At 38.5% G+C, this 133522-nt stretch overlaps 1 protein-coding gene across 1 annotated transcript; it reads left to right on the top strand.

Annotated features, from left to right (window-relative positions):
• The first annotated feature begins 42360 nt into the window (after positions 1 to 42360).
• GABRA2 (gamma-aminobutyric acid type A receptor subunit alpha2) lies at positions 42361 to 106731 on the top strand. The gene is made up of 9 exons (XM_049793682.1): positions 42361 to 42695; positions 45258 to 45373; positions 69648 to 69715; positions 80620 to 80840; positions 83127 to 83209; positions 86135 to 86278; positions 87064 to 87216; positions 95328 to 95530; positions 99591 to 106731. Exons 1-9 carry the CDS (start codon positions 42625 to 42627, stop codon positions 99897 to 99899), a joined length of 1368 nt encoding a protein of 455 aa, XP_049649639.1. The 5' UTR covers positions 42361 to 42624; the 3' UTR covers positions 99900 to 106731.
• The last annotated feature ends 26791 nt before the right edge of the window (positions 106732 to 133522 follow it).

Raw genomic sequence — 133522 nt, forward strand, 5'->3', positions numbered from 1 at the left:
ATTTTCATGGGTAGGAAATTATATCTCTCGCCCATCATTAACCAGCAAACAGCCGCTCCCGTTCAGTATTCTAATCACCGCTGAATAGTTTGACACATCTTTAAACAGCCGTTTTAGCATGTTGGGTTTAAAAGACTCTGTGTTGCTGACAGAGCAATTGCACAGCTGGCTGGCTGTACTTTGAGCACTAACGTAGTTGGAGCACAGCTGTGGTGAAGTAAATCATGCAAAAATACTGACTTTTAAGATTAGTCTGGTTTGTGATAGAACGAAGAACATGTTCCCATAAATTTAGGAAGACAGAGATTTGTATTGCTGCAATAGTAAAACAGTACTAGAGTTCATGGAAGATCTACAAAAATTTTCTGTGATGAATGCTTTCAAACAATCTGTTCTGAATGTTGCTGATTTACACTACTGAAAAGAACAAATTTAGAGGTGTCTTGTGTATACACTATCCATAGCACATTCGAGTACTGCATATGCTGAGTACCAAATTGCACCAAAGACAACAGTGCATTGCTTTCTTGGTGAGATGCTTTGCATTAAGGTTAACACACACTGCTGAGAGAAGGATTATGGTTGTTGGGAGGAAACGGTGTGGACAAATTGGATGGGGAAGAATAGATTTTTAGCCCAGGGCTTATTGTAAAGAAAAAAAGGAGCCACCTGTTTCTTAATGTACTATGTTGTAATAGAATACACAGTATGTTTCAGGCTTAAATAACTTTATATTTTCCAAAGCATGTAATAGGTTTGATGATTTTAATGTGTTCCCAGTGTTTTAGCTAACTAAATTGGTATAATCTTTTCAAATCCCTCAGGGCTGTTCCATCAACTTAGTGACTATCCCATGAATCAGTCAGGGAATGTGTGAAAATATATCCAGATTTTGGAACAGAGAGAAGCTCCAACTGCAATTTCAGAAATGCCCTTCGGATCTTGGGAACTGTTCTTGAGTCTAAACGAAGTCCTTCTGGTTTTTTTGCAGTCTCATGTCATATTTGGATTTATTTCTTTTTATTGTGTTGTAGATGACCTAAAAGGAATAGAAATGCGAGGAAGTCTGTTATAGGATGACGTATGCCTCATTGTGCTGAGGATGGCATGCCACTGAAGTCTGGTTAGAAAGCAGAAGAGTGCCCCGGTGGGCTCTAAACAGGTAATAAAATAAATATTTTTAAAGTGGAGAAAAAGCAAAAGTTTGTGTTGCTCTTTTAAGCTTCTATACGAGTACTTCAGTTGTAGAAAAAAAAATGTCTCAGTTTCTGTGGTTATTAGCCCACAGAGAGCTGTCAATCAGCTTGACTCCTGCGAACTACACACTGCAGACCCAATTACAGTAGTTGCCAGTGTTGTTGCCTATACTCTGGGGACACAAAAGGGCTTTGGCTTAAAGTTAATGTATAGAGTTTTGCAAATTTTTTCAGAAATATTCCCTACTTCCGATTTGGGGTTGGTTGAGAGGAAAGAGGAAAACACTGTGTGCATACAAATACTGGCGTGCAAAGGCCTCCACAAAACCATGCCCAGCAAATGCTTCTGTAGCTTTCCATCTGGGACATTGTCTCTCCTAGATGTACCAATATAAAATGAAATTATCTTCCACAAATGGAGCAACTGGTTACTGTGAGAGGTTTGGTGAGAGAGCAGACAGCAGAGGAGAAAGGGAAGTTTCAGGAGGGTCAGGAAAGGGGTTCAAAGTAAGGATAAAAAAAAGAGTACCACCAGGGCTGGAATACGTTTTAGCTAGTTGACTAAACATTTGGCTTCCTGCTGTTTGATTTCTCACCAATAACACAAAATCCCATGCTCCTGTTGAAGACTGCAGACTCTTACTCAGCCTGTTCAGGCACCCATCCTTCTGCCCGTGGCCTGAAACGCAGCAGGCTTGGAAATGCTCCTCTTGCCATGGGGGTACCGGACACGTGGCTCCGGATCCCACTTTTGAAACCTGCTCAAAGAGAAATCCAAGAGAGAGGCAGGAGACTTGTTTTACTAACTAGCAGTGCAGAAGGCATGGTCATTTATCATTAGCTATTGTAACTACAAAAATTAACTGTAAGAGTCACCAAAACTCTGTCCTTCTGGCTAGAGCAGAAGAAAGCCCTTCTTGGCCTTTTGTAAGAGAACCCCTGTGTGAGATATTGATGGATTTGGCTCATTTGTCCATACCTTCATGCCTTAACAAAGCACTGTGCTATGTTCAGTACTGTTTATAAAGCACTGGGATCCTGGGATGAATGTAGCTGAATAAACATTAAAGGTATTTCTGAAAAAGCCAAGTGTTTCCATTTGAAATGGATGGTGTTTGGTGTTTTGAAGTCCCTTGAGAACACGACCGCGATAAATATTGGCATCATTAGAGTGTGAGGCACCTTTGACGAGTGAGGCAAGCAACCACCCTAAAAATAACTAAGATTTTCTGAGCTCACGTGGTGAAGATATCAGAAGGTGGGATGACATTGACAGTACAGCACCTCTCTGTCTGACTTTGCAGGAGAGATGGTAACCAAAGTGTAGCGAGTGCCTGTATTTACATTCAAATACAAATATTTTTACTTTATTTGTCTTACTTGCTAGTACTTACTAAAAAAAGATGTATGTATTTAATGAACTTGCTCCATGATTTGTTTCTGTTGATCATCTGTAGGCAAATAAGTCTTCTTTGTAGATGTATGAGATTAAATAATAAAATCCACAGCATTGAACAGTACCTGATGCCAGACAATTTCACTGTTGGAGTTATATATGTATATTAGTGCTGATAGTTTGGTGCTATTTGCTTTACTTGCATAAAGAGTCGTTTGTACTAAGTAGTAATAATTACAGTATTCAAAGCCTCAATTATTTTTATTAGGAGAGGAGCAGGAAAATGTATCATTAATGTAGATGCTGAGAAGTTAATGCTTGTAGTAGGGCAAGTCTGCACATCTTGCTGGAAAGAGAGGGAAAATTTGTCCCTAGAGATGGAAAACTCCCTAATAAATCCATTCTTTAAATTTGCCATTGTCTATGCAAAGTAAATGAAGTAAATCAGGAAGAATTTTCCTGCTATTCAGATGAAATAATGCTCATAACAAAATAAGTGCTTGACACATTGCTGGCTGAAAAATGTCCAAGAGATTTAGACCCATCTTCCTGCATGTAGTAGGACTGAATATCTTGTTCCTAAGTATCTTTTTTCTAGTTCATTATTTCATAAAAACACTCTATTCAACAACAACAACAAAAAGGTATTTGAGCTTAAAACTCTAAGGAGTATTTGTTTTTCATAAAGACATAATTTTAAAAGACCTATTTTTCTTACAGCATTTAATACTCATTCCAGGCATATGAGACTCTCTTTACAAACAAATGCTTAAAAAGCCTTAGTTAATTATATACACTTGAGTTTTATAATATAAACCCTACTAAAATATATATGCTTTTTTCTAGTTTGAAATTCATGAATGTATCTAAGTGGTCACCTATTTTAAACTAAGGCAACTTGTGCTTTAATACTCTCAGAAACCTAATTAGTTGACTATGTCAAACTATTGAACGAATTGGCAGAATAAGTGGAGGTAATGATCCCTGTAAATGACCTTGAATTGTGAAGCCATAAATAGACCATAAATGCCATTTCCAAAATATGACATGAAGTTTTATTCTCATTATACAGCATGCATCTAACTCCCAGAAGAAGTGGTTCAAGCAGAGATGATACATCCCCAGCCTGTACCAGCTTTACCATGAGAACAGGATGGGAAATGAATTATAGTTTCTTCACCTATAATATCTTAACTAGATATATGTGATGAACTGATTTATATGTGGAAAACTTAAAATGCTGACTTGTTCCACTTATCACTTGAACTGCCAACACTTCATATTTTCACATTTAATGTTTTCACATAAACTAGTAAGATTTTCAGTAATCCCTACTGAATCTCTTTAATTGCTCTATGGAAGAAAAATAAAAATGTTACTTCAGAAAGAGCTGATAAAGCACTACTGTTCCGTTCGGGTTTGAATTTTTCCATCTAGGAACAACAAAATTTGTTTAACGACCATGTAATTGGACTTTGTTCTGGTAACAAACAGTACTTGGCAGGAAAATGCTACCATTATCCTAGCAATGTGTGGTACACAAAGGCTGTCCCTTCTTGGCTGCTTTTTGAAGCTCTCAGAAGAGCCCTAAGTAGTAACTTTTTTCCTTTTGGTTTTGCTGCCAGGTCTATACAGCCTCAGGCCAGTGGATATTTCCATCCCCTTTTCTTGTCTTGTCCTAAAATATAAGGTGAAATGAGGTGCTGAATTAGTTGCAACGACTGCACAAAACTCGAGGGACCTCAACACAAGGCTGCAAGGAAGGCTGCATGAGTATGACATGAACAAGAACAGGAGGAAGGGGAGTTTCAGTTGTTTTCTTTCTGGACAGCAAACGTGGTAAGGCAGCCTGCTCATGAGATAATTCAAGTGCAGTCTATAGCAGTAATATCATGGAAACCAAGAAAAAGTGCTGGATTTTGGTGTCTTGGTTCCTCAAAAATTACTGAAAGTTTTGGGAGACAAGGTATTGCAATTTTATGTGCTTGATTTTTTGTACAGGAATGTGCACACATTCCTCAGCAATTTATTTCTTATATCCTTTCTTGAGTTCAACACTACTGGAATAACTTAAGTTTCCTTCAAATATATTAGCTCAATTAATGATTTCCTGCTCTATGTAGATACAAATAAAGACTCATTAAGTATGAATTGCCTCAAATCTTAATATAATTCTATTTTAAAATGTGGATTTCAGCACCCAATAACTTGTTTCCTTACCAACAGTGACTGGGATCTCTCCCTTACAGCTTGTGCGTCTGTGTATAGAAAGACAATATAAGTCTTCAGTAACAAAGCAATGAAGAAATCAAAATGCGGAGAGATGGCTTGAATCATACTCCACTCTGAACATAGCTGCAGCAGTCTGCTCTTATGCAGCGGGCTTTGATTATAACTGTAATTCCATCTTCATAGTCTCCATCCTATATTAATGTGTCAATTCAAGTACTCTTTACTCTTGTCCTACATTTGATTAAAAAAGAAAAGAAAAGAAAAAAAAAGAAACCCAACATCTGGGCTACATAATTTTAGAATCGGCTCCATTAGTAATGGTGACCTTGGTTGACCTTATTTTTTGTTTTAGAAATGTGCATGCCACGTAGTTGAGTGAGCTAAAGACCTATTTTCTGAGAGAACCTAGAAATGAGAACCTAATATTAGTGAAGAGTGAGCCTAATCTGAAATCAGTGTGTAACATGCAGTCACAGAAGAGGGCAGGGAGAACAGGAGGCATGTGTAATCCAGCAGTTGTGCCTACTGACATGCAATATTCAAAAACTTCTTTGCAAGTAGTATGGATAGATTATCTTCACTTACCCACGTTTCCCCTCACCTTGCAATATATTGCCCACGCAAAGTGACGTGTAGCTCAGTGTAATGATGGGGCTGTATAGGGGAGAATTCAGATGGGAATTGGCTGATATAGTTGCCAAGCCACTCTCCATGATATTTGAAAAGTCATGGCAGTAATGTGATGTCCCCCATGACTGGAGAAAGGGAAACATCGCACCCATTTTTAAAAAGGGTATAAAGGAGGACCCTGGGAACTACTGACCTGCCAGCCTCACCTCTGTGCCTGAGAAGATCACGGAACAGATCCTCTTAGAATCTATGCTAAGGCACATGGAGGACAGCGAGGTGATTTGAGACAGCCAGCATGGCTTCACCAAGGGCAAATCCTGCCTGACAAACCTAGTGGCCTTCTAGGATGGAGCTACTACATCAGTAGACGAGGGAAGAGCTACAGATGTCATCTATCTGGACTTCTGTAAGCCTTTGACATGGTCCCCCACAACATCCTTCTCTCTAAATTGAAGAAAGATGGTTTTGACAGATGGGCTGTTCTGTGGATGAGGAATTGGTTGGATGGTCGCATCCAGAGGGTAATGGTCAACAGCACAATGTCCAGATGGAGATGGGTGACAAGTGGTGTCCCTCAGGGGTCAGTACTGGGACCAGTACTGTTTAATATCTTCATCAATGACATAGACAGTAGGATCGAGTGCACCCTCAGCAAGTTTGCAGATGGCACCAAGCTGAGTGGTGCGGTTGATGTGTCTGAGGGATGGGATGCCATCCAGGGGGACCCAGACAAGTTTGAGAAGTGGGCCCATGTGAAACTCATGAGGTTCAACAAGGCCAAGTGCAGGGTCCTGCACACGGGTTGGGGCAACCCCTGGTATCAGTACAGGCTGGGGGATGAAGGGATTGAGAGCAGCCCTGTGGAGAAGGACTTGAGTATACTGGTGGATGAAAAAACTGGACGGGAGCCAGCAATGTGTGCTTGTAGCCCAGAAAGCCAACCATATCCTGGGCTGCATCAAAAGAAGCGTGGCCAGCAGTTTGAGGGAGGTGATTCTGTCCCTCTACTCCGCTCTGGTGAGACCCCACCTGGAGTACTGCATCCAGCTCTGGGGTGCTCAGCACAGGAAAGACATGGACCTGTTGGAGCAAGTCCAGAGGCGGGCCACAAAAATGATCAGAGGGCTGGAGCACCTCTTCTATGAGGAAAGGCTGAGAGAGTTGGGGTTGTTCAGCCTGGAGAAGAGAAGGCTCCAGAGAAACCTTACTGCAGCCTTCCAGTACCTAAAGGGGGCTTATAAGAAAGATGGGGACAGACTTTTTAGTAGGGCCTGATGCGATAGGACAAGGGGTAATGGTTTTAAACTACAAGAGGGTAAATTCAGACTAGATATAAGGAAGAATTTTTTTGTGATGAGGGTGGTGAAACACTGGAACACGTTGCCCAAAGAAGTGGTAGATGGCCCATCCCTGGAAACATTCAAGGGATCTAGTTGAAGATGTCCCTACTTATTGCAGGGAGGTTGGACTAGATAACCTTTAAAGGTTCCTTCCAACCCAAACTATTCTATGATTCTATATGTAAAGTGTGAGCCAAACCTGCACAACTGTGCTGCTGCAACATGGGAAAAATTGCACTGGGGCATACAGTCTGCTCTGCATTTTTGTAATTCCTGAATTAGATCCCTGAAATCCTGAGCTTCTCGTTCCAGGATGCTAACGATCATAAAAGGTATTTTGTATTCAAATGCAAATGATGGCTTTCCGGGTCCTCAGAAAAGAAACACTGTCCCCAGATGTGAAAGTGGGAGGCACATCTTCAGAGGCTGTGAAACAGATTTTCTCTGGGGATGATTACAGAGGAATGGTTGAGGGTTTTGTTTTTATTTTCCTCCTCTAACGGGTCTAATCAGACTTACAGGGCTTGGAAATAAGAGGCAAACACAAAATCCAAAACAAATGCCAGGTCCCAACCTTCCTAAATGTGCAGCTATTGTTTGTGGTCTCTTCTAGGCAGCAGGCCACCAAAACAGGCTTCTTTACTGATGTGCGGGAGACCTTCATGCACTGAAAAAGTTCTGCCTTTTTCCCTTTTGAGTAACTTTAACCTTAGCAAGAAATTAGTTCATTAATAAATGAAGAGGAGTGAATTAATTATGAATTGAAAATGGCAAAGATTGAGATTCCCTGCAAAATTTCTGTCATATGTGCACACACAAATTAGAAAGAAGGTAAGGTCATACAGAAATGATTTCAGTGGAGACAAGGGAGCAAGTGAGGAAACACTTGAAGTAGCAGAGCCTGGGGGAGTTGCTGTTCTGGAGAATTTATGGCATGCAATTTTGGGGGGAACACTTAACCAAATATATGTATCATGAGCTATTTTTGAGGAGCCCTCAGGGACAACTTAAGATGTGGACTGGGCATGAACTGCTCACTTTGATCTCTTCCTCTGCCTCAGTACCTGTGTCTCTTGCATCCTGCTGCAGGAGGAGTGTGCACACCAGACATTGCCTGCATGTGGCACTGGAGCCAGGAGAAGGTGCAGCAGCCCCTCGCACTCAGTTAAAATGGGAGAAAAGACATCTAGCTGTACTGATTCGTGAGCTGGGAGTAGAGAGGAAAGGGCAGCGGGGAAAGATAGTCACTGGACTTTCTTACATTTAACTTCTGCTTTTAGAAGCATAATAGAATAGTAGGGAAAAATGTTTCTCTAAACATATAAAAACACTTTGAGCAGGAAGTATCATGATTCTTATAAAAGTTGGGTTTTTTTTAACAGGCATGTTTTTAATTGTTCTTTTATATCGAAAGTACAGTAGAAAATCAGTGGCTGTACAGACTGCAGCAGATGAAATGCCTTTGGATTTAATTTCAGAGTTTTATCTCACCCTGTGAAATCAGCTGACAAGAATTAATTCACATTTACTTGAACAAAAGTAGTACCACTTGTTCCAAAAAAAGGGCTGAAAGACTACCAGTTGTATTAAAAATAACAATATGTCAAACAAGGTAGGAGATGAGCTATCTTAGGGACTAATAATTTAGCAGCTAATGTAACATATTTCTTATGGAAAAGGTAAAGCACATCCATGAGTTTCAAACAGGCAAAGTAAGTAGCAGAGAAAACATTGATTTAGGGTCAAAAGACTGGATGCACAGGCAAAAAAATATGAGAGTGCCAATGTGGAGAGATGTCTGTTAAAATGGGTGAAATAATTCTGTTGTTACTGTAGACATGGTAAAATATATCTTACTTCTCTCAAGAGTGTCTTTAAAAAGGAATAAAGTGCACAGGAGAATATTGCATGAAAGAAAACCTGTCCAGAAACAGGCTTCTCTACATGCAATTTTGGCAGTAGGGATTGTATATTTATTACATTAATTCCACAGGATTTAGAGAGCTTTTTCCTAGAAGTGGAATGCTTTGGAAAAATATCTTTAGGGGAAACTGTGAAGTTTTCCTTCTCCGAACTGTCTCGCCTAAAGACTTCATCATGGAATCTGTCCTTACGCGGTTACAGATGAATCAGACTTTACCGGAGAGCAAATTACCAGATATATAATTGGCTTACAGGTGAAGAAGAGCAACAGAAATAGAAGGACTGACATATGGAAAAAGAGAAAATGGCGTTAAAAAATGCATAGCTTGGCTTCAGAAATGACTTTGGCTGTGATGGGCTTTGACGATAGTTTGCAGCTATTGAAAAAGTGTGAAATAAAAAGGAGGAAAAGAAATTGTGTGATACTTAGAGTATTTTTGTTTACACCAAGATTGAATTCAGCCATATGTTTTCTGTAGAGGTGGCTGTACATTCCTTTCAGCCTATATCCACTAGATCTCTAGCCAAACAGCTTGCGCTCTGTGAATAAAGAGGATATACAGACTTAATATTTCACTAGTTCTTTGCTATCCATATCTCTGTCCAGACCACATCTTTATAGGACATGGAAGATAGTTATCTTCATTTCACAGATAGGAGGGCTTCTAGTGTGACTGCAGGAGCATGTACGTCTCCCAGGGCAGGCTTGCACATCACCTGCAGAGCCCAGTGGAAAGCCACGCCAAGGCTCTCTGAACCAGGGTCTACTGGAAGGAGCAGACTTGCCTGAAGCAGCTTATAAAAGTTTACTCCAGGAGTGGCAGGGCAGGTAATTGAACCTGCTTGGCTTCTCACATTCCATGCTAATGATATTGTGCCATCCTTCTTTCCTCCTCCTCTTTAGTTAGACATGTGGTTCTATTTGGGGCTTGGTATGACCAAATGGAAATACTGCCATGGTGTGAAAGGAATCCTATCCTATGAACAGAAATATCACTCAAATAAGCATTTTTACAAACAGAAGTGGGTAAGCGGTTAGTCAAAGGTGGTAAGTATCCTGTTCCTATGATGATATCTCATGTTGTCCAGTAGGAACACAGATTTTTCAGCAGCTGGAAATCAGTCCATTTCACTGTGAAAGCTGCATGGCAAATACATGAGGCTGTAGTCAAAATTGAATTAGTTTCAAATAATGTCTGCAGTGTGGCCAAGACCTTCCTGCAGCTTTACCTTCAGGCTTCCTCTCTTGCTGCTTTTTCCACTCAATAATTCTAGCAATTTTGCTGGTATGTGCAACTGGATGTTGTTTTCTTTTCAGTGGTGCCAGGCGGTCATCTTTCCTTTGTGGTAGTTTTATTCCAAGCAGTTGGCTTCCTGATAGCTGGATGTCTTTTCCCATTAGCTGGCTGTTGCTTTTTAATGATTGAGCTGCTGCTTCTTGTTTACCATTTTCTTTTCACAGCTCTCAGCTTGTTGCTTCAGTTGACATGTCAGTAGACTCCCTGACAACATCAAGTATCTCCTTGTGTTACCTCTCTTCCTCCTGCTGCTTCTCCTTTTTGCTGTACTTGGCATTCTTGTTCTTGTTCATCAAGACTGTTGTTTGGAATAAGGATCAGCATTTCCTTGCTGATTTTATTTCTGAGTTTTTGCTGATCTATTACTTTATTTCCCATTGTATTGTTAGCCTCAAGCTCTAGAATTTTACTCAAGACAGTTGGGTTATTTTGAATTCTTGTATTGCATATTTATTGTAGGTACTAAGGCAACAGATAATTCTGGGTAGGCCACAGTGGCTGACTTCTGCAAGTTTTATTTGTGCAAATGCTTTGGTCATTTCTAGAGTTTCTGTTCCTAAGCGGCTCTCTGTGAATCATATTGGTTAGTGGCGCTAACAAAGACTTAAATCTGAGACTGGACTTTATCACCTATTTCAGAAATGCAATATAGGTAACATAATTAAGGTTCTTGTTAAGGAGCCACAATCTGTTTTTAATTGAAAGATATAGGTTAATTAGCATGGAATGTGGATCAGACACTGAACAGCAAGACCTTTGTTTTTCAAACTCTGTTCTTCAGAAGTCAATGTGTGCTTTTCTATTGACTATGCCAATGAATGGATGGATGGGGTGTTTTTCAAAACCAGACTTTAAAGTAGCCTGTTAGCAGTGTTGAATCATTTAGAAAAAAAATTGAACCCAGAGTATTTACCTCAGTGTAGAGCATTAGTTATGCATTAATGGACTTCTCTGAATTTTTGTACCTGTGTCACACAGTTCCATTTTTGTCAAAAAGGGCTCAGACTGAGCACTCTGACTACCCTCTGTGAGAAAGAAGTCACAAAACTATGGCTGCTTCATTTTTTTTATAACTATTTCTGTTCAAAGAAGCACATAACAAACATTCTTAGGCCACTAAACATTTTTTGTGTTTACGTGCTTTGACCATGTTTGTGAAATGAAATAATTTACAAATAGTAGCACAAGAGAAAATGCTCTGGGGTATAGTGATACCTATTTTTTTTATTTATTTGAATTTCTTTAGTATTGTATGTGTGCTTCATTGTATTGCCACTATTTTTTAGTCATGATATGCCAGCAATGGCTGATACTAAGTTATTACAAACCCCAGGTTTACAAGTGGATCTGCAATAGCAGGTTGATACGGAAGACAGTACAGTCTCCGTTGCCCCTTGCTTTCCCATCACCGTCACCTGACTAAAAGGTTTAAGAGCATTAATCATGTGACACACAACATTCCCAGCCAGTGCAGCTGGTGGGACCTGGGTGACAAAGTCATCTTTGAATGACTGAGCCTCAGTCTTCAATTAGCCACTAAGTCAGAATCAATCTTGTGACTTACGGTGGAAGCCAGAGTGTTTTTTTATCTTGAGTTGGTGGGTACCAGGCCATGACTTGGGCATTGGATGGTTGTGTCCCTCTCACCTTTTTGTGTTCCTTCTCATGCTTCAGACTGCTTGGCTCTTCCTGTCCTATGAAAAGTAAAATATCAGCTATTCTTTTGTGCTGTTCCAGAGCTTTACCAGGACGCAGGAGCTGTCAGAGTGGTCTGCAGTCATTTGTGTGGGAGGTGTGTGAGGGGACTTACGCATTAACTGTGCTGAAATAATTACTGTATTTGACTTGACTAACAATCAAGTGGTATTTGTTGCCAAAAAAAAAAAAAATCCTGGACAGGGGATAGAGGAGTATTTTACTCATTAATATCTGTACTCAATAATTCCACAAAGATGAAAATATAAAATGCTTTGATGAAAAGAAGCAATTACTTCTAAAAGGCGTAGGAAGCACTATTTATGAAATAGGCACCATTTGTTATGATTTTTTTGTTCAAAATTTAAACTCAGAATACCAAAGACTTTGGGGAATAAAATGTTAAGTAATTCTGCGGTCTTAATTTTTTTTAGATGCTGCAGTTTCCCTGTGTTGCCATGGTAACATACTTTCTGTATAATTGCCAGGCAGCCTTACAGTGATGCAAATAAGTAAAGAAGTGGTCATATGGCATGACCCAGGCTTATATTTGAGTGGGGATTTATTGCGCACAGAGCAGCAATAACACCAAAGGTATCTGTCACCTGCAGGATACGGAATTACTTGTCGCTGAAGTGCTGCAGAAACAAATGGCAGCGAATGGGAAGCGCCGGGGCTAGGTGTTATTCAGGAGGACTAGAAGCCCACCCCCAAGCCTGCTCCTGCTGAGCTTATTTTTACTCATGCTTTACAGGAGTGTAGGATCTGAACTTCTACAGCTAACACCAGCCCTGAGCACGTTCTTTAGGAATTTCATTTGTCTTGGAGGTACAAGAAGTCTGGAGGAAACAGATTTGCAAAGAAAGAGAGTCATAGCTCTGACACTTACCAGCAAAATCTGGCCCCTTCTCCAAGAGGAATTAGTGCTGGGATGCAAAGAACCCCTCTCTCAAAAAAAAAAAAAAAAAAAAAAAGTGAAAAAAGGGGGAAAAAATGGGGGAGAAAGGGGGAAAAAGGTAAGAGAGACATTAAAGTTTTCCTTAGTTGCTGTTTAATGAAGGCAGCTCTTACATCTTGCACAATTCTTCAGGATATTTTTGATGTGAACCACATCGTGGTTGGCCATGCTTTCTCCCCTCAGTCCTCACTGTATTTTGATGTGTTGCTCCATAAGGAAGAAAGCACCTGGGGTCATTTTTTAGTGATAAGCCCTGGCCATTTCTGATGAGCAACCTGTGAGTGCTCATCAGCACATTCAGTTCAGGCTGAAAATGAGGTAAGTTTGTTGAAATACAAATTTTAGACATAAAAGTCAGAAAAGAAAAAAAAAAAAACGGAACCAATAGCCCCCCAAATGCAGTTTTGTGTCAGTCTTGGCACTGCAAGGTTTTCCTAGTTGTTCTAAATTACCCAGTGTGGGGACACAGCAACTAGCTCAGCTGTTGTGTATACGACTTGCTCGGAGGTCTTCCTCTCTTACAGGTCCTCTTTGTCCCTTTGTAAGGATGGATTCTACTAAAGCTCCCTCTTTCACTGCCTCAGTATTTCAGCTAGGATGAGTGCTGGGGATTACCCCATTCTTCCCCATAACACAGTTTTGTTTTTTTTTTTTTTTTTAGCAGCTCTTTCTCTAAGACCTTTTTTGGTCTTTGTTAAAACTATAGTGCCCCTAGACTGAGTTTCTCTCTGCTCTTGGTAGACTTTCCTTCTTGTTTTTTTAAAATATGGCTGTGAAGTTACTTCCTCCCTTGTCAGGCTACTTGGACGCTTGTAGTAAGCTGGATGGTTTCTCATCCCTTGCTACGAGGAGTTAGGTTTCTTTCTCCTTCCCTCCAAAATGCGCCTCTAATTAACTAGAATTGAGGTAACCTCACACAGATATTTCCACTGTGTTCCTTAACTAGTTTTTCTGGCTTCTGGCTCTTTCTGCAAATTATTTTAAGACTACAACAGACCTTTATCTTCCTAGATTAGGAGGAGGATTCATTGCTCATGCACAACAGAGCGCTTATGACTTGCAGCTTACCATTAGCTTCTTTCTCAGAGATCACACGCGACAAAATAGTAAAAATAAAAAAAATCTGACATTCAGAGTCTTGTTTCTCCAAAGTTACTCTCTCCTGCTTTCTGTCTGCCAGGGAAAGTTCTTGTCATTGCAATATGTAGCACTGTAGATTGTGAGTTAGTATGGACAAATCATGACTGGTTTCTCCGTATGAGAAGCATTGTAGAATAAAATAATAAAAGCATAAATTAGGGGAGCTGCTATCCATAAAACTAGAGAATAGATTCAAATTGCATATAGCCCATAGCCTCACAGGAACCATAATAAACTTCTTTTTACTTTTTTTTTTGTTTGTTTGGTTGGTTGATTTGGTTTTTGGGGTTTGTTTTTGTTTTTAGAGGAGAAAAGTGTGGTAAGTGAGTGGCCATATTTCAAATCATGACTGGATTTCAAGAGTGACTTATTGCCTTCACAGTATGATTGGTCTTTTTTCTGCCTTTTTTGCAGGAATGGATTATCAGCTGGAATCGCAGGATACAAAAAGCAATGTCTGAGCATATCTGATAGAGAATATTACCCAAGAAAAACTGTTATCCATCACTCCTGTGCAGGAACAGTGAAAGCATCACTGTAAACATCCTGAGCATGCAAGCTGAAGTCCATAGACTTATGCCACTGATACTCATGGCAGGATAATTTAATTTTTAATATTTGGGACACTCAGCTGTATCAAAATCAGATTCTTTCTTTTTACTTGTCCTAGAAATCTCATGCTTACAAAAATGTTACTAATTGCCACTAAATAAAAATTACTATGTCCATATTAATTCTCTACTAAGCTTGCTTTAAAATTCTAGTTATTTTAGATGTAAGAATTAGAAGAAAAAAATTGTCATTGAAGTACGTGCCATCATTCAGTCAGGAAAATGACTGCAATTCAGAATGGTTCTCATTATAACATTTTACATATCCCATTAAAAAGAGCATGTAAGTTGTTTGAAAGAGGAATGATTTTGTTGTTGTCTTTATAATGGCATGTTGGTCTATTACTCCCACCCAATGCTAGTAATAAAAATAATAGTCTATAATTGGGATGTCCAATAAAATGCTTTTAAATGGGAGCACATAAAATTATTGTGTGAAGGCAATAACCTTGATAAGGTAGATGAAGACTTGCTTATATGAGTCTGTTGGGGAAAAAAAGGAGAGTATTTTGAATATATGTGATACAAGAATTTGAAATTACAAGCTAAGTTCCTTTTCTCCCTTTTCTGATTATATTCTGCTTTGTCCCTTTTCACAGTCTATTTTGTTTTCCATCCTCTGTTGCTCAAATGAACCACTGATACTTAAAAGCCCAAGGGAAAATATGAGACATTTTCAATTCATGCCAACTCTTGTCTCATCCTCAAAACATAAGCAAACAAATACTCTTCTACTATTTCTGAAAATAAAATAATTTGTAACTTATTTTTTTACTTTGTGAAATCAGCCTACATTTCCATTGGTCATAACATTGAAAATCATGAAGGAAAACTATGGATTTCCAGCCTAACAATTACACCAATATTTTTTTAGGTATCTTTCCATGGGACTTCGCTGTATGTGATCCACCCTTAGGCAACGGAACGCCCAGACACACACTGAAAGTGTATGTGCTTATCTCCCATGTCACTCTGGTTCTGCCACTTTTGACAACGTGAATGCAGAACAGAAATCCAGAACCTCAGGAGTTCTTGCCCTGCTGCTCCTATCAAAGTGCTATTTAGTCTTGGGCATATTACAATGACAGCTTGTTTCCAGAATTGTAACCCCTTCTGTAAACCAAATAGGAGACTATTTCTTACCAAGTCATCTCCCTGGGGTGTCCTAAGGATTAATTGCTGTAAGTGCAGTTCCTGGAACACATAAAGTTCCCTATAAGTATCCATTATTAAATGTTATATCCCCTCAAGTACTTATTCACATTAGTTTTTCTTACTTAAGTAGCCCCAGTGATATCTGTTTCTATTAATTATTTTTGCTGTTTACCACCCTTCTTAAGAACAAGCTAAATGGCTTTGGCTGTGGGAAAGCAAATTCACCAGACAGCTGCTTTCTTCTTTATTTAAAGTATACATAGCACTGTCTTTTTCCATTACTTTATTCACTTATGTTTACCTTTGTCAACAAATTTTTTACTCCAGTGTTTTTCTGACTCTTATTTTCCCTATTAGGGGAATTGCTTAAGAGTATTGGAAGTAAAAAAATGCACAACCCAATAGCAGAGAAATAAAGTAGGAGAGAATCAAGAAGCATCATACATCCTTGCAACTTGCAGAGGTCTCACAATTTCTGAAAAGAAGAAGTGGCAATGAAGATTTCAGAAAGCTATGACTTGAGCTGGCATGCAAAAATAGGTATGTTTTTAAAACCAGTTCTGTTAACTTCTAATTAGTTTGGAATCCAGTTAAAAAAATTGTTCAGAAGGCTGTTCTTAAAACTCACATTCCTTATCTGTAATTTTTCTGCTCCTTCCGTTCACTGAAGCTGCCTCCTCTCTCCCTGTGTAGTCTTACATATACAGACATAGAAGATGTCTGTCCTGGAGCCCTGTAGGGGCTGTATTTTCCTGATTTCCTAGTAGCATCCCTAGTGTATTTATGGAAGTGTCTAAACATAATTAATACATCTGACAAAAACAAGTCAACCCATCCTCTTCTCGCCACCACCTTTCCACTGAACAAATGTAGTGACTCCCTCCATTAAGTAAACAGAATTTAAACTGCTCATGCAGTTTAATTTGCAAGAAGAAATAGGTGGAGAGACCTAATGTGATGACTTAAATGAATTCTTCACCAGCAGGGAAGTTGCTGCTTCTTTCTGGTGATGTGGCTGAATTCCTCTTAGGGGTTTTCTTTGTTTCATTTTCCTTACCAACTTATTTTGTAGCATTAGTAGTATCAGGGTAACTCCAAATTTAGGAGTCTTGTTCCTCTTCTTATTTAAAATAAATAGGTACATAAATAAGTGTCATCATGAAGCTGGTTAATTACTCAATACATTCATGGCTAGGCCAAGATAACCCTGGCTGCTGCTGAGTTTGAAACTTTTGAACCAAAGTGCACTCAATATCTTCCTTGCCTTAAAAAGTGCTTAGCAGTATTAGAAACTAATTAAGGCTGAATTCGTCATTATGCCTAAGCATGTTCCTTAGCTGGGGGACACAAGCAGTTCTCTTGACTCCACGTTCTTATTCATAGGCTTAAATTTGAGTACCTTGCTGAATCAGAACAAATTACAAAGGTGGTAAATGGGAAAAAAAATTCATTTGCTCTAAGTGAAAGAATATACAACACATTTTGATTTCAGAAAAAATATGCAGTCCTTTCCCACTCCGCTGAAAAAAACCCAACATATTCCACTTGCCAAGCACCAAAGTGATACTAAGGCCTTACTACTTTCAAATTTAAAATCTATCTTTGATTCATCTTAGTTCAAAACCTTGGAACTGTAATAAATTGTTGAATGCTCTTATCTGGCTTCTGGTATGTCCTTGGCAAGGACATATATAGCAGGGAAATTAAAATCTTGGACTTTTCATAGGAGAACTCTTATGCTGGGGTTCTGTAAATAAGAATCTTGTCTAGGAATTTAAACTAGGCTAAACTTATTTATCAACCTGTTCATGTGCCAGGTCTGACAAACGTTGACCATATGAAGCTGCCCAGAAACTAGCTGAAATTACGAGTGTTTGGTACACCAGTGATCACAACCCACAGCTTTCTGTTCAAACAGTGATACATAACTATGCAGCCAATGCCCAAAGTTCAATATTATAAAGCAGAAGGACAACCTCCCCATCCCAAAAAATCACACAAAATAATCAGATGATTTCAGCAGTTTTCTCCACACTCCATGAGCTGCTTAAGACTGTTTTTTACCTGCATTCCCTCCTTTTTTTCCATTTAAGAGTATCCCATATTGTAGCAAGGGCAGTCATCATCTGGTTCCCAGTAGTAAAGAATGCAAAGCAGATGGAAACCAGCAAGTTACCAAGGTCAGCAAGCGTTGTCCTGGGTGAAAATAGGCACCATGTCTTGTTTATGGCATGGTAAGATGTCTGTGCCAAGAAAGTACTAATTACAGATGTGCAAGATGGAAAAAACTGTGTCCTTCGTGCCTTCTGGAAATCTTATCTTTGCCTTGAGCTGACCATTCTCCTCCCAGACCCACAGCCTTAATGACTCACACAAGACCCTGAAATTAACCTTTAAAATTCATCTGTAGTTCTTCCATGAAAGCTTTAAAATTGCCCTATATGTACAATTTTACTGCTCTCAGATCACCTTGTTCGAGCGTGGGTGTGGTTCTCTTGTGGCAGGCTAGAGGTTGATCAAAAGGGCATGCAATTCACAGTTCTTCAATAAAATTTTAAGCTACAGGTTTAGTGGCAACTCTGGGATCTCTGGCTAAATTAGATTTTCCAGTAGGAACCTCTATGCCTTCCAAATATGTTCATAAATATTAGCAGAGGTGAAAGATGTTGGGTAAATATTTTAGCATCGTGAATTAGAATTGCTACATTATTTTTGAGTTTACTGTTTAAGCCTGTGCTCTTATGCAAATTTGTTAAAGATATTCTATTGATTTTGAAGAGCACTGTAATAGGGTGATCTGTTCTCTGTACATCTAATGCCATCTGGGACCAGCCAAACTTGTCCAAGACCCACCATTTCTAAGCAAGTGAATTCTGGGAAGGATCAGCAGTCTAGGCTGGGTTGGTGGAAGAAAGAGAATACACGTTTCTTAACGGTGTGATTATCTGGCCATAAAAGACATGTTTTTACAGCAGAAGGTACTTTAAGATCAGGAGAAAACTTGTGATGAGTTTCCTTTTAAAGTACTTCATGCATAAGCCACAGCAAAGTTGGATTCATAGATGATGAATTATCTGTATTCTGCATAATGTACCTTTCTTTTTTTTTTTTTAAAGTTTTACAAGTTTTGGTATTAGAAACTTCTTTTCCTCTCAGTCTTTATGACTTACTCATCATAGTGGTTCACTAACTGATGACAATGATTGTATGTCACCCTTCAGGCACTGAGCCACTCTGGAAATGTGGATTTCCTGGCTTCTTCTCAAGAGAAAAATGTATTAAAAAGGCCAAACAGAGAAGATGGGGTAACGGCTCTTAACAGTATATTTCTTAGGATATCAAGAGGAGACAAATTATGATTGTGATGCTTAAGGTTGGCATTCCAAATAACTTTGTCCTTGCAAAGTATTAACTCAGTCTCTGAACATCTGCCTCTGGGGCAGAAAGGACTTGCGTTAGGAGTCTTAGATACTTCCATCGACAGCCTGATAGCCTTAACAAGCCCAGTGAACTCAATTGTTGGCATTAACAAGGAAGTACAGACAGATTACACATGATTACCCATTAGGCTAAAAATTCCTAAAAGCAAGCAAAAAACCCCAGGTGGCTGATGCTTCTGAATAAATAATAAAGAAAGACTGTGGACAATGGTGGTCTGGCTATGGTCCAATTATTTACTAAGTCTACAAAAAGTGGATGTCCTGCTACCCTTGGGGCACACAATCCCTCCTGGAGAATGGAATTTTTGCTCTCGGGTGCACTGGAAGGCGTTCTATCCTGTGGCTATTCCTGTGGCAATAGATTAAATAAGCCCTTACTATTTATGGGTTTTTTCCCTGGCTTTTGTGTAAGAGTGGATATGCTGCCTGTATCTTGATATACAGCTTTCCTCAGTCTTGGACTCCATTCACAAATGCGTTCCCTGGGCCCAATAAAGCAAACATAGGATAAACAAAACCAGCAATGCACACATTCAGATTATGAATGAATCCCGTTTCTGCAAGGTATGGAGTCCTTTCCTCAAGCTGCCAGAAGTACATGAGTCAGTGGAAATGCAGGATCTTCCTAGGTGAGGTTCTGTCCTGCTACCAGGCTCTCACCTATCATTCTTAAGAGAAAGTTCACTGTGGCTAGCAATCGGTTAACGAGAAACAAATCCTCCAGATAAAAAGTAAAAAATACGACTTGGTAGGTATGTTCCTTTTTACACAACAGTTTGTGAACACATAATTAAACACTTACTCAACTGTGGGCTTGATTTATGGCAGACCAACTCAGGGATATATAATCAAGTTCCAGTCTTGCCTATTTAATTGATCGATGGGAAAATAACTTGCTGTAATTTAATAAAACTGAAAGCATCAAACGTTTTCAGAGTGTTGTTATTTATCTTGGGAGATTGATCACAAAATATGCAAGATGACCCTCACTACTTGCTGGATCCAAAGGTCCAAGCTGCCTTTTATACTTGACTTTTTTTTTTTTTTTTTTTTCCCCATAGCACATCTAAAAGCCTTGTCTTTCTATTTTTTTCAACATAAAGGCTTAACATTTTCAGGCCTGAAGTCTTATACATTGTGAGCACTCAAACTGCTTTACTGTATTTTTTTCCCCAAGATTCCCATCACTTTCTCCCTTTCTCCAGAAAAATATGGCTGCTAGTGTCATCTCCCTGCTCTGCCTCTATGAATCTATTGCTATTACTCTTTCCTGGAATCCCTATATCCACTGATCTCCATATCACCATCCATAGCAATTTTTTAATGGAAAAAGTAGCAAGGAGAAAAATCATTACTGTTGTTCATTTCTTAAGATATTTGTAAATATTAACTTAAATCCTTCGTGCAAGTATTTTACTATTTCTGTATATAAGTAAGGCTATGATGAATGAAGAAGTCATTCAGTCAAAAGAAGCCTGAGAGCAGAAACCATATATCCTCTGGTGACACAAAACTCATTGTGTTTTTTAAGTGAACATAGCACAGTATCATTAGGGCTTTATTGCAATATGTTGCTGTATGTTCAGTTATAGAGAAGGAATATAAATATTGTATCTAGAGAGAAGTAGCTGAAGAACATACTCTACTTATTCTTGCTCTTACAGAAAGGTACAGAGAAATATGTTTGCCACTGTTATTGCCTTTTGAAAGGGATTTGGTGCTGAGCTATTATTTTTACTTTTCAAATTTTAGAACAAATTTCATTGTTAAAAAAACCACGGTGGTAGAGGACAGCCCTTGTGCTGGCAGCTTTCTCAAATCAGAATGGCTGAGTGTGCCTCATATGTCTTGGCAGTGAGGATACCCAGCAATAGATGCTAGCGCGCAATGGAAAATTAGCAGCAGCAGCATCTATGGTGGGAGGTGGTAGGAGTGGGAAGGCATGACTAGGGAAATGCAACAACCCAATTTCCAGACGAACTTAAAAAGCCTTTTTAGGGAAAGATCCAAACAAGAGTGACAATAAAATCTCCACCGTGACGGTTGCAAGGATTAGCGTTGCCTAACAGCTATTTGTTTTGGCACTATAGAGATATAGGAATTATAGCTGCGTGGTAAACCATGCACAGAAAGCAATTAGTCCTAAAGGATAAAAATAACATAAATCCAAGAAAGGTGGTTGGAATCCAATCTTCCTTTAAAAAAGTGTTCTTCCTCTAACTAGCTAAATTGAATAAGCTGTTAATAATGCAGTGACCTTCTGAGAGATTCAGCCCATAGATGTGATTTACTCTCGATGTGCCCAGAAAGCAGTGTTCTAAAAGGCTACACAAAAGTTTCAGACTACAGAGTTTTTTGCTGCTTATGTACTTGTGGATCCTTCACTGGAAGGGGAGCAGCAGGTATATGCTGGGATCTTACTTTGATATGAGGTTCAACATAACCCTGGATATACATCAGATCCTGAGAAGCAGAAAGTGCTCCTGTTTCAAATTGATCCATTTGCCTAAGTCTATTTATTAATCATATTTTCAGGTATTAAGGAATTAATACTGCTCCCCCCTACGGGGCGGGGCGGGGGGCGGGGGGGAGGAATATCTGTTCCTGCTTGTATCATGATGTATGTAATAGTAGACCTTGTTAGGTCCAACAAAACTGTTGAATAAAAATCTTCTTGGCTGCGAGTATGGCTGGAAGTACAGCTGAGCATGTCAAATAGCTTCTGGCTAATACAAAGGCCAGTCCTGCTCTACTTTCTCCCTCTCAGTTAAGCACTTTGCTTTTTGGTTCCAGCACAGGCTCATCATAATGGGGTCCTGTTCAATGGTGAATTTTTTCAGGGAGCTGAGCCAATGGAAGTTAGGGTGCAGTTGTGCTAGTTTAGTGTTTGGGACTGGTTCACTGCAAGTGAGACGAATGATAAGGAAATAGCATAAGGGAAATGGTGGGAGTACTTGACTGCACCTAGGGGTTAGTTTTCCTTAGCTGCAGTATGAAACTGCATCTCAATTGCATATAAACATATATGCATATACAAAGATACAAATCTACTAACAGACTTTAAGGAAACGGCTGTATCAGTAGAACTGGACATTAGATGGACATAGCTTCTCTACCTTTATATTTACTGACATCCGCTGTCATTTCACTTTTGCTGTTTTCTTCCTCTTCTCCCCTGTGACTGGCACATTTCCCAGCAGTATGACCCAAACATTAGATTGATGCCCTAAGCCAACTGATCTCTGAAGAGTCTGGGGAAAAAGAGGGAGTCCTGTGCCATCCGCAGCAGAGGTGGCTGTTGCAGAAAGGCAGGCATTTGAAGACAGTGACTTTAGTCATGGTCCTGTGCAGTGAGTGTACTCAAGCAGTCCTATCATGCCTCTGTTTTGCTAAAAAAGAGGTCCAGAGACAGAGATCAAATACTGGTCTCCTGACTATCTGCATTACTTAACAGCTAGCTAGCTGGCCCTGTTTTGGACCATCTGATCTCACTTTCCGAGGCTATGTCAAAGTGTCCTTAGTCATGTGGACATATGCCTGTCTGGCTTTTATTTAGCAATATAGACACAGCTTGTGTAATTCAGAGAAAAATCTCCAGGGAAAATTGCTCTGCATATCCCACAGCCATAATTTAACCCCAGCCCTTTTAAACAATAATCACCTTTCGTACTCCCTCTGATGAGTCAAGTACTTTGTTCAGTGTGCAGGACTTGGGTGAAGACTCCCTTCCCCACGTCTTGCAACTGATGTGAGTAGGTCTTGCCCCTGCAGGCACGAGGTCTCACCTTTCCATCCATGAAGAGGCTGGGTTCTTGGATGAGGACTCAAGTCACAGCCAAGCCCAATTTATACATGCAGAGAAAGGGAATGTTGCTCAGCAATTAGTTAATACTCCTGATCTTGGCATTCAAATTACATTTACTATCAGGTCTGTGAATCTGGCTGAAGTTTGGGATCAGATCATGGAGTGTGTTTCCATGCTTATTTTTCTTCAGGCGAATCAGCTACTGAAAGAAAAGGGAATTTTATCTGAGTCATTGCTAAATAAACCCTCAGGTCACGTTCTGGAACCCCTGCATATTAGGCACCTCTGTCCTTGTCCAGCAATCCTACTGCAGTTAGATTAGTAATGAGGACATGACCTCAGGAGAAATAAAACCATCTGGGTCCTCATGAGTCTTTGGAAGTGCAGTTCTCTGAGGTAAAGGAGCCACTAAATAGTGAAAGTGCTAAAAACTTTGAAACAGTATTAAAGGTAGTATATTGTCTCTTGTTCCTTTTGTAAACCTCCTGGACAGGATTGAGTGAAGAAGCTAACTTTGGTTTGAGTATTAGCAGAAGGCAGTGTTCCTCTGATGTTACTTTAATTACAGCAGAACGAAAAATAGGAATAGCAGAAAGTACTTGAGTAGTAATTTCAGCAGGTGCATCGGCAGTAATAAGAAATCTCATTCTTGCTTATCACTGTCAACAGGGGGGACATTGTTCCTTCAGCCCTTTGCAGCGAATCACCAGATTATCACAAATCAGTCCCTAAGTGGTATTTCAATAGCATGAATTTGGGAGACCAGCAATTTTCTGATGTACTTTCTATCTGTTCATTTAAAAATGGTTCTTTCCAGTGGATAATATGGGAAATTAACTTCTTATTTCCTCCTGGTGCCACCATAGACACATTATTTGTGGGGAGCAATATCTCCCTGACATACACAGTGCAGTGCTGTTCAACCACTACATGTCACCATGAAGACTATAATGCTAGCCATACTAATTCCTGTGCAATAGTGAATGGGAAACAAGAAACTTGAGATGAATTTAGAGGTTAGAACTGTTTATTAATTGTCCACGTTAAAAGGATGATGATTTAGAATGGATAGTAATTGGACCTGATTGATAGACACATGATAGGACAGTATTTCCTTAAAATTTATTTGTTTATCCATTTTCTTTAAGATGCCAAAGCACATATCCCTGATGAGAAGGAGCTCAGACTGGTCACCAGAGCTGAGCATTAAATAATGAGGGCATGCTCCAGGTTGGTACAGGCTTTAACAGCAGCCAAGCACAACAAAGATACAGGCTCAAAATATCTTAGGTGCCTCTTCAGATTCTTTTAAGACTTGAAACTGAAATTTCAAAGGATTGAAGTAATCTTCAAGCTCTAAAAAATTGATAAATCTTCTTGCATGAGGGGAAAAAAAAAGCTTTTCTATCCTTAAGGGTATTGTTGCAAAACATATAGGGTGTAAACTGCTTCAGCCATACACTTACACTTCTGCATAGCATTCCCTATGTCAGAGCTGTCTAAAATATATTTGAAGAAACAATGTTAACAGTTAGAGAGCCCTAATTTTTTTAAAGTTTTTTTTTAACAACTGCAGTGTTTAGTATGATCTCTAAGCACTGGGATCCACTGAAATGAAATGTTTTATCAGAAGTTTCTTTCCTTCTTTTTGAGATAAAGCACTTTCAAGATGAAAAATGATAACTGATGTCAATAATTCAACATTCCTATGTTCCCATCTCTTTTCTGGTGTTGAAGCTAAAATCATATTTTACAGAAAAGGTAGTGCCTTTTGAGTAGGACAATGACAGTAAGCAAGCTGTTGATGTATTTCATAGAGCAGCTGATATTGCTGAAAAAGACAAACTCCTGCTCATACAAATGAATTCCCCTTCCTCCCCTGTCCTGGTGCCCAAACTTTTAATAGACTCAGCTGTAGCTATTGTGAAGTGTCAATCAAAAATGTTAAAATGAGATTATTGCAAATGTTCTTTTAAATCTCTTGAATAGCAGTGAGCAAAATAACCCAGGCTATGCTTTTATAACATAGCTTAGTATTAAAATTGGATTACATGTAACTCAGACTTCTCTAACCTGTATAACTAGTGTCATCTCTGCACAAAAAGCAGTGATTTATTTGTTCAGTGGTGTCCATGAGATGGAAAGAAATATTACATACCAGGGCTGAAATGTGCAGTCCGTATCACAAGGGTTCACTGGTGAAGATACGCATGAGGTGGAATCGCTGTCATTTCTCCTGAAATCAAAGAGAGAAAGATTCCTGTTGGGCCATGATGACTGAATTTACTAAATGACTTTTGAGTCTACTTAAATAAATTAATACTACAGTGACCTTTAAATATTAAGAAGGTCCCTAAATGAACACAATTTGCTAATGTAGCTGGTTTCAAATAAAATCTGACATATTTGTGTCCCTGGCTTGATGAAATTTAAGAGTTGTTTAAAATCTAGCTGTCTGTTTAAGCCTTCATTTGGATTGGAATACTTATTTAAAAGTTTTTATTTCTTTTTCCCTGCCTTAAACATTCTATATCACAAATACATCACAAAAAACTTAGAGGTTAATAGCAGAACTATATATATAAAGTCAGAGCAAAAGGAACACAGCAATTGCTTAGTTTGTCTCTTCCCACACTTATTTTAAAGACTGATTATTTAACACACTAGTTTAACGTTATTAGGCATATTAAAATTTTACATAAAATCATATGCACAGCATCTTAATGTATTAAAATAACAAGGGATAAAATCTGTTTGAAATGGCTGGGGAGACATTTGCTTTATATTCTAAAATGAGTTATTATGAAACTCCTACACGGGAATGAGAAGTTGGGTTAACAGCTCTTTTAAGTACTCTAGTGAACTAGTTTTAAAAACTAGTGCTTACTTTGCAATCACCTCTGCATAGCACAGCTTGCATTTTCATGCAACACCTTCCTGGGTCATGTTGCATAAGCCACTGGATTTTAAACTTTTTCTCCAAAAAATGGTTTGTGTGACTTGGGTATGATGCACCTTTGGCAATAGGAAGAGAATAGTATTTCCCTGCAGCACAAGAAATTCAAATACAATTGCCTTTATTTTATAGTGTATATTAATTTGAGGTAATGCATTGACTAAAAGGATCTGCATCAATGGGGAATGGAGTCTGTCACATATAGGCAGAAGCTTGGAGGTTAAGTTCAAGTAAGCATTTACAGATTTTGCTGTTTCTACTTTGCTAGCTACTTACACACTTTCTTCTCTGTCAAAAATGGAATAGATGCCGAGCTTTTATGTACAATTGGAGCAACTGTCCTTGAAAATCCACAAAAAACACCCACCACCCTTCATCCAAATTAGACAATTCTGAAGCATATGGGGAAAAAGAAACAGTAACTTAACTATTCTCATAATTTTTTTCTTTTTTTTTTTTTTTTAAAAAAAGCAATTTCTTCAGGAATGTGGGTGAGAATTGCAGAGAATAAAAACTCTTCTTTTTTTTTTTTTTTTTTTTCTTTTTTTTTTTTCCCTCTCCAGAACACATAGCGTCTGGAAATAACCTGTACAAAGTTTCTGCAGGCTGACATCCGAACCTGTCTTGTTCACAATGCTCAGGAACCTTCTCATGATCTCCATCCCTGCTTGGCCATTCCTTTTGTTTCTACATAATAGTATGGGGTCCTGTAATTGCAGTGGGGTTTGTTCTGTGGTTGTATAGTGATAGACAAGTTTCGCTGGTGTCACACGGAAATAGGACAGTAACTGGGGTCCCATCATGGGAGAGGTGGGTCAGAATGTCTTTGTCAGATAAATATCTGCTTAGAATATAAGAACCAAGAGCCTTGGTATTTTCTAAAAATAGATTCCAGCTTGATTCTTAAAGTAGTTGTAAGCTCAGGAGAAGATGTGTGTAACTACCAGGTGGCTGTTCTGGACCTTGTTTGAGCTCTGTCTTTCTGCATGCCCTATGTATTGAGCTATCTAACACAAGGTCTAGATTCTGCTTAAGTCCTGTTTTGGATAGAGCCTCAACTGCCTGTCTCGGGACAGAGCGCCTAGGACCTGATGACTGTGCACACACCAATAGCAGGAATAATGAGGGACAAGTTGTCGGACCACGACAAGTCCATTTTCCTCCTGGGTGACATATCTGAGGTGACAATTGCACATGCAGAGGGGGAGTTTGCTCTCCAGAATACTACTCCTCTGTCCTTAAAGAACATGGATAGAGTTAAATTGATTTCTTGAGTTTGTTGATACGTTTTCCCTTTCCAGACAGGAATAAAGAGACTCTAGCTGACTGAAGGAAGAATTCTAAAAGGTATATCCCTTTAACATGAATCACCATTGGCAAAGCTCTGATGATGAAATACACAATTCTATTCAATATATGTAAGCCAATTTTCACCAATTTAACGCTGTTTAAATGGGAGTTATATCCTTCTGCCTCCAGGCAGACCTGTTAAAACAAATAGTACAATTAGAGCTACAGGACACATTTGCTGGTTGGTTGCAATCAAGAAATGCTTGGACACTATGGTAGTTTTTAATTTGCAAAGTCTATGGATTCCTCCCCTAAGGGTCTGAGAAATGGAACCATGAAAAGTATTTTGTTAGTAGGCTTAAATTCACTATACATCTCCACTGGGAGGTTTTTAGAGGTCTGCAAATTGAAAAAAAGGTTGAAAGCAAACTGCATTAGGTCATTATATAAAAGGAAGGACAGCAGGATGATAAGAATATGTATTTCAAAGCTTTATTTGGAAATCTCAGCCCTTTATTGGAAGCATAAAAGTGTAGAAGTTAGAAAGATGATCACTGTGTTTTCATAGGTATCAGAAAAACTAGTGGTCCAGTCTGCACTTGTTAAATGAAACAGAGAATGCTTAGAAAGGGCCAAAGGCTTGCCTGGCGGGTAAGGGAGGTAGAGGAAGTAAGAGGAAGGCTGGCCACTGGCTGATTACTGGTGTCAGCCTACCTACAAACAACCTGATTACTGCTGAGATTTAACTGTATTGTAATTACTGTATAATTAATCAATTTAAGCCTTGGAGAAGTGCCTCTGTAATTTTAAATCTAAAGAAATCCCCTCATCCATTAGGGGAAAATGCAGTATTTTGGGGGTGTGTGTGTGCATTTTTTGAAGGTGAATCTCCAGGTGGACAGCTTTCGTGCTGCAGTTTAGTATCAAAAGCAAAACTCTCTACCTGGCAGCAGCACTGCCCTGGAGGTGCCTTTTCTGTATAACTAACGCAGCTTCTGCTGGGCAGAGAATGACTCAGACTTCAGCAGTCCCTCTCCTGGCCGAGTGTGTGAACAACTATTCCTTGAGCTCCAGGAGACACTTTTATTTTATCCTGAGGCTTAATTGCTTTTTGCTGTGGAAAGGCGTATATTCTAGCTTCAAGCTTTATACATGCCCTACTACATTTATCACCATATTTTCATCTTTAAAATAAGGGTATTGTGTTTTATAAATAAGAGAATAACATTTTGCACAAAATTTTCTGTATTTCTGGTATTTAATTGTGGATAAGGAAGTGGAAGTGAGTTGATAGTGGTTGCAAGCTACTCTGTTAACAGCATCCCATGTAAATAACAGCCCAAGGTCATTGCAAACTGTTTTGTTCTCTGCATTTAGTCTTACTTAGTTATCTTATTTTAACTAATCAAGCTTGAAAAGAAGGCTGTAGTCTTCTTTGGGGAATACATCCCTTTGTAAGAAAAGAAAGGAGGGGGGATTCCTGACTGTTGAGAATGGCTTTGTCAGATGATCGATCACACATTAGGAAATCTGCAAATGTTAAATCCGGCTTTAATATAGCAAAACAACAATATCCAGCACAGCTAGTAAAGATGCTTTTTAAATGAAGTAAGTACTTCTGTCCCTTTTCCACCTTTGTAAACTGACTTGTCTCTACTAAAAAGCATTTGTGTTCTACATTTTCTTGTTTCAATGACATACAATTCAATGTCCAGGTATCTCCGAACCTCTGGTTTCTACTTTTAGCCTTAGATATCGAAGTTCCTAATTGAATTTGTGAGATAATTTTCTTTCCTTATTATGGTCTTCCATTAACCTTTCTCATTTCTCTGAGATTTATTATCTATTCTTTCCTTCCCAGTGGCTGGAATATATTTGCCATTTGCTCTTGAAAGGTCTGCGTATAGGAAGAGGGATATGGATTCTAATCACATTAATTCTTAAATGACTTTGCTAACCTTTTTCATTCATTTTTACTTTCATAATCCCTTTTGGGATGGAAATGAACAATGAATATCTGCTTAATCAAAATCTGGCCTAATCAATCAGTTTTGTAGAGTGTGTATATGTATGTGTGTATATATATATGTATAAAAACCATGGCCGCTCTGATGGAGAAAGAATAAATTTGAGGGAGTAGTATTTAAAAGAAATTAAAGTGATGTTGTAGGACCTGTAATTCTTACTATACAGTAAAATTATAATAACATGCTATATTATTTAAAAAAATGTTTTAAAAATGCTTTGGCAGTTTCATAAAAATACTCTCCCATTTGGCAGAAAAGCTCCACACTTGACCTTCACCAGTGCATACATTTTCAGGAAACTTGAGAAACTTCATTTACTTCTGATTCATGTAAGCACTTCTTTTACCCTTCCAAGGTTTTCAGAATATATATTGTTAGAAAAAGTACAAGTGTGTTTTGTCACTGAATCCATACTGAGCATTAAGGGGAAAATCCTAAGCTTATTAAACAAGGGAATAAGTTGTAGTCTGTTCTCTATGTCTTTTGAGAGAAGTTAGAATTTGTCCCAACCAGCTAAGAAATCTTAAACAAAAAAAAAAAGAGTCATTCTACATTTGAAAACTCTAGAGTAGACATGGTAAACATTTAGCATAATAAAAATGCTTACCCGACATATTTTAATACTACATCTTTTCCTGAACCATAACCACTGACAGAGTGAGATTGCATGGAGAAGAGCAGGTTTCATATGTATGTTTGAGATGGAATCAATATACATTATTTGTTCTACTAAAATACAATTGTCTGCAAAGACAGCTCTGCCCAAAAACTGGACAGAGGTGGTATTTAAATACCTGTTCAATAGAAGTTATCATTGTTGGCAGAATGACATTCATCAAAAGTTTCTATAGGGTCTTATGATAAAGTGTGCTCCTCAGTTTTGTACCATGTTACTGCTGTCATTAACTAGTTTTTATTTTTCTTCTACCATCAAGCAATAGTGCTGAAACATTTAAGCTGTATAGAGGTAAAACACTTTGCTCCTGCTTAAAGCTTCGCCAGTCCACTCTCTCTTTCAGTAGACCATACCGGTGAAGATGATGAAAGAGGGGTTTCCAGTCAATACTTTCAAAGTTTAAACAAAGAATGAGAAACATGTCACAAAATAGCAAACATCCAGGAAAGGGAGATCTCTGTTCAAACTGCTGTTTTGCTCCCTTTTGCTTACCAACTATTGTGTTTGTCCCTCTTCAGTCTTCTGTTGCAGCTGTTCCACTTTGCTAGCAACCCTCTAATTTCTTGGGTACATCTATTCAGGACCTGTGGATACTCACTCCTTTTGTCCTTTAGTGGCAATATCTCTTTTCTGGTGTTCTCTAGAGACACGTTCTCAGAGTTTCTTTTCTCTCTGTGCCACTCCTTCTTCAGCCTTTGCTATAGTAGGCACAAGAAGACAACTCTCAACTTTCTTCCGCAATACAAGTAGCCCTGTCATTTCAGTGGCCTTTTTGGACACATGTTCCAAGTTTCAATTCCTCCTTCTGAAACACCAACTTAAAAGCTGATCCTTATTATTCCTGACAGGGTCACACAAGCACCTTATACAGAGGTACCAAAGCTCTATTTCTCCTGCAGAAAATGTCCTCCTGTGTCCTAGGATCACATTTGCTTGACGGTGCCACTTTACATCAGTGATTCAGAACCAACTTTCTTCTCTGTTTCTGATTAATGAACACAGAATTTAGCAACACTATAAAAGGAGCTACTTAACAGACGTGGGGCTTGCTGTACACTGAAGACCCTGCCACAGTGGAGCAGACATCAGGCACACCACCTAAGGCGAATACAGAATGCCTGGACCCCTGCACATGTTCCTTCGACAATCTCACTGCATCCATGGCCCTATTCACAGTGCAGTAGTAGTGGTCACTATGCTGAGTAGACTTTGAGGATCTTGAGGAATCTGGCCCTTCTACGAATACAATGAGAGCTCTTCCTTTCTCTTTCCTATCACTTTGTACACACAGATTTATTCCTATTCCTCTTGCCTTTGATGTTTCATGCCTTCTGAAAAGAATACAGTAAATCACAAGGTCTTAACTACTCAAGGCCATAAATGCTGCATTTTAAACTGTTACCCTTAAAGTCTTTGAACTACCCCCAATTCAACATTAATTTTCCTGGGTTACTTGCCTTGAGTTAATTAGTTCTCTGTACTGTCTGCCCACATCTTTGATTTGTTTTAGAGGTTTCCTTACTTGCACAGAAAAAGATTTCTTCTTTCTGCATGTGAGTGAAGTGAAATAATGGTCTTCAGTATTCTGCAAGATTATTAATTCAGGAAGTTGAAAATCATATTGTCATTCTCTATGGGGAAACCTATTATTATATCACCATTAAGTACTGATTAAATATACATTGTCCTTGTATAAATATATTATGCTAATAGTCCTTCCATGATCTTATAACACTTCAGGATTATTCCAAAACCAATATATGTAGAAAATCCTACTTTTGTAATTGATAATGTATTAATTTTCCTCTACATAGTCCATCAGACAACAGGTATAGAAGACAGATTGCGGAGCATAGGCAAAACTTTGGAATTGCAGTATGTTTCATAAAAACTGTATGAGCATCATGAAGTTTTTAAGGGGACTCATCTTGATACAGCCAGTATAGAGTAATCTGCAGACAAACCCGAATTAATAGCACTAAAGCCATGGTTAGCTTAAGTTACCTCCCAACATGCCATCGCAAAAGTGCTAATTTTATTAAGCAACTTTCGTTGCTCATGCTGCCAAATTCTACACTGTTAACAGAATCTGAGCTACTTCAAAGCTTCTTCACATTTCTCTCCCAAATAACTGCAGTATAGGGATGCTCTCACTCAAGCATAACTTCACTCAAATAAATAGGGCACAGGTATTTGGGTGGAATAATGTGCTAGTCCTTGCCATTCTTCTGTGAAATATATCCAAATGACTCACCTTCAAATCAGTCTCTGAAGTGAAAAGTCTTGGAAAGAATTATGGGCCCTGTGGAAGTCAAGACCGTTGGTTGGGATTTTAACACTACAGCTTGGTTTGCTGGATGACTGGAATGCACAGATACATAAGAACTTGAGGAGACATAGTAACGATGTGCAGTTGGATGCATATGATTAAGAGTAACTTTTTACAAAGTGCATTTATGAGAGGGTTGAAGTATAAAACATATAGAGTCATGAAAATTGCAAACAAGCAAGAGTTTGTTTAAATAATGCGTTGGAATAGTATCCAGGATCAACTTACATTTACTTTTTCATTTTCAGCCAAATTAAACCATGTTGTGTCATTTGAGGAGAATTACATGGCTTTACAAGTAGTGTTCACGCGTTTTGAGACATGTTTTCAACACTGTTGGTGTATTATTTAAGTACAAAATTCTTCATTGCCAGAACATTTTTTCAGTTTCTTTTAAGTGATGGAACACCAAGGACTAAGTATTGAATAACATTTAACTTTGAAATATTCATTTTTCCAATGTATTTATGATGTAACAGAGGAGCAACTTGAAGCCTGTGATTTCTTTTTTAAGATGGAACAGGCTGGTAGAAGATGCAGGAAGCTGAGAAGAAAATCACCCTGAAGAAGGAAGGCAGTTGGGTAAGAGAGACGTATTTAAAGAAAAAATTCTTTATGGTCTCTCTGAATAGCTCAATGAATCAGATTTTTGTTTTGCAGGGGTTTCGTTTGTTTGTTTGTTTTTTTATACAGGATAAGAATGAATTTGAGGAAACACTCTGTTAATACCTGAATTAAAGTTAGGCCTGCTGCTGTGCAGAAAAAATGAATTTAATATCCCCCATTTCCTGAATGTACTCGTCAGGGGCTGGATTAAGCAACATAAAACCAGGGAAGAAAGCTGTTCTCTGCAATCCAAACTACTCCAGTAAAAATGTGTGAAAGCTACAAGTCTGCCAAATTGAGTTGCAGGTACGTCTCTAACAGAGTCATATAAACAGTGCACGAAGACTACTTTGCATATTTTCTTCAATTTTTTTGCATGTAGTCTGTTGCTGGTTTTTGGTAGACTGATCTCTTAGTTGAATACTTATTATAATGTAGTCTTTAGGCTCAGAGCAATAGAAAGGTCCTTATGCAAACAGACCTCCCTGCTAGTCCTTTAAAATTTCAAAAATTAAATAAGACTCCATTCAGCTACAATTTTTTCTTCGAAGAGGAACTGCGGTTGGGAATCGTAAGAGCCATCCACGCTTCTCTGTAGAAGTAATCCTGTTGGGCAAATGCATAAATCAAAAAAGCCACAAATAGTCAAGGATATGATGATATGAGGTTCCTGATGAACTGTTCCCTGTAATAAATGGGAAGCAAAACAGAGGAGTGGGAATTCTGTGAAGAGTGTGGAGTTGGAGGTTGGAGATATGAGACTTGGCAAATTAGATTAAAAAAAGACTTTTTTTCTCTGTGTCTCTCTGGTCTCTTGCATCCCAGATCACTGCCCCTCTGTCTCTGGTGTTTGTGAGAACAGATTTGGGCTTTTAGGGAGGGCCAGCACCGGGAAGGATCTCGCCCTGGCTAACAGGTGTGTTTGTGACTTCTGGCCGTGCTCATGCCTGCTTTTCCATACCGTGGCAATTCAGGGTTAGCTGAAAGCTTCCTTCATCAGATGTGGTACTGCATTCCCCAGGAAGGGGAAAGGGGGGAGGAGCTGCCTCTATGTCCTCACAGCATTCCTCAGAGCTTCCCAGGGAAAAAAGGGACTTGGAATGCACGAGATCAAGCCCCTGAAGCCAGATGGCGCAGTGAGAAAATTGCACGGAGGGCCACCAGGGAAGAGGGGAGACCCTGTCGCCACGTTCCCAAAATGCGGCACACAACTTTGTCCACCCATGCCAGGGAGTGGCCAGGCCAAGGTGAGGACCTGTCCAAGTTCTCAGTTAGACAGTAGGGGCCATCAGCAAGAGCTCAGAGCACAAAGCCAGTACCACACGATCAATTAGAAAGGACATAACAAGTTCCCTCTTCTCAAAAAATCTTGGTGATGTTTAATAAACTCTTGCCCTGGGCACCCCTTTTTGTGTGGCAGATTTGAATAGCACCATCCAGAGCTTTTGGGTAACACAGGACTTACTTTGTAGACAGCAGCATAATATTTTCCTAGCAGCTGCTCAGCTGCTCTCTTGTATCAGGCAGTTGCTACCCAGATGCTCACAAGTACAATACTGTGTTGACACAAACTATCTGCCATGTGCAGCTATTTATACATTCTCACTATGTTAGTGAGATATGAGGGCAGTTCTGTTTTTCCTTAAGAATCCCTTTGCACTTACAGGCAGTTTTGACTCAATGTCGTGGAAATGGATATTAAAATGCAGCCTAGTTTTCTCCCCCTTTAGAGCATGAACGGCTACTGCAGACTCACATGTGAAAGAGAAAGAATGCTTTGGATTCCCTCGGTGAGTCACCTCTATTTCACTGGTGATTCCTTGCTTGAAAGGAGAGGAAGGCAAACCAGGCCTGCTTACACCAAGTGTCATCCATTATCTGGTTATTTATTTCTTTTAGCCCGGAGCATACTCAAAGCAATGGAATGCGGCTGGACTGACAGCTGCCAAAGTCTGATGCTTTTTCTCAGGCCCTGGGCTGTGCTTGGCACCTGCATGTATGGAATTGAGTAGAGATGAAGTGGAGAACCCTCATTCACCTAAAGATCTTGCACTGAAGCATGGAAGAGTGCCAGCTTAGGTGCATGCTAGGAGCGTTTTGGATTTGTGCATCCTCGGTTACTTCAGCCTCCTCCGGGAGGGCTGGCTGCGAATCCATCTAACCAGCTCCTCAAGAGCTGGGGTGGTTCTCATCTGCCTGGCTAGGGACTTCCTGATCTCTCTATCTGTTGGTGCAGCAAGGGACAATTTAGGAAACAGCAATACAGACAGCAGGTACTGAAATCTAGCAGTTTGTTTATACAAATGTCTTTACTATGATTTAATTGTCATCCTGCATAATATGTCACCTGCAGCATGCAGAAAAGCTAAATTCTTCTTTTAAATGTATAAAAATACTATAATGACAATTATTTAACCAGATATGCTTATAAATAGCTCAATGTTTTTGCAAAATGGGAGCAAATTGTCACAGGCTACAACTACATCATAAGCAATTGTGTGGTTTATGTTTTTTTCTAACAAACATTGGACACAGCACAACGCTCTTCCTCCTAAATTTTACTATCTAGACTCCATAGACAAAGAAGCTAGATTTGTGTTGACTCAGTATGAAGCAATGTGATTATTTTGTTGTTCTTGTTGAATCTAGGCAAGACATTTCATGTTAGAACTGTCTTTGGATTATTTGTTGTTAGTGATAGAAGAACACCTTCGTGTGTCTTTCAGCTAACATTAGTCACAGACAGGAGGAAACTCTTTGATGTCTTGGGAGGCAGAATCATTTTTAAAATGCAGATATTTTGCCACCCAAGATAAGGTAATCTTGGATCAGCAACAAAAGCTTTCCTGACTAGGAGCAGTTATTGAGCAGACTGCTAAATGAATTCTGGCCATTCTTTTAAGCAGCACTGAAATTAGGGCAAAGGCTGAAATTTTTTTATCAGGACTTCAGAAAAACATCCATTTTTTTTAAATTCAAAATTTCAATGCCCTCTTAGTAGGAATAAAAAAAACCCATGATTTTTTCTGCTCAAACCTGTCAGCAGCTAATTTCAGCAGTTTTTAGGCAATCTGAAGGTCTGTATCATGCTTTTTATTCTAGAGTGACCTGTGCTTGTTCACAAAAGACAGTACCTTTTAAACCAGTTTGTCTGGGAAACGCATCCCTTGGTAATCCCCTTGTTTGTCACACCATATTCCATTTAACTTTCTGCTTGTTTTTACTAATTGTTCATACTACTGAGTCTCCAGAAGCAGATTTTAATTAATTAATTAAATATTTTAGACACAGAAATATTCACTGCTCTGTTGCGTCATCTGCCTACAGATTGCATTATGGTGGGGGGAAAAGATGTGCAGAAGCATATTCTCTCAGCATCTGTCTGGGGCCTTGAGGCTTAGGCAAATGCATTGGTCATTGATAAATTCCTGTGCACTGAACATCACTTAGTGTGGCCAATATTAGCTAGTGAGGAGGGGAGATGAGGCCTTTGCAGAAGCAAAGACAGCTGTTGACAAATGATTCCTGGTATTTCCAGATTCCAAAGTCAGCACATGGCAATTCTGTGGGCAACACAAGGTGGCAGAAGTCTAGCGTCTCTCCTTTCTTTGTATTCCTGAAAAAAAGGTCAATCGTAAGTGGCCCTATGTCTGTAAAATTTTCTCTGAATATCAATCTCATTGTAGCAGTAGAAGAGAACGTCTTTGAACTTCAAAGTATATTCAAACAAAATGAATCTCAAAGTAGTTCTGTGTTGTGATGCTGATTTTCAGAAATCCTGTATATTTCTATCCCTCTAATAAACAAGCTCTACTTGCTCCAAGCTGGACACCTGGAACATGAAACATCACAGATCTGTGTTGCTTTACGTGAAAAACATCTTCAGAGTCCAAGGAATACTTGAGTGAACAGCTGAAAGATAAAATAGACTGTATTTGTACAAGTAACACAAATGTAAAGATATTTATGAAATCATTTAGCATATATTTGCATTTTCTGCATTCTGTCTTGTGTCCCCAGATCAAAGGTCTTGTTTTGCTGTAAACCGACTTTCAGCCTGCTGTGATATGTGAACTCCCCATAGATGTGAAAAGAAAACAGGAATTTGCAGCTGAAGCAAACTGTTGCATTTATAAAAGCAGATCTGCCCGTCCTCTCACTCAAACCAAGAGTTATGAGCCAATTCTATTTATCTGAGCTTTCCTGTCTCAGCTGGTGCATGCGTTGCATTGCCCTCTGCTGCTTGCTTTATGTTTGTCCTGTCAAGGAAGACCTACTCTAAAAGGATAATGATGCAAGACTGCAAAGACTCTCCGCTCATTCTTTCTGTAGATCTCGGTGTATCTGGAGAAGACTAAAAATCCTCATATGGTTTTTAAGGTTCAAATCTGGGAGAAGTATAATCCTGGGAAAGAAAAAACACTCATCAACATGTAAGATGGGAAAGCTCATTTTAATTTCCTGTTCTGCTGAACTTCCCAGTGCACTTCAGAAAGTAACTTAAAGCTGATTACACACAGTTGAAATAAAGGTGGCACTGGCCATTTACTTCTGCTCTTCAATCAGGAAGCCTGTATGATAGTTAAAGCTTTTGAAGAAGCACAGCAACTCTTCCCAATCTGGGAGTGACACAGCTAGATGGAAAACACTAAAGATTAAAAGTTGCTCAGGCACTTATAACAATGGGTACCGCCTAAGGCTGTAAGATTTCCCTTGCTTTCTTGTTTATTATACCAGCATCTGTTGTTGAATGGTGCATTTCAAAATAATTTCACCTCTTTGAGGGATTCGGGGTGCAATCTTGCAGAAAGTCAGTGACTAGAGGAGTTTTGGAGACCCGAGTCTTCTTTTCTTACAGAAATCTTATTTCCATCATCATTCAGTGGGGCATAATGTGGAGCTGTTCCTGAAAGGAGCCAGTTCTTCCCTTCTTTTTGCTCAGATTAGCATCCATGTAGCAGCATGATGAATCAGTCTAGGAACTGACTGGGTCAAAAATTAATTCCCCCCTTCAATTATTTATTTTGTCATTATTCACAAAAATAAAATAAAATAACATAGGTGTTTAAAATTACATAGACATTGCATCTTGGTTACATATCTCTAACACTTGCATTTATACATGGGTGGTTAACTATTTCATTAATATAAATAGAAATTTTAAAAGGATAAATAAAATAGACTTTCCAATAATTAACATCATATGGATTGAAATGTACTTTATGCCTTTTTAGAGATTAAAACATTTATAAAAAGCATTGTTTATACTAAAAAAAAAATCTACTGTTATATCATATATAAAAATTTCTGATATATCACTTCGATTTTCACATATATGCATCACTTCACTGAACTCCAATGATTATTGTTTTTATGGTTACAGCCAAGAGTGTTGCTGGCCTAGATATAAGGGTGAGGATTATTCTCAAGCAGCACAAAGTATATGATGATTACCTCAATCTGCCAAAAATTTTTGTCTGGAACTGGTATACTGCAGAACGTACCCTACATCGGCATTCTGCATTAAGTTCTGCTTGGCATTACTTGATTACATCCATGACACAAACATGTTTACTGCCACCTCCCTAGTGGCTACAAATCGGAGGTACCGTTTTTAAGTAATTTATTCTGCCTGAAGGATGCTGTAACTTTGTCATCTAAATGATTCTTTTAAGCAAAATGTTAAAGGAAGCATTCAATTTAGTGTTTTGCAGTATGGACAGTGACTAGTCTGGGCTTAACCTCTCCTGTGATTCCATTACCTCTAAACTGGAAGAAGTGCATAAGCAATGTCCCATACCTGCCCCGCTATTCAATTTGTCCTCACAGAGGAAGTCATTCCAATCTCACAGAGGTATTGTGAAACACCATTTATCAGCATGTGCAGAGCTTTGAGATCCCTGGCAAGGGGTAATAATAGGATTGTAGGGTCCTTTTTTTAAAGATATTTTTAAATACCAAAAAAAAGGGATTGAATTCTATTCATATATTTTGGCAAATATAGCAGAAAAGAAATAAAACCTTTTGAGTAAAATAATTTGGTTATACTTTGAAAGTAACAATTTGTAGACCTGCTGCCTTCCAGTGGACTGTTTCAAGTCCTATTCAAAGCAACGGCATGACTCCCCACCTTCCAGGGCACTTGCATCAGGACTCAGGAGAGTCTCACAAACCCAGGTGACATGTTGGACGCCGCATATGACTCAGAGCTAACTGAAATTCAATAATGAATGACAGCATTCAATACCAATCCGCAAATTATAACGCAGAAGGGAAGAGAGAATTCACTGTTGACTATGCACCTGGGGGGGGGGGGGCTCAAGCGCGCCGTTTCTAACCAACAAGAGCTAACACATCCAGCGTTTGCGAGCCATGCATGTACGTAACCCAACTAAACAATAAAACCCCAGCAGTAGCACGCTTTTCTCCTCAAATGCCTTCCAGTTAATCAGCAGCGTGGGTTATAAGCGTATGGGACTAGCTTAAAGACCTTTCTCTCCGGTAGTAATTATATTGCCTCTGATCTCTCACAGCCTCAGTAGTCTGTCCCTGTACTCTGCTTCCCTGTGATTTGGGATGCCCCATAGGGCGGTCCAACTTGTCTGAAATGGGAATGAGGGGTTATTTTCAAGTTTCTGATACTTTTAAGGTATGTGGTTTATCTGAAGTGTGACTTCAATGCATGAAGCTATGGTAAATCTCAAAGAACATCACAGGTAATAATTGTGATTAGAGCCTAAAACCCAGCACATTTTTCTGGGGGAAGGCTTTGAGCACAAGCTCATTATAAATACATACCTACCCCATGTGGCTTTTGAAGAATGACAATATGCTATCACATAGCTCCTTGTGGAGCTACTGTGACTGCTTTCCTTAACAGATGTGTTTTTCTATTTTTTTGATGCAACTCACATACAAAGACTAGATTCTAGTTTGGTATTACAGTTACTTGAAGTGTCTTTTTGGGAAGGAATGCCACGAATACCTGTGGAAAAAAAATTTTCTGTTTCTATTATGTAACGTACTTCACATTAGAATACATCATGAAGGCTCTTCACTTTTAGTGAATTTTTTTCTGCATATTGGTACTTGTGAAGTCAGTCTATCTTAGGACAAGTAGTTAAAACTAGTTTTCTTTACTGTGAGTGTTGATTCTGCCTTTAGTATCAGTTGTCAGTTCTGCAGCTGTTAATTCCTAATACGTGGGGACTTGCAGGTAGATCCAAAGATGACTTTAGCTTGACCATAGATGCTTAACTGATCAGATAATGAAGAACTGTAAGCAGAGGAATATTTCACATCTGGAAAGGGAAAGAGAAGGGCCTTGTACCTTAGGCACGTCCAGAGTCAGATGGCTGCTGAATGAGTGTTTTGGCACTTCTGTCCTTACCATTGTCATTTCCCACGGTTTAGGCTGTCGTGTTACTCGCTATTTAAAAACAAAGAAATCCAGCTTGCTCCATCTCTCTTCCCAGTCTTACTGCAAGTTATGATATATCTCAAAGTTGGAAGTAGCAGATCATGCTGACAGCCCAAGCACTTTTCTTCCTTCTTTTGCCTCTCATGCTCTGCTGTGGAATCATTAGGCCACTAGAGAAGGAAAACAAGGGGACCTCCAGTTGCAAGCAGCAACAATTAGGAAGCAGGCAACAGAGGAAAAACAGCAGGAAGGAGAGCAGGAAAAAGAATCCTCCAATTTTTGTAGTTGATTCTATAGTTAACTGAAGAAACTATTTTTTTTTTTCCCTTCTTTTTTTTTACCCACTACGTCTGTGCATGCAACTTCACATGTTCATTTTGGAACCGGTCATGATTCAGAGGCAAACTTCAGCAAAACAACTTCAGTCAAAACGCAGTAAGCAGGTAGGCCAGTGATGTTAAGAGGATAATTGAGAGCTGCGTTTTCTGCAATTAACAGATTGAAGGGAAAGGAGATGGATGCAGATTGGTTAAAAAAAAAAAAAAAAGAAGAAGCTGCAATATTATTGCCGGTGTTATTTAATTATTTCCGAGTTAACAATGCAAAATGAGGGTACACTAAATATAAACCCTTATCTTTAATTGCCAAGCCTGTCCTGATCTACTTGCGCTGGAAAACCTAAAATCGACGGGAATGAATCCCAGCAGCGGTCCAGTTCCTACCAAAGAAGGACTGCGTCTAGGAAAGGAGGGCGACGTGCTTTAAAAGACAATACAACAAGAAAGTAATGCAATCTGAGCAGAAAAGCAAGGTTTGTTTTCTTGGCCGCCTGCTTCCCGAGCTCACTTTAAATGACAGACTTTTCTTCTCTCTGCATTTCAATTAGGCTGTGCCAATGGGCAAGTGGGGAAAGGAATATTAATGAGGCAGCCCCGGAGCGAGGGTGGGAGCCGGGTGCCGGCGGCTGCTCCCGCGGCAGACCGAAACGCGCGCAGGGTGCTCCTTGGGGTGATGCCCCGTGGAACGCGCGCTTCGCCAGAGGTGACCGAAAGGCTGAGAAGGGCCACGGAAAACGTGCTGCGTCGGCCCGGCCGTCGCTCGTCGCCCGCGTTACCGTCCGCGCACCGGCCAAGTTACCGCGCCCGCCCGCCCGCTCCCTCCTGTCCGCGCAGGCTGCCTGCCTGTCTGTCAGGCCCCGCGGGAGCCCCCTCGCGCGGGAGCCGCCGTTCAGCAGGGTGACTTGCATCTTCCCCGCCCCGCACACCGGCCCGGGGGCACTGGGCGCCGCGCCGTGACGCCCCCCCCCGCCCACCCCGCGCCGAACCGCGCCCCGCGGGGCACCCGCGCGCCCGCCGGCACGCGCGGCTCCCCGCGCCGCCCCCCCCCCCCCCCCCCCCACCACCACCTTCCCGGCCCGCCCGCCCGCCTCCGCGCAGCGGCACGCGCGCTGCCCGCCGCCCCCCGCGCGCCCAGGCACGCGCGCGCCCGCCCGCCGCTGGGGAGCCGCTCCGTCCTGCCCGCGCTCGCCGCCGCCGCCGCCGCCGCCCCGCGCTCCCCGCCGCCCGCCGCCTCCTGCCCCCCGCTCGCTGTCAGCGCCCTCCCGCCCGTCCCCCCCACCTCCCCTCCCCCCCCCATCCCGGTCCCCGTCCCCGTCCGTGTCCCCCCCCCCCCCCCCCCCCGCCCCTTCCCGCCCCGGCTGCCCGCTCGCTGCTCCCAGGTAGGGTCCCCGGGGGTCCCCGCCCGCCGCGGGCAGCGCGGGGGCCGGCGGCGTGGCCCCTGACGGCCGCGGGCAGTGCTCGCCCGTGGCGGGCGGGCAGGGCTCCGCTGCGGTCCGCAACTTGTCGCCCTGCGGGGGCTAGCAGCCCCCGCCGCCCCCGCCCCGCGCCCCCGGCGGCGGCGGCTGTCGCCGGTGTTTTGCCGAGCAGCTGTCAAACGTGTTGGGCGCTCGGCGGCGGCGGCGGCGGCGGCGGCGGGGGGCGGCTCGCCCGCGGTCCCCGCACCGAGCCCCTGCGAATGGCACGACGCTCCCTCGCCGCCCGCCCGCCGCCCCCCCCGGCTGCGGTGTGCCGTAGCGAGGCGAGGAATGCTTAAACCCCGGTCTTTTTATATATACGGTTTTTTTGGTGGTTGGTTTTTTGTTTGGTTTTTTTTTGTGGTTTTTTTTGTTTTGTTTTGTTTTTTTTTAAAAAAAAAAATTTTTTTGTTCCTTTTCGTCTTGGGGCTTTCAGCTTACGGAAAAGGGAAGCATCTGATGCGTCTGCTCACATGCCACTTTTGATCATGCGTTGCCTCTTTGCACAGAGCAGGATCGTTGGGGAAGATGGAGATACAATAAGTTGCTAGTAGTGAAAAGTGCTGCAGAAATCCAGTGGTTTCCTTTCTCCGCCGAAGTGACATATTTTTCCTCGGGTTAAGTTGAAAGCACTGCTTGGCGGAGACTGGCTGTAGCTGAGAGTGGGTTTGTGTTTTTCTTGCACGGTTAGGTTTTGCAAAGAGCAGCGATGAAGAGGAAGCTGGCACTCTCCGAGATGCAGTTGGTTCTTCTCGTTTTATTGGTGTGGCTACCAACAAGGTGAGAGGATGTTTAATTTTGTTGTTCAGTACAAACATGTATGTTACGATCTGCTGAGGGTAAGCTTGTGTGAGGGGTTATAAAAGTATAGTATGTAGTAATGTACTAAAAAAACCCCCAACCAATCTTTCTTAGCTGTTTGAATGCAGTATTACATAGTTTCCAGAGCAAATGCAGTAGAAGGTGGTCTAGGGACCATATAAGCCTAATCTCTTGTCCTTAAACAGTTTGTGAAATGATGCTTTGCTTCACCATTAAAAAAAAATAATTCCTTTAAATGCCTTACTGGATCCCTTAAAGATTTATTGGAGTTAGTTACTGTATCACTGTGATTCTGTACTGTACGGAACAGCTAACATGGAGAGATAGATTATCGTGAAGTCAAATAGCAAATCACAGTCTCTAAAATACTGCTTGCATATTTTTTAATACGGGCATGCCTTTTTTTTTTTTTTTTGGTCTTTTTTTTTGGTCGACATAACAGAATTCAAAATGATACTTAAGCTTTAAACCTCTAGGTGGAGATAGCATACAACTTCACAGTCACATACAATAAAACAATAGCCTCGTTTATTAATCAACTTTTCTCATGTTGTTTAAAGTTCCCCATTTCTAAAGTGACAGCATAAGATAAAGTAATTTTAATCACATAATAGTTTTGTGTTGCTCACGGTCCCTAAACATGCAATTAATTGTAGTTTGTAACTTCGTTTTACTTATTTTGGGTCTGACTGCAGTAGGTCTTGTCCTAATATGGTAAGGGTCGTAAGCTAAATAATGCAAGTTTCCTAATGATTTAAGAAGTCTGCATTTATTTTTGTCTGTTTCCTAGTGAACAAAATATTTCCTGAAACTATGTTTCCCATTTCACTTTATGCCTAACTGTGGTGCAGTATTAGTTGAGTCACAGTGGGCCTGATCCTGCACACCCTACTCAAGTGAGTAATCTCACTGACGTCAAAGAGACTACATGCGTAATTAAGGAGTTTATGCCCGAGTAAAGTTTGCAGGATTTGACCCTAATTTGATCTAATTGTGTGATCTAATTTTTAAGTGGTATCTAGAGTTCAAAAATCTGTTGTATCTCAGAAGGAAGCTTAAAAAATGGCAGAGACTTACAGTACAGAAATAGATTTTAAAAATGCAAAATGAGCCATCCAGTAATATAAATTAAGAAAAAACTCTCACATCAGTAAAATCACACATGAAATTCTGGTTATCTGATTTTGGTTGATTCGGTGGTTTTTGTGATGGAGAGCACGGACCTGCAATGATTTACATTTAAATACTTCCTCCATGCTGTTGAATTGGGGACCAACATAAAGCCCTGTCTTTAATCATTTTCTAGCTTGCTTTAGAGAGAATGTCACCCAAACCTACTTTTGGTTTGGAGGAGGAAGGAAAGATGCTTGTTTTTATGGCATTCGCAATGCCTTGATCAGTGGTTCGTTTAGAGATGATAAATACTCAAACATTTCAGGTTAAAAATTTAGGTGCCCGAAAAAGGTATAAACGATAATGCGTCTAACATACGAGGCTTACTTCCTTGGTACTAATATTGCGGTATTAAGTAGGTAAGGCTGATGAGCTCACGCATTTCACACGCACGGTGCTTAAAATTGTTGGCACAGTAACACTTGCATGTGTAAGGCTTTCTGCATGGGAGTGTTTCCCTGGTATACGAAACCTTTGGTCTGGGTGTCCAGGTCCCAGAGGACTGTTCAGCACCACGGCTGGCTGGGCAGCAGATCCGTGTTTAGTGTTTTCCACAGAGGTATGACCCGTAAAGGCTGTAACATCTCTTTCTTTATCGGGGAAGTTTGAAACGATCGATGATCTAGAGATTCTTCTTGACACCTCATTTATGATTTTTTTTTCTAGCCAACTTTTATAGCGTTTGTCTGCATCTAGTGGAACATCAGAGAGTGCTTTTTATAACAAAATAGCATCTTAGAAACGTGAAGGCTATGCACAGCTATCCTGCAGCTTGCTCGTCAGCATTGTTGTTCCCACCCACCAAGTACTGACATCAGAGGACTCCCTGAGCATGATCGCTGGAGTTTTCCCTCATGTTAGTTCTTCTGGTCATGTACGTTACATGACCATTGGGTGGAAGCATATCCACAGGATTTACCCAGAGATTGAGTATACTTAGGTGAGGACAGAGCTGGGTAGAGCTGGCAGGAGACGGTTTTGTGCGTGGGAACCCGGGTTGTCAGTCCGGGAGTGACGCGCCGCCGAGGCCCGGGAAGCTCTTCTAGGCTTTTGCACCTGCACAGCTAAATATGTTAGTGGAGCCTGAAGTAGCGCTCACGGGGATGCAGTGTTGGGTAGAAGTAGAGGCTACTGGAAAATGACTTCCTGGAAATTTTAAATAGTATATTGTCGACTCTTATGTTTCTGAACATGTTACATATAAATTGTGTATTCATATACTCTTAACTACACCCTTCCTGTTGGAGGGCAGCAAGTTAAATATTCAAGGCCAGCCTGCAAAAACTGCATGTTGAATGTACTTTAAAACATATCTAGCACTTTCTAAAATGTAAAATGTCCATTTAGATCAGTGCTGGCTGACTCCCTGGAAGATGAAGCTAAGAATAACATCACCATCTTTACAAGAATTCTAGACAGACTTCTGGATGGTTATGATAATCGTCTCAGACCTGGATTAGGAGGTAATAAAAACAATTAAAGATTGATTTTTAAAAAATCAGTTTTAATGTTCAGATTTTATGCAGTGATATTCTTCCCTCAGTTTTTTTTTTTCTCCTAACAACTGGTATGTATCTTGATAAATTATTTATAACTCTATATTCACCCAGCTGAATCATTTGAAGTTTGAGGAAGATAACATCTATGAATGGAAAGGAGGCACTTTCACACATTTATCTTAAGTAAAAAGAAAAACAATCTGGTGATTTAACATAGTAAAACAGAACGAGAACAAAAATAACATCTAAAGCTGTTATTCCAGTCAGGGAATATTGGTTGAGCAAGGAATGCAGGCTTGATTCCCTGCAATGCGATGAGTGTATGTTTTCAGAAATCTGCACAAGTGTTTTGTGTGGTGTGTGTAAAATCCACATTTTGGATTCATTCCTTGTCCCAGTGAATTCAATGGGAATGTGGTACTTTTGACTTCCTTGGAATTAGGGTTTCACTGGTAATTAGCATTTTATTTCTGTGTGCCTTGCATGTATTTGGGCATTTGGGAAAAAAAAAAGAAAAAAGGGAATATTGGAGGATAGAGGTCACTGCATTCTTGTGCCATGACTGTCAGTTATTTTTCAAAATGTCAGTTCACATTTTCATTTTAAAGCTGTATGCCAGCTCATGTAAGAATGTAAGCAAGTAATTTAAATAATTTGTTTGGTGTTGGAAGTATTACTGTATAAAAAAGATCTCCATGGTATGGGGAGGGGCAGAATATCTTGTTTTTGATAGTATTTTATCTACTATTTTTTTTAATCTGCTATTTATGCTATCTAACATAAATATTTATGTATCGAATATATCACTGCTACTATTATTATTCGTAACAGTTTCAGTAACTGTAGTTTTCAACCTGGAGACTGTTTCAGCTTGCTAAAACTAATTCTAGTGCAAAATTCCTGGGAGCCATTCCTGTTCCTGTTGATTTCAGTAAGATCAGGCCCAAAGCTAGAGACCTGCTCTAACTTCCATGGAAATTACTCTAGCAAGTCCATTTGATCAAATTAGGAATTAGTTAAAGCTCATAGTTTTTAGCCAACACTCTTCCATCCTGACCTGTGGCTCTGCTGCTGTTCTGGTTCTGGAGAATCTTGTCTTGCATCTGACACAGCATAAAGTGGGAGCTGGTTCTGGCTGGAAACAGCTTTCTCATTATACATTAATCTTAACCTAGGATACCTTTTCATTTCCACTTCTGGCCTCTGACAGTGGAGACTTGTGAAATATTTTATATTTAAGGACTTTTTAATTTAGATGATCCATAAAATGAGACATACAGCACTGCTGATGTGAGAATTTATATAGTGATGTTTTACATGGAGATTCGGTTTCTTTGCAAAATACCCAGATTTAAGAATTTAGGCACACTAAAAACATACAATGCCTTGCAGGTGACTTCCAGAAACATTTCATATCACAAAGCTTGTGTTTAATTGGTAGGACTTTTAAAATCATGGTTTTTATTAGAAAAATAATGAAAAATTCTTTTCTTGTTTACAAAAAGGAACGTGCCATTTAATGAGAGCAGTCTGCAGTTCCTTTGCATATCATGTGTTCTTTTTCATACTAAAATTTATATTGCTGAAAACATGAATTTTAAAAATTATTTTTCTAATGGATTTTTATTTTAGATTTACCATTAAATCTACTTCAAAATACCTCCCTCTTTTTCTTTGCCAAGCCTCCTAGGTCATTAAAATATACTTTGGGAGCATAAAAATGAAAGAATTAACATCTGTTTGATATTGGCATACATGGCAATCAACCCATGCAGAACATGTGTGAAATGAAACCGTGTCATGCATATTAAACCGTGATGATTCATGATACATTAATCTTAATCTTCAAGAACACTTCAGTTGTAGATGGATGGATTCTCATAGTTTAAAAGAACTCTTATAAAAGCCAGTTGTGATAATCCATGATGTGAAATATACCAAAAAATGCTTTTGTACATAAAGCTTAGTGATAGTGGAGTTTCATATTTCAGGAATTTTGTGGCACTTTATTCCTCTTTCTCTATTGACCTGTACTCATAAAAGAAAAACTGAAATAATTAATCTTTTTTTTTTTAAAATACTATGTGCCTAGTGAGTACTGATAGTTTTAAAAAATGTTTTTTTATAGACTATTGCATATTGACCATGCCACATGTCATTAATTTAATATACTTAGTCTCAATTCTGTTCTACGTGCATTTATATGAATCTGAAATAATTCAGTTGAAACCAGTAGAGCATTTACTTTAGCATAGCAGCTTGCATTATCCTGCTGCACTACTATGACTGAGATCACAATCTGGCCTAACATGTGCTACAACAGAAATAGTCCAGGGTCTGAGATGGATTCTTTTAAAGTCTTCTGAAAGCAAGAGCTGTTCACCAGCCCACTTTCACCTGTTGTGAAAGACATTTTCAGAGATGTCTTACAGCAAAAATTAAGCTCGTTGTAAATAATTATGCATCTCAAAAATGTTTTTAATAATGAAAAGTGTTAGCTTAACACTGGCATTTTAGCTAGCTATTGACCAACAAAATGGAAACGTATAGGCTCTTTCAAAGACTGTATATAAATCCAACTAAGTAATTGTCTGTCTGGGAATTCGTTCTTGAATTTACGGATAGATCTATGATTAATTTTACTGGGAGACACGGTGTGAGTACTTACAGTATGTAACTTGATGCTTTGCTGATACATCAATACACTTCAGAACTGAGTACTATTTTCTATAGGCTGTTAAGGCAGCTTTAACTTTCACTGGTGATGCAGCTCTGTTGTATAAACAGGTTTTGGCTGTTGGCTAATGGCTGTCCTAGCAGCTGGGATCCTTGAATGATGTTTGAACACTATAGTGATGAAATAGCCTGCAAAATGGGTGTGGGTAGGGAAAAGAAGACACTGCACTGTCCCCTGAAGCCGGAGACATCTCGTATGACTTAGATAATACCCCGACCTACTGTGTTGATACCAATAGGCATGAAGGTATTCAAGGGGAGATAAATTTTGCTCTGTACTCATTTTATGCTAAGCACAGGACTGCAGCTGGAACACTTTTGACAGCACTTTCAGTTCTGACATGAACTGTTTTACCCAAACATTGGATGTCATTTCTGTTTAGACATAAAAATAAATTACAAGTTTGGTTTTAAAACAAATTCCCTGTGTCATTAGCACTAATTTGTATGAAATACAGCCATGCAAATGACAAGTCATAAAGGGTTTGATTGTTTCTGATTTTCTTCAAAATCATGAAGGTATTTTCTTCTATTTATTTCCTGTAATGTTTGCAAGACACAGGGTAGCACTTTTCCATAAATCCTTTCATTTTTATTAGCATATAGAAAAAGAAATCCACAAAACAATGGACACTAGAACTAAGTAAGGGACCAAAAGAGAACTTAGATCTTCAAATAATGAGACAACAGAATGTTGAAGCTGAGATACAGGAGTATTCAAACCTGGAAGTGATTGAATGACCTGTCTGCTCTTTCTGCTTTCCTCTGCCCCATGCACAGACATTTCCTTTTCTTAAGGGAAAAAGGGACATAGATTAAGGCAATCCCCTCTTTTAATATGTTGATGTTCTTCTGTATTAGGTGCATCAGCAAAAACATACGTATTTTTTAAAATGGTAGCTTCCTTTTAAAGATGAAAAAGAGGAAGGAAGGGAGAAGGAATGGAGATGGTGCTAGGATTTTGATACAACGTTGGATGCTTCAGTAGTCTTACCATCTCCATAAGCTATTCAGCCTCCTTCCTCACATTTGAAGTTGGTCATTTCCAGCAGCTACGGAATTTCTGTCAGTTCTACTCTCCCAAATTTATAAAATATAATTGAATAGAAGACTTAGAAAATATAAAATTTAAATCTTGAAAAAACCCACAAAGGGAAGTTACAAGGACAGAGGACTGGACTTCATAGCCTGAAGGCCAGATTTTCAGCTGCCAAATTAACATTGAAAAGAGCTGTGCAAATTTATACAATTTGAGGATCTTTCTACAAACGGTGGTCAGTCTCACCAGCTTCAGGAACAGCATTCTCACTGTAACCAAAGAAGTGAATGCTGGTTATTAAAAAACTGAGGAAGATCAGACAGTAGGTAGGTGAAAACTAAATGCTGCTGTGGCTCCATTTTGAAGGATCTGTCTCTGCTGCAGGGTGACATTTAGATGTTCTGATTGCTTTAAACAAGAATCTCCATTGCGTTTCACTTGTAGAGATACCAAACCCCTTTTTTCCCAACATTTTGTAAGTAAAATTGAACTGAGAAGGATTATCGCTGATTATTGCTATCAGAGAGATGATGAACAGTGAGCGCTTGCAGGTATGATCATTCATCTTTGCAGCCCTGGATATATTGTTGCATAGAATCGGTGTAGTAATGTCGAGTGATTAGAAGTTGTATGATGTGCTCACCAATATGAGCTAAAAGAGAAAAAGCGCCATTTTTTCACAGAAAACTCTATTCCCCCTCCCCCCCAAGATCAGGACAGATACATATGTATGTATGTATGTATGTATGTGTGTGTGTGTGTTTATCAAAGACTTGTGTGTCTTCAGTTGCCAGGAAACAAGGCCATGATCATATGCTGATAATCTGGAATATGTTAAATTTAGGGCAGTGTATTTATATATCTCTGTGATTCAGAGTTTTTAATCAGCTTTAGAAGAGTTTGTAGCTGTAGCAGTCCCCTAGCTGGGCATTCAAAACTTAGTGGTGTTTGTCAGCTTCATCATGCTTAATACACATTCAGAGGATCCTAAAAGAAAGTTCGACTGTTTTTGCTGCAGAACACTACAGGAAACCTTTCACTACTGTTTTTAAAGGAAAAAGTGCAGTTCCCCTGCTCAGTTCTGGATGCTTCCTGAGCCCTTCTTTGTTCCAGTTTCATATTTTGGAAATGGCAATGTCTCTCTGCCAGTGGTAGTGCAGAGCAATTCAGAGCAACACTTGCATTTCCTGAAAGCCCATTATCTGTGTAGTTATGCTGGGATACAAAGGAATAAACTACTGTATGCTCTTTCTTGGGCATACCTGGAAGGGTCACATGGAATCTGGCCATAATAGTGCTTTCAGAGGAGTCAGCGGGAAACTCAAATTAATTTATGTTAGAGTTGTGGTTAACGTATATTGGCAAAAAGCATTCCTTGTAAGAAATGGAAAAGAAATAGAGAGGAGGGTATGAAAATCTCATTTAATTAGTTGTCCAGGGTGTGCAGATGGTGCAAAAATCAAGGAACATAACTAACTCAGTAGCTATAAGCACTCTAGGGAATGAATCAATAGGAAAGGGGAAGGGTAAAATACCCTCAGAAACTGTTGTGATACTGAAGAAAAAAACAGCAAAAATGATGTAGGATAGGATAGTGGCTAAGCAGCTAAATGAAGCTTGCTTGCTTATTTATTTATTTATTTATTTATTGAAAGTCTGTGGATGAATTAACAGTGAAGATACCAAAATAATTCAAGTTACAACTGTGCAGAGTATTGCAATCGGGGAAAGTGTTGCACTGTGTAAAGTGGAAAAACACAAGAGTTAACAAAAATCTATGTACTTTACGGTAAAGTTAATATGCCTGTAAAGGAGCTTGTCTGGGAGGATCTCCCAGTTCACTGAACATATATATTCAGTATTTTCTTTTTTTTTTTTTCCTGGCAAACCATCAGCATTGCTTCTAATGCTAGAAATACTGCTGATGACACCAAGGCTGAATTAAGGCTTTGCTTACTTTTATCTCAGCTCCAAGGAAGACATGAAAGCAGATATTGCAGATTTCTGTGGAGCTCATTGGAGCTCATTGTAAATCAGACTGACGGGGTGGTTTAATTTTTCAGCTGGATTTGATGGGCTAAGACAAACATCGCCTTTTTTCAGCGATACATTTATTCTGGGTTATTTAGAAACTGGTTGAAAAGCAGTGGCCTTGCTGATATCCGAGGTGTTCTACTCTTGACTGCTTCCCACTAAGGGCTCTTATCATGTTACATAAATATTGCAATGAGTTTGCTATCCGAAATATAGAGCTGCTTCTCAGCTGACTCAGGCTGACTAGTTTTAATAGCCAAGTACCAAAGGATTGCAATACTATAGTTCCAAAATTTTTATTACCCTTGTGAAATGATACAATTTGTGTAATGCCACCTGAATTGGAAATATAATTATTATTTAAATAGTCTAACTCCAAAACGTTTTCAGAAATATTTAAGCACATTAGAAATTCATCCAGGATATCTTTTGGGGGATTTTCATAGATTTCATGGATTTTTGGTAGTGGATTTTAACCAAGCAAAAAGTGAAATTAAAATCTAGAAATCAATGTGTGTGTTGCTTACAACGAAAAAAATGTTAGTCATTCTGTAATAACAGAGACACATTTTGTAATACAAAATTAATAGTATTCTGGGTTACACTAAAAGGTGTACTTACAAACAGTATCAGGGAAATCCTTTAACGTTTACTGCTATGATGTAGCCATGGAGTACTCAGTTTTGTATATTCTTTGTATAGGAGACACACAAAAAGTTATGTTTCAAATCTTTTCTTCAATAAGGTATACCAAAAAAAGAGTGTTAACTAAAGCACATAAGAAGGAAGCTATAGAGATCTCTTCATTCAATTGTATAATCACCTAAAGGTATTAAGAAAGTTTAGGTGACGAATTATTAAACCAGCAGTTAATAAAAGCATTGGCGCTCTTTGAATTTTGGGTTTTAGATACATGGGACACAGATGATATTTGGAATACACCGTCCTTCACAGAGCTGGAAAAATGGACCTTAGGAGTATGTTTCATTTAAGGAAAAATGGTAGTTACATCATATTGTGATATGAGTAGGCATCAGCGTTTTCGTGATGGTTTCTGGTCATGTGACAACAACCAATATTTCAGCAAATAGTCATGCATAACCTTCTTTCAAGACAAGTCATTGTCAAGTTTTGACATTTTATTTTCAATGGAAACTAAAAACTTGGGATTAAATGGACATGCAGAACTCCTTCAGCTTCTTTGTGTAGAAAAGATTAGTGTTTTTTAACCTTAGTTATTGCAGAGTCTAGTGGCAAAGATATATTTTTATTTCCTGTATTTTAGCACCCCATAAAGAAAAACTGCCATGAGACACACCTGCTGCTATGTATTTATATTCTGCATAGCATAACAGGCTTCTACTCCTTTCAAGGCCTAATTGTGGTGAAAACAATATAACAAATATATAAGCTTTGTTTATAAAACATAATCTAAAATGACAAAAAAATTAAGAAATATTATTTCCCCCCCGCCCCCCCCTTAGTTTTACTAGGCAAGCTCATAACTCTTAGGCCAATGATGGTAGTTTTCAATACAGTCACAGAGGTGATGGTTGCTCAGAGAAGTGGTGGAGTCTCCATCTTTGTGGAGACACTCAAAATTTGGCAGAATATGACCTGGGCAACCTGATCTGTCTTCAGAGCTGGCTCTGCTTTGGACCTTCCAAAGGTGCTTTTTAAACTGAATTATTCTAAGATTCTGTGACTTAACAACTAGCAAGACATTGAAATAATGGCAGAAATTTTCCATCTTAATTAGCAACTGTGAAAAAATTAAATTTAGAATGTCAGTTCTGGAAGATACAGCTGAATAAAAATACCTGTGTAGATGAAAGGTCTAGACTGCCTCTAGACAGCAGAATGCACAGTGTTGTACAATTCTTAGGCTTATTATTAATAAACAATCCACTGTGATGAATAGAAGATTTGGGGTAAACGGGAAGGGTCTGGAAAGATGCAGAGGACATACTCTTTTTTATGGTCTTTGCCTTGGATTTTCTAGCATTCATCAGAAGCTGGGACTTGACTAATGGACTAAAAGTGACTGTAGCCACATTTTTCCCACTATCAACCATAACCTGGAGTCCTGAAAAGGGTTAAATATGGGAAAAGACAGTATTTTAAAGGAGAGGCACTGTACTTCATTGAATCATTCCCAGTTTGCTTTGTCATTATTAGATGGGCAGTGTACAGGGAACTGAAAAGCTGTAGAACACTGTGTATCCTAGAGCTCAACACCTCCTCAGGAAGCACCCAGGAACCTCTAAATCCTGCCCTTCTGAAGAATCCTGCCCTTCTGCCCTCTCCATCGTGCCCTGACGGAGGTCTTCCTTTTTTCTTCTTCTGTTTTCATAGTTGCCTTTTCCCTTTCTAAATACCTGTCTATTTCATATATCCTTCTAGAAAATGCCCAACTCTTTTCTTTGACCAAAATTCTACGAATTTATTTCAGTCCATCTAAATATAGCTTTCCCCAAATCCAGGCCAGACATGCCATGTAGATGCAGCTGTCTAATTTTGCAATTTTTTTTTGTGGTATGAAGCCCAGTCTTGCCTTACCCTCTTCCCAGGTAGAGTCGCTTACATCCAGCTGCCTGAAAGATTTCATATCTAATGAAACTGGATTGGGGAGGTTGAAATGATGTGAAGACAGACTCCTGGGTAGGTAGAAAGCAAAGATCCTTCTCTACCCACGGATTCTATGGCCTTCCTTTTGTGCCAGTACAATTTTGTTGATGTTGTTGAGTGGTCTGAGATAGATGTGTTGCTTCTGGCAGTATTCCTGACTACACACTCCTGCTTCTGTTTTCTTGGAGTGCCACCATTTCATGACCATTTCTAACAATAGCCTTTTCAATGCATAATCTAGTGCATCCAATTTTTAGCATTAGTAGTGTGTAGAGAGAGAGGTATTTCATCAACAAGGATCATGCAGAAGGACACTGTAATTGCCTGTACATTAAAACTGCATCTGCTTTGTTTTTTACAGTATTTTGGTCTGTATTAATTGTTGGTACTAGTAGCTGTTATTAGTGGCTACTAGTAGTATCTAACAGTAGCTTCTAAAGACTCCTAAGAGACAGATACGAAATAGAACATGACACTGTTTTTCAACAACTTAGCATTAGGGTAATACAAGCCGAGGTGAAAAACCACTATGAGCAAGGAACAGGGGAAAGGGCAGGAGGGCAGGACAATAGAGATGGAGAGTGAAGGAGGGAGGTAAAATGGTAATACTAAACATTGGACACTTTTAAACACTGGCAGATTAAGACAGCTGAATGATAGTTTTTTCAAATACCCTTTGGAAACCTGAAAGTAGAATAACATAAGCAGTTTTATCATTATGGTATATGCATGTATTTAAATTTCTGACATTAATGTTTTTCAACAATGAGTCATCTGTCTCAAAAAGCAGCTATAGAGGATATATTGGATAACATTTTGTGTTGCTGTACAATTCACCAGCCAGCTAAATTAAAGCATCAGCAGAAGATTTTGAATTAATACTGTCAAAAGTCTAATAAATTTTAATGATAAGAATCAAAGCACTTTAATATGCCAAGATTAATCTTTAAACACATTTTTAGGTCTTTTTTTTCAGGTTAATGCTTGAATTAAATTAATCACAAGCTAAAGGAAGTTTTGTTTACCACTGTCATCCTAAGAATAGTTTGCTTTATAATGCAGAGTATGTCAGCACTAGTTCTCTGAAATTGTCTGTACATCAGGAAGGTATGATTCTGCTAACCTTCTGGAAACGGTGGTGCTATTTGGGAACCATTTGTGTGATTACTTTGTAGCACATGGCTCTTGATTTACATTCCATAATTCCTTGCCATATGTTGAGGGCTATTTAATAATTAGAGCAGTTAACTCTGTGAAAGCAGTGTAAATCAATTTCCCTTTTACCTGGGATTATTGTGCACATCAGAGGACATGAAACATTTTAGTGAAGTTGTGTAGCTGCAGTCAGCAATTTGATTTAGTTGCATCTGACCAAATTTTTTAATCTAACATTTATTTTTTATGTCCATATATACATATTTGGTCCTGCACATGCATTTTTTTTGTTGAACCAGTAGAGATCATGCATCTTAATCTGCAGTTTGTTTGGGAAAACCATGGATGCCCCATGTTCCATCTCTTTAATCTGTCTCTTCTACAAACTGTAAATTAAGTATCTATCTTGTAATCTTGTAGTGTTATGACTAATGGAATTGATTGCAATCCAAATTCACTGTTCTGACACATAGCTCAATAAGTATCAGTTAAAAACTGATGTACGCTGTGAAACCTATGTGTCCATTATATGTGCATTATGGCTTTCCTCACAGCAGTGACACTGAAAATGTATCAGAGACCTCAGACTACTTTGCAAAAGGGGTGACTTTTATATCTGAGTAAATAGAAAAGGTACATAAGGGTGAATAACCAGCAGGTATCATCCACTACTGGTAATGGAACAGATCCATGTCGCTAAGCCCGAGTACGGTGCTCTGTTTTACCAGTCACATAATTTCTAATACAGATTTGACCTGAGTGGAGAGGTTTATACAGAAGATATATTCCACCTGGAAAGATGACTTCTAAATAAGCTAGTTTTTTGAAACTCCCAATTTTTTTCTTGAAGTGTTTACAGACTGCTTGCATTTGCAGTCTTTCATGTGAATGCAGTTTCCTGGAGTTACCTATCTGCATTTAACACCTTCTTCTGTTTTAATTTAAAAAAATCACATCCTTTTGATCCCTTAAATACCTGAATGTCAGAAAAGCAATGTGTCTTCTGACTGAAAGATTGCCCTGTCATTAAGAGTTGTTCTTCTCTTTGTTGGTCTCCATTTCTTGGTGCTGATTCTTTCATCCAAGAGAAGTAATGTCTTCCAACACATTCCCTGCTTTTTCTTTCTTGTATCCGTTCTCAGTTGTCCTAAGATAATAGGTTCTTCAGACCACTTCTATCAGGAGATTGGAAGTTATTAGAACGATCCTTTTCCATTCCTTCAAGTGTGTGAGCCTTTCAGCACAACACCAGAGAGCAGAAAGGGAATGGAGGGGGAAGGAGAGTCTGCATTTATCTTCAAGAATTTAGAGGTGGGTTGAAGGGACAATTCCTGCCCTGAATACACCAGGCTAATGTTCTAGATATTTCCTTCTGACTGACAATCTAAATGCTAATGCAGATGTCTTTTTATTCTTATTATTTGAAGTAATTTATATTTTTCACAATTTATAGGCTTACTGAATGAGGCATAAAGTCCCTCTGGATGAGAAGAGGCGAGGAGCAGTTGTAGTGTGGAGTATATAAATGAGGAAAACCAGAAGTTTGAGCCTTAGATTCAGTGCTGTGTTGATAAAACCGTTCTGCCATCCTGAGGGCATGGCATCTCACAGACTGTCCTTATCAATGTCTATAGTATTAATTGAATACCAAACAGTGAACTCCTTTCTACTAGATCTTTAAATGTGAACTTGGTACTGCATTGCCTCATGCAGTTTCTGAACAAAAGGGAAGATATTTCCTCCTGGAAAAAATAAATATATAAATAAATATGAGAAGGGAGAAATATAAATGTCTGTTGTTTGAGATAAGGGAGTGGTCACATCCTTAATAATCCCTTTCCATCTGCTGGGTGCTAAAAGCTGTCAGAGAATTCTTTATTTTTTTTTACCAGGCATTTTGTCTTTAGTTGACCTTAAAAAAAAAAGAACAGATAATCTTGTTTGCTAATTCATAATATGCTATTTTTAAAATAACCAATTGTTCTAAAATAATATTCTGTGGTAGATGCTGTCTGCATTTTCACAAAGCTATAGTATCTGCTTAGAAGAATATGCACTTTAAGAAACTGGATTCCAATTAAACTCATATTAGGCATTGTTTCAAAGAAAAAAAATACTGTTTTGTATTTTCTGCCTATAAAAAAAACCCTGTTAATTTAATATTAAAAGCAGATCCTTGTCCCAAATATATAGCCTTTCCACATATAGAAGTCTGATGGGTTCTGAAAGTCCCATGGACAGCCAGAGGGGAATTCTCTTGTCACAGGCAACCATAAAAGACAAATTTGAGGCTGCTTAATCCAAGCTCTGGGAGTATCCTGGGAGTATGTTTTAGAGGAGATTCTGGGAAACACTGCTATCTGTAAAGTAGCTTGGAGACATTCAAGTGACTCAGACGTGGGACTTTTGAGTGCTACAGTACACTTCTTGCAGGCGCATTATACAACCTTAATCTAAGGCCTTTTTTTTTATTATTATTATTAATGAGATAACAGAAGAGTAACTTACAACTCTGTAACACGTTAAAGTGGGATTTAAAAAAAGATTGCCCCATTACTGTCCATGTTATTATTTTTTGCTCATTTGGGGAGTACCTGTTCGATTTAAGTGTTAGTATGATTCTCTGTTGGGTCAAGACATGAGCTCGTCATTTGTCAGGACTCCTGTTTAGCAAGAAGCTTATTATCTATGACCATCCCACGGGTTGTCCTGCCAAACAAAAAAAAAAAATGTTAAGAATAAAAAAGAAGCAGCTTGGCAGCCAGTGTGATTTGTGCTGTGTCTCAGACCCCATACCTCTATTCCACCTTTCCCTGCACTACAGCAACCATGGGGATCAGGGAAGTGCACAAGAAAAAGCGTGCCTACCTGTTCTTATGCACCCAGAGTGCATAAGGGTATTTAGGGTGTTAACATACACACAACCTCCAGCTGATTTTAGTAAGTCCATGCTAGCTTTTTTGAAAATATTAGAGTAGTCTGGATAAACGTTAATTTCCTGTACTTCATAGTTATTTTACCTGGCTTAAAATAGGAACTGCTGGCTGGTTGATAGAAGGATTAGAATGCTGTCTCGTTTTTTTGACAGTGTGTCACAATCTTCTGAAATGCTATTACAGAACTTCATACAGCGTTACCTATTAAAAATATATTCGAGACTCCTGCTGCAAAAAATGCATTAAGAGTGCCCACTAATACACAGCTCTATTAAATAAAGGCACTACCTTTTCCTTCCATTGGTTCCTGTCATGCTTGAATGCAAAGTACAAGGCTAGCAAAAGATAAAAGAACTGTAGCTCCATTTTTAATGAGTGTATGATCCAGGACTAAGTAACCAGGCACTATATGCAGACAGTAAAATTAATCTGTCTGAAAGGATCATCGTTTTCAGTGCTTTCTGATGTCTGTTGATCTCTAGAGGAGCTCCATCAGCCTTTGAGACATCGGAACATGTGAATTTCATACTTCATACATGTGAAATTTCATACATGAGAAATGCATATGTAGCAGCAAGCCTTGGGAAAATGCTGACCTCTGGCGACAGTGAGTGTTTGCCACAGAACAACCAAGACTGTTCTTCCCAGAGCTTCATCCCGGTTTCTGTCAGCTCCAGGGTGCCAGCTGTTTTTGTCACGGCTGACCACACAGACAGGCATTCTCCAAAGGCTTCCTCTGAAGTTGCCCATCACCAGGGGAAGCCTTTTTCACTGACTTCAGTGGGTTCTGGCATGCCACCCAAATCTTCGCTGAATAATTAACAAGGGTAATAAGCACTGTGACAGTGTCTGTTTTAGCTTAGAAGAAGTAGTGTGTAGCCAAAGGGTGAAATCCTGTATGTATTATGTATATATTATCACAGTTCCTTGATCGTTCCCGTGTGACTTCTGTGGCCATTTCACGTGTCCTTGATGTGGAAGGACTTTGACCTCTGGTGTTCTTCCAGGGAATTATGAGAATTTGGGGTTTTTTAGTTTGGAATGTGGGAAGGTACCGAAGGAGAGGTGCTTTTCGTAACTTGTACTTTCACTGGCAAGTTGACGTGTTACCAGCATAAGCCAATGTGGCACCTGAAATCTAACCTGCAGAAAATCTAGGCTGAGTGATCTCGGTTAGAAAAACGTCTGGACCTCTGTAAGAGGAGATGAACAAGCAAATAACCTAGCAACTAAAATCAAGGGAGTCATGTGCCATAAAGGCATATCTTAAGAAGCCCAGACTCTGCCACTTCATGACTGCAAAGAAAAACCTGAAGGTGCTGCTTTTTTAAAATGATACTGCTGTTATGGGGAGATGTGTTCTGGAGTACAGGAGGGGCTGGCAGAGTGAGTGTACCAACTGGGATGATTTATAAATGCTGCAACTTGGAATAAAGTACAGAGATTAAACCTGAAATTAGTCTAGAAAGGTAATGCAGCAGAATTTGACACGATGTTCTAGGACTCTTAAGTACCGAGGTCACAAAATTCATTTACAAAAATTAAGAGAGAGAGAAAGGCTTCTGAATATAAGTTTCTAAAATCTGAAATAATTTTGGGAATTGTTCTGCCTTACCTGCATGTTATGGTTTCCTTTCTAATAGCACAAGCCTCTAAGCTGAGTAAATGGAAATACGGTTGCATGGGAATAATAACTTTGCCATCCCTACTTGTGTGATGACACCGATTCAGGTCGGTCCAAATAATTACTGCTCCACTTTGTCAAAGTCTGCTCCGTTCCATTTCCAGCCTTGTTTGAGTGCTCTTGTTTTCTTTGTCTTCCTCTGTCTCATTCTTTAGACAGTGTTGAGGCACTCTGGTTCATTTTAGCTTTATCATGCTCATCCAGTTGATGTAAACAATGCAGTAGTCCCATTTGTTACTCAGCCTGGTTATTATATACAACCTCTTTGCATCATGATGGAAGCTGTAGTGTCTAAAGGGATAAGGTTTAGTGCTGATGTTTTATTTTTCATTTGAATGCCATGTAGCTTTGGTTTGCTGCCAAATGTGTTGTGTGTTAGCTAAGTTCATTTTACTTCAACATTTTAAGTAACCCATCTCAGTAAGATCACATTTTTTTCCAGCCAAACTCAACCACATTTTCACTTTCATGTTTCTATTGAACATTTTGTGCAACTCCAACTAAAAATGACTCACATTTGTTGTTTATTTTAGAGCTGAATGCTTTTTAATTCTTTTTTCTTGGTGTGTAAGGATGTAATGAAAAGGGAACAAATTTTGATTTGGTGGATTTCATGGTAATTTGGCTTTATGGGAACAGATTTCATATTACCCATGTGCTTAGAGTGCCCTTCCCAATGATTTCATTCACTCCTTCTTGTTTCAATTTTCATCATTTTGTTTCTCCCTTTCTTAATTGTACAATAGTCAAGACTACTTTTTAGAATTACTCAGTTGTCTCAAATGTTTATACAACCAAAGCATCTATGTTGTATTAATATCTTTACAATGAACCTGTAAATTGGAGGAATACTCTGTTTAAAAGATAGGAAAAAAAAAATCCAGAAAGATGTCTAGATAGTTAATTGCTGTCTTACTCACTTGGCAGCTGATACCTCTGAGATTGTCAAAATGTTGCTTGAGGTGCCAAAAGTCTCTGAATTCCAACAGTAATGACCTAATGGCTGAGAGTATCTACATTTCTTCTTTTCCCCCTGCAAAGAACCAATTAAGTTATGCACTTCTGGGTTGCTTTGAACTCTCTCATGTTTAAATTCTGGCAGGATTCAAGCTAGACACTGGTTGATTGGTTGGGCCGATGTGATATGGGCTGCACGAGTCAGTACAGTAGCCTTCTCATCAGGGATGAAGTATGTTCTAGCTTAAACATCTCATTTATTCTCTACCTGATTTGCAAAAGGGATCTGAATCCATGTCTCCCACTTTCCAACTCTGTTAACTAGACACAAGGCTTTTGATTGTTCTGGAAGAATGGTTTCTTTCACTGGAGATGTTTTACTTTGTATAAAATATCTACACGTTTGTCAGAACATGGACTGAGACCTATGTTTTGTACTGCTGGACTGTAGAGCCATTCACAGTCTTTACCCAGTCAGCCCCATACAGACTGAGGCCTTAGGTTTGGCAATACCTACATCTCCTGGACCCCATGTATAGTGGAATTCATTGCTTCAAACAGCCGGGTCTCCTTTGTGGAACATGGGGAAAGCTAGACTTGTTGGCACACCTCAGAAATGGTGTAGGCATGGCCTTAACTGTCTGCAAAAGTGGTTCATAAAGTCAATAAACTGAGTGGGGATCTGTCAAGCTAACTAATCAACAGCTGCTGAAGAGAGGCATGTAGCTGAATCCTTTTCTTACCAACACAGGTGAAACATCCAAGTTTGGGTGGGAAAACATAACCAGTCTCCAATTCATCTGTTCAGAGTGGTGTGCCCCCTCTAGAGCTCATGCCATTCCTCCTTTCCTGAAAAGAGCCATGAGAGTAGCTTGATAGCCTGGGATGATGGAAACTTGTGTGAGAGAGAAAGCACCTCTTGTCAAGTGCATGCTTTGATTTAAAGCAGAGACATGAACTCAAGTTACTGTGTGTCAGGGTCTGTCTTGACCACGAAAGTGAATTTTCTAAGATAGGGCATGCTTCCTCAGTCTTTGGAAGGAATTGTTCTGCTTTGTGTAAATAATTAGATATTGAGCAGAGACTTCAATTTATGTCTGCTATATCCCATGAGTACTGCTAGGCTGTGGAATCAGTCTCTTGCTTGTTTTCTTGCTTTCTCTCTCAAAGTCTTTCTGGCCCAGTAAATTTGTAATTATTTATAGTTTGAAGAACTCGTTGGGACTTGGTTGAGAGCCAGTTCTTTAAGCTGCTTGGCAGCATCAGGATATTTTTGCCTTAAGGTGGAAATATAAGCAGCCAGGGAATTTTAGGTACTTACAACGTTAGACAGGAATTTGGGACTAAAGGGGATTCAGACAAATATAAGTGCAAAATTTAGTCATTATGATCTGGACCACAGAGACATTCAGATTAACTTTTATTGATTTAAGTGGAAACCTGGAGCTTAAATAACTTTGTGGAGCTTGTCCAATATACTTAAAAAGATAATTGGGCACCAAAATCAGTCTTTAGCCCTACCCTTGAGTGACTTTCTCAAACTTGCAGAGAAGGTCTGTAATAAAGTTAAAACTGCACCTCAAGTGTCACTTGTATCCAAGGCTCTTCATTCATAGAGGACCCTTTGGAAAAGTGTTTAATTTTGTTACCTGAAGTAATAAGGTTTGCAAAATAAAGCTCTCTTGGTAGAGATAGAGAGAAGAAAAAGTAGTAAAGGTAATGTCTGTGTATGTGATCTGCACTCTTTTCTTCTTTTTGAGTGAGAGATAAACCTCAAATCTGTCATAGGCGTGTGAAAATCATCTTAGTAACATGTAAATATATCACTCAGCACAGAGAAAACTTTTTAATTTTCCATTTGCTAGCTGAAAACAGTGCTCTTACAGTTTGCACCAATGTCTTTTACATACAGGAGAAATCTCAGTAATTACCCAACTGTGGAGATGTATCATATTATTTGAGTTGCAAATATGCCTGCATTTCATTCTGTGCACATTTTGTGAATAACCTACACCTAAACGAGACATTTGTTCAGCTAAAAACATGTCTGAAAAGTTTCCCCAAGTCTTCTGCTACAGAAGAAAGGATGTTGACAGTTAAGCTAAATATTTTTTCCAGGTTAATGTGTGTTTTTTTAATGGTCAAAAAGTCTCACTCATCTCTAAAGATACACCTACTTTTAAGTGAAGTTTTGTTTTACAGTAAATTCTCCCTCAAGTTTATATTTTCCTGCTATTCCAGACCAGCTATCTTCAATTTCAGAATAATAAATACTACTTTTCTGAAGTAAAAATTCCAATGCAAGAATGGGCTTATACACAGCACCAGGTATTTGGTTAGTCTAAATGACGTAATGGTATTTATTTCAAGAGTATGGTATTGCTTTACAAGGTTGCCCAGTTCTGTGTAGGTCTTTGGAGGGTCTCTGATAGTCTTTACATGGAGCTGTCTATTTAGTATATGATATAATATCTGTTAATAGATATAAGCTCTTCAGAGGGAAATCAGTTGGGCTCTGTTAGCCCACTGGCTTTCAATTCCTGTATCTTTCTTGACAATATTTTCTCCAGAATATATTCTTGTTTCAGTCAACACCATGAGAAATCAAGTACAGCACCAGATTCAGGTCTCTTTTACACCAGAGTGAATCAAGAGAGCAGCTGTTAACAGTAACACAGGTATTACTAGGTCTTACTGGTAAGCTTACTCTACCTATGCTTCATTAAAGATGGAGATTTGAAAGAGAAGTTTACTTATGGCTCTTATTAAGAAATTGTCTTGCCAATAGATCAAGGATAGAGTGAGGCTATTGGAAGTGAAGCGCTAATGTCAAGGAGGGAATTGAATTTATTTCTTCTCACAGTTGGCTTCAATTTACAAATTGGAAGTGTATTTATGTAGACACATGTGGCTTTGAAACGGCTGTAATTTAACAGTGGATAATGAATGAAGATGCTGAGTAGCTGGATAGGTAAAACTGTCACCTAAAGCACCAAAACCAAATACAGAGAAGAACTGGCAGAACTGTATTTTGAAATATCTGCATTTTTATGGATTTTACTGCCCTTATGGCTCCATGTTGCATGACCTCCTCTGACCCCCATTCCCTGCCAGCCAGAGAGTGTCTTGAGCTGTCAGCAGACACACTAAGGAGCTTGTCAGATAAGGGCAGCGTGTTGAGTTGGAACAGTGTTTGATGGATTAAGACCCTGGCTGTTTCACCTGTGCAATTCCTGCGTTGTATTATGAATGACAATTTCAAAGCCTTTGGGCAACATTGCCAAGCATACCCTTGGAGACCATATTACAATGTCAGAAGAATGTCAATTCCAGCTAAATAATTTTTTATAGCAAAATAATTAAAGTAACATCAGGCTTTTGACAGCATTTCTACAAAAACTCAGAAATCCTCAGTTAAGGCTCCCACAGCACTGCAACTTAACCTCCTCTTTTATTTTTTGTTAACATAATTAAAGAGCAGTATTTTCTTTTCTTTCTTTCTTTTTTTTTTTTTTTTCTTTCTGTAGCAGCCCTTCAGTTATAGCCTTGCAGTGTTCTCCTGGGTACTATTTACTCTACATGTAAAATAATGTTTGTAAGAAATTGTTTCATGCTATGCATTAGAACTGCATATGTATATTTTAAAAGCTCTGTCCCACCAAGAATACTTTTGATGGTTTTGGATTACCTCAAACAGATTGGCTTTTATTTTAGCTGCCCAAACCCTGGCTTTACAGTTTTATTAACTAAAAAAAAAAAAAAAAGAAAAAAAGTCCAACACAATTTATTAGCCTGTTTCTTGTGAAAATAGCCTTGACAGAATGGATAATATAGCCAGCTTCATGCAAACAAATATCTGGAACCTTGTTGATGGTCCACTCTGAAGACTTCGCAATGATTGCACTCCTTTCTTCTCTTCTTTTAAACATACCTAGAATGAGCCATGCATGTTTTGTCCCTACTATCTGCGAAGAAACAATTGTAGATTATTTCGGTGACAGGAGAGAAGGAGGGAGCAAAACACAGATAATTCTCAAATTTGATGAATATTCAGAAAATTTATTTCAAAGAAAGATAATCCTGCCTCGGAGTTCTTCAGGAAAGGGAGAGCTCTCAGGTGTGCTCAGCCCTGCATGTCTAGCTACCCCATGTCACAGACACTGGAACCCTGTGTACCTCTTCAAAGATGCAGGCAGCTGAAGGGACATTTGAAAGAAAGCAGAGAAGTTTTGAAAACTGCCTGGCAGGCAGCAGTCCAAAGGAACTCATTCAAAATTGAATTGCCTCTGTGGAAATTTCCAATTTTGACAAATTGGTAAATGCTGATGAGGAACCTTTTCATCTGACTTTTCTGACGATCTCCATTACTCAACCTGTGATTGATTTAGACTTCAGCCACTGCAAATTCTCTGCCAAGCAGCCTACTTCAGCTGAGCCAGCTCTTCTACTGAGGAACAAGTCAGCAGGACTCAGACCATCAGAGAGGGTATCCCAGAAGCATGAGAGCTGGCGTAATGGAATGGACAAAGGCACTGATACCAACTGTAACTAAGCTCTGAACTCCTTTTCTAATTTTTGATGAGTCAATGATGTTGACATTTTCCAGTGTGGATGCTTAATGTTGGACAGCTGAAGCCAGATTTGGTAACACCTGCCCTTCACATTACTTACACATCATTTAATCCTTCTGCCTCAGCTTCTCAAGTACAGAAAAATTAAGTTAATAAAGTTATTATCTTCAGAGAGAGGTTATTATAATTAATGTTTGTAAAATCCTAAATGTAATTAAGCCACACAGTAAACCTTCCAGCTAAGGATAGATAAGGATCTATAAATCTTCTGCAATTTGCTACATTTATACATTTTCTTACTTTCTGAATTTTTTTTCAGTATTGATATCATGAAAGTTCAAGTAAGGAAAGGAAATCAGGAGAAACCAGTGCTTAAGAACCATGTGAAACTTGATCTTAATAGTTATTGCTCTTACTGCTTCCATAGGACGTGTTTTTCTTCCTCTCTTTATTGTTAACTTTCTTGACTTTTTGTCAGTTTACCTTGGCTTCCATTTTCTGAGAAATTGGCCTAAGCTAAGTCAGATAAGGCTTCTCTTTTAACATTCATGACCATGCCTTGGTCATCGTTAGAAACGATGCTGTAATAGCATTTGCTGAATTTCAGAGCACTTCATGTGGTGATGGCATCTACATGTCATATTCTTTGCCTGAGATTTTTTCCCCTAAAAGAAGCATCAGAAATAGAAACTATGTCCTTACCCTTTCCTGTTCCTGTTTCTTTGTTTAACCTTCAAAGGCAGTGATTCAGAATAACTTAAGAGTTCACGACTATAAATGAGTCAGCTACCCGTCCTCCCAACAGAGGGTTCGAGGGTTCTTTAAAAAATTGACAGTTTTTCAAAAGCACTAGGCCTCTGTTGATTTAAGCACTTTTGAAAATCAGGCCTTTTAGTTATGTGTTTACATGTTAATTGAAGAAAAAGATTTTATAATTCTAGTAGAAAAAACTTGTCCTTAATTTTTCTCAAAAAACCCAGACTCTAGATTTGTACACAAACACATGTTGCGTTGAACATTTTTTAGCTGAGTACATTTCTTTGGCTTTTCCAGAAGCACTGATGATCCAGAACTGTTTGAATCTCCAGTGGGCCAAGTGTGATGACTTGTGCTGTTGTTGACAGAATGTGAGTTATAAAAAGCCTGTAACTGTGATGCCTGCTGTATGAATTCTGATTAGAGAGTCCATCTGAAACTGTGCTTTGTGCCTCTGAATTGTTTTCAGTAAGTTACTGGTGGGACAAAGTAGAATGTCTTAATAGAGATTTTATTTGTCGAGCATGTATTCTTTCAAAGCAATAGTTACAATATTTGTTCTAAAAAAGGAGATTAATTTTTTCTTTTTGTAGACACTGATTCTGAAACCCTGAGTTCAAATTTGTAATTCAGAGGAATCTTTACTGTAACACTGTGTAAAGTAACAAGGAAGAAACAGACACAAGGCTCAGGCTGCTAACACTAACAGATCATAACAGGAATAATTCAAGATTTATTACATTTCAGCTTCTTTTGTCTTTAAGGACCAGTTTCCTTGTATGTAGTGTATGAGCAGAAACTTAAAAAATATGCAGAATTTTGAGAGAAAATAGGAGGCAGAAATCAAAACCTGCCAGCTCCTCTTTTGTGTACTTTCTTTTTTTCCTGCCTTCCTTTGTTCTGTTTCCTTATCCTTTCTTTTCCCTCAGTCTTCTCATCTCTTGCAACTTTTCAGCTTCACTTGTCCCTTTCGTACTCTGTTTCAAGACGTTCTACCTGCTCCCTTCACCCTCTGCCACAGTGTGGCTCTCGCCTGAGGAGAAGCAGCCTGGTGGAGTGCCTGCCGTCAGGATCACCCCTCACTTCGGGGGAGAGCAACTGGTTGCATTGAAAGTCACTGGTGTCACACCATTGCCTGGAGCTATGCTGGTTTAAGGCAGTTGTGGCAAAAAAGAAAGAAACGCTCATGATTAATTTGCATCCATTCCCATTCCTGAGGCTATCAGGGATGAATTTTCCCCAGGACTTTTTATATACATTGAAGTGCTTATCTGCATTATGAAAACCTGAAATGAAGCTCTTGCAGCTGAGGATCTGTGGATAGCTAGCCTCTTCTTCTTCCCAGTCCATCCCCCCTCCACTCCCCAAGTCTTGATCCTTCACTCCAAAGGTGTGAAGTGATTTGAAGTGAGTAATGCACACCAACAAGGGGAATCTACAGACTGTTGTAATAGCATTCAGCGATGTGTTATAGTCAATTTGTTCTCAGTTCTGTCTTCTCTGCTCATTTCTGATGGGAAGATGGATCCAGAAGTATATAAAAATGATATGATAGAATATGGGACTTTTTTTTAATTAAAACTTAAAATGGAAGGCAAGCCTGAAGATTCCATGTCCTGTAGTTTACTATATGCAAACTGTAAAGTCATTCCCATGTGTCAGTATGTCAGATGCAAACAACTGATAGCAATAGGGTGAGGTTACAGAGGACCATGCTTCCCACCATTTGGGAGGGGGGGCTGTGTGCAGGTTAAGATTTTCCAAGTGACTTTGTTGCCTATAGTAGGGTTCCTTCAGATTATACCAGTGTAATTGAAATTTGCCTTGGTTCTCTGCTATCAGGATACTTGATTGACAGTCATATTTTTGTAACACCAGTGTTTTTCATGGAATTGTAATTAAGATTTTGTGTTGTCATTATAGTGCAAGCCAAATTTCACAGTATAGGCCAAATTTCACACTTAGTCCCTGCAGCACTGTTTTACCCCCTGAAGAGTAGCTCTCTTGTCACTTTTCCATTTCATCTCAGCCTGTGCCAGGTAACCATTTGGAAAGAATAATCTTTTTTTCTGGAGAGCGTCCCACACGCAACATGCAGTCACTAGTCTTCTGAACTATAGCTGTGGTTTCTGTATGATATTTCAGCCAGACCCATACTTTATCTTTGTTGAATACTAACAATGCAGACTCAGCACCTCTTGTCCATTGATTTAAAATTAGTTTGTAAGATGTTTGGAGTAGAAATCAACTCAGCTTGTGAATAGATGCTGCATATGGATTTATAGAAGTCTCTATCACACAAATAAACACCTCTCAGGATGTGCAGGGGTAGTGTGCTTTTGAACTTCCAAGTGACACATAGTAAGAATCAGCCTTTATTTATTTGCTTAAAAAGCAGAGATGATCCTGGAAAGAAGATTGTTTCAGGTAGGAAGGGCTTTACAAAGTCCTGTATTCTAGTAAGCACATGTCTAGTGTTTAGCTGGAGAAGGAAATTCAAGTGTCCTTAAAGATGAGAGTGCAGGAATGTGCCTCCCCCATGCTCCAGAAGTTCTCTGAAAGTACTGTATCACCCCGTCTTTCCTTTGGGTGCACCTACATCCCTTTGAAAATACACTGCTCCCCAGTGCACTGCTGATTTCTCCCAATAGAGAGCAGTGGTTATACTTTTTGCCTCAATAAAATTAAAAGTAAAATCTGCCTATGCCACATATTTGTCAAAAGGTAGCTTTTAGGAATATAGAAACTATTAACTATCTATATTAAATGGTGATTAAAGATGGAAATCATAATATGACAGCAGGATCACTCACATAACAGGCAGCTGTATTATTTTTAGGAATGGGAAAATTTGGGGTAAGTCAAATTGCAGCTAGTTGTATTTAGACATTTATTTTCCAGCCAGCAACTGGCTTTAAGGCAGAGAATTCCTTGTGTTGACTGTCTTGAATGCAGACGGTAGTTGGCAACTGCTGTAAGAAATTTCCTGCAAGTGTGTCCTACCCCTCTTAGTGAATATCATTCCATTTTGAGCCTAATTGGAAACTGAAGATAGAAAACTCAGTAATTATTTTTCCCTGCAGTACAACATTTAATATTCTGATTTCATGGCTGTCTAACTACAATGATTAGGAAGAACATTTTCTTATAGTATTTACAGTACCACAACAATGTATCAGGAGCATCGTGTATCAAGGGAAGGAACTATTATGTTAAAATACGTGCCACTTAAAAACCTACCCAATTAAAAAGTAGGATGCTGTTGAGTGTTACATTTGGTGTAGTCAGTAATTGCTTTGTAAGCTTTTTTTTGTCTTTGGCTTTGAAAAAGCTATTCAGGATGAAGAAAACAGCCTTGAAGTAGAAGCGTTTTAATAGGAATGATCTGCAACAACACAGATAACACCTCTGCAACAAAAGCATTTTATGTTTAGAACTGTACTACCGTGTTAAGTCCAAGACCGTGTGGTTATTTTTGCTGGTGGAGAAGTGGGAAATATGTTTGTAGTTGCTAATGGTTGTATAGTCCTTTAATTGAAACAAACTACTCAGTGGGACAAACTCTCATCTGATAACCTCTATGTTAGGTTGGGTAGAGACCCCCCAGTATTTACAACAGGATACTGGTTAGGAGAAGTAAATAATGACAGAAACTTGTTCAAAATGTCCCATAATTTTGTAGAGAGTTTGAAGAAGTACTATAAATTTAAAATGTTTGCTTGTTTTTTCTTTTTTATATCAGATAGTATTACTGAAGTCTTCACTAACATCTATGTGACCAGTTTTGGACCTGTTTCAGATACTGATATGGTGAGTTTCTGAATCTTTTGCATATATAGTAAATGTTGTAAGATATATACATTAGCGTCCTTTAAACTTGTGTTCTGCTTTTACTTATTGTAGACAAATTGGGAATAATTTCAGTGAAGTCAGGAAATGCCAAATCCCAGTAGTTCTAAAGATGGGAATTGGTTTATAAACCTTACATGATAAGTACACTTGTATTAGCTGTTTAGTTTGGACCAGTGACTCTTCTGATTGTCCCCACTGACTGTATGTTGGTTCATATTCTGGAGCAGTCTTGAGATGGGTGAACTGGATTCCTCTTGGATGAAACTAGAGTGAAAAGTGCACTGTAGGAGCACACTTAATGTTGGCAACAGTCTGAGGGACCTGACTGGAGTCAGTCTAAACTAAACTTGTTGAAGGACATAGCTTGGACGTGGGGTCATCAGCACAATTGTGGTGTTCTACAGATCTGTCCTTCATAATTTGCACTATTTAGTAACTATTTAAAGGAAGTCAGTGACATGAAAAAGAAAGAAACTGTCAGATTATTGCTCTGGATTACAGTTTTTCATGAAAACAGCAATGGAGAAAACTCTGAGGCAAGGGATCCTTTGTAGGCTTGCTGCAAATCATACACAGATTAGGAAGAATGTGTCACACTGGGAAGAAAGATCTTTCATGGATATAACATCTCTAAAAGGAAAGAAGGGAAGGACAGTCTGAAAGTTACTTTAGCTGCCGTTGCTGTTCCTGCAAGAAATTACTTCCTGCAGGAAATTATTTTTTGAAGTGTTTTAACATTTGTGATTATGTATGAGACATATAAAATACTACCTATGTGTATCTATAGGTATTAAACCCCAATATTTTTTAAAACAGGCAATATTTACTTTTTCTATTAAAACTTTTGGGTTATGCATCATACAAACCAGGAAACATCTTGATGTTACAAGCTACATTGCAATGAAAGTAAATATTTCATGGCATGTTGTACATTTTGAAAGTTAATTGCTCACTGACTAACAGGTAGTCATAGCTTTGGAAAATCTGTTTTTTTGTATGTGATAGTTTCAGTTTTCAAGCTTTGTTTTGACTGTGATGAATATATTACTGAAGCTTCACATGAAAAGTTGTTTCATAGGAAAAATAGACATTTATTTTCTTTTTGTCACTGTATATGTTACTGATTCTCTTGAGGTGTTTTTTCCTAATGATGTTAGTTTTCTGAAATGATTCTTATTTTATTACCAATTATAAAAACCAAGTATCCACAGCTATATACAAAGGTGATATGAACATCTTGACCTTGTTGGTCTAGTATCCCGTAACTTCACAGTGTTGACACTTACAGTATTCCTGTGAAATGGGGAGATGATATTAACCCAATTTTAAAGAGGTGGTACTGAGGCAGAAGGAGACTTACCCAAGGCTGTGCAAGTCATCTGTGCTTAAATGGAAATTTAATTAAAAGCTCCCTGAACCTAATCCCTAGCTCCTGAAACACTTTTGACATCAGTGTGTAAATGTGTGGAGAGCAATGGCTGTCCATTTGCATGGACAGATATGATGGCACAGTAAGGGGTCACGTCATTTGATCCTACAGCGCTAACAGCTCTGTGCAGAGGTGTTAATTGAAACAGAGTGCAGTGCATCAGAACGGCAGCTGTTACTGTAATGGGAGGTCTGTTTGCAGATAAGTAGATAGGTAAGTAAGAGCAGTTTAATACTTACTACTACAAGCTTCAGGGTTAATTTAGCTTGTTCAGTTGATAATTATAAATGTATGAGCAATCAATTAGAAAATTTCAACATCTGAGTTTTGAAATAATAGCTTCCAAACTATCACATGTTCTGTCGAACATGAAGGTGACATTAGAGTTTTTACCATGAGTACTCCTTCATTTAGGTATTGTGTTACTGAATTGATATTGTAAACTACTATACAGAGGGTTTAATGATACTTTCTTCTGTAAATGTTGGAAGCTCTGGATATTCTCATTTTATAAGCTTCCTCCTTAAAAGGCCTCATTGGGACAATAAGTTTGACTCTTGCCCATGTCCTCCTAAATCTCCAGAGGATCTCAAACTGAATCTCAGATCTTTTCAGCGAGGTTGGGTCCCAGCTTCAGAGGTCTTCTGCTTTCACAGTGTGAGTGGTGAGCCCTTCAGTCACATCAGGTTTTTAGGCTGGTCACTGCTGTTGCCCAAAACTCTCATAGTCATTGCTGCCAGTAGAATTCCTTTCCCTGGGATTTTTCATAGAAACAAAAGTCAGCAGATGTATGACTGCACTCCTTTGCATGATCTATTTGCCAGTTTTGGTGTTTTCCCCCTTGGTTAGCATATTGTGAAGAATAACAGTGCTTTGGAGAAAAGCCTGTTGAAAATGGAAAGAGGACTCACTGCCATGGGAGATGATTAATATGTGTTTATAGTATGGAAGAGGGAGGCGGCACACTGAAAATGATGGGTAGATCGGAACTAAGGACACAGTTGTCGCATAGCAGTGTTGATTCACAAAGTTGATAAAATGCCATTCTAACCTTTGTTGAATTGATAGCAATTTGTGACATTTCTGTTTTCCTCACTAAGTATAGTAGTTCCCATTAATGATAATATAGTAACATGTGCAATCTGTGACTCAGTACGATTGCTAGAATGTAGGTTTTTATTAATTTTCCCTGTATTTTTTCCAGTATCACAATTTTGCCAAAAAATAATAAGTCCAGGGGAATTTGATCTTTGCCTGATTTTAGGCTAGCTGATGTTTGTCATTGATAAATTTAGGAGGTAAAAGCAAAGATTGAGATTTTTCTCTAGATGTTTTAAGAGTCAAAACCTTTTGATCCTTGTTGTGGTTTAACATTTTGACTAAGTTAAAAAGATGCTACTCTCTGTTCTGCCCAAAATACTCAGCTACCAAATCTGTTGACTCTTGGCCAGAACTCTGTTGCAAACTGCACTTCAAATGGACTGCTGTGACTAAAATATTGGTGTATCCATATTAGCTGTGTCATAAAAATGCTATTGTACGTCAACCACAGTATTTAATGTCAAAGGAGATGCCAATATCCAACAGGGATTTTCAACTTCATTTTGCAAACTAATGAGAATCAAGGAAGGCAAAACTAAACATGGGATTAAACAGATTTTACTTTCACTGTTCTGTCTTTTTGAGCTGTTATTGCTCTGAAATGTTTAAGTTCACTATTATGATGCTCTGCCTTATAGGCTTCCAACCAGATCAGTGATACAAATTTATTTTGACACTAGCCCGAGAGAAGAGAAGCTGCCTTGTTTAGAAAAACAAACAAACCAAAAATTGAACAGAACAATTGAAAAACATAGCGTATCTGAATTTTCTAAAGAGTTATAAGGCTAAATTATGATTACAGAGGCTAATAAAAAATTGTAATTAAATTAAAATATTTAATATTTTAAAATTCTGAGGTGAAGGATAATTCTGCTTGGATTATGATTTGTAGAATAACAAAATAGAAATAATTTCATTTAAACATTAAAACTGATTATTTCTCTGCTTTTTCAAAATTAATTATTTGAAGTCTGGTAGATCGATGTATCTTTATAAGTATATATGCTGCTAACTCTGATTTTAGCACTGCAAGCAAGGTACTTTTACAGCTTTTTCTCAGACTTACTTTCTTTCCAGGTGCTCTTGACACTTTGGCTTCTAAAATTTCCCAGATAGCCATAAGTGCTGATGTCCTTGCTAGAAAAAAATAATATAAATAATAAATCAGAAACATATTTACTCCCCAAGCAATGGTTATTTTATGTAAAACAGAGAATATAGGCACTGAGAACCTGTATATGAGGTCTGCTGTGAAGCAAGCTTTGCCAAGATTTTGCCAGATTTTGCCAAATTTTGCCTCAGAGCAGTCTTTCTAATTGTCCCTGGGAACAGTCTTTCCTGCTTTCCTACAATACAGTAGGTGGCAAGACCTGAATCAGTTTTGCTTGAATATTAAAACTAACAAGTATTCTGAAGTTTTGTGTTTCAGCTTTCAACCTTAGCTTTTCATTGTCTTTGGGGAGTTTTGTTTACCGTGATTACATTTTTGTTTTTCCCTATTTGTTTGTACACAACAATTTTTCCTAGTTTCTTTATGATAGACCTCTATTTTTTTCACTCTAGAGTCAAGAAACGTGAACACTTCTCTGCAGAGATGGTCATACCCAGCTAGTTCATTGCTGCACTCACTTCCATCTTGTCAGTTTTCGATTAAACTTTCAATAAGCATTTCTGATTTTTCAAATATAGCCAGAACAGAAATTTTCAATGAAAGCTGAAGGTCAAATCCAGAAATGACCGAAAGGATTGTTACAGCATCTCTCACTACAAATGAGAATGGTTCTTTAGAGAGAGTGTCTGAACTGGGAACCGTGTTTCTTTTTTTGTGTCGGTTTTTCAGATTTCCTCATTCCACTTTGTATTTCAGATTTTGTATTTTTTCTGTGAAACTTATTTTTTAGCGGTTTCAAAGTCTAATTATTAGCTATGGCTCCTTAACTGGAGAGAAGCTTTACAGGGGTTGTATGATTTGTAAGTCAGGATGCAATACGGGAATGCATAAAGATGATTTTTTTCACAAAGATTAAAAAAAGCACTACAATTATTTTACTGTAGCTTTTATTTTAACTCAGTAACAGAAGACTAAAGAGTAAAAGGCAAACAGAAATGATAAATACACTTGGCCTTCTTGGGTGTTGGGGAGCATCTAGGTTGTCTTTTTATCATTGATATGTTTCTGAAAAGTCAATAAATTGATTGCTCTATTCCCTTTTATTATAGGCTCAGGTCATTGCCTTTGCAAGTTAAATCCATGGGCTGAAATTTTGAGGAGGGTGTCTCACATGATCTCTTGCAGAATTTCTGTCCTTTTATTGTGTTGGGAAGGCTTGTTCACCTGTGCAGCATCAAGCCAAGTGGATCAATATTGGAGATTGATTTGTCAGAGTCTGTGTCCAAGCCCTTCGCTGACATTAGCTCTCGGTGTACCTCTTGTTTGGATTCCTGTCCCTGGCACCAGGCACCCATTGTGTTTCAGGGTTGTTCTTTCTCCATGTCTGAATAAAAAAAGGTAACAAGAAGTGTTTGTATTTTCAGTAACAGCAGCATGAATAATATTCTGTAGTCTCTTTTCTAAGTAATCCCTATTCGTATCTTTCACATTCCTCTCTTATCCCTTCTCAGTGCTTTTTTTAGACTCAGAGTTCATTCTACATCAGTTCTGTGGAAAGAAAGAGAGAGAAAATCATTCAGAGAAGATCCTTTTCATAAATGGGAATGAATAGGAAGACATTCTCTTCCCTAGACACTATCATTCAAACTGGTTAAACACATTTTTTCCAGATTTTTTTCAAATACTTCATGTTTAGATTAAATGCTTAGACAAAAATGACTGAAGATGGCAGAAGAAGCAGAAATAAAAGGCTTGAAATGAGTTCTTCAAATAGAGGAGAATCATACTACAATTCCCTAGGAATATACCACATATTCTTTATAGTACTAAAGGTCGTATATATCTGGCAGACATTACTTTTTATTTAAAAGTATTTAAAAATGAGTACATGTTCCTTTGAAATGCAGTGATGGGATAGTGTTTAACAGGGCTGTTAAAGATTTTCATAATAAATAGCCAATAGTGCAGTTTCAGACCACAACTCTCCTTCATAAGGGAGTTTATTCAGAATATTTTCAAGAATTCTATTCACGGGTGTATAAGATCTGCACCACCCAAAGACCTGAAAGGAATTTCTGGCCATCTGCTATTTCCTTCTATGTTCTGTGTTTTGTACACATCAGAAGGTAAGTTTTGGAAAAGAACAAACAGACTCAGTTTATACATCTGTGCAGTGAGATTTGATGTTAGATAGACAGCTAGTGAAGTACTCTTACAGAGTGTGAGTAGTCACTGTTTGTGATTGGAGCGTTGAGGGGTTTTGGGGGAGAGGAGAATTGCATCCTGAACTCTTTTCAATACTGATACTGTTAGACAATTATTATTATTATTATTATTATTATTTTTAAGAGAAGAGATAAATAGAAAGTGAGATGGAGATGGTAGAAACATTGTCCGGTCTGGTAGACAGGCCTAGGTAAAGCCAAGCCATGCAACAGCGTACTTCAAGAACTATGGGGTTTTGCAGACTGTTGTAGTGTGTTAGCCCTTGTGTGTGCCATTTGCACCATGCACAAATCTATCCCACAGAGAATGAAATGACCAAGACCACAAACTTACAATTTGAGCCTCCCACTGTAAAGCTAATTTCAGCATTCACTAAAAAACTAGATCCAAATGCCTAGTGAGGAAGTTTGGTAAATTAATTTGCAGAAGTTCCATCACAAACTTGCACTTATCAAGCCCACAGATATCAGATTATAGCAAGAATGCATATACTGGGAAGATTATTTTGCTTTGAATAATCACATTTTTTTGAGTCTCCTGTCTAAAACTCCTTCTTGGTTTTCATGGAAGTGGTTTTGATACTTAGTTGCATACCAAGCATGTTAGTATTCAACAGTACTAGTTGCATACTAATATTGTTAATGTTTTTAAGCTAAACTGAAAGAAAAATTACACATTGCCTTAAGGTAGATATGACACCAAGAATGTGCTTTTTAAGAACTAAAATTAAGAAGTTATAGTAATGTAAAAATAAATATTAATATGAAGCTCCTATACTAGGTAGGTGAGATACAGGTCCCTGAATCTTAGGTGTTTACCTCATCAATATATCAACCACAGTATTTCTGACTGTCTTTAAGGAATCAATAAAAAGGTATGTGTGCCTTTTTCCCTTTCCTTATTTTTAATTTTTTGTATTTGCTTTTTTGAAGTTTTATATTTTACAGTATTTAAAATTTGCTTTCATGCTTGTATATGTGTGCCCATTAATGGCTTTAACAGTGGTCAAGAAAAAGCCAAACTTTCTTTAGAGAACTGACTGAGAAGAATCTTTACAAGTACGGAATGAGGAACTCTGGCCTGAACTATTCAGTAAACAAAATGCTGTGTTCCAGAGACGGATTAATAAAATGTTCAGTCTGCTCCATGACAATGCTGCTTGCTAATGGACACTCACAATTTTTGAAAGGTTTGGAACACTTCCATCTTTAATCCAGATGCAAAGACTTCCAAAATCTGCCAACCATTAGCTGAGAGGATGAGAGTACATTTTTTGTTGTTTGAACTTTTCCCATACAAATCTGGCCTAGCAAAAAAGAAGACTGCCATGTAGTGAGGAGGGATTGCTTATACTCAGGTCAGTTAAAGCTTCTCCCAGAGATACTAATGTATTTTCTTCTGTGCATACTGTTATGCACAACAACTGCATATTAAAAGAAGAATGAAATTCCTTCACCATTGTATTCTTCTGAACATTGAACTGGCAGAAGCTCAGTGCTTCTTAACACTGTGGTAAGAATCTCATCATCTGTACCTAAAATTTCATGTAAGCTGGTATAATACATATTTGAAAGATTATGTTTAATTGTACTGTGTTAGAGCCCAGCTGTGAAAGCACTATTTCAGACACAAATTGGGAGGAAGCATTTCCTTGTCTAGAAATTATCACAGGAGTCCTTTGTAGTCCAGGAAGTATGCTCTTGTGATTTTGTGGAGATACTGCACTATATAGTGGCGAGTGGTTTGGTAATGTCTAAAGACAGCACAGGTTTTTTCATATAGGAGAATATCTGCAGAGTGTATGAAACGACTGTCAGGTATTAATTTGAGTCTTTTTTTCTAGAGTCCAGGTTTGCATTTCTAACAGAATGTTAGTCTTGCTTAGAAAGTAAACATTACACAGCATTTACCACAAAGTGATACATATATGGAATAGGAAATAGTTAAAAAATCTTTATGTAGCAACTTTTGATAAATGCTGGCTTTTTATTGCATTGATTATATTCAAAATACTTTAATAGTTTCCTCTTTTTTTCATTTGTTTTGTATGGTAATCTTCATATTATATGAATATGAAGGGATATTCATCATCATAAGTAGAATAGATTTGGCTCAGGAGGGAACATGGGATCAGTGAATATAGCACTGGAGTGCAAAAGGCATGGATTGTATTTTGCTTTTCATAATCACTCTGCAAATGGACTGGGACAAGTTAATTTCATCTCTGTGCCTTGGTTTCCGTTCAAACAAAAATGAGATCCCAATACTTCTTTTGAAAAATGCACTGAGGTCTATAGAAACATAAGTTATTTAAGAACTATGATAGATTTTATTACTGTTGTGGTAAATGGAAGGAGAAGGTGTTCATGGTCATTCACACCAAACCTTGGTTTATTCCCTGTTTCCATCTTCTAAATGGTATGTTCTGCAAATAAAGATTTCCAGCATGAATTGGATGGAGAGATTAGAATTACCTGTGGATCAGTCAGAGATTTATTGGTGGGATCTTTCAAGGCTGCAGCTCAGATTCTATCCTGCTTATTCCACTTCCTAAGCAGTTGCCATGCGTCAGATGTGGTTTTTTTGAAATGTTGCTGTTTTGATTTAGTGGCATTTCATGTCTGCTTTTTTTTCTATTTTATCATCTCTCATGTAATTCTTTTTTTATATGTTGGAAGACAGTGAAGCAGCGGGACCTTTGAAATTCTCTATTGATGGAAACATTACAAAAACTTAAGATTTATATTCTAATCATTTATGTGCAGGGATATTTGTCAAAGGAACCTGTAGGACTTACCACTCACTTCTGCTGAATTTCAGCGGGATTTCAAAGTCTTACTCCCCCAGGCTCTTTCCACTTCCTTATACCTGAAACATCAATCTTATACATAGCAATGATTTATTGGCAAAGCCCCTCAGACAGAAACCACAAGGATGCTTTTAGGGCAGTTGTTTCCCTTGAATTACCTGGTATTTCTTGCCAGATTTCATATATTCCCCCTGCTTCAAGCACACTGTTCCTGCTGCTCCTGGTCCTCTGTGATTTTATGTGTTTTGTGACTTACTGTGGTCTACAATGGAACTGATAGATAACTTGGAATTTGTAAATGGGATTTTAAGTCACACAATATTTAGCAAATAAAACAACATATACATCAGCAAATAAAACAGGATAATTGATTGTGATCTATCATAGAGAAATGGGCAGATTACTTGTCACGAAGCAGTGTATCTGGCAGTGATGAGAGACAGTAAAAGATTAGGTATAATGTCAAAGAAATACATGTTTTAGAAGTGCATAATTCTGTATTTCACAGAGATATTTACTAACATATTATTAGAGAAAACAGGAACTGGCATTAAAGAAACCCAAGGAAATTAATTATCAGTGTACTGTTTTGTTAGTTTTATTTTATATTTGGTGGAGTAACAATAATTTTAATTAGAAAAATGACAACATTGTATCGTAGTAATGTAAGACCTCCTGCTATAGCTAAAAATTGCACCTGTGGTTTTTGTCAGGTTAGTTTATAAGTATCCTATTACATCGTTCCAAAAAGATCTCCCCAAGCACCTGACACAGTTCCTAATGACTGCTTTCTCTCCTGCCCCTGCCATGCTCCTTCAGGTAACAGAATTCTCTTTCCTTTATTCCACATGCTTGTCTTAGCCTCTGGCCCTGACCTGGAAAAGGTCCTCACAGCTCCTTGTCTCACAGACAAAAGGAGCTGAAAAGGGCTGTCGTTTCTTGCTGTCTACTCAGCACTCCTTTTGTACCGCCTTATGATTGACTGAGAAAAAACTTAAGCCTTTTTAATCAGCACACAATGGAGCTAGCAGAAAGTGATGGGGGCTAAGTTCCTTGAAATCACTTTTATATTGAAATCACTTGAATATTTTATATTGGTTGAATTTTATCAGGACCTGTCCATTCAAAGATAATTTACTTGAAAATGGTTTACATAAACTGTAGCATTTGCAGAGTAGTTGCAATAGTACAGACTGTTGTAACATACCAGTATTTTGAAACCATGGGTCCATTTTGCACCTGTCCACTAAAGCTGAAATTGCACCAAGATAGCATTTGCCAATACACAGAATACAGTTTGCTTCCAACAAAGTTTTAAAGCTCTTCCATTTCCAATTTACATGCTGTGCTGACAGTAGCAAACTACTAAATCCATTTACAGACCCAATTTGAAGTTAGTTGATGAATTTACATTATCAATGTTTAATCAGTATCTTTTTTGTTTGTTTGTTTAGAACAGCAACAAAACCTAGCAGATGGGATACCCAGCGCTGAGTGACACAGGCATCTGGTCTAGGTCATCAGTCTGTTTTTGCTTGCATCGTTTTCTCCAGACAGTACTTCCTTCCCAAGACTAGGCATCAAAGCTCAGCAGGCAGTGTGTGTCACCTGTTAATCATCAGTTATTGTTCCCTGCCTATGTACTTTTGTTAATAAAATCCATACCACTACAGAGCCTTACTTTCCTCTTTGGAAAAATAAATCTTCCTTATGTCAGTCTGCCTGGATATATTGTACCCTTTATGGGTGGCCTTGTTTCCTTCCTTTCAGTTTCAGCCATTCTTCTTGCTCTTGAAATGCTGGGTTACTCTCCTTCAGGTGCATCTGCTGCAGGAACTATTTAATATCCTTCTGTGTATTTTTTTCTTACTTCTTAACATAAAATAGCTGTGTTTATTGAAATTACCCTTGTCACACATACTATGTGTATCAGGTACAGAAATCTAAATATTGGAAGGGTTCGATATACGAACAACAGCTAATGGTCATTAAGGAGAATGTCATACCCTTAATAAATTGACTTCCTGTTTATTATTCTCAGTGTTACACAATTTTATGTGATGTTTGTTCTCCCTTGACAATTTTACCAAGAGAATTTTTGCAACCAGAGCTTTTCTGTTTTGGCCCTCAAAAAACAGATGAATGTTTCATTGTGTCAAAAAAAGCATATCTTTATTCCATTGCAGGAATACACAATAGATGTTTTCTTCCGTCAGAGATGGAAGGATGAGAGATTAAAGTTTAAGGGCCCGATGAACATTCTTCGATTGAACAACTTAATGGCCAGCAAAATCTGGACCCCAGATACATTTTTTCACAATGGGAAGAAGTCAGTGGCTCATAACATGACAATGCCAAACAAGCTTCTACGAATCCAAGATGATGGGACTCTCTTGTACACCATGAGGTAAGTCTTTTCATCTGTTCTCTACTCAAGCTATTTTCAGGTATGTTACTTTACCAAATAACAATTAAATATGTTTCCAGGAGGACTCCCCTTTGTTTCATTTCTCTCCCAGCGGTAAGAAAGCGAGGAAAATGTATGTGTTGTTTCCAGTTTGTTAGAAGTCTGTTGGGTGATTATGAGTTAGATCAGTTTTCCTACTTCTTCCTCAGTTTTCATACCTCTATAATGTAACAAAAGATACTGACCACCTGCATAAAGTGCTCTGAGACCTTCAAATGGGAAGCAGTGTGTAAGAATTATTAAGAATACTCAAAGTTTACCAACTCCATCTTAGAACAATTAAAATAGTATATGACTTTTGCCTGTTACTGCAGCCATTGTACAGACCATGTGAGCCCTTACGCAAATATATTAAGATCAGTGGCAACAAAAAATAAAGAAGAAGAAGAAATAAGGCCTCAAATTCTTTCCAGCAAGAACTACAGGGAAAATATGTCTTACTCTGTAATAACTTTCTTTATATCTAATTACAATATTTTTAATTTTTGCATCCTGTGGATGATTAGCAGCTAAGAGAAACATTTAGCTAGTAAAATGTATTAAATTTGCTTAGAAAATAATTTATGAAAAATTATAAATATCATGTACAGGCATAAGCAGCATTTTTTTTAAGACTGATTTCTTCTTTGATTGCTCTTTTTGCAATAATGTTACCTATATGAGTTTTTTGGATTTTTTTAATCCAAATTTCCAGAAACTCCTTATTAAGTTCCTTTCTTTTCCTTTGAGGATATTTAATAAATTGAGTTTGTGAATGTGGACTTAAAATCCCCAACCTAAGTAAGATAGAAAATGTGAGCTCTAAAGCAAATGTGCAATTTTTTTCCATGCAGCCATGCCAGCATCCCTTAAGCCTGATTTACTATACAACACCCAAACCCTTATAGTATTGAGTGTTGATGGGTAGACTGCTAATAATGTTGAATGGTGTGGTGGTTGGAGAGGTTGAGAAAAGTTTGCTGGAAATAAATTGAGTATTTTTGAATATATTTGAAGTTGTATTTGTATAAACTGACTGAAATTCTCTCCCTGCAGAAGGTATTATAATCATATGCTATAAATAATAAGAAATACTGTTTGAAACCATTATGAAGGATTTTTTTAAAGAATGTAAGATGGGTCATGTCAGCTAGAATTAACTAAGCATTTTCATGACTTTAAGTATGTTGGTGCTGAGGGTATAAAATTAATGTGTAAACTGTTGTTCATTGTCTAGATTTTAAGCAGCCATTTTTATCTCTGTCTGTTTAAAATGATACTGTGATTTATATCAGAGGCTTCTGCAGGTCTTTCCTTTGCCTTCAGCTGTTTGGTGACTCTTGTCTCTGCCCCTTGACTTCAGAAAAACTTTCCTGGGGAGTGTGGAAATAGAAATATTGAATATTTTTGTGGGGAAGGGTGGGAGAACATCGTGGGGAATACAGTGACTATGAACTACAGTGACTATGAGGCTGGTTGAAGAGGACCAAAGACATCCAGAAAAAAATCTCTACCCAGAGGAGAATTACAGAATAGGAAGGAGAAACAGCTATGGTTTTGTTTTTTTTTTTTTAATTAAAAATAATGGGAAAGAAAAGTCTGTCAAAAACTTTCTTCGAACTGTTTAAAATTATTTTTTATCATATTAATCCCCATATTTGATACTGGGATATTAGTGTGATTTTTTCACAAAATGAGCAAAAGTGAATGCATTGTTAACATACTGTCATGCTTATACATAAAATAATCACAAGTAACATGGAGAATGAGTATAAGCAATCTTTTGAAAGAACACAAATGGTTTTTTTTCTACGTCTTCCATTCAAACTGTAAAAAAAAAATAAATTCAGAAAACTATGGAGCACAGTCCTTTGGCAAAGTAACTGTATTTTATATGCTTTTGTAATGAGCCTTTGAGAGTCATATAATCACACATGTACCTCAAAACATTATGAGAAGAAAATGAGTGTTCTTAACAACCTGCAGTTATATAATTTATATTTTCATTCAAATGGCCTTTGCTCACAGTTTTGAGGTCAGCTCTTTTAGGTTTTTGATGTGATAAGTCAATGCCTGCCAAAGGAACACATAAAAGGGAAGAAGCAAGAGCTGATTTAAATTTTAATTAGTTTAATATAACATTTCAGTTTCATCTCCTAAATCAGCATGAACTCTGTTCATTTCTGTGGAATTGATTTTCTTGTCCTGCTAACTGACTTAAATCCATAGCGGTCTTTTTCCTTTTAGGCTTACAGTCCAAGCCGAATGTCCAATGCACTTGGAGGACTTCCCTATGGATGCTCACTCATGCCCACTAAAATTTGGCAGCTGTAAGTATATAAAGAGAAATATAGCCTTTGGTTAGTGAATATCTAACATTGCTCAGCATGACTTTGTTTCAGTAAGTTGTTAGATGAGAGGTTTAAAACACAAGACGGTACTTTCTAAAAAAATGTGTAACCTGACACATTGAAATCTCTTTTCTCTATTCAGTGTTGCGTCTTCTAATGTATTTTAAAGCTTTCTTGACTCCAGTTAACAATAAATGCTATGCACCTAATTCAGCACCGCACTGAGCTACTTTTATTCCAGAGTGCAATCCATACCGATGAATGCAGACCTGGGTGCATGTAGCCTGTGTAGTATTAATGAAGAGCAGATTAAAGACTTCAAAGAATGTTTGTTTTCATTTATGAAACATTTATTTTCTCTTTATTGTTAATGATATTTGTTTTTACATTCTTAGTCAATGAAGGCAACAATAAGTGGCTTCTTGTGATAAAAAATTTTGCTCATTAGCACATCTGCGTGTTATAGACAGGTGGACTTTGATCTCACTAGTATTATTTTAACAGCAGGATAACTTCATTTACCTATATTACAGCCTTTCTTCTTCTTCTTTGTGAATTAGGATCACATTATTTATATTTCCTGGATTTTGTACACTAAAAGGTTTTCTTTTTTTCTTTGGCTGCAGCCTGTGTTCTCTGCTGGGCCCAGGAAAGGGAATGTTTTTTTGAGGAAACCAGTTAATACCTTTAAATTCTGACTGATTTTACATTAATTGCAGCTGTTACAAAACAGGTGATATGCTGCCACAAAGGACATCATGAAACAGATGAACGTTGTCAGAGCACTGTGCACACTCTCCCCATAACCCTGACATATCCTTTTCCTTGGAGTTTGGAGCAAACTGAACCAAGCCTGTGTTTCTGATGATGTTTCCACACTAGAGGGAAATCTTACCTATGGAGATAAAAGATGATAGAATTAATAATTGTACCATGTAGCCTTTTTTGCCCCCAAAATATTATAATACATAATATAGCTTAACTAACACCAGAGATGTTAGCCAAAATTGGCTACTGACTAAGAATAAATATATATATACACATAGCAATGTATGTTTGATTTATAAGGTGTGGGAGGAAAAAAGACTCATGCATAGCCTCAAAAAAAACTTAAAAAAACACGTAATAATGAAGCTGATACTTAGGCCAAGAGGCTACTTTATAGTACAACTTCATTTGCATTCCTAAGTCAGAAACCCTTCTGACTAGGTATATTAGACTTTGTGTGAACAGTTTCTTTTTATTTTTTCCTCCGTTTATTGGGGTTTTTCTTGCTTGCTAATTTGTTCTTTGTTCTTTGCCCACCGTTTCTGATTTTCTAGTAAACAGGAGAATTCAAACTGTGAGCCATGTGATTTTAGAAAAGCTGCCTTCCATTTCCCCCACAGGCACCTGTGCTTTAGCCTGTTGGCACATCCAGGGGACTTCTCTTCATTTTGAATGGCTTCATGCTTATTTTATTTCTTTACCCAGAACTCATTTCTAGACTACTGTGCATTTTTCAGCTTTTATTCTAGAATTTGAACGATGAATAGAGGTGAAAATAAGCAGGAATCCTGAGGATTTTGGTTTAGCTGAGGCAAGTCTGCCAGTGGTATATATTTGTCACAGTTCTTCGTATGCCGCTTATCTTAAATTGCTAGGAGGATCATCGGCCTGTACGAATGTCTCAGGGTCTTTTTTATACATAAAAGCAAAGCCAGACTGAATGTATTGGAGAAGCTGTAGCTTAATAGATTGCCTTTCCTTATCCTTATCAAAAAGTCTAGCCAACAGTGGGGAGGGTGGGGACAAATCAGCAACTGGCAATACTGCTGGCTTGCATTAAAGCAGAGGTCTGCTTGTGGGAAGCTAGAAAGATAGAAGGGAAGTGTTAAAAATCTCTACATGCTACCCACCTGCTAGATTTTGTTAGTCATGCAATTTATGGCTAGTTGCATGAAGAAGCTTCTTTCTGGGCTTCCAGAGATTTCTCAAGTGAAGATGTTTGCAGCCGAAGGAGAAATGTTGCTTTTCTTTTTCACTTCACTAGAGTTATAGTATAAGACTTAAAATGTACTTGTTTCAGTCAATCAAAATGAACACGTGATCTTCCATCAGTGGTTTACCCTTTTCTTTTCATACTCCATTTTTTAGTAGAGTAATATACTGGAAAAACTTGCAGGACGTACTCAATTTTTTTCTTTCTTTCTTACTGGAGAGGCATTAATGCTATTTAAAATACAGTGTTGATTTGCTTTTGTTCTAGTTTATTTTGACAGACCCTAGGCTAAATGTATATTTGATCATGAATGCACTGAGAGAGCAGCCTGCTTAATGTCAGCGTGCCCCACAAAAAAAATGCCGATGAGTGAAATTTAAGAGGGTACACTGGGCAGGCACAGAGCCACTACAAGTTTGTTAAGGGCATTGCCACTGAACCTGGCTTCCCATATTTAGGTATGAATTTAAGCAAGTAACAAAATGCTTGTCATGATACACTCCCAAAGTCAAAAGTGGGGACAATGGAAAGTCAGAACAATATAGGAATGAATTTTCAAAAATGTTGTGTGTCCTAAATCTTGCAAATTGTTGTTTTTTTCATCTGGCTTACCATAAGTTTTAGGATACATATAATATCTAATCTCTGACAAGTTTTTTAACAGTGTAGAAGTTGTTTGTAATTAAATAGCAATAAATTGTGGTTAATAAGATCACAAATAAGTGCCCTGTTCCCATGCTGTAATAGGCATTTATGCTATAGTAAAGCTATTTTAAATGGCCAAACATATTTTTTACTGTATCATTTTAAGTTTTTGGGGTGGTGTTTTTTTGAAAAATAAGTAGCTCTTCTAATTCTATGAGTTTTGATGGAAGCTGTTTCATTTAAACTGCTGACAAAATACTTTATTTTATTTCCCACAGATGCATACACAACTTCAGAAGTGACATACATTTGGACTTACAATGCTTCAGATTCTGTGCAGGTGGCACCAGATGGCTCAAGATTGAATCAGTATGATCTTTTAGGCCAAACAATTGGGAAAGAGACAGTTAAATCAAGTACAGGTTAGTAAAAGCTATTTTGAAGAAAAGGGCACTCACTTGGCTATGAAGACCATAAGCATTGCTGGTGGTGTTAGAAGGCTACTGAAAAAAACTGCTGCAAAATGTGAGAGATTAAGCATAGTCAATTAGTGTATGGTACAAATAGTGCATAGCAGCGCTTTACTGATCCTTTCAAGTTAGTAAGTTACTGGTGATTGCAGAGGTGAACTTGTCCCCAGTGACTGTTTTTTAATGCTATCTGGAGCTCAGTCTTGAATCCTAATGTTTGTAACCCAAGACTGGGATAATGATTTAATTTCATATGGTAGATGACACTTTTTGTCTACTAAATGGTGAAGCATGCAGGTTTCAACCATTTTTTCCTTCCATCATGTTTTTGGCATTAAAAACTGGATTAGTCTACCAGACTCTAGACTGTGTTCCTATGTGTGCCAGGCTGTGATGGACCCCCATGATTGCCTTCTGATGGTAGATTAAGTTCTCAGGGTGCCTTCATGTGAACGCAGAGGGTTGCTTATGTGCAGAACTGAAATTCTTGTCAGGGCATACAAGAGTTCCTGTAAGTTCCTGAACACTGGTCTTTACTGGAGTTCAGTGGGAATAAGATGTAGTTGTACTCAAAAAACTTCCTTGGATGCTTTTGACTACAAAATATGGTCTATGTAATTTAACCCTGGCACATTTGGTTCACATAAATGTGTCAAAATTTCTTTTACCAAAGAAATGGACTTTCTTAAGATGATAACCTTTTCTTTCATTGTACTTTGTTTGTTTGTGGCACCTAGGTGAATATACAGTAATGACGGCTCATTTTCACTTGAAGAGAAAAATTGGTTATTTTGTCATTCAAACTTACCTCCCTTGTATCATGACTGTCATTCTCTCTCAAGTGTCATTCTGGCTGAACAGAGAATCTGTACCTGCCAGGACAGTCTTCGGTGAGTATACTGAGTAGCATTAGCTTTGTTTCCAACAGCTGAAGCTGTTAGGAAGCATTTCTGAAGTCTGCTTGGTGAAGGCCTTTTTCATTCAAGTTATCATGTTTATAGAATGTGATACTATTTCTAGTCCAAACAGCTTTTAGTGCAGCTTACAGATCTCCTGAGAATCCCAGAGTTTTTGGAAACTAGCACATAGGAAAGAACTGTCCATATATCCTTGCTTCTTTTAAGAAGAAAAATTTTCACAGAATGGAAAAGATTATAATGTTTCTATTTAAAAAGTAGTTTTAGATTATTTTCTGAAATGTCTTACCTTGATATTATCCAAATATTTTGGTACTTGGTAGATGAGCACGTTTCTAAATATATTAGTAACTTAAGCAAATTAAATTTGAATTTGTTGAATTATTTGAATGTGTTAAACTTTGCAAGCTGCAGTTCTTTGAAAGAAACTGTTCTGGGGGTCTGGGCAAAACTTTCTCACTAATTCATATTGGAATGTATTATAAGGCAGCGAACAGCTTCAGAGTGCAAAATAATGGTGTTTCTCTTACAATAAGGTTTTGCTCTCTTTATTAAAGCAAAGTAACAAATGTCATTCTTATTTGCATAACTTAAAGCACTTTTAATTTGTTTGCTTTTAAAGAAAAACAGACTAGCACAACAAAATGAAAGTAATGTCTGTGTGGAATCAGCCATCAGAAATGCTGCATAAAATTGCGTGATTAGTCATCAGTAAACACCATGTGCTCTTCAAAAAATAGGCCAAACTCAAATGCATATTAAGTATGATGCACAACAAAGCACTTACTGTCTCTCCTGGTAGAGAAAATGCCACGCAAAGCATCATGAAAATTGCAGGTTCGAATATGAGCCTTATTGAAGTCAGATGAAATGGGTCAGTGGTTTTAATGGGACCAGAATTCTACCATGTTTTCCCAGGCAGTTATCAGGCAGATATTTTTTTTTTCTTTCTTCAAAATCTTGTATGAATTTATCCATTTCTGCTTATCAAAATGCACATTCCTGTTTTCCAGCCTTGCAAGTACACTGTCAAGTCCTTCTATATGTCCGTCTTTGCCCTTTTCTGTACCCCCTCATATACATTTAGGACAGTGTAACTGGTTTGTCAAAAAAAAAAGTCTCACATCTTCTCTTCCTAAAATGCACTTTCTGTTATTGTGCCATCGGTAACAAGGCACTACATCAGTAACAAGGCACTAGGATAATTTTCCTGGAATGTTGTGTCCATTTGTGCATACCTCTTCCTTGTTCTTGATTTAGTTTATTGTTTAATTTATGGGGTTTTTTGAAATAAGTAATATCTGCATGGCAGCCTGCTGCTTTACTCTCCTGGGGGTTTAGCATATATGGATAATGAAGAGTGTCCTGTTTCAGGATGTCTTGAGGGAACTGGGTAGGATGGCTGCAAGAACAGAACACCACCACCCAGTGACATAAAATCTGAGATCTGTTTACTAAGCACAGTGAGTATATCGAGGAGATAGCAATTTCTATGATAGTATTTTATTTCTGCCACACAGACATGCACCTTACGGACAAGTCAGGGCTCCATCCCCTCCAGGCCATCTTAGATGGGCACCCTGAACCCAGGGGAGCAAGACATGTTCAGGCTCTGCCTCATGGAGCAGCCTAGCCCCTGCATGCAGCCTTTGCACCTCAGGCTTAGCCTTCTGCATTGGGTTGGATGTCCCCTGAGGAGCTATCATGCAGCCCCAGGCGAATCTCCCAGTCTTTCTCCATACCTACTGGCAGTGGTTGTCACTGGGATTTCTGATACCCTCTGGTCTTCTGACTGCATGTGTTACAAAAATGTGAAGTTAGCCATTTTCATAACAAAGTTCATCTATTGCTTCTTACTGTTGTCTGGCTCCTACGGAATTAATCTTGACAGTTAGAGCTGGGCAGGTACACTCAAGGTCTCACTTGGGTGGTACTTACTGGTAGATTCCACCCAGTGACACATGAAGCCCATACTACAGCTCAGTTAATGTCATGGTTTAATACAAGCTACTTCCAGCATGGAATATAGAAGTTGCAGGAGGTTTTGCTTTACACTTTTATTGATCATACTTAATTTTTAGTTTTTATATGGCGTAGTCACTTGCTAGATGCTCATCTTTGCATGGTATAATAAATATATCATTATTAAAATATGATTAAGTAGAAAGTATTAGTTTTGATAAAGTGTTTTTCAGAATCAATGAGGATTTTATTTCAAGTACCTTCTTGAGAGCTACAAAGTCCTGGAAAGGGCTAACTACTTTCCTTTCAAAGAAACATAACTCCCAGTTATTCAAAGCACCACTTAGCATTTATTATTTCATGTTTGAAAGAAGTTACTTTTCTTCCCCCTTTCTATTCTCTTGCAACGTAGTTTCAAGTTCTAGTTTAACATTAAGGGCTTGGTATAATGAGGCGTCTTTTTAGTTGAGCTCTTTAATCCCTTTCCTTTATGGCATCTATTTAATATTGTTGACCTAAGCTATCCCACATGAATTACGGCCTAATGTTATATTGTTTCAACTTTGCTTTAAATTATTGGAAGAAGAAAGTTTTATCATCATTAATTAAACAAGTCTTGAATGTGTTTTCTCTAGCAGATGAATTTGAAAAGCATTTGATTGCATTTTTAACGAAAGGGAATAAGCCTGGTTCATAATGCCTTCATTTAGTGTAAGATTACAATCTGTTTCATTTAGTAATGTGTTTATTGTTACGCATTTAGTGTCAACAATATTAGCAAAACTAATCTTGTGCAGTTTATTGAATTCTCGCTTCATTTTTAATGGGTCATAACATTTAGAAGCATCACATATATTTGAATAGCAGCATTAGATGCAGGTGACAGAAAAATCAGAAATTAGTTTTCTTCATGCTACAGTTATCTGTGTGTTTTAACTCACACAGAATAGGAATGAGAATGTTAAAATGAATGTAGTTAGATACATATTCTTTGATACCTGAAGCAGGCAAGAACAAAAATTAGTAGTTGTTATATTTTTTAGTACATTGTCCAAGATGCGGAATTTTAAATTCACATAGCTATGTTCTTTTGTCAGGACTCTGTTCTCTGTGATCATTGTATTCTTATGCTGCATTCCTATACCTGTGTTTTGCTTGTTCTTGGTTTATCTTTTCTGAACCTATGTTAATTAAAGTACATTTTGAAGTAAAAAGCCATTTAGACCCGAAATAGGCAGACTATTTTACTGTGCAACTACAGGAAGGGGAACCCAAGAGAGTTCAGATCTGTCCTCTGGTTATTTTTAAATGGGAATTGAATAATGTAGACCCTTCCTTTTGAACAATTCTGAATATACAAGGTACCTTCTCCCATTTTGTTGAAAAAAATCTCAGCTGTCTGTATTTACTTCTCCTTTTACATACTGCAGATTACCTTTTGTGATATCCCACCACTCACGACTTTCAGTCTATAATTTCTTAATTGGGAATTTCTGCTAGCCGTAGGCATAGCACTCTAGTGGTAGGCACTGGGCAAGCCTACTGGGAAAAGTGTAGCCCTTAGTTAGAGACTGAGCTGGCTGCAAACTGACTAATATGCCTTCTCAGCACAGTGGTGTGCCAAGACACTAGCTCATGTTCCAACAGTGGCATAATAACATGCAACTTTTACTGGAGCTGGGGTAAATAACACTTGCCCTTCAGCTTTGGGAATTAGCCTGGCTGTCAATGGACGGGGAGCTCTGTTTCATTGCTCAATACTTGTACAGGGAAGCAACATGAGCACCGACTTCACGATATGTATATGTAGCTTAACTGACTGACTGGATGTGACTTTTCTGGAAATAGACTGTGTTATGGTCCTTGGCCTCCCATGCTATTTAAAAAGGCTTCTGGCCTTTTGTGTTAGTCTTTTAGTAAAAGGTAGACACAGCACTTGAGCTGTTTTCTACAATCTTTCTCTCAATGGTTGTTCAGACTTACCTCCCAGTATCTAAGCAGAATCAATGTATGTTCCTTTTGTATTGTATTCTCAAGTAATATATACTCATTTCATAAGTAAAGAAGAAACAGTATGGTGTGTAGCCAAATGTTACGGTATAGTACTTTAAAATTACAGTGTCTCCAGAACTTTTAAGCTTTTCTTTAGACCTCCAACTGTTTACTCTTGGCGTGAAAAAATGAAGTAGTAATCTGTATCTCTGTGAAAGGCACAACAGTCTTTTCTTTATGCTTTCTTTATTTGTATTTATAAATCTATTCAGCTTTTGGACCAGGTTGAGTGATCTAATTACCTAATTTGCAATTATTGTTTAGAAAAAAGAAAAAGTGAAATAATAGAGCAATGGAATTAGCTCTCTAATAAAAAAGTAATAGATCAATCCTTTTGTGATATGTTCTTCAACCATTTTTTGTATCTTTGCGAAGTGCTGTGAGGAAAAGATAAAATTGTGGGGGGAGTAGCATGACATTATAAGAAATGGAACACATTTTAAGCATTTTGTACAAATTATTTGCAAAACTGAAGTAGCTCTTTTGTTACAGAAATGTCCTTTGGTAACTCATTAATTGGGCCTTTTACTTTCCATTTGCAAAGGAGATGTCCACATTCTAACACAAGAAGGCTAGGACATGACTTAGTTGACTAAAATCTGTTCAGATTAGAAAAATCAGTTGATACACAAGAGTGAAATTAGGGTCCAAAAGAACTTGTGCCTGTCAAGGAGTGGCCTGACTTTTGCACGCAAATGTGGGCATAAGCTAGTCATCATGACAGATTTTAACTAATATATATGTACTCGCTCTTCCAATTTCCACTGTATGGTTTTAGCTAGGCATTTCTTTTTTTTTCAGTTTACCTCTTCGGCTGTTGCGTGGCAGTGCTCTATACTGTTGAGTGACAGAAATTGTTTGCCCAAAGTTGGCTGTCTAATTAAACACATCTTGAATGGTATCCATCTGTTCTGGAATCCAAAATATGACAGAGCTGGTATTTTCCACATATATAAGTTTAGTGCCAGTGAAAAGTGTTGAATTTACAGCCCTAGAGATGGATATCCTCTCTTCAGTGAGCAGATGCTGTTTCAAAAACAGCACCATAAAAAAAATCCTAGGCAGTCAAATGGCTCCAGTCTTGGCCTGAATGGATAAACCTGTAGTGAAGGAAGATATTTAGCTTTTATAGGCACGCGATGCTAAGAAAAAAAGTTGAAACGATGTACAGGTATATTTACTGTCAAGTATAAAATGCTTGGTCTTCTTTGGAGAATGGAAATGCCAACAGTTTATTTTTTGGATCCTTTTTAAAGACAAACTGATGACTGCTTATGGTCGCTTACAAGATGATACCTGTCCATGTCCTTCTGGCACCCGTTCAGTGCCACATCTGCTGGGTGCTGGGCTATAGAAGATAGTGCCTGACCTGTATATAAACTGTGGTCTTTCTACATCATAGTGAGATATCATGCAGTCTTTACGTAGCCTCTTGAATTATTTAGTCTCTTCAGAGTGGTACATGATTTAGGAGAGAAGATTGTTTTCCTCTAATATTTTGACTACCTCATTGTAGGGGGACAATCTGTTCACTGTTTTTTATACCAATTTTAGTTCACTAGTGTTATGAATTAGATAATGCAATGAGGAATGTTTTTCATCTGGTCCGTGTATGGGTTTTGTGGGGTTTTAAGGTAAATCTTTGAGAAATAAATGTGTTTTGTTTTACAGGTTGACCATATTCCTCCACATTAATAATTTTTCAGTCCTCTCAGGTTTAGCAGTAACAAGGAGTCAGGTTATTTCCATTCAGTCTTTTTTTGTAAAGAAGACTTGATAATACTGATTTTTCAAATTAACTATAATGTGCAAAATCATCTGTCTTTTGTCTGAAGAATAGCAAGTATAAAAATACTAGAAATTCTCAAACTGACAGGTATCACAGATTAAATTTTCTGCCCAATTTTTTCCCACTCAATTCAGGTTAAATGACTGTGGTAGCTTGAACATCACTGAATTTATAGAGTGAAGGGATAAATAAAAGTGCATTGGCAAATGTCTGACAATGTGCTGTTTGATTAGCATTTGGGTCACAAAGTGGTGTGGCTTGCTGAACATTTTAGAGAAATTGTCAACTGGTAGCAAGATACAGGATGTAAATTCATGATGTTTTAATTGAGACTAGAAAAGGTCAGCAGTTAATCTTAAATTAGATTTCTGAAGAAGCCAATGGGGCTTCCAGAAGATTAGTTTATTCTAAAAGGTAGGACTTAAGCAGAACAGTACCTTAGCAACTGTGTATATTTACATGTGGATAAGGTCACCTTATCTCTGAGAAACAATCACTTTACTGATACTTCTGTATAATTAAAATGATTTATCTGCAGCTCAGGACTGGTGTTAAAATTTGCATGTGATAATTTTATATGTATGATAGGCTGCCGTTTCCCTGAGGTGCTGAAAATAATTAAGCCATATGTTGCGTAAGTGTTATGAGAGAGTAAGTTCTTTACAAAATACATTGTCTACGCATTTTCATACAATATCATATGATAGCTGCTTCCTGTTCATTGTATAGGCTAGTAGATCCCAACACTGTCACGGCTGATTCCAGACCAAATCCACTTCTTCAATTTATGGAGGATGAAAAGTAGCAACTAGAGAATTGTATTTGCTACGGTGCCTGGATACTGTGTGACTCGGGAGGATGTTTCTGTGCCTTGTTTTCCCTGCTGCACAGGCATTTGGAAGCGCATCAAGGGAGAGTAGTGCTGAGGCCGAGTCCACTTAGCTTTGCTCTGTCATCCTATGTAGCACCCTCAGAGGTGGAGATTCTTTACAGGAGGGATGGAAATTGCAAAGCCTGAAGAGGTCTGAGTAGGTGTAATTGCTGCCTCTCTTCCCTCTCACACAGTGGTTAAAAATGCTTCTCTTGTAGCAGAAGGAAAACCTGAGCTAGGTCAGTCCTGCAGAACCCAAGGGACAGATTACTGACAGTGGAGGATCTGGCTTAGGGAGAGTGCCTACTTTCTCTTGAGCATCCTCTTACAGCAATTTTATGAGTGTGTAGTTGTTGAAGCTGTGATGTGCTGTTACTAATATTTCTGCCATGGCATCTCCTTTGCCTGTCATAATGGAGTGTAGGTTTGCTGATCTGTGCTAAGTATATCACTTTGCGTTGCTTTTCATTCTGGTGAAGTATTTAATGGTGTGCCACAAAGGGAGTAGTTCAGTTTGTCTAAGTGTGATTCAGCCTGAGGTGGGAAAACGGATTTACTTAAGGAATGGAGACTGCATTTATGGCTGTGGATTTCTGCTTGCTAAAACTGATTCAGAAAATTGTTCTTCTCTTCCTTTTCTCCCCTGTTTCTTTTTTCTGATTTTGTGGAGTATAATTCCTGCCTTCCTACTGGGTCTTCATGATGTACAAAGTACTGTAAAATGCTTTTAATAACTGCCACAGTGAAAGAACAATCTTCCCAGATCATGAAGTCTTGTTTTATGATACATAATACACAGTTATAATAATCTGGCATTTCAAGTCAATATGCTGTTCTAGAAGAAATCTGTGTTACCGGAATGAAAACTTAACCTGTTTATGTCTTCAACTATGTCACCGGATGGTTAGTGAGACAGCTACTGGCCAAAAAAAAAAAAAAAAAAAGAAAATCATTATTTCTAATAGCAAAGGTCAATTTGTGTGGTACTGTCAGTAAAGATGGGTGCCAGACGTGCAGCCACTGCATTGAAGCCAGCCACCAAACATTAACATATTAACCATTATTACTGTAATGCTGCAAAATATTATGATTCCATTAAGGAATTGTTAATTTTGTCCCTTACCTGTCCTGATAGCTAAAAAAAAAATAAATAAAAAAATTATCTATCACTTGTAAGTAAAATCTTCAGCTGATTGAAAAAGAGTTTAGACAACAAAATTGAGCTAAAATACTTCAAGGGAAACTCCAGATGCAGGGTCTAATATGGTTCTGGCAGTTTGTCACCAACTTAGGTAAGCAAATTTTCATTGTGTTTCACAAACATACTGTAATAATTTTTGGTTTGTATTTTTGTTAACAATCACAATCCAAATAGAATTGTTGATACTCTGTTTTTTTGTCCCCTTGCAGGAGTAACAACTGTGTTGACAATGACAACACTGAGCATCAGTGCTCGAAATTCGCTCCCCAAAGTAGCATATGCAACAGCTATGGATTGGTTTATTGCCGTTTGTTATGCGTTTGTATTCTCTGCATTAATTGAATTTGCAACTGTAAATTATTTCACAAAACGAGGATGGGCCTGGGATGGAAAAAGTGTAGTGAATGATAAGGTAAGTCCTAAGGAAATAGCCCTATTTACAGTCAATTGCACTAAACCAGCTGTAATATATTATTTTGATAAAATTGGCTATATAAAAAAAATAATATGTGATGATTCAAATCAAAAGAATGTAGATGTATTTTCTGTTCTGAACAAAAATATATCTGTCCTGATGTAGCTAATCTCACTTTGTCTCAATAATCCAGATTTAGTTATAAAGCACATTGTTTTTTTATGCTGGGAGCGGTATGACTTGTTTTTTGACTCCTCAGATACAACTGTTTATTGGTTATTCAGAAAATTTAATCCAGATTATATTGGTTGATCACTTTTTTATTATTTAATCCAATTGAATTGGAAATAAAAAAAGATTAGAGAAAGATGAAATGTATATTATTTTTCCTAGTTACTAAGGATCAGAAAAACAACGGAATGCTCCTATATGTGAAAACTATTAATAAAATCTAGAGGTTTTGAACATTTAGAGTATTCTGAAACTTATCCCTAATGATATGTAGACATTAATTTTTAAACTAATTTAAATAGCAGTTGTACAAAATTGAGTACTTTTTCACCTATAATGTATTGGTGCTCTGAGTGAGCAGAAACAGTCATGCCTTAATTTTCTGGTATTAATAGTAGCGTAGGTGTGATAGCATAAAGAAATTTTAACCTGATAGAATTTCGTATTTTGTGAACAAAATGAACTGGTGATACGCCTAAATTTGTGTCAAGCTTTACAGTTTATAATTTTAATAACACAGAACAAATGTTAAAGCTGACTTCTTGTTTTGACTGACTTACTATATTATATAATTTTGTCCCGTCCCAGTCCCTGATTCTACCAATGGAAAACGATTTCTTCTGACAAAGGATACTCTGATTTATGTGGTTCTCCTTAAAATAGGGTAGAATATTATTGGTTTTCTAGATGGTTATAGTAGATGTGAAGCAAAGTTTAATTAACTGATGGTTTCTCAGCACTTTGAATGCATAAAGCACAATGCATAAAGAAGCATTTTCAGTTAATGGTAAAGGAGAACTAGAGGAAATGAGTACATTGCTTATAATTCCTTGTGGCTTCTGGAAGGGCATAAACCATCCATAGCTTCAGGATCTGTTCCCTCATGCTAGAGGAAGATACCGAATCACTACAAGTTTATCAGCATGTCATGAGTGAAGCTTTTCAGACTGGTACATTGCCCTGGCATTGTAATAATGTAGGGAGCCCTTATAAAGTCTCCAGTCATCCTTTGGCTGTTCCTTTAAATTAATGTAACAGTGTTGTCTCATGATGTTAGGTGGGGCAGCTGTTTAACAGCTAGGTAGTATTCCTTCCCTAGGAATGACAAAATCAGCCATTCCATTTTAAGATTTATATACTATTCACGTGTCTAGTTCTCTATTTTCTTCAAACTGACTTAACAAATAGCTAAACTTCTAACTTATTCATAGTTTCTCATACAAAAATACGGTTCATTTTTATTATGCAGGTCTCATTAATGATATTACAGATACCTTTTAAAAACACACTAAGTCTGTCTGAAAGGAAGGATTTATAGATCAGTGTTCAACTTGTAATCTGTTTTGGTAATTTGCTCTTATTTTTGCTGAATGCATCTGTGCATCTAAAGCCAGGCTTCACCAAATAAAGTGAAATATGTTTCCTCAGTGACAGTCATGTGTGTTCATGTTATATGGAAATTCCTATCTTAAGTGCTGTCAGCATGGAATTTGTCTCACAGGAAAGCAGGTGTAGGAACAAGCTACATATTTGATCACCCCTTTTTCATACTGCAGTCAATAAGGAACAATGCTGAGTTCCCACCCAATCCCAGAGTTTCTTTTTATGTGACACCATCTCCTGAGACAAGGTATTTGGGGCACAACATATAACCACGAAGATCTTAGCAGGATTTGTAGATGGCCCTGATAAATATCGAATTGGAGCTAATTTAAAACCAAAATTGGAAATTGGGTAGATGCCTCCCAGTGGAAGTAGAAAATTGGAATGCACCTATATAAGAAATGTCATGAGAATGCCCTCACTTGTGCCACTTCCATTAGATTAAAAATCAAACCAAACCAAACCAACAGCTGATGATTTCTTACATGAGCCAGAAGTTAACTGTTTCTTCATCTGTTTAATTCTATATTTTGTGGAAGAGATGGACTGAGTCTGATATTTGCATGCTTCTAAATTATATATGGAGGCCCTTGGTTCCTGAGAAACTTGAATCCTTCTATTCTTTCCTGTAGGTTATTAGAAGTTCCTTAGTTTGGGTTTGCTGCAAAACTGTGAATCAATTTGTACCATTACAGTCTTACTGCAGAGCTAGTCTGTGTACCTATATATATATATATATATATATGTCTAAAAACTCAAGCCTATACTCATTACCTATACATCCCTGTATCTATCTATAGACATAGCCTCTCCATTGGACTGCTATTGGCTGAACTTTAGCCATTTGAAAACATACACAATAGTGTTAAAACACAGAATTGCTGAGGTTGGAAGGGACTTCTAGAGATCATCAAATTTAACTTCTCTCTACTCCAAGCAGGGTCAGCTAGGGATGGTTGCTGAGGTTCATGTCCAGATGGCTTTTTAATACCTCCAAGGATGGAGACTCCACAACCTCTCTGGGCAACCTCTTCCAGTGCTCAGTCACGCTCACAGTAAAACAGGCTTTTTTGTATATTTAAGTGGAATAATCTCTATTTCAATTTGTGCCCATTGCCTCTTGTCCTTCTGCCGGATATCACTGAGAAGAGTCTGGTCTGGTCTTACTCTCTCCCACCAGACATTTATATGCATTGATAAGATTCCCCCCCCAGCCTTCTCTTCTCCAGGCTGAACAGTCCCAGCTCTCTCAGCTTTTCATATTGCAGACACTTCAGGCCTTAAATCATCTTTGTGGTCCTTCACTGGACTCACTCCATTATGTCCATGTTTCCCTTGAACTGGGGAGCCCAGAACTGGATCCAGCACTCTGGATGTGTCTCACCAGGGCTGAGTCGAGGGGAATGATCACCTCCCTTGGTCTGCTGGCAACACTCTTAGTAATGCAGCCCAGGAGGCTGTTGGCCTTCATTGCTATGAGGGCACATTGCTGGCTTGAGTCCACCTTGGTGTCCACCAGGACCCCCTGGGCTTTTTCTGCAAAGCGGCTTTCCAGTCCATTTTAGCCTCAACCTGTACTGGTGGGTGGGGTTATTCCTCTCCGGGTGCAGGACGTAAATTTCCCTTTGCTGAACTTCATTACATTTTTGTCATTCCATCCCATCCCATTTTTCTTATCTTCTGTTACTTTTTAGGTTCTATTCCCCATTTTCATTACTCTTATGCATTTTTTGAACAATAATTTCTGAAAAACAGAAATAGTTCTTGGGCTAGTTCTCAGCTCACTTCTCCAGAAAGAGTATTTCTTTCTCTTAATTGCAGTCTCTTTCTGACCTCTCTCTGTGTGTGTGTCTATGCATATATACATGTAAACACACACGTATTTCTCCAGAATCTCTTAAAAATGTAGACCATTACTGAAATTCCTTTATTTATTGGTGGTATGTTATGAGATGTTCAAATAATAATGATGCTAGATTTATGTGGGAAAGATGGCCTAATTTTAACTTTATTACAGTGCCGGGTAATCTTTTTTTTCCAGTCCACCCATTCACTCTTTCTAGTTCTCTTAACAGAGAACACTGTAAAGATCTTGCAATTCTCTTGTAAGGAGCTAGGTACAAAGCAGCTCAGGAAAGACTAACTCTTTTCCAGTTATCCGTAAAATCGCAGTAACAGACCCTGTCTCATATAACTTCAGTAAGGCATTTGATGGTGCAAGAGTCCATGTTTTTAGAGCATTCTTATGTTACCTGTACCTCCTTTTTGGATAGACTGGAAGTGTCTTTCTTTATATTTGAATTTATCAGTGTGGTATTCCTGGTATTTATTTTAACATACTCACACATACTCATTTGTTTCTTTTACATTTGAAATGATGTTTTATTAAGACTATTCTGGCAAATGCACATTAAATATTTAACTTCATGCTGTCTTCCAATAGAAAAAAGAAAAAGCGTCTGTCATTAAGAAAAACAATGCCTATGCAGTGGCTGTTGCCAACTATGCTCCAAATATTACCAAGGACTCAGTGCTACCAACCATCTCCAAGAGTGCTACAACTGCAGAACCCAACAAGGCAAAACCAGAAGCGAAGCCACAGGAAGCAAAGAAGACATTCAACAGTGTTAGCAAAATTGACAGAATGTCTAGAATAGTGTTTCCAGTCTTATTTGGTACTTTTAATTTAGTGTATTGGGCTACATATTTAAACAGGGAGCCTGTCTTACTTGGCTTTGCGCCATCAACCTAAAAGCTGAATTGCACTGAGGACTTAAAGCATCATTCTAATCAGATAGGTTGTTCGCTATGTACAGTACGACTAATAACTGCTAATCTGTGAACCATTATGTACAGAGTGTATATAGATGTCTTATCTGTGTATCTCCAAAGGAGGGACACAGTGTTAATTCATGGGTCTGTAAACAGATAGCACCCATGGCAAATATAGCCAGCTCTTTAAAAGTTATACCCAGGGGAGTTCTATTAAACTAGGATTCAAATATACAGAATTATATTCTCTCCGTACAATGAAATGAAGATATGGTCCTACATAATTATTTAGGAACAGTATTTTTTTAATTTAAAGTTAAAATATTTTTCTATAAAGTAACTAATTCTACTTTAATGAAAGAAACTGTCATTTAAAAAAGTGATTTTTTTAAAAAGGTGTAATTGTTTCATACAATAGCAGTACCCATGTACATAACAGAGTACAGAGGTCATACAGTTCTACTGTTCACAGACATTCTGGATACTAGTTAGGCTGAAGAGGTAGTAAAGACTACTATATGGCAAAAGCCACAAGTTTCTTACTTCTGTCCTGTTTGAAGTTGTTAATAAACTCTTCTAATTGATTTCAGGGAAAAGCAAGTGTTAATCAAATTTCCAATATCAACCAACTTCCGCTAGTGAAATTCTTATTGTTTTCACTGTTTTATTGATTTGATGTTGCTAAGCCAGGTTGTCTGGTTCAGCAAAGTTGAGGGTTTTTTTGCTTTTTGATTTTGTTCTTAATTGGATTATTGTCAGGTTCATAAAAGCATTCAGAAATTTTTCAGGGTGAAGTGTATCAGTAATAGAATACACTGTTTTTTCCTTGCTTAATGTTATCCTAAAACCTGCCTTTAAAATATTTACCTGTATTTGTCCCAGAAAGCATTGTTTTCAAGGGAAACAAGAACCATGATTTAAGTTCAGGAAATTGTCCATATAATAAAATTTACTGCTGCTTTTGTAAATTGCAACTTTACATTTCGCTGACATAACTTTACAACTTTGTATACTAGAAATGGTTTTGCTAAGATTTGAATGTTATTTTTTTAATAAAAGGTCATGCATCATCAGTAGGTATCAACTGTATTTCATATACACAAATATAACAAAATTGGAGCTGCCATTTGCAATTTTATATGAACATTTAATACTGATCAGTAAAATTGTTTTTCATCTGAGCCTTTGCAAAGATTCTTTATGCCCCTAAAGGCCTGGTAAATCATGACATAAGTAATAATTGTGTACTGTATTTAGATTTTAGTATACTTGGCCAATCAAAAATATTTTGATTCACACATACATTAGCAGTTATTAGTTGACCTTTAAAAAAAAGATACACCTTTATGATGATGTCTTCTATTAGAGACATATGTAGTCGTATAGTGTCATTTATTGCAGTTTTGTACAGTACTTGAGTATAGTGCATAAAATAGATATGTTCAGAGTTTAACAAAAAGTTGTACAAATATTTCTAAAATCAAATAAAAGAGTATCTTAAGACATGGAAATGTGCTAAAAACAACAAAGAGAAACACTGCTTTCATTTGCTGTTTTATTTTCTTGCTTTTTCTTTGCTTTTAATGTGATTCTGTTTTGTGCTGTGTGTGACAGTAGAGATGCCAAGGTCACAAATGCATATTATGAATAGAATTAATAGTTGAGACAAAGTTGACATCGGTAAAATAAAGACATTTCGTAAGTTATAAATGAAAGGGAGAAGCATGGACAAGGTGTGTATCCCTTGAAGTCCCTCTAATTAAACTGTCAGATTAAACCTTTCTCATCAACAGTAGTTAAAAAATGAGCACTTTATTCAGAACATTAAAATAAAAATATCCTTATTTTCATATATATTTATATATAAATGTAGATCTTCCATGTAACATGGAGATGTGTGCAATAGTGTGATTATGAGCATAAGGCTGGAAGGCAAGCAATAAAAAAAGGTTTTTTCATGGTATAATTATACATTTTTAAAATGTTTAGTTTGTAAATTATAAATTATCCCTTTAACATCACATTGTCCAGGTATGAATAAATATATAAATATGTACATATGTACAAATAATTGTAAATATTAGAACTGTAGAAAAATCCCTTCACTTTTAACTCTGTTTTTGGCAAAGGGCTCTGACTGTATAGTTTAATGGAGGCCCATGCTAAACTGCTTTTGAACTCGAGTAGCTCGACTATGTTTTCTGTAGCTGAGGTCTCCTTCCTGTGACCTACTGGGAGTTCTTACCTTCTGTTCACATCAGCAAGACCTAGGGACTCTCTGAACCTCACTGAACCGGGGTATGAGAAACAGAGGTTTTTGTTTCACCCTTGGCCACATCCCAGGTACTCCAAACCCTTCACAATGTTTAAACAATGTTGTGTATTGCTCCATGCAATACAACACTGTATAGTCGGAACTCTCCCCACTACAAACATGAGTGTGCTCGGGGGCACGGTTGGATTACCTGATAAGGAAGGATTTTGCATCATTATCCAAGGGGACCCCTCAAAGGTTTTTAACAATACAAGTCTTCAACAAGACTTCTTCTCTGGAAGATAACATCTGTGTAATTCAGAGCTGCATGCAAAAAGCCTATCTTCAGTTTGCACAAGAAGCCTGATGCTGCCTCATATAGTCAGCTCTGCTGCTACTGCTTTTATTGGGTGCAATTATTTTTTCATTCGCTGACCATTTTCTCTATGCTTGTGTTATGCTTAGAGTCAGTCAGACAAAAAAACCCGGGTGTTTATCACATGCTAAAGATACCTTTATCACACACCAATATAGAAAAATAGGCATACTATATAAATTCACTCAGTGAAAAATAATACATTTTAATGATGCCCATTATCGTGGGCATCAGCAAGGCTTTTGAGTGCGTACGCTGCAGAAAAGTTTCACTTTTACATTTAGTTCAGTTGGTCCGTGTTAAAGCAAACTACTGTGGAAGGAAGGAGTCTGCTTTATTGTTTCACTACTGAAACACTTACAGGGACTAAACTGACTACACATAAGTTGCAAATTTGTAAGACTGACAACTGGATAAGTGATTTTGAATGTAAAGTTTTAAGTGAACACAAGCATTTGCAAGGAACATCGGAATACAACGGTTAGGCCTTCTTTCCATTTAGCAGTATAATCCACGTCTGGGATTTTAAAACTGTTCTCACACATTTATGTGCCAAATACCTAGAAGTTTCATTTAATTTGAGTAAAATTTGCTGGTCTTAAATACTTAAAGTGGGGCGGGAGAGCATGATTGAGCAAATGCAAGTCATTTCACTATCAAAGACTTGCGCATGAAATCTACCAGTGAAATTTTTGGTTGACATGTTAATCTAATTTATTTTTCCCATTATTCTTGGGTCAGGGTGTCATATTTTATGTGACTTAAGAAATGAATACAATAAATACAACGATATAACACGTAAACTTGGATTGGAATTACCATAATTCTGAACGAGGTTTATGAAGTAGGTTTCCAACATAGTACTGGGGCACGTACTTCTGGATGCATGTGGTCAGTAATTTAACAGTAATTTATAAATCAGCATGAAGAATATAGAGATCAGCAGGGTTTAGCAGCCAGAGTTGTCTGCTGGATACTTCTTAACAGATTGCTTTAAAAGAGTGGCTTCCAAACTTCTCAATTATATTGTGGCCAATGAAATTACCTTCATCTTCCAGTCTGGGTTAATTCAACTCGTAACTGCTGCGTTGTTGAGCATCTTTAAAAAAATTATGGTAGATGTTCTGTGATATGAGCTTTAGCTTGGGAGACTACTCATACCACTGAACGTTATGCTAAATTGAGGAGCTAGTCTGCCTGTATAGTCACAGGAGAGAGCATGAAAGAGCTTCACTAGATACCAAACAGGAGCCTTGCTGAATCACCTTCCCTTCCTGATAACATACGGGATGGTGAGACATTTTGGAAGTGGAGTGACCATAAACTCTCTGCGTGAAAGCAACCAGAAGCAGCTGGGAGGATGTAGGGATGTGTGGGGAAGGAAAAGGGGAAAAAGAAGAAGCAGATGGCTTTGTTACTGTGTAAGTGGATTGTGAGATGATTGAGGAAGAAGACATTGAGGGAGGTAATGTGTGTTTTTGTTTCAGCTTCAGTTCTGAGCCTTCATTACCATACGTGAGTTGTGGGAAAGTAACTTTTAGAGCACATAAAATTGAAATACTTCTTGTATAATTCTGCTGAACTTGAGGGACGTGAGTTGTGCCTTTGAAACTGAAAGGCTTCTGCTGACTTCTTTGTGAGCGCCATGCAGTGTTGTGTGCTTCCTGCCGTATGGGACACCTAGGGCAGAGGGGGAGAAGAAGCTTCGGGAATTAAGTAGAACTTTGTTAATTCTAGGTTTTGTTTTCTGAAGAGATGTGACTTTCACTTAAGCACAGATAGTCAGCATCCATCCTCCATACCTCTCATTCCTATTCTGAAAGCTTAGTGGTGCACAAGTTTTTGCGTTGGCCTTTTACAAAATAGATGAAGTCTGTGCTTCTGAACATTTCCATTCCTAACAAATTTGCATGAAAGATGATTTCAGTATGGATATGAAGCTATCATCAGTCTATGCCCGATTATGTGCAGACACATAATGCTGAAATTTAGAAAGCAATGCAGTGTGTTTTAAAGCAGGGGAAGAAAACATTTTAAAATGAGCCCAGAAAGTTAAATAGCTTCATTTAAAAAACACAGAGCATGATAGATGTACAGATGTCTAAACACATCTAAACAGAATCTGAGTGTGGTATAATTTGATGTCATATATAAAGTTTTTGTCTTAAAGACTTTGAAACGTTAAAGTAATTAAGTGAATTTATGTGAAAGTCAGCTCACGCTTCAGCCTCCAGTAAAGGGAGTGGTTCTTTAGAAAGCAGAGTTTTAGGATTCTTTCCACCTCTTCGCAGCGACAGTGTACCTGCTGCTAGAATGCTGTCAGTTTGCAATATAACTTCAAGTTATATTAACATGACATTGTCTTGATTTTATTTTTAGTCAAGCAGACCTCCGCTTCCTCATTTCTGTAGATAACCCAAACTCCCTAACAACCACAACTTTTAATTCTATTCTGAATCCAATTGGTAATTCCAGCCATCTGAGAATCAGTGAGGGACTTCACCACTTTAGACCTTTAGTAGTAGAAGTTAAAGGCTCAAAAGTTTGTTTCAGTGAATGGCAGATGTTAATCACATTAAAAGTTTGTTTTCCTCTACTTTAAACCATTTAATTTTCTAGATTCAGATCTCTCTAGGTGAATCTTTGAACTCATGTTTTGGAGTCTGTGATTACATCTTACTGGAAGAGGCTAAACTTTGAGGGCTTGATGTCTCTGACTGAGATCAGTGCAAAATTTGCACTGAATTTAGAATAAAACTGATTAGCATCCTCAGGATATTCGCCTATGTCACTGAAGTCAGAAAGGATTTTTTACAGAAGGGGAGTACACCTGAGAGGGCACCTAGGCTCTCCTTTGGATGAAGGTGCTTAGTTTTTAACCCACAAAAATGAGCCCTTAAAAGAAGAGCCAACCATACTGAAATACAGTGCTTGATGTCTGTTTCATTCCTGGTATATATTAACGCCTTTTAAGACTATTGTGAAAGTGCTATGAGTTAGGAGTAGGTGATAACACTCACAAAAAGGAATTTGTAGGATGTTTTAAAACAAGCAAGATGATCTATGCTCTTCCTCTAGTGTTGGTGTCTACATAAATATATATGAATATATTTTTATTGTTGGATGATTTAAAGGTTATATTTTGCTTTCAGATTTAAATTCCTTACATAATGTTGTGAATACTTCACTCAATCAGGTAGCCTGGAGCGTGTCTTTATGCATTCCAGGTTTTTAATGATTGCACTGAGTGCTTTCATTCGTCTGATACGCAAAGAGGTGAGCTTCAACAGGTTAAAGTGTTATATTTGTTTTCCAGTACTTCATCCATCTTTCTATGCTGTTGAGGATGGATGGAAATAGAGAACAGAACAAGATATTGCTTTGATCAACTGCTTTTAATATTCTTTATTAGATGTTCATTTTGGCTGAATTTATCAGTTTATAGGCTACTGTAGCTTAGCATTAGCACGGAATGCAATGTAGTACTTTACATCTATTAGAATACATATGTACAATATGCACCGTATCTATAAACTGTTAAAAAATCAGTTCCTAAATGGCACCCCTTCACCCTCTTCCCTCCAAATAGTCACTTTAATAGGCAACATTTGAAGGCACTTTAATTTTAATGGAAGTGATTACACTAAATCTTGTTATACTTGATTCAAAAAAAATAGTAAAAATAATGGGGAGTCTGATTCAGACGTTGTTAGCAATTTCGCAGCTGGGCTGGAGTCAGAGAGCATTTATGCATTGTATGACAAATCTACTTTAGTGAGTCACTTAGGTGTGAAAATATATAGGAGTTTGAAAATAGATGCTTCCAGTATATTAACAAGAAATAAGGAAACAGGAAGAATGGAACCAATAATTTTAAAGAAAATTAAACACCAATCAAATATGCACAGTAAGAAACTGCATGATAAATGTAAGTATACTTAACCTTGAACATCAGCATCATATAAAATCTTCTGGGTGACAGTTCACTTATTTAGTAGGTTTCATAGTTATAAATAATTAAAGAGGATGATAATATTCTGTAATTTGTGACCTTGTTTTAACTGGAAAAAGTTGTTACTTTTCTAAAATGTAAAAGAAATAACTGGATTATGTTTGAATGTGTCACTGCTTGCTGTTGAAGAATATTTATTAACCACATGCAAAATATTGCTTAACATTATCTTTTTGTACTTCTTATTAAAGTTAATTTAAATAGAGCACATTTTGTATTTTTGTTTTTAATGCTTTGACAGCACAAATGTTTGATTCCCCTCATGGCTTTTCTCTCAGGATTTGTGTGTGGGGTTTTTGTTTGTTTATTTTTGTTTGCTTGTTTTTAAGCAACCCATTACAGACTCTATGAAAGTCCTTTTTTATTAAGGATAGACTTTCCCAAAGGAAGCAAACAATATACTGGAAAGAAAATATTCCTTTGTTTGGTGAGAGTTTAACAGGGTTTTCTATTTATATAATGAGAATGTCCTCATGTATCCACATTACACATGGCAATGTTTCATGTTTTCAGAAGGTTATAAAACATATTGCTGCAGGGCGTATACTAACCACCAGTTGATGTGAAATGTAAGAAACCTCCTACTAGACAGCTTGGTTCATCCATGGGAGTAGATGGGGTAACGAAGCTTACTTGGAAACAACCCCAAATGTATATACTGATAGTAGGGTTTGGGGGTTGTTTTTTTTGAGGGGGGGGGGGGGGTTGTTTTAAAATGAGTGTTCTGTGTTCCAAGTGTTTCAGTGGAAAGGCTGTAAGTATTTTAGGGAAGGCCCTTTCTTTTCCTCTATAGCTGCAGCTTCTCATGATAAATACATAAATGTTCTTCATGGAGGATGGAAGTAATTTTGCTTATCAGAAGGGATTTGGGGCTCCTTGTATCTGGGCTGCAGCTATGTAATGCTCTCCCAGAACACCTGGGAATGCCAGGACAGAGTGTGAGCAATCTGTGTTGCAAATAGGTAAATAGAGTAGAGTTGTAATTATTTCCATTGGAAAGGATCTCTGGAGGTCATCCTGTCAAATTCCCTGCTCAAAGCACAGCCACAGTACATGAAGTTGTATGAGGCCTTGTCCAGTCAGGGATGGAGATCGCACAGCCTCCCTGGGTCCCTCTGTCGTCACCCTCACAGTGTAAAAACATTTCTTTGTATTTGATTGGAATTTCCTATGTTGCAAATTGTGCTTGTTGCTAGTTGCTCTATAACTTTGGACTTCTGAGACAAGTGTCCCTATGTATATGTCTAAGCTGTAACCCTAAGTGGTTTGGCTTTGTTGGTAATTTAGATTTAAAACTCTTGTTTGGGCCCAGACTTCACCACAAGGCTGCTTTCCTAGAGTTTTCCTTGGAAGATCACTGCTTAGATCCTACTGGCTTGTACCACAAAAGAGGTATTTGGGCTGGTGGATAACAAACTCTACCTGCCTCTGTGAATCAGGGCAATATCCTTTGTGTGGGTACGATGACTTCTGTCAATTAACAAGATACAGTATAAGAGCCTTGCTATCACATATCCTTACATAATCAGATGGTGATTTTGCACTTGCTTTCCCACAGTAAATTTTCAGGTGCTGATGTGATACAAAATGCATATTGTATCAGGTGAGGAAAGCCCTGCCTTTTATACTTTGACTACCATTGGTTATGAGGTAAGGGTTTCATGTGGCTGATGGACTTAATTTTTTAATTTCAGATGCATGTAGATACTTGACTATAGAGTGCTATAGATCACGTAGCTGCAACCCTCAGCTCAAACAGTGGCATACCTCTGTGCTGGAACAAACGCGTGATGCTTCATAGCCAAATGTCTGCCCCATCAGCCTTGGAGCCTCTTGCATGAGAAGCTCTGTAGAAGCAGGATTCCTCCACTAATAGGTGCTGAAAATGTATGGAAGGGTTGCTGTGCTCAGACAGTGCGCTCTTCCCTTGGGGAAAGGGTCCTATATTGGTTATGCAGCCTTTTGGTCTGGAAAGCCCTGTGCTTCAGTGCCAGCACCTCCCTGTGGGAAGCCAGGACCCAGTAAATGCAGGGCTGAGTAACTGCAGTTGTGGTCTTGATCCCAAAGTCCCAGAGAGCCTGTTTTACTGCGTTAGAGAATGACACTGAAGTACAACACCCTCAGTGGATTCCAGTCCTGCTACAACGCTGTCACCAATACTGTTACCGGGGAAAAACCTATGAACAGCACACACACTGCACATTGAGCAACACGTTAGGCAATGTGCGGGCCTAATTCTTACTGCCACTTCATAGCTTGCCATTTCTTTGCCAGTGCTCCAAAACAAACAGCCCTCCCTTGAAGTGGTGCTGAGAGTTTGGCCAACCCATGAAACATGGGATTCACACTGGGATGCTGCTGGCCAGAGGCTGGACGTGGTTGTTCAAACACACTGATAGGTATGTACTTGTGTTATTTAGGCATTGCTGCCTGCTGTTCTCTAGAGCTGTAAATCAGTAACTTTTGAGCATGTGCCAAGAGGGTCCAATCTCAGTTGTATGACCAGTACATTTCTTATGTATCTATTCAGGGTATTTCCTCATTGAAAGATTTACTGATTTATTAGGACACTGCAAATAACACCTCCTGGAGACACTGGATGAATTTGACTTCCTTTTCATTTCTTCCCCTTCAGAGAAAATGTTGTAATATAAAGCAAGGCAACATCCTAGTGCCAAGGTATAAATAAGGATGAAGTTATTGGTGAAGAAGCAGTCTGTTCTGCTTGTCTCTTTATACATTTCCTTCTTTATGGATGCAAAAATCTATGCAGACAAAATACGCTTGGAGGGCAAAATATGCTTGTAATGCTCTTTTATTAGCAATTGTCCAAAGATAGCTATTGTTCCACTGGAAAGTGTTTTTCTTCAGTTAGATTTTTTTTCCCTCAATATTTCACCAGTATCAAAGAGTATTTTTATAGTCTTATGGAATTCTGAGGGATTAATAGCAATGCTGAAAATGGTCTATAATATAGTATATTTTTTCAGGAAACTTTTAATCAAAAGATCAGATTGTAATGAACGAGGAATTCTTTTCAACAGTATGTTTATGTACAGATACAAAGTAAACGGGGGACCTGAGTAATATTTGCAGAGTTGACAAATCATATGGGAGAAGAGAAGCATTTATATCCAGCACAGAAAATATTTTGAACACTTTTCCTTTGCATTTGTGGTGGATAGGAGCCACAGTGAAAGTGAAAGATGAATATTCATAAAATTTTAAATATTGAAAAGCAACTCTGCTTTCAATTTTTTTGAAGATCTTTTGAGACCCTGGTATAAATTTTTAAAGAGGAAGGCATTCTATGTCTCTTCCACTTTCCAAAGACTAGCATCCTTTTTTTTCTAAAACTGGACATGAGTGGCAAGTGCGAAGAATATGACCGCGTTTTATGAAGATTACTGTTTTGTGCAGAGCAACTTACTTAACTGTTGCACTCCTCTCCCTCACCCCCAAGTCAATTGTTAATATTTTAAGATAGTCAGAACTGGCAATGAAAATTCCCTTAAGTTTTGACTTGGCATATTACTGTTAAACCTTTCTGATGGAACACATTTTCCTTCAAAATCCCTTTCTGTTCTTTCTATCACAGCCACCTGACACTAAACAGATCAGTGTTTGCAGAAATGACAGTGATGGGAGTTTAGAGTCAAACCATGCTGCATTATAGGTAAAGTTCAACTGCTTTTCCATGGACTGTGCATGGTGGTCAGCGTTTCTGTTTTTAAAAAAAGAAGTCTGACAGCATTAATACACTAGAACAAGTGTCCAGTAATGAGCCAGTGACCAGGTGGTACTGCGAATATCAAAGACTAGATCCATCTGGTCACCCTGCTATTTACCAAAGGTGAGAGTGTCTTCACACTTCACGCTAAGAGACAGCATAATAAATGGGGGAAAAAAAAAAAAAAAAGGTGGAAAACCCCCAAAGAAATACCAGAGACTTCTGAAGTGCATTGATGACAACTTCCTGGCACAGGTGATGGAAGAGCCAACAAGGAGAGACACACTGCTGTAGCTCATACTTACAAACGAGGATGGACTGGTTGGGAATGTGCAAGCCTTGGGTGCACTGACCATGAGATGGTGGTCTTCAGGATCCTGAGAGGAGGGAACAAGGCAAAAAGCAGGATTTCAGCCCTGGATTTCAAGAGAGCAGACTGGCCCTGGCTCTGATCTCCACACAGTGCTAACTCCATACTCAGCTCCAGGCTGCTGAGGGATATGCTTGAAAGAATCCCTTGGTGGATGGTCCAAGAGAGAAAAGGGGTCCAGGGCATCTGGTTGATTTTCAGGAATCTCCTCCTCCAAGTTCAAGAAAAGCCCAAATCAGCATGCAACAAGTCAAGCCAAGGCGGCAGGAGGCCTGCATAGATGAACAAGTTGGTCCTGGATAAACTCAAATATAAAAAGGAAGCATACAGGAGGTGGAAGCAGGGCCAGGTGACCTGGAAGGAATATAGACACACTGTGTGAGTATACAGAGAGGAGTCATGAAAAAATTAAAGTTTACCTGGAGTCGAATCTAATGACGGACATGAACGGCAAAGTGAAGGACTTACATAGGTATCTCAGCAGCAAAGGGAAGACTAGGGCAAACATGGGTCCGCTGTTGAATGGGGCAGGGACCCTGGTGACCAAGGACATGGAGAAGGCCGAGGAACTCAATGCCTTCTTTGCCTCAGTCTTTGTTCATAAGACCTACATTCAGGAGTCCCAGGCCCCAGTCCAGTGGGAAAGTTGAGCAAAGAAGACAGCCTTGATGGAAGAAGATGAGGATAGGGAACATTCAAACAAGCAAGACATAGACAAGTCCATGTGTTCTGATGAGATGCACCCACAAGTGCTGGGGGAGCTGGCTGATGTCACTGTGAGGCCACTTTCAATTACTTTTGAAAAAATCACAGTGATTTGAAGTAGTTCCTGAGGACTGGAAGAAAGAAAATATTACTCCTACCTTCAAAGAGGACAAGAAGGAGGGTCTGATAAACTACAGGCCAGTCATCTTTACCGTGATTCTTCATAAGTTAATGGAGCAAATAATCCTGGAAAGCATTTTCAAACATCTTAAGGACGAGATAGTGACTGGGAGTTGTGAGCATTGATTTATGAAGGGGAAATCACGCTTGACCAACCTGATACTCTTCTATGATTAGAAGACTAGCTTTCTGGACAAGGGGAGAGCACTCGATATTGTTTATATGACTTCAGTAAGGCTTTTGACACTGTCTCCTATAACATCCTATTAGACAAGCTGATGAGGTAGAGGTGAGATGGACTGAAAAGTGGCTGAACTGCCAGGCTCAGAGGATTGTGGTTAGTAGCTCAAAGCTGACTTGGAAGCCAATCACTAGTTATTTACCCAGGGGCTGATACTGCGGCCAATACTGTTGAAAATCTTGAATAATGACGTGGGTGATGTGACAGAGTGCACCCTCAGCAAGCTCACAGAAAATAAAAAACTGGGAGAAGTGGCTGATACACCACAGGACTGTGTTGCCATTCAAAAGAATCTTGACAATTTGGAGAAATGGGTAGAGAGGAACGTCATGAAATTCAGCAAAGGGAAATGCAAATTCTTGCGTCAGAGGAAGAATAAGTTCATGTACCAGTACAGGCTGGAAAGCAGCTCTGCAGAGAAGTACCTTGGGATCCTGGTAGGCAAGAAACTGAGACAGCAATGTGCTATTGTGGCAAAGGCGGCCAACAGCCTCCTGGGTTGCAATAGAAAGAGCATGCCAGCAGGTTGAGCTGCTACTCAGCATTGGTGAGACCATGTTTGGAGTACTGTGTTCAGTCCTGGGCTCCTCTGTACTACAAGAGAGACACGAACATATTGGAGCAAGTCCTGTGAAGTGCCACAAAGACGACTAAGGGCCTGGTGATTTTGAAATATGAGGAAAGGCTGAGAGAGCTAGGACTATTCAGCCTGGAAAAGAGAAAGCTCACGGGGCATCTTATCTGTGTGCATCAATATCTGAGGGAGTAAAGAAGACCAGACCAGACTTTTTTCAGTGATATTTAGTGAAAGGCCAAGACGCAAAGGGCACAACTTGATATACAGAATATTTCATTTAAACACACAAACCCCTGTCTTACTGTGAGAATGACTGAGCACTGGACAGGTTGCCCAGAGATGTTTTGGAGTCTCCATCCTTGGAGATATTCAAAAGCTGTCTGGACATGATCCTGAGCAACCTGCCGTAGGTGACCTGCTCAGAGTAGGGAGTTTAGACTAGATCATTTCCAGAAGTTCCTCCTAACCTAAGTGATCCTGTGACTGTGCAAAAGCTGACAAAGCTGGTTTTGGAAGGAAGAATGAACTTGCAGGTATTAAATTTCTTTCTAAGGATCCAAGCAGATCACTGTCTCTCATGGCACAAAATTAAGCAAGCTATAAATTCAGTCTTATTTCCTCTTCTGTGAATGTGTTCTTGGCTTTCCACCTTGGAATTTATCAGCTCGAAGTTCTGTGTTAAATCTGAACTGTACAGATCCTGAAGATGGATCATTTCCAGCTCTGAAGATCTCTTCTTGTGGTCAGAGGACATCGCTGTGGCCTCTTAGATTATGCAGCAACACCAAAGTCTCCTTGCTGGGGAGGATTGTGGGGCAACATGATACTAACAATGGCATTCCCAGTAACACATGACTGCAAATTAATGTGCTCTTCCCCTCTTCACTTTCAAACACCAAATCTGTAAGAATAGCAGCCAGGTTTTCTTCAGATCCCACTACCAACACAGGCTATGTAAAGAAAGTGTGAGTAAATTAGGAGTCACAATGATAGCCCTCTAACTCTAGAAATAGATTGACTTGAATATAAATGTATTACAAAAATAAATGAATACCTACCATTTCAAAAGGAGCCTATAGATACATTGAGAACTTAATGTATCAAAATTCCAAAGATAAAACTAGCTTTACAATTGAGCCTGAGGCAGTATATGACTAATCTTGCTTTTCTGTTGCTCTCCATGTGACCTAGCTAATCTGAAAAGTTCAGAATTTGGTTCTTGGTGAATTACACAGTAAGTTAAGAATAGTCTTGATTTAAGAAAAACAAACAAACGAACAAACTCAAACAAAAAGAAACCAACCAAAAACGAAGGTAGGAAAGCTTATGTGGGTATACATAAATGCAAGTAGGCATGCATAGATTTCAATCTTTGAATTCTAAAACACTGAAAGAAATGGTTGTGCACAACAGAGGGATTATAGTCCATTTCTGTATGGGAACAAACACAGATCATTATAGTCCAGCCAGTGATTTTTTTTCTCCTTTAGAAAAGGAGCCTGATAAGAGGGGAGCATTGTGTGTGACTGAAGAGAAAGGATTCAGCACAGCTTGAGTTAACACATGCATGATGATATTTTGCCAAACCTGACCAAATTGCTAGCCTTCCATAGACTTTGGTTAGTACTTGCTTTCTGATCACACATCACACTGCAAACAAAGCATATGCAATGTCAATTGGCTCAGAAAACAGAATTTAATATACTCTGCTACAGCTGTAATTCAGTGTAGATCCATGTGCATTTCACTAGAAGAAACAGTCATACTTTATAAATATGATACAGCCTGGATTTTGTTATGCAAGTTTGTGTTTTTATGCAAGTCATGAGTATAATATCATGGATAAAATGTATTCCAGCAAAAAATCTGATGCACACTGAACAGGGGATATGAGTTATACCTATTATTAATGAACCATGCATTGTTAAAGAAATGTTCTGCATAAGCTATGGGCCTAAGCCACGTCTTTATGGCAATTATATTTGTGTTATAATTTGTGAATGGTGAATGACTAAAAGCTGTTGCTTGAATCACATTTTAAAACACCTAGAGCAGAACAGCTAACGCCTCTTGAACCAAACTGTTACATCAATGAGGAAGTTTCCTAATACGGATAGATACAATGGTACAAAATGTTGAAACACCACTACTGACAGTGATGCTAAATGCTGATTTTTCTTTCTTTATTTATTTTGGGCCAGATTAGCTCCTTAATTTGACCTGTTGAGCTAAAACAGAGAGCAAGTGCTAGCCAAAAGGAAGGAATGGGAATGAGAATTCAGAGGTGAGGGAAGGGCTTAGCATAGCTGTGAACCCACATCTTTCAACTTTACCTGCTCTGTTGTGGTTTGAGACCTTGGGTGAAATCCTGGCCTGCTTCCTGCAAGTTGTGAAGCTCCTTTTGGCTTCAGGGTTTGTCCCCACCTTGTTACTAGCATATACTTTTGTTTATAATTTAGCTTTTTGGTAAATGTCAAACTTGTATGATATTTTTCATAGGAGGCATCTTTCCTGTCTATCAGCAGCTTCTTTACCAACTGGGTTCTCTTTATATTCAGTGACATGCTCCCCTAGCCTGCTTGGTTAGCCAGCCAGAAAAGCAGAGTTGGCTGTCTAAACTCCATGGCCCATATCCTGCTAGAGAGAAGAATAGCTTCACTTACGTTAGCAGATCCATTGAACTCCAGGGACAATTTGTGTGTGTGACATCACATGTCAAAATGCAGCATCAAGGACTGCATCTTTTCCAGCATTAGCTGCATGTAGTAGGACGTAACTGTTAGGGGTGCTAGGATTTTTGCTAATTCTGCACATATTTTTTTCCTATATTAAGCAAATTTAGGAAAAATTAGCTGGATGTTTTGCATTCACACAACAATCAACACAGTAGGCAAACCATCACTATTGCCCTGTTTCTTAACTTCTATGCTGATGTCTCATTTTTCCTCAGAACAACAGCTTCTATTCCTTGCTGTTGCAAAGAAAGCCGAGTTGTACGCTCAACATCAAAAGTTACAGCACTCCCTGAATCTGCAGATACTCCGAATCAAGTGTCATTTTAGTGTGTTGTGGACTAAGCAGTTAAGCATTTAATTAGTACTCCAGTTAAGATCTTTTAAGTCATTTGAGCAAGGAAGAGATTTGTTTCCTCTGCTAGTCTACAAGTAAGATATTTTTAACTGTCTATGGTTCTTAGGAGATGGGAAAGAGGAAATCATAAAAGAAGAGCAGACTGAGATTTATGCAGCATTACATTATCATGAATCAAACAGAACTAATTATTGCAGGTTGTAAAGCAAGGAAGAAATTACTTAAAAGTACCTACAAAAGCTATTAGAAAGCTATAGATCTTACTAACAATACAAACACTTGCCCTCTATTAAGGACTGTTTCCCATGGTGGGACACAGACTAGAAATGCAGCTACGCCTCATTTTGGTGGTGGTAGGGAGAATTCTTTTGTCCATCACAGAAAAGCCAGAGTGTGAGAAGGCTTTTCACATGTTTCATGTTGTTAGCAGTTTCTTCTTTATTGCATGACTAGCTCTCTTATTACACTTTGATGTCTTATGTTTATTAGTCTAATGTTGCGTGAAATCATCCTTTTTAAGATCCTGCAACTGAATTAATGTTTTGCCAGCTATTTGTTTTCCATTTTCACAATGAAAATTTCTTAACTGTCCATTCATTCTTGTAGACCATTAATGACAGATGATTTCCATTTACTCTGAGCTTATCACAATGTCATAAAGAGCTGACTACTTGAAATTACTGCCTTTTTCACTACTCACACATTACATGTTGCTAAAACCTAAGTATTCATGCCTGAAGTGTAGTTGCTTTGTTGCCAAGTTATAATAATGGCAACATGTTAATTTTCAAGGCCAGTGAGTATGATGCACGTATCAATATTGTTTTAATTATTTTACTGTTGATGAAATAATGATCATCAATACTAAAGGAATAATCACAAGTAAATGAGAATTTGCTATGAGTGGTATTTTATTAATTTTAGCAGTGCATTTGGGTTATGACAAGAAGTATGTCTCAGCTATTACTTCCCCCACTAACTCCCATTGCAACTCTTTTCTGTTCAGTTTCTGTTTTTATTAACTGATTTTTTTTTATATAATGGTGGATAAACTATTCTCTTTCCACATATGAGAATTACTTCTGACATTTATTTTTTTATGGATGTTGGCATTTGATTTCTCACGGTAGTAATTACACCTGAATCCCTTACACCTGCTCAAGCACCAAATGACTATTATATCCTTGCATCCAATTACATTCTCTAGTAACAATTTCTTTTTCATTTGTGGTACGTGATGCAATCACAGATTGAACACTGCTGTTCAGAACATCCATAAGTCTCCTTCGTCAGAATTTATTTTGATCAATGGTGAAGGAATCTTATAAGTTTTGAATCTGTAATTAATACATGATACTTATGTTATTCACAGTGATTAATGGTTTAATTTGCAAGTTCACTTACTGATTACAATTTCTAAAATGTAGAGCATATATAAATTTTGAAAAAAAAGGCTCAGTCCACCTATAGATTTCTTCAGTGGGGTAAGGGGTCACTGTATATCGGAATTACATTCCTGTATTAGAAGAAATTACCATTCAGATTATAAAGTCTGTTTCATATCTATTCCTTGAGGAAAACCATAGCATTTGATTTTGGAATTAAGTACAGCATTATACTGCAAACAACCAAAGAGTCTGGAGTTGCACAGACAAGTAGGCATTTTTGACCTGCTGAGCACTTGACTTTATGATCTAAGCAATGTTCTCGTATGTAATTGTCTACATGTTAAATTTCACTGGAGGAAAAGATCAAATCAAATATTATTAAGTACCTGTCCTTCTCCTCATGCCTCACCAGCTCAGACTTCTGTTTGAATTGGAGAGCAAACCCTCCTAGGTTGCAGCTGAAGAAGGCTGGTGTGGGTTGCATTCCCACCTTGCTGAACTTCAAAGGCCCCCTGCCATGGAGTCATTACAGTCTCTTGACAGCAGTTACCAGAATACTCTCCAGAGGAAGGCACTAGGTAGGCCTACATTTAAGAGAAACTCATAGCGACCCAAACGCAGAGCAGGATTCTGTTGAGGCAAAACCCTTTGGTACCCGTTTCAGGTCTGATTTGCTCACATCGTGGTTACTTTCCTCAAGAAATCCAGTTGAAATTAATGGAGCTCCTCACAAAGCACTTTCCTGCCCAGGTGGGCCGCGAGGGCAGGTCTGGTCAACGTGACTTTGGTTTTCCTCTCCAGGTTCTCTGGTTCCCTTCAGCACCAACAAGCACCTCATGGGACCACTGTAGGAAAGCAAAGCTTAATGGCTCTCTGTCCTACATCTTGTGGCGTCCTGGTGATCTGTGACAATTTATTTGGTTTGGTACATAGTAAGTGAGCCGCTGAAAACTGGCTGAGGAAGATAAGCGCCCTGCTGATCACCCTCTCATGGTGCAGGTGTACAGCAGGAAGAGAAGGTCCGTGGTTGTCTCTCTGCTACCTGACCTGCTTATTTGTAAGCTTAATTGCAGTCCCAGAGGAAGCAGGATGGCATGCAGTGAGGGTGAGGACATTGCTCTGTCCTCCCTTTGCAGCGATCCATAGCGTGGTCTTGTTGCAGGAAAGATAATGACTTTTTTCATAGGAATTGTACCGAGAATTGTCTTCAGTCTACCTAATCAAGGAACGATGCTAACAGTTAAGCCTAAAGGCATTATCTAGCCTTCAGGGATCATTATTGTTCATATTTTGCCATTTTGCATAAAAGCTCTTAAATATAATGCAATGTTCAGGCTGTAAAATAACCTGGATGCCTGTTTAACATCCCACTCAAACGATATCTCAGTGAATTCCCTACAAAAAAAAAAAAAAAAGGGAAAATGATTTAAATGAAAGAGCAAAAAGCTATGGAAATCACATCTGTTGTATGGTACAGTACCATAGGGACTCAAAGAAAGGGAAAATGTGCAAGGAGGCTAAGAAAAGAATTACTTTAATTGGGAAATAATTGGAAGGGGGGGAGGGGGAATCATCCAAGAATTCTACTTCATAACATGACTCACACTATTTTCATAGCAAGTTACAAACAAATTACTTAGAAATTCACCATATTGTTTCTATGTTTAAATATTTGGAGTGGATTTTAAAGGTAAAATCTTAGAAAATGTTCTTATTTCTATCTGGACTGCCTCCTAGCCTGACCTACCTTTAAAGAACTGATCCTTTTCTTTTCTTTTTTTTTTTTTTTTTTTCACTTTAGAAAATCTGACTACATAAAGGAGCATGATTTATTAGTACATTTGTTTAAAAAGTAATTCAGTAAAAAGCACAGATATTTTTCTTGCCAAGCCAGAAATATGACCATTTCAGTAATGTGTAATATCAGGGTTAAAAACGGAGATTGCACGAACCACATTGTATACGCAAGCATGAAAACAAAGTTTCTCATTCATAGAAAGCACCTGTAACCAAAATACATGAGAAAAGTCTTCTATGAGAGAGATCACTGATGCTTTAAGCATTACTTTTAAAGTAATCAATATTGATATTTGGAAAAGAAAAAAAATGTATAATTTTTCTATCCTCCTTGCTCATGCAACAGTATAATACTCCTTAAAGCATAAAAAATGTTTAACAGGCACCTAGATTTCAGTAAATTTCATGTGGGATGAAAGTTGGATTTTCATTTCATGGCATATTTCTGTGGTGGGTTGACCTTGGCTGGATGCCAGGTGCCCACCAAAGCGGCTCTATCACTCCCCTCCTCAGCTGGACAGGGCAGAGATAATATAACAAAAGGCTTGTGGGTTGAGATAAGGACAGGGAGAGATCACTCAACCAATTACCGTCACAGGCAAACCAGACTCAACTTGGGGAAATTAGTTTATTACCAAACAAATCAAGAGTAGGATAATGAGAAATACAAACCAAATGCTAAAACACCTTTGCCCCACCCCTCCCTTCTTCCTGGCCTTAAGTTTACTCCTGATTTTCTCTACCTCCTCCCCACCAGCAGCACAGGGGGACGGGGAAAGGGGGTTGCGGTCGGTTCATCACACCTTGTCTCTGCCGCTCCTTCCTCCTCACACTCTTCCCCTGCTCCAGCGTGGGGGCCCCGCCATGGGAGACAGTCCTCCATGAACTTTTCCCAACGTGGGTCCTTCCCACAGGCTGTAGTTCTTTACGAACTGCTCCAGCGTGGGTCCCTTCCACGGGGTGCAGTCCTTCAGGCACAGACTGCTCCAGCGTGGGTCCCCCACGGGGTCACAAGTCCTGCCAGAAAACCTGCTCCAGCGTGGGCTCTTCTCTCCATGGGGCCACAGGTCCTGCCAGGAGCCTGCTCCAGCACGGGCTTCCCACGGGGTCACAGCCTCCTTCGGGCATCCACCTGCTCTGGCATGGGGACCTCCCTAGGCTGCAGGTGGAGATCTGCTCCACCCTGGACCTCCCTGGGCTGCAGGGGGACAGCCTGCCTCACCATGGTCTTCACCACAGGCTGCAGGGGAATCTCTGCTCCGGCGCCTGGAGCATCTCCTCCCCTCCTTCTGCACTGACCTGGGGGTCTGCAGGGTTGTTTCTCTCACATGTTCTCACTCCTCTCTTTGGCTGCAATTGCTGTTGCACAGTTTTTCCCCCCTTCTTAAATCTGTTATCCCAGAGGCACTACCACCATCGCTGATGGGCTCGGCCTTGGCCAGCGGTGGGTCCGTCTTGGAACCAGCTGGCATCGGCTCCACTGGACATAGGGGAAGCTTCTAGCAGCTTCTCACAAGAGCCACCCTAGTAGCCCCCTGCTACCAAAACCTTGCCACGCAAACCCAATACAATTTCCCTCATTGTGAATTAGAAACTCAGTCTAGGAAACTGTCATCAGTTAGGTAATTAGGGAGTAACTCAAAGTTATCTCACACCAAATGCAGCAGAATATGAATATCAATACCTGTATTATTTGTGAATAACATAAAATAAGTATTTAAGTGTTTAGGAAAATGTATTGCTAACTTCTGTGGTAACTCACATGCTGTTGAAGTCTTTGAATAAATGGACCCTTGATTTAATTTCTTCCCCCAGGCAGATGACAGTGCAGATGTGTAGCTCTCACCTGGGCATGTTTCCCTCCGATATGGGAACACATGAGGAAAGAGAAATGCAGATTCTTTAAAACTCATGCAAAAACATTTCTCCGTTTTTATGAGTTGCTCTTTCTTCTTCTATACCTTTTTCTTCCCAAAAAGCTGGAGACTTAGATGTGCTTTTTACTCAGAAGCCATGCCACTGAGATTTTGGATGAGGGGGCTGTACTGAATTGGACTTTATACTGAACAGGGAGCTCTTGTTGCAGTTGACTTTCAGAAAACCTTCCTTTACTTAAAGCGCCTCCCTTTTTGTTCTTGAAGCCTTCTATCAGGTTACAAGAGGCTATATAACAAAGGGGAGGTTATGTAATAATGCACCGCTTCAACTAAAATGTATTTCATATTCATTCTTCAGTACTATATATCCCTTTCATAGTCATACTTGATAGTCACCACAAATAAATTCAGGGTTAGATTGTACCTCTCAAGGTGACTTGTACAGGATAAAGGCAGTTGTTATTGTGTTTCAGCTCTTTGTAATGCATGTAGAAGGCAAGGAGGGTTTTATCAAAAGAAAAATATTTCGGTTTCATGCTTTTTTTTTTTCATAGCAAAAAGTCAGACAAACAGAAAACTATTGAACTTTCACTTTCCCAAAGAAAACTTGATGAGCAGTTGAGGGGGAAAAGCTTTTTAAAAAATTGGTTTGTTTAAACGCTGCTTCGTTAAGGGCTTTTTGTTTGGTTTTATTTTTTTCCTAGCACACTTCATCCTAGTGAATTTTTCCTTAGATTAGTGAAAAGAATTCTTTGTTAGGGTCAGGCTTTTCGAGATCTTTTCCAATTTTTACAACTTCAAGCTTTTCCAAAATTGATTTGTTTACATTCCATTGGTTTTGGAGGCTTGGGGTCTGGGTTTTTTTGGTTTGGGTTTTGGTTGTTTTCCTAACATGTTTCATTCTAGTAATCTTCTTAGCTTAGCGAAATGAATTTTTCCTTGGCTTCAATTCTAAGCATCATATTTCTTCCTATAAAAGTGTGAGAGCTTTTCCGAGGCTCCCTTCTCCCCACAAACCCAAGGAAGATTAGATTCAATGCATGTTTTACTTCTGAGGCACAGAACTCTAAGTAAGAAGCATTTTTATTTTCAGAAACTTCTGCATGCATCGGAGAGAAGTCAATAACAGGCACGCCTCAACTACATAGCATCCTTTGCAGTTAGTTGGAAGGTATGAAGGCGTAAGCATTTATAACGTATGTAAAGCCATAATCCTTTCCTTAGCTTTTCTGAATCAGCTGAGAAATTCTGCCTGGTTCCCCTACGCTGGCTCAGCCACTGGTTCAGAGAGGGGATAAAGCAGGGGCTTTTGGGGCTGCAGGTGGGTGCAAAAGGCACGGCGAGCCCCCTGCTCCTGCAGGGCAGCAAGGGCAGGCAGGGGACCGCCACCGCTCCGGCTACGCCGGGGCGGCCAGGCTGTGTGCTGTCCCCTCTCTCCCCTTTGCAAACTGACTTCAGACTCTGCAGGACAGGGTGCAGATTAGTGTGTCCCAGCCTTCTGCAGCAGAAGAGAAGGCTCGAGCAAATGAACCAGCAGTAATGAAAGTTATTTCAAAAGTCTGTGGTGGAGGATTACAGTGGGTTTCCTGGAGAGACTGGGAGAACTTCCCAAGACATAAAAGAGAACATGCATTTAAGTCAGTTAGGGGATCCATATCATTAGATGTTTTTTCCTGCAGAAGCCAAAATTTGCCCAGAAAGGACCTAGAGGTGACCCAAACCCTTATTATAATAATTCCCAGCAAATCCCATGCTAGTACTCTATAATAAAAATGATCGAGCACATTTGTTCTGATAGCAAGATAGTAGGTGCCTTAGAAGTGCCTTTGAGAATAAAATTCCCTCTGCATGTATCAGATGTTAGCAATCATTTTACCTGATGTATTTTGGCAAAGTAGCTAGCTCTATTTTTTCCATTTAGAAGCAACTGGGATTGTTTCAGTCTTGGAATAATGTGGGAGACAATTAGAAACTGTAACAGGTATTAAATAGCCCTAAAGGAGCTTCTTGGCTCATAAAACTCACAATATTCTGACAAGGGATATTTAACTTCAGTTTATTTAAGGCATTTTCTACCTCCTCCAACTTGCCTGGTGTCTCAAATTATTTCTGAAATGTAGAGTGAGAGAGTATATTAATTCTCGCACTTGAATGCCTTGGACTGATCTCCAGGGAATTCTCTTAAAGCAGATCACATTGTAGCTTTTGATAAAATACAGCTCAGACTTTTACAATTTCCTTTCCTTCAGCATTTCCATTCCAATTCAGTTAGTCTGAATTGCATGAAAAATAATTTTAGTTTGCTTGTCCTTTAACTTGCCTCACAAGAATTCTTCTTGCTTACTTTGCATGCACAAAGCACCCATCTGTACTTCCTTTTTTTGCCTGGGAAGGAAGAATGAAACGGTCCCATCATTGCCTTCTCTAGGAATAATAACAAAGAATGGTTATCTTCCAAATCTTGTTCTCTCAGATATCTCTTCGTAAGTGTGATCAGAGGTTTATGAGGCTTTTGCTAACCCATGAGGCTCTTCCCTCCGACACTATACATCTCCTAGGAGCCTGCCCACAGGCAGTGCCCTGCCGCTTGCACTTCAGCCCCAGAAAAGTAGTTGTTGGGGCAACGTGTCACAAAATGTCATTCCTCCGTTCTCTTACAGATTTCTATTACTAGTAAATTTACCTACAGAACTTTCTTGCATTTTAATTGTGTTTTCATTGGCACAAGCATTTTATGTTTATTGGCAAAACGACATTTATAACTCACCATCTGTAAACAGATAGAGTTTTGTCAGGATGTTGGAGCTGCTACACAATATCCAGTCACCACGGCATCTTCATGATGCTGTGTTTAAAGCTCAGCTGGTAACTTTGCAATGAATTTTAAGTGGGAATGGTTTGTTTTCCATTAGAGCAGCCTTTACACATCAACAGGTACAGTTGGGAGATGACTAAGCAGTAGCCTAGCTCAGCGCTGCATAGTGTAAATGATACGGGAGCTCAAGCAGTCTTTTCTTATCTCTGGCACTTCCATTTAGAGTGTATGAAAAATGACTTGAGACATATATTATTACCCAGGTAGTTACTGTGCTCTGCAAGAGCTGTCTTCTAAAAGACTTGTTTGTCTACTGTAGTATCCAACAGTTATTTTTTTTTTCCTAAAATGAGTTTCCACATTTCGATGTCATTTCAGTCTTGAAGAACTACTACTTTAATCGACTGAATGCTGGATGGTCCCTAAGGGATTTTAGGACACCACTTAAAGTCAGCTTTTATAGCTCTTTTATGCTTTATGACTAAGACAGCTATTTTGAAGTGGAAAGAATGCCTACAAAGTAGATACAGGGGAAAAAAAAAAGTAAAATAATTATGCTTAGGCAATTCAGAAAAGGGAAAGGAACAAGCAAACACATTAATAATTTGCTATATTTAATCACAAGCTACTGTATTACTCCCTTAAAGGGAAATTTCCTGAAGATATTCTCCTTAAAGATTTTTGACTTATGTTAGGATGACAGATTATTTAAGAACTTCTGTGAACTGGAGGAATCAGACACATCAGGAAGGTAAAAAGACATCGATTCCCTGGAAAGGACTTTGCGGGGGTGTGTGTGTGTGTATGTATTTAGGGGGCTGCTATATTTAAAGATACATTATAAAAAATATGCTATGGTATACAAAGTGATTTGTTGTTCTTCAGTAACTGTGTCTTGGTCTGACTGGCTGTGATTTTTACCAAGAATTCCAGAAGCTCATTTTGTAAGTATTTACCACTATTTTATAAACATTTGTTTTCACCAAACTCCCTCTAGTAGTGAAAAACTATAATTATCCCCAAATAAATATTAAAGATATAAGGAACTTCTTAGTCTGATTTTCTCACTTACATCTCAGAAATATTACAATCTTAGATAGAAGGCTTCTGCAGTCAGGAGGAAGTGGGGCTTTCTGTGCAAAGGGAAGAGTTTGGCCTCCTCAGGTGCTCTGTGGGAACATCAGAAGAGGAACCATGTCTGGACAAGACTTAGACAAACCAACCCTACAGCCAGCCTGCATCAAGGTGGGAATACCTGGCCATCTGCAATTGCAGCGCCAAGAGCACGCAGGCATTTCAGACATGGCCAGGCAGTCAAATGGTGTCTGTATGGATGACCTGAGGGTACAGTTAAACTGTTGGTGTGCGACATGGGGCTTCTTATTTGTGCCATTTAGGAAGCATTGCTCAGTGACTGCAGCTAGTTAATGCTATGAAGACTTGCTCTTTTAGCTCTTGCTATCCCTGCTTGTTTCCAGAGCATCAAGGGCTAGGGGGCAACCATGACAGTCTTTTCACCAAATCGCCACTACTCTTATTTTGATTGTTGTGGCATAAAAGGTGATGAAACGCACCTACTCACTAAGCTCTCATGTATACACAGCACTTCATTAAAAGAAAAGCTATCCTATTAATCTATCTATGATTACATTGGATGTATGTCTTAAGAAGCAAAAGAATAAAAGATACCTGAGATATGATACATATCTTTAAGGAGCAATGCATCCAAATTACAATCACGCCTCAACGGTGGGGTACCAGACTAAACGCTCTGCAGTGTATGTGGGCTAAAGAAACACACCTCATGCAAAGTTAAGGATTTATTGTTAGTCCAATTAAAGTATTAGAAATCTAATCAAAGACTTATTACTAATCTAATTACAATGATGCTAACACATACAGTGAAAATTATCCAATTACAGTTATTTCTCATTTATAATACAATTGTTGAACACAGACTTCCTAGTTTTTATCCTTGTCTCTTTTATGCTCACCTTTTTTATTCTGGGTCAGTAGATTGATGGTGTTACTGTTCCTTAAGCAGAATATAATAGGGGAGTGGAGTTATTCTGAGGATCCAGCACCTCAGGTACTTCACTGGCAGGAACATGGTGGTTCTAGTAGTACTTCTTCCTCCTCATTTCTGGTTTCTCTTGGGGTTATTTTTAAATGTTTGCTGACAAACTTATTTGCTCTTTCTTCAATGGTCTGCAAATTCCATGTTATCATTGGGGTTTAGTATACATAGTGTGGTTTTCACGTGTTGGATACTTGTCTTTGCTGTCTTTGTAATCCCTAAATCCCGTACTACCCTGATCTGCAGCCCTAAGATTTCTGGTGTCATCCTGCTCTTGGACTTTCAAGGCCCATTCTGTCATCTTGTGCCTGAATTTTTGGAGGCCCCTGTTCTTCAAAAGGCTTGGAGCTGTTCTTTCCCAACAATGTAATTAGCATTGTATTAGCACAACCTAGTCAAGCATACATCCTCGTTCAAGGGTTATTCAAGAGTTCATTCCATAAAAAGAATGCTCCAGAGACACTTCTATTTGTATACTGATATGTTTTGGTAACTACTTGTTATTAATACCTATTAGTTGCAGCAGTATCACTGGTATCAAAATTGCTTTACAACAGGAGGGGTTTCAGTCACTAGAACTGTCACAGCTATTTTAAAAAGTTTATAGTGTGTTACTTTTGGTGACCATCCTAATGCATGTTTATAAACTGTCAGTCCGAGTTAGTGGCTTCTATTGCTCAGAGCAGATTTGAACAGTTGCACTCAAATCGTTAGTGTGCTTTGCACGTTGTCAAAAGCTGTGTAGGATTAACAGTGGAGTAATTCTGTTTGAGTCCACTGCATATGCAAAATTCATTGGTAGATAGCACTGGGATGAGATTCCTAACTCATTGATTCCAGCTCATTGTTATTACAAACATGATTTAATTCTGGTTGCACACTTAACAGTTGTTTAAAACCCATCCATATTTTGCACAGGTAATAACACCACCTTAAGCAGGTTGGTAACATAGAATAAGGGCAGTCCAATATGCCTAGTACCAAGTCCTCTCCTATCCAAGATCAGACATTTTGACAGTTACATCTCCCAAATGTGATTTGGAACTCCTTACCGAAAACTGTGGGCTGGCTGTATTAGGAGAAAGAGCTATAAAAATAAAACATCCCAGCTACCAGGAAAAATCCTGGGAAGAAGTAAAACTTGTTGCAGAGAAGAAGGAGAACTGAAAAGCAAACTCCTAAGAACTGTGTTAGTGGAAGCTCTTCAGGGGACAAGAGTTTGAGCTGATTTTTGAAAAGAATATTTGAATAAGTTTGGCAAGGAGTTGAAGAGGATTTAGTTAAAGACTTAAAGGTACTAAAACTTATAGCAGTGTTTGAAGACCTGGTGGCAGAACACTCCCCTGGTGTTTTGAGAATTCTGCTCAAAAAAGTCAACTCTTCATCAGACAGACCTTCAGGCACCAAACATCAATTCTCTGAGTCCAGCAACCAAAGATTCAGAGAGCTACTTAAACCTAAAATTCTGATTCAGAACCACATTGCAAATGGATCATAAAACCAATCTACCTCATGTTCTACCTCCTGTAGTTCTTTGTTGAACAGGTGCTAAGTGCTCTTTGCTTTCAACTTGTCTGTTTGACAAATACAGCTACGTTAAATCCAAAGCAATGGCACTTAATCTGTTTTGCTTGGAATATTTTCACAATTTTTTCAGACTTGGTAAAGACATCATGTGCTTCCAAGATTGTATGATTTCTTCAGCTCTTTCAGCTGCTCTAATGCACTCTCTTACATTTGTTTCCCTCAGAAAAGAAAAAAGTCATCACAACAGATGTATTTCTGGTATCCTGGGTGGTAGAGCAATATAGGGATAAGGTTGGACAATCTACATGCAATGTAAGATTCCAGGCTTGCAAGCCTGAGCAATATTTTGCGGTCCCACACAAAAGCAGGAATAAGGTCTGAAATTCAAAACAGGACTAGAAGGTAGTGGCAAATCACCATTACTTAGAGGGATGAGGGCTACAAATACTTCTATAGCAAAGGATGAAGGACTAAAACTGAAAGCGGCAGAAGGAAATGTATCTATATTACTTAGCTTGCACATACCTATCTCTGCTGTAGGAAACAGAGAGGCTGTGATCTACTGTCTATCTAGAGAGACTAGATGGACAGTTTCTGACAAGAAAGAGGAAAGGCATCCTGCAATGGGTAAAGAAGCATTCAGTCCAGTGAAAGCAAAGAACTAGACAGACACTTCATGATGAGGACAGAAAGCCTTCTGCAGAACCAGTCTGGAAACATCTTCCAGTCACATAGACCAAAGGATTAATATTTTGGTTCAGTTTATCTATCAAACATGATGATAAACATTGAGAGGTACCATGCTGTCTGTGACACGGTGATTTTATATGATTTACAAAGAAGAAGAAAAGTAGCCACAGGCACGTGTATGATGAAAGTGGGAAAAGCCTACCCACCTTCAGAGGAGTGATAGGTAGAGTTGTTGGGCACATTAATCTATAACTAGGAGATTTTCACAGAAGTGAATCAGAAAAATGTGGGGTGTCTTTCAGTTACCTCTATTTGGAAAAATTCCCAATGATTACCATAGGTAGCATTAACAGCATGAGATCTGCAACACCCTTATAAGCAATGGGTTTTTTTTTGGCTCTTACTACCTCGAAACTCTGAATAGTTGCACTGTGGAGGGAAGAGTGCAAGGCTGTACAATGGGGTAGAAGGCAGAAGGGACACTAATCATATTGAGCTTCCCAGAATTGAGTGCACTACTAATTTGTCAGAAACAGTAATTACCAGTAGTGCCATCTACAGTGAACAACATCTGAAGGAATGGGAGGGAAGGACTAGTCACACAGCTAAACTGTATGTTCTCTATGCAGCTGAGAAAGAGAAACTGAATCCTCCAAAAAATAATTATCTCCCTCTCCATGGACTACATAGAGATCTTGGGAAATAAATCTCTTAACCTAAGCACTTCAGAACAACATCAAAGTCAATTGTATGTCGCATTTATCTAGTCACTTGCTAAAATGGCATCTTAGTTGTTCACTTCCCAAATGTTTAACTGTTAAAATAACTATAATATTATAAATATCTCTGCTTTCATGGACACAAATACTGAATAAATTTTGAAATATTTTTATATGAGATGGACCAATGCAGAATTACAGATCAGAGAGCTTGACATAGTTATACAACACCGAGCTTTCTAATAGTGGTCACTCACTTAGTTGCTGGCAGTGTAAGAGTAACAAGAAATCATTTCTGCTGGTGTGAGATGGTAGCTCTTCAGTATGAAGGATGACTCTCATGTTAAATGTTAGTTGATGTATTTATCAGATTCAGAGGCAGCATAAATGTCTAGACCAAAAGAATGAGTTTAGCTTTCACCCCCTCACATCCCATAGGTACGAAGATACTGTGCAATAGGATTACATGTGCTGTACCTAGTTTGCAGGTAAATAGAAGTCCACAGTGCTACCATGATCTGTATGTCTGCACCAAACCCAAATATGTTGGATCTACAGCAGCATACTCATTGTTTCTTGCCTTTTCTTTCTTTCTTAAAACCTCTAAAAAAGTAAACAAAAAAGCTGCTAGATTAACTAGTTAATCTATATAAAATAGCAGGAGGTTCAGCAGCATGATTTTTTCTTACTCTGATATGAAAATTACTATTAGAAGCCACCATCACAATTTACAATGTGACAGTAGTAGTTGTGTGTATAATACATACTTTACTTTTTCTGACCTGTTCATCCCAGAAGCACTATGGCATTGCAGTCAGTGCCATACTTATGGCTGAGAGGACAGGACCACTGCAATACAGTACTCCTAAGTCATATGTGCTAATAAAGAAATGTGGGAGATTAAATACTTTAGGATAATAAATCAGTTTAGTTTTAGCTTAGCACTTGGCTACTGACAAAATTTTGCCTATTCTCAGGAGCATCTTTCCATTTGTAGACACTGATATTAATGAGGTCAAGTTGTGCCTTCCTGAAGATAATCTATAACTTGGACTTAACCACCTTGCTTTCCAAACACACATACTTGTAAACCATACAGATGACTTTTAAAAATGTTACTTTTTTTTTTCTATGAATAGATAAAAGAAATAAGATTGTTTCAGTATAGTGATTTTTTTTTTAACCTAGATTATTTCTCCAAGGAAAATTTGGCAATATTTCAGGGAGCATTCTTACAGGATAAAAGCTTATCCTGCTATCTTGAAGTGCTTCTAAAGAGGAACAAAAGACAATCAGAACGACATACATTAGGTGAGATTACATTAGGTGCATGCAGTAAGATGTCCTACCACTTTATATTATCAAAACTCTACGCTGCAGTTTAGCCTGTAGATTTATTTTCAATACATTCTTAAACATCAAGGGATTGAATAGGATTAATGAACTCATCTATGCTCAACAGATGCAGTGTGTAAGGTCAGCAGGTTGTCACAAGTCTTGAAGATGATATGCTTGTGAATAGGCAGCTTACTCTGAGTCCAAACAAGAAATAGGTGCTGCAGGCGAGGACATTCATGTAAGTCTCCAGCGAGAATACTTGCTGCTAGCAAGAATCTCCGTCATCCCAAGAAGGCAAGTAGCTTTGCTTTTTAAAGACGTTTTTTAGTGTTTACTCAACATGACAAAAATGTTCTGCGATATCTATTTGGCAGAGGACTACACTACTTCTATTCAAAAGTATTTTGCAATTGAAGGAGGCTCTGGCAATCCCCGGTATTTGTGCAGCTATGACTCACTTTAGCTGGGGCTTTCACAGGGACTGCTGCTTGGCATAACGTGGCAGTGACTCAAGGCCAAGAGAGAGCATGAATATGTCTTTTCCATTGGTGCTACATTTATTCCAAGGGCCAGATCTCATTCTGTTACGGACCCAGTCTATGGAGCTACAACAAAGTCTGGGGCTAGCTAAAAGCGAAGTCTCTCATTCTTACTATGATTCACCTAGAAAGTGCAGCTGACTTCAGGTAATGCTCACAACCCAGGCTATAAATGTTAAAACCTGGAGGCAGGCCTTTATCAGAAGACAACATAACAATTTACTGGAAGACGTGTAGAATGAACAAAGGCAAGCAAGGTTCATGATGGACACAAGGCTCTGCAGAAAGACACTAAAAAGAGCGACTGCCTTTATATCTTTCTGTCTTTTTTTGTCTTTCCATAAGATTTTCCACTCAAACTCTACACTTTGACTAGGTGGAGTGTGTGCAATCACCACTGAAATTCAATGAGATAGTTTAAGAAATTATACAAAGTCACTGATATTATAGTACATACTTTGAAGAAATTCTGGGGTGAGAAAGATTCAAGCTGGAAAAAATGGAAGTGGGGGTATGGTCCTCTTAAAATAATCTTTTCTTAGCAGAAACAGTGTGATCCAGGAGGAGCTGCAAACTCTCTTGTAAATAGATGCCCAGGTCCTGGTATTGATCTGGAAGGAACTGGGGTCTATGATAAAGAGCTGGGGAAGATGGATGGTGGAAATTCCTCAGCTATGGGACACACTGTCAAATTCTGCATGAGTGGCAGCTTCTACTTGACACCTGTCATAAGCCTGTGACACACTGAGACTAGCAGGTGTTAACATACTGCAGTCTTTGCAATACTTCCTAAAGAGGAAGGCTAGCCTCTGGGTGGACAACATTTTGCCAGGAGCTACTGAGTACTTAATGGTGAAAAAGGTTTATTAGTTTATAAGAACTATTTTAAAGTAAAGGAACTATGAAAGAAAATAGATTAAAAAAATAATTTTAAATCACATTTTATTTTATTAAATCAGATTAAATTCTAATGATATTTTTCAGACTAAATAAAGAATCTGTTTTACATGGCTAATACAGCGTGGTAACTGAGGTGAAGCTTCACAAAAACAGGCAATGCTTTTAACAGCTATTAGGGAAATCAAAGACTCTAACATCCAGAATATCATCTGCAACACAGCTGAAGCAGAAGATAATATGAGTATCACCAATCTTGTCAGTGGAATTATTTTAGGAGATACTTTCAAGAGAATGGTTGAATTACCCCAGGGAAGGACCGTACTCAAGAATAATAGAGTCATCAATGATACAAACTGAAGCAGCTGTTCCATTAGCCTCCAATCAAAATGGTGAATTGGTATTGATAATCATAAGTGATAATGACCTTCCTGAGATGATATGATAAACCATAAGATAATTCTTCCACTTTTAAACATAGTTGATTTCTATGTCATTCACTAGAATTATCTCTGCACAGCAACAATTTTTTGTCATGCTAGAATGATGAATTTTCATCATATGCAGATGCTAGAATATGCAAGTCAGTGATTAAAGACAACTGCAGAGTTTGTCTAGGAGCAAAAGACCTAAGACTAAGGGTGTTCGAGTCCTACTTTCTGGTAAAAAGAGAAAGAAATTTTTCTTTTGAAAGAGAAAAACACTCTTCTCTGGGACATGTTAAAAACAAAATCAAAGCACTTTTGTATTGATGATGCAATGACGTAGTTTTGGAAACGTACCATGAAATACATCTTTAAAAGATTAGCAGACTTCTGCATTTTGACACACTGGATATATGCATTTATTCTTTAAGCTCTACACTATCTCATTTCTGCTTAATGTTGACATATTTGATATCACCAGCAAATGATTACTGGTAATTAACAGTATTTTCTTTACACAACCTAGTGAGAACCTGTCATGACAGACTACTTAGGAAGGTTGGGTTTTTTTTTTTCTTTTTCTCTCAATAATTTAGCTTGGAAGCAATGCTGGTTTTACGTGATGTATTTTGACTTACTCCTGCCACTGCAAATAAATCTATTGACCTGACAGCTGAGTTTACACCAAGCTATGTTGTAGGACAGTTCTGTTTAATTATGTAATGAATACTCAATAACAATTAAAATAATTTGAAGCTCAGCCAGACCTCTACTTATTTCCCTAGTAAGCACAGGAGATACTGATGATTGTGATGTATTCAAAATTAAACATTTGTTTTTTAAATTGTCCTTTAGTAACCAATAATGGGAAGACGGAAAAAGAACCTTAAGAAGAAAGATGGAGATGCAAAAGAAAAGGAGAAAATTAGTTCAATTCAGAGAATGTATACACTCTGTAAAAGGCAGAAAACCACAATCTAATACACAAAAAAAGCAATCTCTAAATATCTGGGGCTTCTGTTACAATTGAGAGGTCTAGAGGTCAATTGATAACAGTTACAGAAGTTCAGCAAGTGCCATAATATATTGCAGAGAGTGTTAATGTTCTGGACAGCAATTATATCACCCTTCATTTAGATTTGCTGTGGGATTCTGTTACCAAGTGTTTAAATAGGCATTCTGGAGAGAATGTTTTTCAATTATCAGACAGAGCAGTCTTATGAAGAGACCTTTTTATGTCTTGTGCTTTGCAGATTAAAAAACTTATACTCTAAGGGGGATTGGTCAGGATAGGGTATACTGAAAGCCACTTTCAACCTTCAACAAAGGCTGAGCCAAGTATCAACCGAATCTTTTTGAAACTGGAAAAAGTACAGACCACAGTCTTTTGCCTGCCCCATTATTTTTCATTTTCACATGTCTTTCTCCTCCTGATCTGGCTGGAACAGTAAGTGCTCACAGTAGTTGGGTAGAACAGCTGCCCTGTTAGACTCTAACAAAATGAGACTAGACAGATAATCAGATATTAGTCTCCCGAGAGCATCCTTTAAGCTGTGAAACAATTCTTATTCTTAACATTTGCAGGGAATTTCCATCCCACCTGGAAACAAGAGGAATCAGCAAACAGGAAAGAGTTCTTTGCTATATGATTTCAAAGTATGGGAGCACGTACACTGGCAGGCTGACTTGCCACGATTCATGCCAGGGTCCTAGTCCTCTAATAATTCACTGTGGCTTTGGCTGCCCTGGCAAATTCTGTGGTGAAATAGAAGCAAGTCTTCAGAGAGAATCGGTTGGCACCGAGAACCCAACACCCACAGTAAGTGTGTTTTGGGGATGTTTTACTTCAGACTACCGCTAATCTAGTCCCGTAGACTGAAGACCCCTTAGTGCTGGAGCACAGTCAGTTGCAGCACTGCTGGGAAGCACCTCCAAAAACATGCTGCAAGCATCTTCACGTGCTCCAGGGCCTCTCTGTT

The sequence above is a fragment of the Accipiter gentilis genome, chromosome 3 (assembly GCF_929443795.1).
Source record: "Accipiter gentilis chromosome 3, bAccGen1.1, whole genome shotgun sequence".
Lineage (NCBI taxonomy): Eukaryota > Metazoa > Chordata > Aves > Accipitriformes > Accipitridae > Astur > Astur gentilis.

Bases quoted from the DNA above. Each gene is read 5' to 3' on its own strand.
- GABRA2 (XM_049793682.1), top strand. From the start codon at position 42,625: ATGAAGAGGAAGCTGGCACTCTCCGAGATGCAGTTGGTTCTTCTCGTT. The intron at 45,374-69,647 runs GTAATAAAAACA...TTTTTATATCAG, and splicing joins TCTCAGACCTGGATTAGGAG to ATAGTATTACTGAAGTCTTC. The intron at 87,217-95,327 runs GTGAGTATACTG...GTCCCCTTGCAG, and splicing joins ACCTGCCAGGACAGTCTTCG to GAGTAACAACTGTGTTGACA.